At 36.5% G+C, this 123,833-nt stretch overlaps 1 protein-coding gene across 1 annotated transcript; it reads left to right on the top strand.

The window, feature by feature from the left end:
- The first annotated feature begins 18,102 nt into the window (after positions 1-18,102).
- LOC140138825 (nuclear receptor subfamily 6 group A member 1-like) lies at positions 18,103-81,221 on the top strand. Its single transcript, XM_072160596.1, has 5 exons — positions 18,103-18,612; positions 39,930-40,229; positions 41,740-41,795; positions 77,812-78,595; positions 79,692-81,221. Exons 1-5 carry the CDS (start codon positions 18,522-18,524, stop codon positions 79,922-79,924), a joined length of 1,464 nt encoding a protein of 487 aa, XP_072016697.1. The 5' UTR covers positions 18,103-18,521; the 3' UTR covers positions 79,925-81,221.
- Positions 81,222-123,833: the final 42,612 nt, after the last annotated feature.

The following is a 123,833-nucleotide window of genomic DNA, read 5'->3' as shown; positions in this document are numbered from 1 at the left end:
CAATCTCAAAGTGAAAACCTGGTTTCTTTTATGTAAACTGGTACCGAAAAGGCATCGAAAGGGGAAACTTGATTCCGCAGGTGTGCCGATGATCAATAAAAATCAATAAAATCAATAAATATATCAATAAAACATAATAAATATCTTACAACATCCTGTTATTACTGTATAGAGGATCACCTGTAAACATCAACCAGTATTCATAATATGGGGACTTGATTGGTTCCAGCCTAGAGAAAAATCAGTAAAATAGAATCACTGGGGCACATAATAAAATATAAAAAAAACAACATACACAATATATTGGAACCAATGTCGGAAATATGTGTGTAAACCCGGGTATGTATGCGTTTTATATGGCCATTTTGTTCATTATGTTTCTGTTTATACGAAGGTGCACCTTGATTTTCACTAGATCTAGTGGACACGAATTTGTCACTCAAGTTTCATATTTCATAATTTCCCCTCAGTATGCTTACTAGGAGATGGGCCCATCTTTCATGTATTTATTTATAAATAAATGCGTTTTACCAGCATGACCTACAACACACAGCGATGGATGACTTTCGTGATCAGCATAATTGCAGCGAAGAACGACAACTCTCTCTCAATGACTGCGCAAAATGTTCCATTTAGCGAAGAAAATCTGTGAATCTTGTCAGCAAAAATCTATCCACTTCTAGTCTAGATCCATGGCAAAGGTCACACACAGCGATTGATGACTTTCATGACCAATATAAATGCAGCGAAGACGACAAATCTCTCTAAATGACTGCGCAAAATGTTCAATTTATCGAAGAAAATCTTCCTCCAGAATTCATCCTGCCATCTCCCAATTTAAATCTCTCGAAGGTCACATAGTTCAACACAGCCGCATGTAAAAATAACCACGATCCCTTAGGCATAAGTTCACACGGTACATTGGTTCATTCATACGGTAACACAGACCGCTGCTCATGCACGCATACATCTACATAACGAGACTCTCCCAGTAATGCGAAAAACAAACAAATCCGCGACGAGCTGTCTGAGCAAAAATAATTGATAGCCCACGGGCTGTGATTGTCAAATGTCAACAAACTGCCAGATGTAAACAAACAGCCGTGATAGTTGATATCAGGTAATGTTATTCATGACAAGGGTTGGATTATTGAAAATACAATTCCGCCACAGAATGATAACTGGCCTAGTATGAGGTTCACACAACCAGATAATGGCGTATTCTTAGATTATAGGTCTACAGAGTGCAAGTTTTGGGATGAAATTGGGTACTCCATGAATAGTTCGATAAATTTTTCCAAAGATAAATCTCGATGTTAGCACCACACTGTAACTCTTTCCAATGTTGGTATCGACTGCAGACAACAGGTTTCAATTATTTTGAAAAACTATAAAAAATAAATCAGAATAGTTTATTCTCATAAACGCTATTTTGAATCAGCATATAAAATGCATTAAAATGAGTACAAACAAGCCTAGTATTGGTTCAGTGGTTCTTAAGAGAGCTCTTGATAAAGACCCTGAAACTATGGTCTTGAAATTAATATTGACCTTTAAATTAATATTTTATACCCCGCTTTACCACTCCTTCCTACGCCATACATAAATTCTCCCGGCCACATTTCCCTAATATGTAATTTAAAAAAGAAGTAAATTAAATGGGCAGAGATAGGGCTCGAACCCACGCCGCGCCGCTATTATGGATACAGCATCGGGCTACTTCAAGCGCCTTAGACCGCTCGGCTACATGATTTGTTGGTAGCCATCTTGAAACTTATTTGAACATACCACGTGATAAACAAAGACAGAAAACGTACCATATTTTGGAATTTTATCTGATTAAAAACAATAATGTGTATTATAATAGAGCTACCATTATTTATATTGTTGAATTCTGAATTTTCAAGCGCATACAGGCAATTAACACGAGGGGCATACCGTAAACGTTCGCCTAATGGCGCTCTGGATTTTATAGAAATGAGAGAGCGCCCTCCCTGTAAAAGCCCAGTATCATCACTGAAAATTAAGGGCGCGTGTAGTTAAAGTGTGTAACCTATCGACACATTCAATTATGACCAAGGTCAAACAACGATATTCATGATAATGCGGTAATCATTCACCTATTACGTAGTGGCCCAGTTAGCAGAGCATCAGACGAGGATAGAGGGAACTTTAGATAGTCTCCCAAGAAATTTCTGACAGATTTGCTTTAGAATGTCTGTCAATGTTTTTTTTTTCTGATTTGGGGGAAATGGTATCTCTTTTTTGTTTAAAATCTGTTAATTTTTATTTGTTTAGGTACTTTTGCTCTATTCTGTTGATTTGTCTTTATCGTTTTTTGTTTATTTATTTAATTTGTTTGAGTCTTTTTTTTCACGATTCTTTGTTTCTCTGTTGGTTTTATCTCTTTTCATTTCATTTTGCTTTGTTTCTCTTGTATTTAACAATTAATATGGAGAGTAACTACTATGGTATAATGGGTTCTCCCCTGAAATTATATGAAAGCAATATTAATTATTATTATTATTATTGTTAAGGGCTGGGGTATGAGCGACCTTGAAGTTCCGGTATCTGGAGAGGGGAAGCAATGAGTTACCCCAAATCACAGCGGCAGGTAGTGACTGGGCCGCCGAGTGCTAATATATATTTATTTTGGAAGGTTCGTGTTTGTTTTAAATTTTGGGGCGTTTTTCCAAAATTTGATATTTTTGGTCATATTGTCCAGCAAAATAGCTATTCTTGCCAGTATGCCTGTGTTGAAATCCTACTGTTGAAACATTACGTTATTATTTATGAACTAAGTTTTCTAAAATAGGCCCAGCTTATTAATACATTCCTTGCGTATTTATTTATTTATTTATTTATTTATTTATTTATTTATTTATTTATTTATTTATTCATTTATTTATTTATTTATTTATTTATTTTGCGAATGGGTATGAGAAGGTGTAGGCATATTATAAAGCTACATATTTATTTTCAATTTGTTATTTCGTTTTGTTTGTTGAATATATACAAACTATGAGAAGGACATTTGGAAATAAAAGAAAATATTATTTAAAACAATCAGGTTACAGAAAACAATTCTGTCACAAAACAAGTCACTGTATCTGAAAATGTCAAGCGAATGCTGATATTCTTGGGAAGGAATGGTGGTATTAAACAAAACTCAATTTACATTGTAAACCAGTTGAAATAAGAACGAAATCCATAATTTTAATGTCATTGTTTAGGAAAACAATAATGCTCAGAATAATGTTATGCATAAAACGCAATCGCGCCATATAATTTCGTGTAACGGAAACCGGTGGACCATCACCTATAGAACCTATCCAATAACCGGAACGGTATAACAATTGAAATGGCAGGACAGATTGGTGTACAGATTGTTTTGCTAAATTGGATAGGGTCTATGCCCTAAGTTGAGAATGACCGTCCCACTCGATTTGTAAAAAGGTCGCGAACCCTTTGAGTGGACCCAAGTAACTGCCTAAAATGAGGCAAAATTGAAAAGAAATCGGGGTTTAAATTGAACTTGGCAATTTGAAAAGTATAAATCACGTTAGGTCTAAGGCTGTGCTAACACTTTTCTTTGATGACTTTGGCCGCAATTTGTTATTTTTTCAAATATCTTAAAAATTCAAGAATCTAAGCTAATTGAACAGACAGTAGGGTCAATCCTTTTAATAAAATAAAGAAAAAACGGGTGAGCTATTATAATGAATAAATCAAAAAAGTAAATAATACACTTTGTAGGCCCCTATAGTTACACAATATGAAACATTGAGGATTATAATTTGCAAAGGATTTATCTTGGTCATTTAACTTTTACGTGTAAGGCGATTACCATTATATGGACCGCGCATTGATAGGTACCAGGTGTAGCAAATTTGGTCCCACCGCGGTTTTCATTGCCGTTTGGAATCATGTTTCGTAGTGACTATTTATCTAAAAATAATAATTTAAAAAAATAATAAAAACGAATCATAATATTCATTCCAAAAATGGGGACATAAATATTTATTCCCACTTCTTCACATAAAATAGGGTCAGTAATCAAGATTTGAACCAGTACCCTGTACCATTCAAGGCGCACGCTCTGCCGACTGAGCTAACGGGGCAGACAAAAAAACAGTGTAATTTTGAACAGAAGAATATTCACACACTATGAAAAAAAATACAATGGCAGATGTACCAAAATGAGTTAGGTATGAGTCGATCTGCAAATTAAGAACAATGAATTTTTGAGAAAGAATACCTGACCCACACCCCCCCACACACACACACACACAAAAAAAAAAAAAACCAAAAAACAAACAAAACATTTACTACTCTAGTAATTATTAACCTAGAGCGTTTTTATAGTGAGCCAGATTATACGCTATTCAGCGTATATTAGCGTATAAGCACTGCAAAATCAATAGAGGTTATCCGTGTTGTATAATCTGCATATCCTATCAGCGACTGCTATACTACACCACATTTCGCCATAATTCATTCTAGAAACGCTTGCTGTTAGCATAAGAAAAATTTTAATGCTAAATTATTGCACATTCTAGGGAAGCGTGGTTACTGTTTTGAAATAACCGAGTGAGAGGGTTTTCAAGAAAATATTTTTCCTGTCAAAACTGAAGCATCCTCTGTATAAAAGAAAATATGAATATTAACTGCACATCATATATAACTATTCGTGATACCCAATTGTGGCATATTTGAGGTCGTTTATGAGGCAGAGAATTTTATTTCAATTTTATATACGCCAAAATATTTTTTAATTGAGCAAGAATAAGGATAGAAAAAACGTTAAAAATTCTATGTATAAATAACATTAGACCCGGCAAAAGATTACTGTTTCGTTTTTATGGTATTCTAATCTTTTATTTCCCGAAGAAACATTTGGGGTCTAAAATGGATTTTTTATGTAATTGATAAAAACATCGAACGTGTATACAAGAAAATGGTAGGTTCCTCTATAGTATTTTACTGACCATGGAAATGTACTGACACCGTGCGAGCACATGTCAAAATCGATATAATGTATTGTCCATATAGACGCGCATTTATCATTTATTATTGTCGGATTAACAACAATTGAGCGCTATTAATACACATTAATGTTTTTAGGCAAATAAAATTCCAAAATATGGTACGTTTTCTGCTTTTGCTTGTCACGTGGTAGGCCTATATTGAAGTTGCGATTATATCTTCAAATAAGTTTCAAATGGATTCCATCAAGACAAGTAGCCGAGTGGTCTAAGGCGCTAGGCTCATAGAGCATATCCAAAGCGGCGTGGTCCGCCGTGAGTTCGAACCCCGCCTCTGCCAAACTTTAATAGAAGTAATATTAAAATAATATTTAACTTTTTTTAAATTTCATATTAGGGAAATGTTACTGGGAGAATTTATGTATGGCGTGGAGTGGTGTGCTGCTATACCTTCTTTAGGACTTTCAAAAGAAATACCTGTATGTGCAATCATCACGGTTTCAAAATAGCCCGCCAAAGTCATGCAGGTAACTCAAAGGTCGTGCATTGAATTGGTTTGAATGAGGTATACTACAGGAACCAGCACCTTTTGTTAGAAGTCTCACATGAGCAAAGTGGATAACCGCTATTGTTATTGCAGTATAATCTTTCCGCATACAGCCACTATAATCACGCTCCAAGTAACTTAACTGTTTGATCACGTTACGAAAGTTTCTGAATCATTATCGTGCAGACTCTAACCACACGTACCCTTAATGCTGTTGGGATTTTGCAAGGATGGCGCTCTCTCAATTCTATAAAATCCAGAGCGCCATTAGGCGAACGTTTACGGTATGATACATACACAAATCGATTTTGATTTCGGCCACGTGCTCTGCCCCAGATAACATGGCGATATTGGTCCGATGGTGGCCCAATTTATTTTCAATAATGGCACAATATCATTTGCTCACGGGCCCAAGATTGGGCTTGGGCCAAATATTGGGCCTATATTGGATGACATCGCGTCGGTTGCGAGGTATGGAGCCCAGTCAGCCTATCATTTTTCTTGTAAGACGGTCTGAATTTTTGCAATTTATAGGAAAAGTCCACGTAGGTCCCCAAAGTTTCTTTCAGATATTAAAAGATTAGATTCCCATAAAGACGAAACAGTAATATTTAGTCGGGACCTACGTAAAATTTACATAAAATTTTCACATTCAATGCAGTGTTAATTTTGACTAAATTCAGAAAATATTTTGGCGTATATAAAATTGAAATAAAATTCTCTGCCTCCTAAACCACATAAATTTTAGCACGATTGGGTATCACGAATCTTTATATATGATGTGCAGTTAATATTCATTGTTGCTTCAGTTTTAACACAAAAAATATTTCATTGAAAACCCTCCCACTTGGCGATTTCAAAAGGTAACCACGCTTCCCTAGAATGTGCAATAAATTAGCATTAAAAATTTTCTTATTTTAGCAGCATTCTAGAAACACTTAGCGTATGGCGAGTACTGCTGTAGGATGAACAAGCATATTGCGGATGATGCAATGACCAACTTTGACCAACTCATCACGCCCTCTATGGTTGTTCCTGTATCCAACCCCTGTATTTCCTGTATCAAACCGCCAATTTTTGAGAGCTTCGCGCGAAGTTTCCCCTTTTGCACCGTATTTAACCAGTTTAGCTTCAATATGGCAAAGGGTTTCTCGCGCTTCTCGCGCATTTTGCGCGCACAGTATATAACCAGTTATTCCCCTTTTGCACCGTATTTAACCAGTTTAGCTTCAATATGGCAAACGTTTTCTCGCACTTCGCGCGCATTTGTGTCGGCCAAAAGGTGGTGGATTCACTATCATCATCATCATCAGTCGGCTGCGGAGCAAGCGACTACAAACTCCAACTATTGCGATCTTGGGCAAGCGAAACAATTTTGTTTGGCTGCATTTTCCCTTCAGTATCTCCCAGGAAGTGCTGGACATACTGTAAGTACACTGTGCGCGGTTTCCTCTTCCCGTGTGGTGGAATATAAAGGGCATATTCTTTCACAGGCTCGCCATCTGCAAGACGCAGTATATGGCCGAGAAATTTGATTTGATGAATCTTGACTCTGGCAACCAGTAGAGTGGTGTTGGTTAGATTGTAGATGGTTTCATTTGGAGTCCGATCCACACGCTTGATGTTTAACATGACTCTGTAGCAAGTTGTTGCAAAGGCATTGATCTTGTTTTCCATGTCCTTGGTGATTTCCCATGACTCGCACCCGTACAGAAAGACAGCAACGCAAGTTGTCCCAAACAGCTTGATTTTTGTTTCGATTGGCAGGGAGGGGCGTCTCCAAAGGCGTTCCAGTTTCCAGAAAACTGTCCAGGCTCTACTGCTTTTCTTCTTTTTAGGTCTCCAACACTAGCAGTCAAGATAAATAGGTAAATTTTCACGGGAAAATTTTCTTGACACGTGACCAATGCGTATCAATGTGAGTGTAACCTCGAGCCTGATCTCTGACCCCCGGCGGTGACCTCGCTATTCAAGTCTTAGTAATTTTGAATTGGAATAGTATTTTTTACCGCAATTTTGATAGAAATTTGTGCATTGCAAATTTATTAAATATTATGTTATCTTAATTTCTTCACAATATCATCAAAACGTAATTTCAAAATATCTATCTACGGAAAAAATATTTATCTACGGAAACTCTTACCATAATATTATTAACTTGCGACAAGTAACTTATTTTGCATCAAAGAAGGAATTCTTCCTATTCAAATACATTGGAAGAACACCCGCTGTGCTCGGGGTCACATTCCATAATGTTAATATGTCTGCGCCCATGGGTGTCACGTGTCCAGAAAATTTTCCCGTGAAAATTTACCTATTAATTCTGACTGACTAGAGCCCTTCTTGTAGTACTTGAAGTCTGTGACATGGTTGATGGTACTGTATACCATAGACTTCAAGTGCTGACTGGGCATTAGAGTTTGCAGCCGAGTCATCTATTCTGTCTTAGGTTTGCTGATGACAAGGCGTAGCTTTGCTGCTGCAGTCAATGCAGTCCTATAGTAAGCTGTGACTGCATGGGCCCGGGCTGTGGATCAGCAAAATCAAGGTCATCCTCGCAGAATACCTGCTTGACCGACGTGCGTATGTAACAATTCCAGCGTCAATTCCGGAAGTTGATTTCTTCAGAAGGTAATCTACCTAATGAACACGAATGGTGCCAACACATCACCCTGCAGCACTCTTGGAAAGGCTCTGAGGTACTCCCATCTACCATAACGGCACTATTGGAGTCCTTGTAGAGCACCTGGATGGCATTGACCACGGCCTTTGGTATTCCATAATTCCGCAGCACTGAAAACATGACGGACTTGTTGATGGAGTCGAAGGCTTATTTTGAAGTCCACAAAAGTGACTGTCAAGGGAAGTTGGTACTCTTTGAAGCCTTCCATTATATCCTACTTCAAGAAATATTTTCCAACAACATCCCCATGTCAAACAGAAAATCTATGCCACTTCTGACAAATTTGCTGTATGTGCATAATAGCTCTTTGATACACGCCATTCGTAAGTATTATTCGATAATAAGTATGCATGACAGAAAGCAGAAGGGCAGCCGGGGAACCACTCAAATATGACAGTGTATGCATGCGTGACCAATTTTTTTTCAAATACCCCCTAAACGAGTTTTACCCTACCAGCAAATTTAGCCCCGTAATAAGGTAATTTAATATAGAATTTACCCCCTAATGAGTTTTTGGCTAGTAAAAAAATGCAACAAATGTACCCCTTTTGGACTCATAATTTACCAAAAATTTGAAAAGGTACCCTAACAAGTTGTTTAGATTCAGAAAACTACCCTTATTCTCGAAAATCAGTGTAATTCGACCCTAAATGCGTCACGCGCGTAACTTGCCTTGCCTAAAAAAACACCCCCTTTTACTTGTTTTTTGGTCACGCATGCGTACAGACCATTTATGTGAGCGCCCCCTCCCCCGGGGGGGCTACCTTTTTCGCCAGCCCATTCGGGGCTGGTACCTGTTTCAGGTTTGGGGTCAGTTTACTCAAGAGATTATTTTTAGTGGTATTGGAATGTTTTTTTTTTACTTTTGTGGTTAAATTTTTTTAAAAATATTTTAATTCGATTTGTTAAGAAAAGTAAGTATGTTTTGCCGTTTCAACGAACGAAAACGAGTGAGTATTACCAAAGTTATGTTTGAACTAATTAATTATGACTTTAAAAGTTTAAAGGCCTAAATGTAACAATAATAGTTAATATATATAGCCAGAGGAGGCTTAAAGGCATTCCTACAATGCACTATGATTGGGAAATTTGATCAATATAACCTAATTTTAAAGGCAAAGTCCCCATTGCCACACACACAAAATGGTCATTTTAAAACTGCAGCCAACGAGCTAATAGTTGAGACTTAGGACTGATATTTGATTTTCTTACAGGAAACATTCATATTGTCCTACTGCATTAGTTTTATTCCTAAGTCTCGATGTTATGAATGTTAAATAATAGGATGAAAACACCAGATATTTGCACACAATTCCAATGCAAGGCATGATCAACTGTACCATATGTGTACAAAAGCCAGACATACAAGGTCAGAAACCCCATTGGGTTGTGGGAATGTCTTTAAACATCCTCTGATATATAGCATCATATGGTCAGCAGAAGAAAATCTGACATCACCTATGATGTCATATCAGTGTCCTTGACCGGGGGTCCTTACTCCTTGACCACTGAACAGCGTGATATCATGTTGATAACAGATCTATAGAATCAAAATCTTCATCATATCCCCGGATCATATCACAGATTCTCAACAATCTGTTGTCATATGGACCATATTGATGTGAAAGTAGTTATCTATCATATCCTGTGTCGTTTTATGGATAAAAATGACTCAAAATGTTTTTGATGAAATGGTTGCTATCATAAACATCAGTTTTGTCTTTTCAACGGGAAAAATCCGATGCAAAATAAAGTTTTTAGGGCCTAGCTATAATATGGGCATAATTTATGCATGATATAGTATTGAACAATGTACCCCATTTGACATGCACTTATAGATAAATAAATTGTCTTACTTTATTAATTTAATAACTTCTTTATTATAAATAAAATGACACATAACGATTTGATTCATAAAATTACATTCAACAAAATGATTGAAGAGAAAACACACAAGGCACTAGGCAGACTGTTATAGAATGGAGTATGTAAGATGTTATGTCCATAGCTTCGCAGGAGTTTCCGACTAGCAATCAACATGATCAGCACATTCAGAAAAACACAGTTTAAGAGTGAAGATTGTAGTGAGTAACCAGTCCTTTATAAATGTGCTGGCCACTATCTATTATAATATAGTAGGCTTAAACTATACATTGCGAATTAATTAAGTTATTTTAAAATAAAATGTACATGTAAGTTAACTCAAACCGGCAGTGTATATATCGAAAGCAGTGAAATCGGACATTCCTAAGCGAAGATATTGAGTTCGTAAGTTCTGGTATTACAAAATTGGAAATTGAGATATCGTGGGTAAAAAGCTGAAAAGACAAAAAAAACCAACGACAACAGCAACAACAACAACAACAAAACAAACAGACCAGAACAATTTGGAGTACATGTAATGAATTAAAAGAGTTGACATGAGATTAGGAATTAATGTTTTCTGCTGTTTCAGTGTGCATGTTCTCATCGTTGATGGTTTGGTGGACTGTCATGTAGATGTAAGCGTGATCCTAAAAATGCCTTTCACATTGACCAAAACTAATTACAAGACCTCTTCTACATTGAGGCTGGCTTTCCCTTTTAAAGGGAATTTTTATTACATAATGATTCGGCCGTCTATCTTGTATTAAATTCGAAGATATATGCCTTACGGTACTATTTATATTTTTCATACTAGCGTATAGTAGACAACGCGTTAGGCCTAGGCTGAGGTTGGTTGTTTAAAATAAAAACAATTATATACATGCAAAAGGTTCATACTTCCATGCAGTAGAATAGTTCAGCAATGCCTTGAAAACTGAATTTAATGATAGCTGCGAAAAGACAATAATTGCTCAAAGACAATGTTCAAGGTTGCGTCGCAGGTTTACAAAGAAAGAATGTTGCTCTAAAAACAAAAGCAAACGAGCTTAAAATATAAATTAGCCCCGAAAGAGAGCAGGGCCTGAAGAATGGGGGAAATTATGGGATAAAAAGTAACAAAGTGTTAAGTATGAAATTGGTGACGGGCTGTCCCTAATTTTTAACCCACTAACTCTAACCCACTAACCCTAACCCACTAACCCTAACCGTAATGTAACATTGACCAACAGTAACCTTTAATGTATTGCCCAACTGCCCAACAGTAACCTTAATGTAAAACAGAGGGCGCTATTTACTGCCGTAAATTCAGTCTCGGACTTATTACGAGTATGGATTCAGTCGCATACAGCCTGAATAATTGAGGGGCTCAATATAAAAACGACCTATCCCACATTTTGGTAAAAATAGAGGGCGCTGCTGAAAAATGTAAAGGTCACCAAAGGTCATAATTACAAACATGAATCATCATGAATGTAACTTGGTAAAGTTGTTAAATCAATGTTTTAAGATGTGAAATTGTTATGTATTGTATTGAAAATTCGCACACAAAAGTCCTGTTTTCTCCAAATAACCCAAATGTGGGATAGGTCGTTTTTATATTGAGCCCCTCAATTATTAGCGAGACCAAGTTGGGCTTTAAACATGTAAAACCTTGTGTAACTCAAGGTGAATATTTTGCACGCCTAAAAAAACTTTTGTGCCCATCATTCCCATAGCTTGTGCCCATAGTGAGCTAAGACTCCATAATAATTATGTTCGCAGTTATTATATGCATTTTAACTTCAAAAGTCAAATTTTCCTGACTTCTTTCCAACTTTTACTTTAGATCAACAGCAGGTATTGGGTAACATCCTAGTGACAGAAAGAATTTTGTTTCTTTATTTCAAAGATCGAAAATACTTTCTTCATACATCATGTGTTTTTCATGGATTTTTAATCTTTTCCCAAAAGAAGATGAGTTTGGTTGAAATTAAACAAAATTATAATTGTTAAAATGTCCAAAGTGGCACACTTTTGATTTTATATTAGCTGAATGAGTAAAACACGAACTCCACATGCCAATGGAATGATCTTGATGTAGAATATATACGCCTAAAATTAAATGAAAAATAAGAGTCACTCCATGATATGTACGTACTTATTTGTATGCATTTTAACTTCAAAAGAAAGAAAGAAAGAAAGGAAGAACGAAAGAAAGAAAGAAAAAGAAAGAAAGAAAGAAAGAAAGAAAGAAAGAAAGAAAGAAAGAAAGAAAGAAAGAAAGAAAGAAAGAAAGAAAGAAAGAAAGAAAGAAAGAAAGAAAGAAAGAAAGAAAGAAAGAAAGAAAGAAAGAAAGAAAGACTAGAAAGACTAGAAAGAAACTTATTCATCGTTGTGTGTATTATTCATCGTTGTGTGTATGTTTCACACATACGAGGGGCGGTCAATAAGTTCGTAGAACAAGGTAGTAGAAAGAGTACTAGCCAAATTCTTTCTATCTCAATCTTGAACATGGCCATTGCATACCGTAATGCACCCGTCGCAATTTTTCTTGAAACCTTTATCAACCAAATGGAAGTCTTCCGATCAGTGGCGTGCGCAGCACATTGAAAGTGGGGGGTGGGGGTTGGGGGGGCAGGTTGTTCAGTTCCCCCGAATGGAATCTGATTAGGAGCAGGACGTTTTTAACGTTTTTCCTCCGAATGACCAACAAAAGTGGGGGGCATGGCCCCCTGCCCCCCCCCCCCTTTGCGCACGCCACTGCTTCCGATTGCTCAATGAGCCACTCTTCAGTGAATTAAGACTCACCAGCATTGATCACCAGCAAACCTGATATTATGAAGGTAGTGCTTAAAATTCTAAAATAGGTTTCACAAACTGGAGGCCATGCCTGGACCACAATATAAATTATGGCTGCTTTAGTTTAAACTGACCCCTCTGTCGTGAATGACAGCTTGACAAAATAAGAGTAGGGTACAGGAGTTAACAGGACACAATTCAAAAACAGTCCCATTCTTAAGGCCCACCTTCTTCACTTGGTGGTTTGCCTCAATTTTGCATCAAAATTGTATAATATATGCCTGTGATCTTGATGATTGTACTTTCATTTGGCAAATGAACTGTCATCAAGACTCTCCCTGAATTTCAGAAAACACCGATGAAGACCTTCCATTATGGTGACCGAGTGATGATATTCTTATAGGGCTGGGAAATCCAGGTGCGTCCACTGAATGGACTCACAATTTCAGTGCATATCTTATCACCTTTAAGGGTAGACGAGGTATTGTTGGTCGAAGCAACCTAAAAATCGATTTTCATTATCTAGATCAATATACTTTTGAAAATTAGCACCTTGATGTTTTGCAAAAGTTCATTCTACAAATCGTATACTTTGCAAACTTGCTTAATTTATTGCTGTTAATGAGTTATGTACGTTTAACAAAAGTGTTGTTGTTTCAGCCCTCTCTACAACGTAACTCAAGAACCGCAGCACTTATAAAAGTATATCTGTGATATTTGAATTATCCTACACGCTCGCTATGAATTGAGCAATGCAGTTTTTGCCACAGCTCACTACCATTCGTCAGATGATGTGAACTACCAAATCACAACAGTTTAAAATAATTAATAACCTTAAAACCCTAGAACTACGAAGAGGGAGGTTGTACCACCCCCACCCCAAGATTTTTTATCCGTAATGAAAAAACGCACACGTTTACGCCCAAATGACCTAAGCTAATCGTAGATACATCCTTTGCGCACATTTTGGTGATAGAATTTTCACCTCAGCACCTTACCCGGGGGTAGGACCGGCCATCAAAGATGACCATGGGGGGGTGGTAAGGCCCCAATGATTTTCATATCGCTCTTGTGAAATTATTTTAAGAGCTACTGATTTTTTACTTGTAAGTTAGGTGAAAATAGTAATTTTCTTTTATATTTAGCAGAAAATTTGGTGAAAATGTAGAATTTTTAGCCGAAAATCATATTTTGCCTATACTTTTGTACATATAGCCAGAATTTCCCAAATTTGCACGGGCGCCCTCACATTATGACGTGATATCATAATATTATGATATTATGTGGGGAATGTTTGTACCCTATTTTGGTTATCACTGAATAAAGGAGACCCATAGCTATACATTAGTACCAATTAAAACGGTATATTACGTTTATAATTGAAAATTACGGGGGTCGCAAACACCCCCTCTTCGTAGTTCCTGTTACAACTTGTCTCGGTCTTCTTTCTAAGTGCATAAAAGGTGTGGACCTGATTATGTCATGTGGCATCAATTTTGGGCATAAAGATTCTGGGACCCCATCTAGAAGACATCCTAGAATACCCAAATGTTAATGGATTTTGTGTTGAAAACATATTCATCAGAGTTGTTATATTTTGTGGCTATCTCATCGTTCTTGTTTGGTTCTTTATTCATTATCAATGCCACCAGCACGTATCATCAGTGGTGACGTCAGCAAGTCTTTTGGACCTTGGATGATCTTCAAGGACGCCCATTCCATCCTCGAACTCTAAGGACCATTTCGTTTCTGTTGAATATCATTTACATATACCATTTACAGCAACTGTACATTGTTAACTTTCATTTGAGTTTTCACCACCGTCGGAAGAAATTTCCATAAATGACCATGTGTTCACTTCTGGAAGTACCTGTGAATTCAATGAGGTAGGCTTCCTCTGCAGAGTGTCGTGTCCATAATACAGTCATGCAAAAATCGAATGTTTTTGGAGTAATGTTTTGAAGGAACAAGCTTTTAAATGAGGCCAAATTCAATACCGTGCGACAAAGTAGCATACCTTGTTCTACGAACTTTTTGACCACCCTTCGTAACAATACAAATTCCACACCTCTTGTAATGATTGTCTCAGCCTGTGGCATTAAACAATACCTTGTGTAACTCAAGGCAAAGATGTTGCACGCCAAAAAACTCCTGTGCCACCATTCCCATATTTTGTGCCCATAGTGAGCTAAGAGTCACTCCATGATATGTTCGTACTTATTTGTATGCATTTTAACTTCAAAAGTCAAATTTTCCTGACTTCTTTCCAACTTTTACTTTAGGTCAACAGCAGGTGTTGGGTAACAGGGAATTTTGTTTCTTTATTTCAAAGATCGAAAATACTTTCTTCATATATCATGTGTGTTGATGCATGGATTTTAACCCTTTCCCAAAACACAGATTCTCAACGGTGCCCAAAAGAAGATGAGTCTGGTGGAAAGTAAACAAAATTATAATTGTTAAAATTTCCGAAGCCACACTTTTGATTTTAAGCTGAATGAGTAAAACACGAATTCCACATGCGTAGGCCTATAAATAAATCAATAAATCAATAAATAAATAAATAAATAAATAAATAAATAAATAAATAAATAAATAAATAAATAAATAAATAAATAAATAAATAAATAAATAAATAAATAAATAAATAAAATAATAAGAAAAAAGAAAAATAGAAAGAAAGAAAGAAAGAACACGCTTCACTTTGAAGTGTAAAAAAAAAAAAAAAAAAGAGGAAGAAAAGAAAGAAAGAAAAATAGAAAGAAAAAGGAAGAAAGAAAGAAAAATAGAAAGAAAGTAAGTAAGAAAGAAAGAAAGAAAGAAAGAAAAAAGGAGGAAGAAAGGAAAGAAAGAAAAATAGAAAGAAAGAAAGAAAGAAAGAAAAAGAAAAAAGAGGAAGAAAGGAAAGAAAGAAAAATAGAAAGAAAGAAAGAAAGATAGAAAGAAAGAAAGAAAGAAAGAAAGAAAGAAAGAAAGAAAGAAAGAAAGAAAGAAAGATAGATAGATAGATAGATAGATAGATAGATAGAAAGAAAGAAAGAAAGAAAGAAAGAAAGAAAGAAAGAAAGAAAGAAAGAACACGCTTCACTTTGAAATGTAGGCCTACAAATAAAAATTAATTTATGAAACCGTATTTTGAAAGGAATGAAAGAGAGAAATTATTCGGGGAAATTACTCACTCAAATCGTTTTGTTTATGTTTCACACAGAACAATAGAAATTCCACACCTCTTGTGATGACTGGGAATTGTCTGCCTGTGGCATTAAACATGTAAAACATTGTATTCTATAGTATTATAATATGTGGTGTATATAATAACTCTCATTTTTCTAGAATGAGCGTTTATGGCGTTTCGACAGTATTTTTTGTGGGACATGAGAGCACCTCAGATGTATCGAATTGCATTCTGAATACGAAGCATGTCTTTCTCATATCAAATAATTTTCATTTTTGAAATTCACGATATAATACAAATTTTATGACAAATTATTAAAATTTGATATTTTTCAATTTTTTGATATAACAGTCCTCGAAATAAATTTTATAAATCTAATGATATATTTTAAAGTGTATGTAGCTGGGGGAAAAGCCGACGATCAATTGAAAATTTTGACCTTTTATATTGAAGATATGGATTTTTTCCCCAAAAGACCTATTTTTTTTTGGTGTTTTGGGAAAAGAAATCCATATCTTCAATACGAAAGGTCAAAATTTTCAATTGATCGTCGGCTTTTCATCCCACCTACATACACTTTAAGTATAAATCATCAGATTTATAAAGTTTACTTCAAGTACTGTTAAATATCAAAAATATAAATTTTTAATGATTTGCCATAAAATGTGTATTACATTGCGAATTTCAAAAAATCAAAATTATTTGATATCAGGACATTCTTCGTATTCAGAATGCAATTCGATATGTCTGCATGTGCTCTAATGTCCCACAATAAATACTGTCCAAACGTTCATAATCATACCCCTTCCCTTAAAAATTCAAGAAAAATTTTGTGCCCATAAAAGACTCCGTCCATTAGTACTTATTTGTATTCATTTTAATTTCAAAACCACAATTTTCAGGACTTCTTTCAAACAACTTTGGGTACCCGGGGGGGGGGGGGCACTGGTCATTGACAAGGCCAGGGGTATCATGCGTGGCCACGAAGTTTCAAATAGCACCCTAAACAAGTATTTACGAGGTCTGAAAATGCACCCCTAAACAAGTATGACAAGTGCAATTTCATACCCTAAATAAGTATTGACATTATTTTGCCCCCATTAGAAGCAAGTAAAATCAGTCATATTTTGACTCTAAAACCCTTCATGATAACTGGGAAAACACAAATTCAAAAGTTCATAACTTTTAACCTTTAGTACATACTACATTTGTCTCAAAGAACCCTAAACACTGATTTATTGTACAAGGTATACCCTTTTTCTCAAATTCCCTTGTTTTAGATACCCTATTCACGATACTAATAAGTACAGTGCCTGATCATGAAAAAAGACCCTTTTTACTTGAATCTTTGGCCACGCATGATACCCCCTGGTCAATGACCAGTGGCCCCCCTGGGTTTGGGTAACATCTCAGTGACAGAAGGAATTTTGTTTCTTTATTTCCAAAATATTTTCTTCATACATCATGTCCAGTTAGCAAAGTAATGTTGATGGATTTTTAACCCTTTCCCAAAAGAAGATGAGTCGGGTGCTAAAATTAAACAAAATTATAATTCTAAACATTTTCAGATCTACAATATTGTGCTTTCAACTGAATGTGCAAAGCACGAGCTCCACATGCGATTGGAATGATCTTGATGTAGACCTTGAAGTTGTACGCCTAAAATTAAATGTCGTAAACAGCTGTTGAAGACGCGGAAGCAATGTATTTCAACGTGAGCAAAATATTAAAGCTTCGCCACTCTGTCCAAAACTGAATTGAGAAAACAATCTTCATACAAAGGAGGACAAAGAGACGAAAATAGCATCATCGATTCACAATACATGGTAAGCAACCAAGCATGCTTGTATGCGACAGGCGGTATGATTATTCACCCAGCATCAGCAGGGCTTATTGTGTACAATGTCACGCAGAAAGACAAGTGCAGAACGGTAGAGCTTTGGTTACGTAATACCGTCCGCATACTTCATTTGTCCGGAGAGGGATGGTCTGTTTGGCCTAAATGGGTGACCACTAATGTTGGGGATGTAATCAACGGATAAAAATCAACTCTTTTCACTTGTAATGGTATAAGTTCGTTCAATTTGAACATTGCGTCGATTTAGGGATAGTTATCATACTTTGCGTGGATGAAGTTATGAAGTAACTGAAAACAAAGTTGAGTTTTGAGATCAAGAGTTGCCCCTCATCAAAGAACCCTGGTCCCTAATTTTCTTTCCAAAACATCAAATCGCCAATAACCTTGATCAGCCACGCAGCTTGTCCGTACAGTATCTCATCAACTGAACAGACATCAAAAGCCCATTATGTCTGATTACGCAATATGTCTAGCTCGATCTTTGTGTATTTGCTTGTAGTGTACATGAGCCGAAAGGCAATTAGTGTTTGAAGAAGTGGAGTTGGGTTTGAGTAAAGCTTATACATCGAAGGCCAAGTACAGTATGCGATAGTGGATCTCTACGGACACGGCTTTATTAGGACTACAACATGATTTCATACAGATGGGGAGCCTATGGGTACCCTTCAACCCCGAATGGCGGGCCGCTTCCTCAAGGATCCGCAGATGAATCTCCGCTAAGTAAGTGTATTATCTTATCTTTTTGGGTCATATTTATCTGCGAGGAGACTTTCACTTTGAGTGTTGTTGATGCGGGGTAGTGATGCATTGGTACTCGCACCGGTCGTAATAGATCGAACTGGGTTTGAAATCTATATATCTAAACATAGGCCTATTGATTGCCTTTGTGCCTTGCAAACCCCCAGTCAGCAAAATATTGTATTGTATTATTATGATGATTACAGTGGGGGCATAGAAAATATTGATGTTCAAAACTAGGTCTATATTTACCGGCATAACCATTATCAACGCGGAATGTTTCAATAAATGTAGCAGTTATATGCAAATTTGGCATAACATCATTTCCCAGTCCTGCTAACCTAATTAACGGTATAGCGTAATTACTATAAATTAGTAGTATACATGGGTTCATGATTTTTATCTGTGTACAGTGGATAGACATGATAGGTGGCTGTGTTTGTTTTTGTTTTCATCTATTGTTTTTACCCAGTTTTAAACGTGTTTTTCGTGTCGTGTGAAATGGTGAAGCAAAGATCAATCGAATATGAATAATTTAGTTTGGAATGAATGAAATAAATTTATGATATCTATAAAACTGGGACGCGGATGGATGGTACCAAGTCCACTGAAAAGTGTTATTTATCAATCATGATTTGAAATTTAACCCTTCCTGAATATAAACCATAGGCATCACTTGAGGTTAATGAGGCTTCTGGGCTTCGTACGTTTTTTTGTCAACGAGGAAAGATAGACTAGACCAAGACATTTAATGAGAAGATCCCCCAGGAAGATCCTTACCCCAACATCTGAGAATATAGCCTCAGAACAATGCAGTCTTTTGTTCATCTGTATTTTAGCTTTTGTTACCTTATTTTTTGCAATCTGTCATCCTATGGACATTCAGGCTTTTTAATAACGGCTTAAACAAATTCAACAACAAAACTAATTAATAATTATAGACCTAATTATAAAATAATCATAGGGATCTAAAATGAGCGTTTATTGCGTTTCGACAGTATTTTTTGTGGGACATGAGAGCACCTCAGACCTATCGAATTGCATTCTGAATACGAAGCATGTCTTTCTGATATCAAATAATTTTCATTTTTGAAAATCACAATATAATACAAATTTTATGACAAATTATAAAAATTGATATTTTTCACATTTTTGATATATAACAGTCCTCGAAGTAAATTATATAAATCTAATGATATATTCTTAAAGTGTATGTAGCAGGAGGAAAAGCCGACGGTCAATTGAAAATTTTGACCTTTCATGTTGAAGATATGGATTTTTTTCCCCAAAAGACCTAATTTTTTTGGTGTTTTGGGGAAAAAATCCATATCTTCAATACGAAAGGTCAAAATTTTCAATTGATCGTCGGCTTTTCATCCCACCTACATACACTTTAAGTATAAATCATCAGATTGATAAAGTTTACTTCAAGTACTGTGAAATATCAAAAATATCAATTTTAATGATTTGCCATAAAATGTGTATTAAATTGCGAATTTCAAAAATCAAAATTATTTGATATCAGAATGACATTCTTCGTATTCAGAATGCAATTCGATATGTCTGATGTGCTCTGATGTCCCAAAATAAATACTGTCCAAACGTTCATACCCCAGCCCTTAATATCATAAAATCATAAATTTTCAACAAAAAAAGTTTTAAAAAACTTGAATGTATATATATATTAATAATACATAAGTGATCTGGATTTTATACCATGGAGTCTTCTTCTGGTTCTCCATGGTGATCACCAAACATGTCTATAGATTTCAAATTCTCAAATTCTCAGAATTGTACATTTTCATGACCATATTTGGAATCAGCATAAAAAATGCATTAAAATGAGTACAAACAAGCCTAGTATTGGTTCAGTATACACAAAAAATGTAGTTCTTGAGATCGCTTTGGGTATTTTGAGAAAATATCTCAAAACTTAAAAAACTTTTTATGTTGAAGCATATGGCTATAGCACGCATCATTAAAATTCTTGAGTTCAGATAAATCCATAGATTCTAAGATAATAAGTTAAAAGGGTTTTTAGGCCCTAGACAAACGGATGAATGATGATTTGAGATGAAAAACACCTCGGCGCCTATGGACCACTCCCAACTTAACTTGAGCTTCTGTATTTGAAGCAACTGAATACATTTTTGTAGAATCTATCAATAATACTTTAGCAAATCCACTTTTATTATCTCGTCTGCATAATCTGAACTTGGAAGGTAAATCATTACTTTCTTTTCTACAATTGAATAGCAATAGGATCGTTACAAAGGTTCATGAATAATACAGTTTTAAGCTCTTTGACAGCGATCAATAAGCTCACTGGGTTCACTGTCATGTAAATTGACCATCTCGTCTTTTCATGGTCAAATTTAACAATTTGAAAAGAGGCCTCCCAAGTTGAAGTTGGATAGATTTTGGATTTTCTCTTGAGTTTATAGAAAGTAAAAAATATCGACTACCTACTTAAAATATCTCGAGTATGTCTGCTTTGTTATTCAATGTTTTGTACCCACTCTTGAAATTGGCAATGGTTCCCATGACTGTGTCTAAAAATTATTGATTCCAGTGGCGTAGATTTCGTTATGACATTTGGGGGGGGGGGCGGGGGGGGGAATTGGAAAAAATTCTTGAAGTATAGGCAATCCAGCACCTTTTGGCGACAGAATAAGTTTATGGTACAATTGCGCGCGAAGCGCTGGAAAAATTTATAAAATATGGTGTAAAAGTAGAATAAATGCGCGCGAAAATTTGCACTTTTGGGGCTAAAATGGGCAAATATGAGGTTAATTTGGTCAGAAACCCATTATCAGGCGTCAACATTGGGGGGGTGATTGTATGGACCAACCCCCTGGTAAAATGTTGGGGGATTTAAGCCCCCCCCCCCCGTCCCCCCTGATCTACGCCTATGATTGATTCTAAAAAGTTGAAGAAGGTATGAGACGAAAAAACCTCGTTTCAGATGACGAGGGGTTCATGCATGCATGGATGATGGAAATGGTTGATGTGAAAACAAAATAAAATCGCATATCTGCGCTGCGTCTCCCAGTACTTTGTGTCCCTGACCATGACGATTAAGAAGGAAGTTGAGCTTCTGTACTGAAGTATACAATATTTTGGCCTAAATAATAGGAAAAAAACATCTATTATCTCGTCTGTATAACTTGAAGCTAAATCATAAAAGTAAGAGACTATACATAATTCATTACTTTTTTTATGACTGAATTGTCATAGAATCGTTAGAGAAGTTTCATGAATATAATTTAAGCTCTTTGACAGCGATCAATAAGCTCACTGGGTTCACTGTCATGTAAATTGACCATCTCATCTTTTCATGGTCAAATAGAAGAATTTGAAAGGAGGCTTGAGAAGTTTAAAGTTGGATCGACTTTTGGATTTTCTCGTGGCATTATAGAAAACAAGGAATTGACTATCCACTTCAATGAGATCAAAACATCTGAAGCATGTTTCCTTATTTCTTGGGTGTTAAGGGTACTTGCCCATGAGTTTCATTCAGGGGCGTGTTTGAAAAACGGCACAGCGCATTAGTAAAAAGAATAAAAAATACTAAAATTTTCACCGGGGTTCGAACCACTGCCAATTGCACTATGAATGCTAAAGATGCCTATACTGTGCCACGGTGACTGTGGTTAACATTCGGCGATTTTCAAAGATATACATATCAACACGTTTAACGTTTCTAGTGTACTGAAATCAGATTTTGGTAGGAATTATGATTTGGGGCTAATTTGAGAAGAGTTCATGCCTCGAGTTTCAAAATACACCGTGTTATTCAAGACTCTGTAAAAACAAATCAAGAATTTTCTGGGATAATTGCAACTAAGTACAATGAAACTTATGATCTAAGCTACCAGATGCATCATTAATTTCCTGACTATGATATTTAGTTGTGGGAAAAGATTACTTTAATGTTTTGGCGGGAATATTTCCCGCCAAAAATTTCAACCAAAAAGAGCATGTAGCCTTAAACCCATTCTTCATTTTTCAACTCCCTCTCACTCAGTGACCCCCCTCTTGAATTACTGAACTCCCTCTCACTCAATGACCCCCTTTTCGTTTTCCTGTCACCAATAGTCAAGAATTTTGGACAAATTTCTGATAATCTCTCACCGAATGAGCCCGTTTTTTCATTATTTTTCTTCAAATTAAAAAAAAAATGGTGACTTTTTGAAAATTTTGTATCAACTTATATATTTTGACCCAAAAATTGTTCCAGTCTCACGGAAAGACCCCCTTTTGTAAGATTTTTCCAAGTCTCATCAAAAAAACAACACCGTTTTGGGGGCCTTATCACCGAAAGACACCTCTTTTTGGTGTCTAGACTCTCACCGAAAGACCCCTAGTTTCGGCGAACTGCAGTCGAGTACCCCCGGATTGCAGACGTATGGCGGGCTCGATCTCGAGTGGCCTCATCACAGCTATATGCGCGCTCCGCTCAGAGAAACCGAGCCAGTTATTCAAAGACCTTCGTTCCTATCTGAGTTGTGTCTCCCAAGGGACTTATCCTCAACCCATCCCTGACAACTCGCAGTATTTCTACCCCTGACCATGACGACGCGACGAAGGACTCGTAGTCTGTGCTTTCTCCTCCATGAACTTGAATGAAGATTGAGTTGACTGTTTTCATGATGAATAATGATGACGACGATGCTGATTGATAAATTGGAAGAGGAAGGCAAGAAGACTAAAATGATGATGATGTGAAGACGAGGAGAGCAGAATGGTGGGGACGAAGAAAATGAAATGATGGTGGTAGTGATGTTTTTGTAAACGGTGGCGTTGATATATAATATAGGCCCTATAATTGTGACCAGATCGGATCCAATCAGGCTAAGTCGGCAATAGGCAAAAAGAGTGGAGAACAAAATGAAAAACATAAAAGGTTCATAACTTTGCAACCAAGTATAATAGTATTCAATAGACCCTGGGATTCAACATCAGTAAGTGTAGGTACTTAGCATGCAGGTTAGTAATTTTAGGGGGGGGGTGAATTTCAAGGGGGGGAGCATTTTTGCGCAAAATTCAAGCATGAGCATTTTCAGGTTTAAACCTGAATTCATGCTTTTTTGTTGTCCAAATTTCGGATTCCAGTACGTCAGGGTATGATGAATTCCGAGTCTTTTGTCTGCCAATCAGTATTTTGACACCGTGAACCTCAAAAAGACCCCACAATGGCCTACAAGATCGTACAGGGGGTGAAAATTAATTTTATTCCAATACTGAGACTTTCAAACCTGTCAATTTTGCCTAGCTTAGAGGTTCCGGAAAAAGAATAGTTTGCACTATCTCTACAATGTCTAGTTTGTATGTTACGCAGCAAAGAGTTAAAACGTCAGTATATCATTATACTAAGGATTCAACGGCCTTTATTTTTATTTATTGTCTATCTTCTGAACTTCACATCATAGATAGTGCAAACTATTCTTTTCCTGAATCCCTTGAACTTTAGAAACAATTTTCCTCAATTTTCGTGGCAACTTTAATTCTTGACCCCAGTGTATTAACATTGGACCTGATGAGATTCATAACTTGGAACTGCACCATTCCATGCCAACTCAAAAATGGACTGGCTGGACACCCTCTCAGGTTTTGTTGGACAAAGTTTGTGTCATGTGTATTTCCATGGATCCATGGTATTTCAATTGTAAAGCATCATGCTAAGCGCACAAATGATACATTTTTGGGAGCAGACAAATTATTTGGAGTGAATTTGGAGCATGTTTAATTTTTGCCCATCCCAGTAGGCATTTTTTGTTGGGGGGGGGTCATTATTTAGGATGATGGGGTTCAACTTCAGGTACAGCTTGGCAGATAAAATATTCGAGTTTCAGCATCTGAAAATGTTTAAACAAAAATAGATTGCCACCTTTTACGCCAACTTGCCGATTGACGCTAGAACCAGTCAACAACCATGCATGAACGTAACAAAATTGAGAACTTGTATTTAAGGCCAAGTAAAATAAAAAACATGTTTCACGTCCGGATTTTTGAAAAAAAGGAGGAGGAGGGGCTTTTTATTTATTATTTTTTATCGGAAAATCGGTGTAAATACCCATAATTAGAGCTGTTTTAGCGTACATAATAATGCCTTTATTTGTTGTTCTGAGAGGTAGACCCCCTCTAATGATCACAAAACCTTCAAAAGTGTTTCTTGTAAGTTAGTAAGGCTATAGAAAGCATCTCTACTTCCTAGACATATATTTTGAAAAGTTATAACTGAATTTCAAAAAATAAAAATATAATTTAAGAAACCTCAAAAAAGGAAGCGGGACGTGAGGGGACGTGAAACATGTTTATTTCTTTATTTGGCCTAATAGTGTATTAAATAAAACTGTGGGCCTCTTATATAATCTTGAAAAGGAGGGGCTTGCACGAATAGCTTTAGCTTCTCACCATACATAGGCAAATCGGTGTGCATACATAACGAACTTGACTTGATTCAGGTGCAAATGAGTTATTGATACCGCCATTGTCAAGCCGGAGTGATTACGTCATCGATGAGTGCTTGTTTTGCAGATAACGGTCTCCCGTTATGCATCGATCCAGCATTTTAAGAGCTACTTTGGTATGGGATATATTTTTCAATGACAATGCCTTTATTGTGTTTGGTTACTTATGCCTATGGACATGGTAAATTGGGAATTTTTGGTCAACATTGTCAATAGGCTAGATACAAAGGGCAATGGGGCATATAGTTAAATTATATGTAAGGACCAAAAAGGACATGGCGTCATCATCTCCTTTGATAATTTATTTTATTTTCTAACATTTGAAGAGAAAATCATGGCCGTGGTGGTTGGCGGTTTAGGCTTGTAAATATATCAAATTTTCCACTTAAAGGGGCATTTCGTGATCCACAGCCTCATCCCCTCACTTTTCTCAAAAAAAGTTGAGATTTTTATATCACTGGAAACCTCTGGCTACATAATGTTTATGTACAAAATATTTCTTGCAGATTAATTCGTTTAGCAAAGATATCGTGAAATTTGAATTTCGTTCTGGTGCACCAGAACGAAATTACAACGCATTGTCTATGGAGCAGTGTAATACACATAATCATGCATAACTCGCGAACGCAAAATCGGAATCAACTGAAATTTTGGGAATAGGTTTTTTTCGTGGATATCTAATAAAAAATGACATAAATAGAGGATGCTAGGATCACGAAATACTCCTTTAAATCCAACTGCATAGGTCCAATCTCATGTTGGTCCTACTCATTTCCACAATTGGCACTGGGTACAGTTGCAACTTTTCCAATTCCCACTTGCTGCTGGCATGCTTCAAACCCATTTTGTTAATTTCGCGCAATTCCCAATTGGTGTAATATTGAAAATTTTGTGAAATATAGCTTTACTTGCTATGTCACCTTATTGTTGGAATAAATTGGTTTGGGTTGAAATGTTTTGATATTAAACAAATTGTCTGGTTATAATTATTATGAAAATGCACTATAATAACTTCTTTAAAATGCTGTCAAAATGTTATTGTAAAATTGTTTTGACAAACATGTTATGTTAGAATTGTTGCACAAGTTCATTGAATGTTAATTTCAACTGTGGATTTTGTTCATTTTGAACCAGGCCATTTCTAAAGAAAAATAAAGATGTTTAACTACTATGTTAGGATGTTATGGGGCAAAAATGTTTCAGAATGTAATAAAGCATTTCATAACCTTTTATTATTATATAATATTATCTGTAACCATGGTAACCCGACATTTAAAAGTTTTCTGTTAAACGGTTTGTGTTTGTTGAGATGTAGTTTATCCGCCTCAATTGTTATTTAAAAACAGCATTCACTGCATATATCTGAATTTAATATGATATAATCTGGTATGGCACTTTTGAAAAGAAGAAAGAGACGTAATTATGATTTAATTTGATATAAATATAAACACGAATTTCATTTTCATATTATATTAGTTATGAAACATGTGTCGCGTGTATATTTGACGAGTTTGGTTCCGAAAGGCGCTAACTCCACAGACTGCTTTGTGTATAACCATGGTAAACTTGCCACTCTAAGTCTAATAACATTGGACCACTAGAATAGTTAAAACAATTTTTTGGTTATCTTTAAAAAAATAATTGCAAATCTCCCACGTGCGAAGAAGAAAACAATAAATATAACAGATTTTTGTTGTTCTAAAACTAAAGGAGATAAATCCAATGGCAGCTATTTTAAAACCAGGCATGAGCTTTTCCACCGAGTCAAAACACTTGAACCAGTCTTTTGTGATGTCAAAATTCCCGCAATTTTTTAAATTTTCAGTCCATTTTCAGGTGTTTTTGTCCAATTTTGCACGTTTTTCCAGAATTTTTCATGAATGTGATGTATTCTCATACCTGAAAATTATGCATTTGAGAATTTTTAGGGGACACGTTGATGTTGAAAATGTCATACCAGAAAAATGTGACACAAGGCAGCTATTAGATTTAGGAAACAAACTCTTTATTTTATGCATATAGGTTAAGCTGTTTCACCTTTTATGCACAGATTTCAGGAAATGTCTAGATCATCGTCATTGTTGATGTGTTATTAATATGAAATAAATGATTTGTCCTCTCATAATACTCATTGTCCTTGTTATATTCAGACGTGTCACACATGTCTGCCGGGGATGCGCGCAGTATCTCATTAATTTCAATAATTAAGCCTCCAGCATACTTTCCTGCCGCTTGCCGCTGCGACAAGCGGCAGGGCGTTTCAACCAATGACAAGCCTTGATTGTGTCCATTTGTCTGTGTAAAATACCTTTTTTTTTCGCGCTACGCGCGCACATCATCCCAATAAGGCCCTTTTCGGGAAGCTCGAAGACATACAGTCTCGTATTGTATGACGCAACTGCAATTTTTTTCGTCTGTGCCCCCAAAATTTTATTTTGCCCCCCCCCGACCAAGAAAGCTGGCTACGCCCCTGAGTAGATCATAGATGTTATGTCATACCAACAGTTGTCATACATTTGTAGCTATAAGATTGCTTCAGCACTCGGACTTGGATTGATACAAAATTTACACATGGTATGAAGCATGTAGTTATACGCTATTTAAAAAGCCCATCCTTGATTCTAAAATTAATGAAAGGATTGGCGACATCAATTGCCGATGTATCATCAATCAATTAATGACATTTTTAAAGAAGACAATACGAAAGCGTTGAACATGGTGAATGTTGTCGTGTTGAGTGATTGACGGTGAAAGCTGTCTGATGATTACATAAGTAAAGACATATAAGTACGATGGAAGGGTTGAGGAAAGGCGAAGATGACAATAATGACAAACAGTGGCGGCGCCACGGGGAAATTCCCCAGTCGGAACTCTTGCCCCCCCCTCCCTGTTTTCCCCCCAGAATAAAACCCAAAATTACGAAAATTTCCACTTTTTGCGGTAATTTTGCGCAAAATTTGTTGATTTTGCCCCCCCCCCCAAAAAAAATATTCCTGGCGCCGCCACTGATGACAAATTAAAATCCATGGATGTTGCCAAATAATTTACCTCCACGGTGTGATCCCGACATAGGCCTACTAAATTGTACTTTGCATATCTGGGGCTACCAGTTGACTGCGCAAGTTTTGACTGGTCAACGGTGCGGTGTGCGCATTGACACGACGGATGACTGGTCAACGGTGTGCGTACCGACTTGTTTTTACATGACAAGCAATTTGACACCAATTTCGGAGCATGTTTAATTTTTGGCCCCTGTGTGGCCAAAAAAACTGACCCCCCCCCCCAAAAAAACCCGACAATTTTGCTTAAAACTTTTAAGGGCCCCCTTTTTGCATCAGCCCACCCCCCCCCTAACAAGTGTTTGTGAACGGTCCCCTATCTTTACCCCAAATCTTCAGATATGGTTCCAATTTTCGGTAACATTAATACGCTTAGAAATGGGGAAGGGGTTCAGAAGCTCGAGCCGAACGTCCCCCTCGGAAAAAAAATCCAAATGGGGAGGAGGGGTCACGTATATTTGCCGCGGTCTGAATAATAATCCTATAGGGGCCTAATGTTGGCATGTGACCACTGACCAGAGGAATGTGTGACGTCATGCTTGACCATGAACATTATCAAATGAAAATGTTGTTTAGAAAGCCATTTTCAAGGTTTTCCTCGAAAATTAACATTACTCATTCGTCACTCTGTTTCATTTTCCGGATATTTTTACTTTTCTGGTCATTAAAAGTCCATGCTGAGCTTGACCTTGTTATTTCACCAACAAACGATGTGGCTTCGGACAGTATAATTTTAATAGGAAACAGGAGATTTATTTCAACCACATCAATTTCCATGAATAGAGAAATCACGAAAATATTTTTCAATGCTATCTATTTTAGTGGCGTAATGGTGACTGGACGTCATGACAAGTGAACTTCTCCGGTGTTTAATATACACGTAGCCTACATGTACCTTAATCTTCTCCATGGTTTTAATTACCTACTCATTTGCTAGGACCCGATTGCATCATTATTAAATGGTATATAGGCCTCTAAGTGCTCATCAGGGGTGGGTGTGGTTTGGGGCCGGGGGACACATCAAACATTTTTGTTGGTCATGTTCCCCCGGAATTTTGAGGTGGTGGGTCTTTGGGAGCTGACGGCGTACCGGTATTTATGGGGTCTTTTGGAGCTGCGAACCGGGCTGCGAACAAGTAAAATGGGGACTTCAAAATCAAGGGTCTTGGCTTTTAGGTTATCTTTAATTTCTTGGCTTTTTGGTTGAAAATCGCCTGAAAAATACTAGGAATGAGCAATATATTTGGGTCTATAGAGCTGAAATTATCAAAATCAAGGGTCTTTCGAAGCTCTATTTTGGTCAAATATGAGGGTCTTTCGGAGCTGCGAAATCCAATAAGGGTGGTCTTTCCGGTCATTTGTGTTAAGTGCCCCCCTCTCGGGGGTTTGGGGCTTGAGCCCTCCAGATAAGGGTTTGCATATTTTGGTGACCTGGGGATGTACTACGTTGTGATTTTGCAACTGCTTAAAAACCTTTCAACGCAATTTTTTTTTATTAAATGGAAAGTTCTTTCGAAGCTTTAAGTTAAAGCCCCCCCAAAAAAAAAAAAAAATTACATGGAAATATATTTTTGCGTGGTGATTTTTTGTATCATACATGATACATGTTCATTGTGTCAATGGTCAAGTCCGTCTGCGTGATGTGTGACCGCCTGTACAGCTATCCCATATTATTACAGTGAGTCCTACAGTTGAAGACGTTGTTTTATAGCCTATTTTGCTCCTGGAAAGGCGTTTTGCCATTATTGCGACAACGCAAGTGGCAATTTTGCTGTGGTATTTTCCAGTACAGGGGCCAGGACAACCATTTGAGCTGACGAGAACAGAAACTTCCTTCCTATAGCAGCATATAGTTCAGCATCGACGTCCCAATAATTATATTGGAGAATATATCAGTTTGTTGAGCAACCTCGGACCATCCCGTGACCACAAAACTGTAGCGTAGCCCAATTTTTAGTAAGAGGACAAAACCAAATTTTCGTCCCCATTTGTCAATTTTTTGTCGTCGACCCCCCCCACCACCACCGGCTCCCCTGGCTACGCTGTGTCCACTAAGGGGCGCACCATTAGATTTCCACTTTGCCCACTAGTAAGAAAAAAAAAAAATTTTGCCTCACTGATGAGTAAAAAAAAAAAACTTCCCCCCACCCAACTTTGTATAAAAATGTACATTAAAATTGAAAAAAATAAATACTTCGCCGCCGAAGGCGGCGAAAAAAAAAAATTTGGTGCTCTTGGAGGCGAAAAAAAAAAATTCTGCCGCCTTCGGCGGCGAAAAAAAAAGATTCTGCCTGACCCAAACTCCCATGCCCCCCCCCCTGAGAATCTAATAGCGTGTTTCTATTGAGTCCCCTGCATTTTAATGGTAAAACTGTTCGCCGTCAAATAGCGGTGAAAGGCGGATAACGGTCAGTTTCCATTGCACGTTGTTTACTGGTAAACACTCGATGAACAGCGTCAATTGACACACCTTTAAAGTTTGCCGGCGAAAGGTCGTGCACTGGGGTCAATCCCCGAGTCAATCGCAAAGCATTGTGGATTTTAATATTGTAGTATTTTCTTAATTGTTTGGCTAAAAATGAGGTAGCAAACATCATGAACATGAGAAAAGAAGACTGAAGAATAATGTTTTTTATTAGCGTTTTCATTCGTTCTCGTACATCAAATTACGCCATTGGGAAATCCCCCTCCGTGATATCGACGTGAGTACTCAGTATTGTTGCGCGCAAAAAAAATAGGTCTTGGAATTTCATCTTTCACAGTTTAATTTCAGTTAATTCTTTTTAGCGAATAGTAATTTAACATCGACAACATAATATTAAATTCATGAAATCTTTCTAATTTTCTGAAGCACACACCGCCGCGGATCCGAGTTGATTTCTATTTTTTTTCGCATGCACAGCTGGATTCATCCGCTGATGTTGTTGTTGTTGTTGTTTTATTTCATGGCTTTTACTAGGGTCATAAATCATAACTCATGTTAAATATTTAGCATAATATGTATAATGCAGGGATAATGCATTATGAATATTTCTTCCATTTACTTTATTTATAGCAAGTGAGTCAAATATTTGTATGTGATTAGGCCTAAGAATTTTTGCGAACGGAATGGTATAAGCTAGCTCATGATGCAGAGGTCAATTTCGCGACTCAACTTCCGTTTTCTTCCCTGTATGCGCATTCAATCGGAACTGAGTGAGTTTCTATTGACGTTTACCGGTAAGCGTCCCCGCTATTTTCCTTCCTCAAGAAGGAAAACGTTACCGGTAAAAACTCGCCCCTGTTTACCGGTAAATAGCGGGAAGGTCAGTTTCTATTGAGCAGAAATAATCCCTTTACCGTCTTTTTACCGGTAAACGGTCCCAATAGAAACACGCCTTAATGGTGCGTCCCTAAAGGATAGGGGGTCTACATAGAGATTCTCTAAACATGCTAAATGGGACAAATCGTCATATGAAAATTTGCTCGTTGCGGGATCAAGGATATAAAGGAATTCTTTTCCCAGAATGAATTTGATTGTTGATACTCTTTTACAGGTAGGCCTACAGCGTGTTTTGTTTTTTGATAGCATAACTGACATGGGGGTTTAACGTTTCCTCAAGAGATAAGCTATAGGAGCGAAATTCGGAAATTATTAAACACCCTTTCCGGGAAGTTCGAGGAGAGAGTTGTGATGTTGGTATCCGCAGTGGCAACACCACCATGTTTTGTCCGGGTTGCCCCTTGCATTGGAATTCAAGGTGAATTTGCCCACCAATTTGATAATTTTACCCCAGGAATCGACCAAAATCGAAGAGCCCGTACATCCTGAAACCATAACTGCATTTTGCTGTGACGAGCAAAAATCCTAAAAATTGGATTTTTAGGATCTTTGGTCTAAGGTTCGCTTGTAAAAATGATGCTGCTTGTTCGCCATGTCAAAATAAGGTTCGTCATGTCGAATACGGCAATAAGCTTTGCTGATGTTAGGTTTAGGATAAGGAGTACCATTAGCTAGTTTTAGGTTTATGAGTACCATTAGCTAGGGTTATGTTTAGGGTTAGGATTACCATTAGATAGGTTTAGGATTAGGAGTCCATTAGCTAGGGTTAGGAGTCCCATTTACCTTTCGGTTAATCCCATAAGCCTTTGCGAGTATACCTGAGATGTCGTCATTTGACGTAACGCCGACTTGCAATGTTCGCTAAAAGATGTGCGCATCGGCGCAGCCGCGCATATCGTCAGATGTCAAATGACGACATGTTAGGTGTACTCGCAAAGGCTTATGGGATTTACAGAAAAGGTCAATTAGCTTGGGTTAAGTTTAGGAGTATCATTAGCTAGATTTAGGGTTATAGGAGTACCATTAACTAGGGTTAGGAGTATGTACCTTTGGTTAGGGTTAGGAGTACCATTGGCTATGGTTGGTAAGGACCATTTATAGTTGGGGTCATAAGGACCATTTGCTAGGGTTAGGAGTACCATTAGCTAGGGTTATGTTTAGGGTTTATAGTAGTACGACAATTTGTGGAACATTTACGATTCGGACATGAACCTGGTCTATGAAATTGGTAAACCTGGTTATAAGGAATTGTGTCCATTGGGGTTGGACTAATGGGGAAATAGAAGTCGTGTGTTATTATTCATGACTGGTTATTTATTTTAGGATCTTTGGTATTATGTATGTATTACAATGACCTTGGCGTATTTGTCTAGATTACGTAACAACTCACGTTATCACCGGAATAGAATCAAGTGTCTGCTGATAGGCGATGTGGTGGCAGAGACCTTGCTTTTGATATTCATTTAATCAGGGATATATGAGAATGGGAGAAATTTCAAGATAAATAATTATAGGCATAAAATCTAAACAAATTTTGAACTGAATATCCTCATTAAAATTGTGTATATGTATACATGATCCACATATAGGTAGGCCTCCATAAATGAACGCCCATCAAATTCATTGTCATGATTACAAACGCTTCATTATTTGCTATTGACGCATGCATGTTGCTTGGGTTGCTGTTCGTGGCTGGTACCGTACATGGCGGCCATTTTGGGTGTCTTGTGTGCCTCCCTGCGCACTGTCCAGATTTTTACATTTTTTACGGTAAACCGTTCATGATATATTTGAATAGCATAATAATATTAAATGAAGAATTAAATAATTGGCTGGCCATGACTAGAATTACATGTAGTGGCCCTATTTACTTGTTCAACGAAACACGGAACAACCTTGTTGTCGGTGGACTGGCTGACCCCATTCAAGTTGAAATCCATCCATGCACCCCTATGGAACTGGTAGACATGACATGACTTTAATCTTCTACGCAAGGAGTGTGAACAAAATGGGGTTACCTAAATATGGGTAACTCCATTTGAAATTCACACTCCCTGTGTGGAAGATTAAGGTCATGTCTTCCAGAGGGGGTGTATGGATTTCAACTGGAATAGGCCATTTGATCCCCATCTTCATCTTTGGTCTTGCCAACTTTGCATGCATGATATCATTTGCAGGTGACATGTCCTTTCGTGAAATCCACTTTGCACTTCCAAGTAAAAACGCAGTTATTGTGAAGTAAATCTGAGCAGATTGACTCTATGGTCTGCTCTCGTAGCTCATCCAGCTCTGAGCCCTCCCCCGGGGACTCTTCGAATTTGATTTGTACGGGGATGTGCCCAGGCCTGTAGCCAGGAAGGTGCGGGGTGCGACGCCCCCCCCAAACATGCTAAAGGCCCAAAAGGTCCACTTTTTTGACCCAAAAAGTCCCATTTGCGAGCGTAGCGAGCGAAGAGGTTTTTTATGCCTTTTTGGTCCAAACATGTCCAAATCCGCCGCCCCAGTCCAAAAGGTCCAAATTTTGAAGAAAAAAAAAGGTCCACTTTTAAAATCAGCACCCCCGAATAAATCCTGGCTACGGGCCTGGATGTGCCACGCAGACTTTCGGATGCTGACTTTCTTTACCTATACTCTGCTGTTTTTGCCATCAGTATACCAATTTTTAACAAAATATCCAAAATTGGCCATATTTGGGCGCTTTTAAGCCCTTTCCCCCAAATGTACCGGCAATGGGCGCTTTGGTCTCCACTGAAAACCCATCCATCGATATACCAAAATCGCTGTAAAGTACCCCCAAACGGTGGCACATGGCCTTAGTTATACCTTCAACCATGGGTTGCAGGCCATCGATCACAGTGTCGTAGATTTATTTTTGACATTGGGGAGGGGGGGGGGGGTTGGAATTGTTTTTTGAAGTATAGTGAATTAAGGGGGTACTATACACCCCTGGCCAATTTTGGTGCCTATTTTTGCATTTTTCTCAAACATTATAGCGCATTGGTGACAAGTAAGATATGTATATGGGCAAGGGCTACAACTACTGCACTGAAAATTCAGCAACTCAAGGCAAGTAGTTATTGATTTATTGATCAAATATTGGGTTTCCCTCATTTTTGACTGTAACTCCACAACTGTTGTCTGTGCTGAAATAAAATTTCCAGTGCAGTAGTTGTAGTCCTTGCCCCTCCCCGGGTTGCAGGCCATCGATCACAGTGTCGTAGATTTCTTTTTGACATTGGGGAGGGGGGGGGGGTTGGAATTGTTTTTTCAAGTAGAGTGAATTAAGGGGTACTATACACCCCTGGCCAATTTTGGTGCCTATTTTTGCATTTTTCTCAAACATTATAGCGCATTGGTGACAAGTAAGATATGTATATGGGCAAGGGCTACAACAACTGCACTGAAAATTCAGCAACTCAAGGCAAGTAGTTATTGATTTATTGATCAAATATTGGGTTTCCCTCATTTTTGACTGTAACTCCACAACTGTTGTCTGTGCTGAAATAAAATTTCCAGTGCAGTAGTTGTAGTCCTTGCCCCTATAATATAAATATCTTACTTGTCACCAATGCTTTATCATTTTTGAGAAAAATGCAAAAATAGGCACAAAATTGGGCAGGGGTGTAGTACCCCCTTAAGCACCTTTTAGTTAATGGTACAAATGCGCGCGAAAATTTTTGCCATATGGCCAAATATGAGGTTAATTTGGAGGCGTCAACATTGGGGGGATGATTGTATGGACCATTCCCCTGGCAAAATATTGGGGGGATTTATCCCCCCGGATCTACGCCTATGATCGATCAGATCATGATCAGATCAAGCAAACAACACAGCAGACATGGCTTTCTTAATTGTTTACTGCTCACAAAGAAAATCGAAAGTATCAACTGGGAATTAATAAAGCAGATACGTCTTTTGGCTCGAGAATTAAAGCAGAAAACTTTGATTCCGAAATTACTATTGAGCTGAGACTTTCATGGAAGATTTGTCTGGGCGATCACAATAGGCGTCTTATATAATGACAAAGAACGGGTTATGATGCGGAACATACTTCATGTTTAAAATCTAAATGGTTCAAATTTGAAGAGTAGAATTTAGATCGAAATGAATAGGCGTAGTCAAGTGGAAAGCAATAGAAAAATGCATAAACCGTAAAAATGGGATAAAAATAAGGAAAAAGAAAGGAAAATCATGAAAGTTGTTGATCTCTTCGTCAGACATTGTAGAATGCAGATCCAGGGGCCACGAGAGTTATGAAAGACGAAAACAAAGAAACACGTGAGAGCAAAAACGGGGAGTGGTAGAAGAGAAAGATGCAACAACCAATTCAAAATTGAATGTTATCAATAATCACGGCATAAGGGCAAGCATGATGGGTGTATCCCCGGGGTCTCCCCGTCAGTCCGAAACGACCAGCGGAATCCTAACCTTAAAAATCCGGACTAACCATGCTATATTAAACGGTGGTTCGGACTGACGGGGTGTACCCGTCGGCACAATCCTTTGCCAGGGGCGGATTTAGATGGGGCGCATCCGGCGCGCGCCCCTCTTATTTTTGCAGAGCGGCGCCTGACTTTGTGTGGGCGGCAGCGGCGGCTCGGCGCCCCCTCTATTGAAAATATCTGGATCCGCCCCTGTTTGCCCCTCCCTTATTACTCTCCCCCAGCTCAGCCAATCATTTATTTCTGTTGCACTTGCAATGGAGCAATAATCAAGGGTCTCTCTTGAAATATCAATTGATATTTCGTCCCGAGAAGCGGCCAATGTGGGATTCGCTCTGGATCGCCACCTGGACACTTAATCATGCAGGGCTCTGGAAAAAAGTTCCAACTCCATTAGCAGTAACTTCATAACATTTTGTTCATAAATTATTTGTATAGACATGCGGATGTTTTACAATTGTTATATTAAACCAGAGAGGAAACCTAACTCGAAGTATTATTTGAACTTCCGTATAGCTTATTTTGAATTTGCCTTCCAAGTTCAGCTGTCCCCTTCCTCACCGTACTGTTTGTATACACGTGATATGTAGCCATGAACCATATGCATGAACAAAGTTCTTTGAACTGGTGAACCATTTAATATTACTGCATGGTGAACGATCAAGGAAGATGTTATTTTTCTTCAAACGTCTTTCTTTTGTGAATAATTACGTCACCTTGAAAATCAAAGAGATAAAAAGTAAATGGCGAAATCTTGCCCATGTATTGTGGTAATGGAATGTGTTTTGTTCTGTTCGTTGGAGTTATTGAATACAATCAGTGGCATCAAGAAATATATTGGTCGATAAGGAGGTGAAGCATACACATTAAAATAAGTACTAGTATGATCGGGGGCAAAGTAAATTGCAGGGAGTGGGCAAAATCAACCAATTTCGCGCAAATTTGCCGCAAAAAGTGGCCATTTTCGTTATTTTGTGTTTTTAATGGGGGAAATTAAAGAACATATTGGGAGAGGGGGCTCGCTATAAATATGTAGCAGAATGCCTACATAAAACGCAATTTTTGTCGACTCCATACGGAACACAAAAACCTCTGCATCTACCGTGGCCCATACTCTTTCTTTCCATTCGAATAAGTTATGGGTTCGGAGGACTTCTTAAACCATGTGTCCGACAGGCACTCCGACTCTAGACCGTGTACCTATATTACACATAGAGAGAGAAGCTACTGGGAACCACACACTCTTGGAAACCATAGCTGATGACAATGGCGATATCGTCAATGACAACGACGATAATGATGATTTTGTATGTTACGACAACGATGATGATAATGGTTTGACGACGGTGATGATGATGCAGTGGCGTAACTCCTATGCGCTCTGGGGAGCCGGGCTAAGGGTCACCCAGGCCTTTACCTATACCATGCATTACTCTTCATTTGGGTGCCTCCTCAACACAAAATTTTCGCGCGCTTCGTGTCCATTACAGCATAAGCTGTCATTTGAAAGACCGAAATTCAACTTGATTATACCAAATTAGTGGTATTCATGCAATTGTAGTTTGTATTCTTGCCCCCACTCCTAGCTGCATCACAACAGCTAGTGACGAATCTTCATTGGAGAAGATGAAAACATTTTATCTATAAACATGAAGTTCATTGAAATATGAAACACTATTTTTGTAATTTATTTGGTAGGACTAGGAATTGATTTATACCTAGGCTATAGCTACACCATGCACATCCTTAGCCAGGAGCACCCGATCTACTTTCGCCCAGGCACCCTGACCCAGAGTTACGCCACTCCGGGACGCCACTGTGATGATGATACCCAACTATAATCGTGAATGTCATTGGAGGTGTTGATGATAATGTGGATGTCATTATAAAAATATGCTGATTGTTCATCGTTGATGATGTTGATATTTCATGTTGCTGCTTGAATTTTTCTTTTCAACTGTTGACATTATCTTCATTCAATCAATCATTCAACCCAAGATGAATCATATTGATTACAGTCGCGTCTGGCTGACATCTCAGCTCCCAAGAACCTCGTAATCACATTTATGTTATAATTAATGAAAATTATAACTCCCGAGAACATCCCAAGTTACTAGTAGTACATTCATGTTATAATATTAATAATGATCATTATAACACATTAGTAGATGTTAATTATAACACATTAATGGGTGGCATGAGTAAACATTCACTGGGTATGATAAATGACATGATAAATGCATGGTATAGATTCATTATTATACAAACATGATGTTATATTATAGCCTTGAGCGGTAGCCAAGACTAATTAGGCTGTGATATGATTGCGATGATTTTTTACATAACATTGCCATATAATATAAGCCCTGTGTTACACTTCCACGAGGAGGTCTACGGGGAGAAATTCTACAAGGTAATAGACCTCTTTTGCTATAATTCCATGCAGTTGAAACCATAATACACATCCTATATGGAAGACGTAATCTTCCACACAGGGAGTGGAGATTTCAAATCACCTATTTAGTTCAGGTAACCCCATTTGAAATTCACACTCCCTGTGTGAGATATTAAGGTTACGTCTAGCCCTACTAGTATAGGGCCTTTTGACTGTGGTGATCCAAAACCATGCTATATCATTCCCCAGAAATTTCCGGGTGGAGCGGTTAGTGGGTTTTTAGCGGTTCTCGGATATAGTGTGTTTATTAAGCCCTATAGTAGGGCTTGTCACGTTTTCCACAGTGGGTATATGGGTTCCACTCAAATAGCCCATTTTTTATTTATATCAACCTGTGATGCAGTGGGATGGAGATTCACAAATTACCCATCAATAGGGCATTTTTCATCCAAATCCATCTTTCTATCTGGCTATCCAAAGCCAGCAGATGTGCATGCAGCCAGCACCTTGCCGAGCTCTTGTATGGGCTGAGCTGCTGAACGAACTTCGCGCTTGCGGTTTGAGCATGGCGACCCGACAGAATATAAAAAGCCGTAAGTGATGAATATGATGAAAGAAAATCAGCTACTTAATCAGCAAATTTTAATATGCGGTAACCAGTGGCGTAGATTTCTTTTTGACATGGGGGCGTGAAAAATGCCATATAGTTGAAGCTAAACCTGGTGAAATATGATGCAAAAGTTGAATATATTCGCGCGAAGTGCACAAAACTGTGTACTTTTTAGGCTAAAACGGGCAAATATGAGATTTATATGGTCAGAAACCCACATACAGGCGTCCACATTGGGGAGATGATTGTATGGACTATATAGACCACCCCTATCAAAATATTGGGCGAATTATTCAATCATTTGAAATAAACGTAGAATTAGTACAGCGCCACCATGAACACGGGTTGCAAATCGCAAAATAAAATTTGTCAAAACTTAAATTTCTGCCATTGATAGAGGGCGTTAGTCTATCGTTGTTGACGATTTCTGATCCAAGTGGTGCAGACCATGGACAATTATAATGTTACTTATATTGTAATTGCTCCGATTTAAAACCACGCACCTGTACACGCACCCCGTCTTACCCCACCATGTTGTGTAAAACACCCCCCCCCCCCCCAACTCTCCGGTTTTGTTGTTGTTGTTGTTGTTTTTGTTTTGTTTTCATTCATAGCAAAAATCGTATAGGCAAAGTGGATGTGATGGCGTAAAAAACAACAACCATTTATCAAAAACAACCACGTATTTAGAGTCATAAACACAGACAACCTACGTGTGTACTCACCCCCACCCCACCCCACCCATGCATGCACCCCACACATACGCACCCCTACTCATACCATTTCTGAAAGGAAGTTACTGCTTGGTCATCATGGTCATTATTCTTAAATCGTTTCGTTGCAGAAAAAAGATAATGACTTTGATTGCTCACTTATACAGAGGCATTTATAGCCAACCAATTAATATTCTTTATGAATTGAGACTACTGTTTTTTTAAATTTATTGTTGTGTTCTGTATTCTAAAGTTTTTTGTTTGTGTGTTCATTTTCTTGCCTAGATTTTGACTTCGCTGCAGCTGCTTCCAAAGTTTATGCCAACCATGTAACGCCGCCAAGCGGCGGCGGTGGTGCCGTCGATGATAGTAAAACATGCCTTATATGTGGCGATCGTGCCACGGGGCTCCACTACGGGATAGTATCGTGCGAGGGATGCAAAGGATTCTTCAAGAGGAGCATATGTAACAAGAGGGTATACAGGTGTTTACGGGACAAGAACTGCATGATGTCTCGTCAGAAACGTAACAGGTGCCAGTACTGTAGGATGCTGAAATGTTTACAAGTTGGCATGAATAGGAAAGGTAAGAGAGCTGCTGGAATTTTGTATACATTGCTATCTACTGAAGATAGCACAAATACCAGTACCTGATAAGGCGTTTAATTATTTGTAATTTAGTTGTAATTATTGCAGTGGGAATAATGATGAAGAGGTCAATGATATTTATGCTGATTTTTCTCCCTATTTCGGCCAATTGTTACGTTTTTTTAAAATGCTTAAATGCTTAAAAGCATTAAACTCCAAGATTTTATTTTATTATTTAGTGTAGAGCTGATGTTATCACAGCTTACAAAAGATAGCCCCCTCAATTTGTCGAAATGAAGAATTATGTGTTTCATACAAAATGGGGGCGCTATATAGCTTTCAAGCTGGCGAATGCCAGTGGCTGGCGCGATGGCGTGATAGAAGCTCAATGACTCCCGTGAAAAGACAGCGATATATCGAGTCTTTTAACTTTGTCTTCAGCACTGCCCTGAAAGATCTTAGCTGATCTTAATCTTATGTCGAGCTCGAGTGGGTATTTTACATTCTATGCTTTTGTTTTTGCCATTGGGGAGAGAAGCAAATAAGCGTTATAGAATGAAAATAAAATGAATTGATGAATTTTTAGTTATCTAAACCTTCGTCAACGGACTAATTCACGCGGTGTTTCAAGTTTTCAGCGTCCAAATTTTTGAGGTTTAGCCTAACAAAACAAAGCGTATCTAGATTTTTTTAAATCTGAATCGGTTGAGTTTTTCGCCGGGGTTTTTCGTTATTCGTGCAGTTCTCATTGAAAAAAATGCAAGATTATTAAATATGAAAAGAACATTAGGCATTATGATCCGATGATCAATCTTCTGCAATAATTATGTTAGCTTATGTTATCGGGCTGAGGACGACTATACAACCTCGCTCTTACTTACTTCGCCTTGGCTTCGTATATAGCACAGTGTGTGATATATTCTGTTAAAGCCATAATATCCGATTTTATAATATGAAATTGGTTCATTTTTTCCAAACCCGATTTTTTGGCATATTTGTAATATTTACACAAACTTATACGTATAGGCCTAAATGGAATCAGCCAAATTTGCTGTGTTTGTAGAAATTGTAGTTCAATTGAGCAATAAGACATAATTCATAATTATGAGTTTAAGTCCGCCATAGAACTCCATGTTAAATGGCCAAATAGCCAGTAGGGTTTCTTTCACTTTACCTTGTTATATCAGTCAGTCTTATAAAAAAAAAACCTTCTCGTCAGTTATTACTAATTATTATCTCAACATTTTGGATAACGATTAACAAAATTAAAATATCATGGAAATCGTACATTATGGCTTTAACTAAACAGGAACTGGAGTCGATTTGACTGTCCGTCGTAAGACTAAACCCATTATACCAACTCTTCCATGACAGTATAAATAGGATTTATAATTATAGGGCCTGATTTACTGGTTTGGTTTTCACATTTTTTTTAGGTCAAATGATGTGTGAAATTTTAAGAAAGAAATCTGACCATAACATTACTACATTTCATGGTTTGTTTTCAGCTATCAGGGAAGATGGAATGCCGGGTGGAAGAAATAAAAGTATCGGCCCAGTAAAGGTAAGCGTCTTAAGGGGTGCTATAGGCCTACTGGTATAGGGCCTATACTAGTAGGCCTACAGTACTATTATAAATGGGATAATTGTAAAACAATTTTGATCAGTCAATCTTACGTTCGATTCATTCTTAAATTTTTTCCCCATCCTTTCTCGCCTTGTTCAGCGCTTTGATAAATGTTTTAAAGGCGCTTTATAAATACCATTATGTATGTATGTAAATTTTCTAACCACACTCAGCGTTTTACTCTTTTTACTCTGTCATTTTTCTCTTTTTGCTAAACTAATCACACTTCACACGTTTCATTTTAAAGGGAAGTGGCATCACCAAGAAATTTTTCTGGGTGAAGGGAACTTACGGTGATATGGGGTTCACAATTGGTGGGATTTTCAGTAGTTTGTTGTAGTATGGAGGAAATTTGGAAACTCCCCCATGCATGCCCAGGCCCGTACGCAAGGGGAAAAATATACAAAAAGCCCCAAATGTTAAGAATTTGCGAGCGTAGCGAGCCTAAAAATCAGGTTTTCACACTTTTCTGGACAAAAAAGGTCAAAATTTTGTCCACTTTTCACACAATTGCCCCACCCCCACCCTGGAAGAAAGGTCCACTTTTTCAAAATCAGCCCCCCAAATGAAATCCTGCGTACGGGCCTGAAAGAACTACAGTCAGGGGAAAATATGTTGGCACACTTTGACTGTCTTTTGGTGAATCTCTCTCCCAACGTTGGACAAAGCCATGTTGTTATCGGGTCCGTGAGGCTAAAATGTCTTCCTCCTCTGTGTCTCCAACACAAAGATCGGGAATGTGGGATACAGGGCAGAGTTCCTACTTCAAATTCACGATTGATATGTATCACTCGCTTCTTACTATTGGTATGACATGTGCATTTGAACTGTTTTGAGCAAGTGTCTCAAATATTTATTTCGTTGATTGTAGACTTCATCATGTCTGCAGCCATCTGCCTATTAAATAGTCGTCGGAATCTCGTCTCAATTACAAAACTGATATAGCGCCCTCATAATGGATATTATTATTTTAACACATACGGTTGTTTGGCAAATAGCAATCTGTAGCTGTTGATTAACCTTGCGCCCTCATTGTATCCGATCATGATCATTCGTGCTCATCCACTCCATGTGTGGCAGCACAGATACATGTGTTCCAATATCTGTGGTGGCAGTTTGAATCACAATAGCAAGACAGTCCCAGACCATTCAATCTCTGATTTAATTTGCAGCAGATTGAGCAATAGCGCCATCTGTTGACAATAATTGATACCACTGACCACACCTGTATCGAAGTATCAATTATAAGCCAAAATAGAACGGCAATGCATCGTGGATATAGCAGGGCCGATTTTTTCGTGCCGACACACACCTGAAATGTTTCCAGAGGGGTAATTTCTTCTGCACCCCCCCCCCCTCCCCCACCATCGGATACGACCAGGGGAAGACAAGACGAATGATTGTCACGATTGTGTGATGTATTTTAAGAACAAATTAACAGAAATAAAGCATGAGAAAGGAGAGTCGAAGAGCGATACATAAAAATAAAAGACATACAAAATTATCGAGAGACATGGTTCAAACCGGAGTTCTGTCAGTGTGGACCTTACAACATTTTGTATGTTTTAGAGATTTTTAAACGCTGACTTATTCAGTTAGAAGTAGCCTATAATATTAATTGCCTGTTTTAAAATGTGCGACATATATTTTAGTATCCAAAAATAATAACCTAAACGCAAGTTCGTTTTCAATCATCTGTGAAGCTTTAAGAGCAAAGTGCAATCGTCAAGATTCCATTAAAGCAACTTTTTGAAATCGAGAAACAATAAGTTAAGTGGCTCTGTGACTCCTCTCAAGAAAACTAAGATAATACCTGACAATTATATTTCCTTACTTTTCTTATTCAATGAGCGACATAAAACCGAGGTATGTCAATACTGACCATTTTAGTCCTTACTTTTCAAATCCAATGAGCGCCATTGACCGTAAAAATTGACCGAAAAAAAAGTGACACATTTTGTTTAAACTTTTTTTTTTTTTTTTTCTGAAATTGTACATTTTTATATTTGAATAATATTGAACAATTATTTGTTATGGTGACTGGTGCTGTTGTCTGTTCTTTCGCCTCGGGCAAAATTCACCTGTTGTTTGAACTTATGCCGCAGGATAGTTCAGTCTGGAAGAATACATGTATCGCCATCAGCATTTTGACAAGCCATGTCTGTATCCGCATGGGCAGCCTGAATTCAGGGCGTGGTTCAAGTTTACATGGGTGCATTCTTTTATAGAACCAATAGGCACATATATGTATAAGGGGTCCTAAAAACCCTTTGGAGAACATACAATGGTTCTTTGAAGAACCTTAAGCCATGCAAGATTTAATTTTAAGTGTGAGGGGGCAAAGCCAAATTTTCGTCCTCATTTGTTAAAATTTTTGACCCATTTTTAGTCATTTTAAGGACCATTTTATCCCTGACAAATTTCTGGGGGGAAACTTCCCCCACTCCCGGTCCCCCTGGCTGCCGCGCATGCCGGGTAATGCCTAGAAAGCCCCCTATTGTGCTAAATAATAGGTTGTCGAGACAGCATTCGTGCTTTAATGGGTTTTGGCAAGCAAGATCATGTGAAAATAAAGTCGACATACGGAATATCTGGCATGAGAATTTTCAGTCTTTTGCCTGAACTCAGGTAGTTTTGTTGTCAAAATTTACGCGTTTTTATTTATTTTATTTTTTTTGCAGCCTGTTTTGGGCCTTTTTAAGGTCGAATTCACGCGCTCTTTCATGCAGTTTTCAAAAAAGCCATTCACATGCCTGCATTATTATTTGTTCAGCTAGCCTCGTTCGGCGTAGCACCTTTATACTTGGGTAAAACATAATAATGATATCATTCCATACCCTAACCATGTGCCACGATGACGGTGGCATTTTTCACGGGAAACGGATATTGCCCCAAAATGACACAAATGAAACCCACTAATTCTTATAGGTCCAAAATGTGATGACATGAAATGAAGCGCTATAAATTCCTAATTAGAACTCATTTGAGATGTCCTTGGTTCGAGTCTCTCCGATAACTTTTGATGATTATTTATGATCTGCCCGGGATTATCTACCAGTTCATCTTCAGTATCAATTAACGCTGTGACAATAATGACATATGTTTGATGTTGACATTTGGATGCATTATGCATTGCCTATACATCACCTCGCCTTGACCGGCATTCTTGACTTAAAGGGGTATTTTGTATTTCTTGTCATTTATTAGCATGACATGCATGTGCTTTTAAAGGTGGGTAACCCAAATAATATTCTCGTCTGAGTAGTCTCCCCCTGTATCCCGTCAAATTTTGGCACATGAACCTTTGGAAACCTCATATCTGCGATGTTTCGTTATGATGGTATAAGCAAAAAATGAGTAGCCTCGTCCCCCGTGATGCAAGAGTGATACTATTACTAGTATTAAAAGTATAGAATATACTCTTAGAAAAAAAGTTTCAAATATATAGAACCTAAAAAGGTTCTTAAAGGAGGATTTCGTGATTCTAGCATCCTCTTTTTATGACATTTTCCAGTAGATATCCACAAGGGTTCTTTAAGGTGGTACTACACCCCTGGCCAATTTTGTGCCTATTTTTGCATTTTTCTCAAAAATTATAGCGCATTGGTGACAAGTAAGATCATGTATATTATAGAGGCAAGGACCACAAACTATACTTCGGCACAGACAATTGTTGTGGAGTTACAGTCAAAAATGAGGGAAAACCATTATTTGATCAATAAATCAATAACTACTTGTCTTGAGTCACTGAAATTCCAATGTAGTAACTGGATTCCTTGTCCCTATAATATACATGCCTTTTGTTACCAGTGTTTTATTAATTTTTGAGAAAAATGCAAAAATAGTCACAAATTTATCAAGGGGTGTAGTACCACCTTAAAGGCCGGAAAGAACCAATTTGGTGTTCTTGTAATTTCATGAAATCCCCGATTGTTTCGGTGACATTTCCTCGATGTATAAGATACAAAAGTACAACATTACATGAAAATAACAAAAATCGGGGCACCTTCCGTATAAAAACAGACATTTTGACATTTAGTGTATTTTTTTACGATTGTGCCAAGATATAGGGCTTATGTCTAATCAAAAACCCGGATCAAAAATGATTCAACTGCGGGAATAATAACGGCGATATTTTTTCGGCATTCTAGAATAACAAAATTGTGTCCGCCAAAGATATTTTTAATCAGAAAATGAGTCAAATATGTAAATGTATTGTTATTTGCATGAAAATACTACAAACAATTCAGATTCACGCCATGTTTCGCATTAATTTGTATTTTTTAAATCTTGAGTGTTGGACACTTCAATATAGGCTAGACATAAAGTATAAGCCTTAAATAGCATGGCATAAGAACTTATTTATTTCGTTCAAGCAAGCATCCGTGTGAAGTAATTGTTCATTGGCTCTTTAATAAATATGCAACCACGCCCTATTTTAAGACATTTATTTGTCTTGCGTTATTGCCCAATCAAATATAATTATAGATACGAAGAATCAACATGACCCGGTCAGTTTACTCAAGACGGGTTCGTGTCCTACTTGAACGGACAAATCAAACAGAGAATTTGATGGAGAACTTCGTAGTTACGCGACTCCAAGGACATGCTCAACTGCTGCATGATGCATTACATTTTATACCGTAAAGATTTGCCCAATGGAGCTATGGGCTCACTTGACATAAGTAGAATTTTAGGCACAACCTAAGAGTGCCCTCAAGTAAAATTCCCACCAGTAAATAAGGGCACGGAACTCTATGTCTTGTTGTAATTTTAGTTCATTCCGTAAACGTTTGCCTAATGGCGCACCTGGGCTCCTTTGCCTTGGGGTAAAATTCATGTGCAAATAGAGAGCTCTCTGCTCTGAAATTCCACTTATGCCAAGGGAGCCCATAGCGCCATTAGGCGAACGTGTGAACTAGATCCATTTGAGATAGATAGGATAGGATCTCTTATAATCATACTCTTTCATCACAGAAAAGTTGTAAAACCCTTTATAGATATAGTATACGGTGTATACCCCTTCGAAAAACCGCGACGCCACAAATAACGTGAACGAAGCCGGGAACGAGGCGGCCAGCGAGCGTAAAACCCGGCCCCTACTACTAGCAGGTCTAGTAAGAGGTTCCTAGTCACAAGATCTCGCACCAGATATGATGTTTACGTGTGTTTTAATATTAAATAAATATGTGCTGCTTGAATTATTTATCATATACGATACACTGATTGTATTTTATGAAATTAATTTGAGTTGGAAAAGGCCATTTCGTAACTTTTTCCTCTCCAAAGAAAAGGTCAGAAAGTCACATCTTTAGCAGCATCATAATACAACGTGAGCCGAAATAGTCGCCATGCAGAGGGATAGTTCATTTTCTGTGTCTGACCTCAAGCCGTAGAGAATTATGTTATGTTTCCAAATCATTTAAAAGGTTATATAAAAACATATCTGGGTCAAGGAACAGCGACCTAATGCATTGATATCATTGAGCTCATCATGACCATTATTTAGTGAAATTTTAAAGTTTACGTATAGTTTATACGTTTATGATACGTGTATATTATCGAAGAACTGCGCCTGAAAGATTGAAATATCGACAATATAATTATGGAGCACACCACTAAATCAATGCGCCATTTGTGCAACACTACTGAATTCCGGTAAAATACAGAAAGTTTTTGAAGTATTATGGGCTGCTCTTTGGACTAATAAAATCAGAAAGAGTAGCGAATTGTAGCTTAAATGAAAGTGTAAAGCCTGTGCATGAATTTGAATCACCAAAAAGTCGCATTTTATAATTATCGAGAAAATAGGTCCGCGTATTAAAAATTGGGCAGAAACAGGTTTTCAGTCTTGAGAGCATGTCAAAAGAGTGGGGCGCTGTTTAATGGCTCATACCGGGAAAACGAGACGGAAGACTACCCATACATTGAAACATATGTTAAACTTTCATCGTTCAAGGCCTCAAAACGAGCAAAGAAAACTGATGTTTCTACACGTATTTCAATGGGGGCGATTATTTAGTGGTGTGCGCCCTTCATATAGTGAGTGCGTTTGGTAAATACGTACATTTGTAGTACTCAAAGAGCTTTTAAATAGAAATAGAGTCGCAATAGATTATATAATCTTTTGTTCGTTTGATGCCGATTAGAAGTTGCGACAGGCTATTCAGTATCGAAGTTACGTAATGTTACTATGTCAACGGGATCACGCGCTAGAGTAATGAACCACGATCGAAATGATCACCACATAAAGTATATGGCACTCGAAGGCATACCAAAGTAGCGTGATCCGGTAACCAAGAGAATTACGTAACCACTTCGATGCTGAATTCATAAAAGTGGTACCATTGTTTCGAATAAAGGGATTCCACCATTAAATTGGTCACTGATCCGGCATCATTAACGCTATACACAACAGGCGAGTATCAACAAGTAACCACACTACAGTCATGTGGAAGGGCAGTCATGTGTAAAGTGGTACCATTGTACTCACGTACAGGCCCGTCGGAACCGCTACGGCCGGTACGGCCATTGCCGTACCACTTTTCAGCCTACAATAATAATAATGTTTTTTTAAATTGAATGGAACAGTCCATATTTCACCTCATGAAATATTCTTACCATTGTACTCATAAACAGTCAATATTTGTATAATATTGTATAAATATTGTATAAATATTGCACTTTATAACTTGATTTTACATTTTTTTTAGTATCATGTGTACTGCAATCGAGTCTTATCATGAATTGGTAAACATGTTTTATGGTTGATAATTAGTTTGAATGTTCTAGTTTTGAAGTTTAGTATACTATTAACTTATCGTTGAAATTGTACTTTTCATTTTCAAAAGTGCTTGGGCTTCCAGGGGGCTTCGCCCCCTTCAACACCCATGAGGGGCTCTGCCCCTTCAAACCCCGTGGGGGGTTTTACACCCAGACCCCCAATGTCGGCTGTACCACTTTTAATTTGCTTCCGACGGGCCTGCTCACGTATCCCAAATGTGTGCTTGTGTGGGTCTGAAGTATATAAGGAGGCTTTAGCTGTCGATGCAATCATCTTTACCACCCACCTGACGTTAGGCGTTTCATTTAAATAAATTGAATGCTCTCGCTGATCGATTACACATTAGAATGTATGAAGGCTGCCATGTCCAGTCCATATATCTATATTACACTATAATGGTAAACGCTATACGTATACATGTAAGTATAAGTATAGGCCTATAAAGGTTGTTTTTAAGAAATTTCCATTTAATTTTATTTTAAGAAGGAGATTGGTATAGAAATAGTGGCGTACCCAAAGAGGGAAGGGGGTTGGGGAGGGGCAGATTCACCTCTGTGAGAAGTCTTGGGAGGGGACGAGGGGAGGAGAGGATATGGAGAATGAGAGAGGGCTGGAGGAAGGGAGAAATAAAAAGATATAATAAAGACAAGTAGATAAATAGAAATATAAAGAAAATGATGGGAATGAGAGAGGGAGGGTGAGAGGGGACAATGAGAGCGAGGGAGTGATAAAGTGTAGGCCTAGGAAAGAATAAGTACAGAGAAGGGAAAAGAAAGGAATGATGAATACATTTAATGATAAATATTAGGCCTATATAATAACTAAACACATAACAGCACTGGGCAGCCATTCGATGATGTCAATGCCTTTATTCGTTACGTAATTAAAACGCCCAGTCAGATGTATTTCATACGTACCAAACACAACTCACCCAATTTCGCAAACTGGACGTTGAATGTACACTCTCATGAATATTGATTGGCAACATTTTCCAATATGTCAGCGCTGTAATCGGAAACAATAGAGCAATAGACCCTGCAAAGCGTTGGTAGTACTACTCAGAGCCGGATGTCACTTCCTACTTTTCTCTGAATTCCTACTTTTATAAAGTCAAAATTTCCGCACTTATTTATATTTTCAGCCTGTTTTGGCACTTTTTATTCTAAATTTACACACTATTTCAAGTTTTCAGACTTTATAAGTGGTACCGGTACTTAGTGACATCTCTGACTACTACTAGAAACTTTATCAAATGCTATTAACCTTTAATGACAAAATGAGGCCTTCGAAGTTTTTATGTAAAAGCTCACGTTTTCGTCTTTATTTTGAACCAATTTGCGGAGCTTTCTTGGTATATTTTTTGAGTGATGTTTGCGTTAGTGCAACCTCGGTATAAGTGTTTAATAGGCCTATATTTCCTAGAGTTGTGCTATTTTAAGTATTTTATAGGTTTGTTATTTATTTCGCTTGGTATAAGATGTTTTCATGCATAAGACAAGAAAAATGCAAATAAGATATATTGTTATATCAAATAAGATCAAATGTGTTGTTTTGCTGTTATTGTATTGTTGTATTTTGAATGAAATAAAGACTGATTGATTGATTGTTTTTAAAGGCCTACTACATGTCTTCCAAAAAAGATATCGGCTTATCAATAATTGGCAAGACAACACATTTATAGTGAGCAACTTGTTTCAAAAATATGATGGAATTCACTTCAAACCCCGGGGCACTTAACACAAATGTCTCCACGGCTATGCTCCCCCCGGACAAAGAAAAAACAAACCTGTTTTGGGACCGCGCAGCTCCGAAAGACCCCTGAACTTTACCCAAATAGACCGCTGAAAGACGCCTGATTTTTGATAATTTGAGCTCTAGCCCTAAATTGCTCATTCAATCCACATATTTCTGGGTTTTTTTCCAACGCGATTTTCAACCAGGGAACCAAAAAAGACTCGCTCCGAGAGACCCTCTTTTACGATATGATGTCAGCTCCCAAAGACCGGCCGACCTACCATCTCCGAATTTTGGGGGAGCATAATTATACCAAAATATTTATAATGTGCCCCTCCCGGTTGTAAACCAGGATGTAGTGGGGTCATGGATGCGTGCTGATCATTTTACAACACCCTGTATAGACAACATTTACATCCTTATGCAACATACAAAGTATGGCCTTCAGCTGTTGCACAGTCATGATTATTAACGCCAAGGTTTCGGCTAAAAACAATTATTACGCGAACAATTAACACAGAACAGTGACCTCCCCCTTAAACGTCAAGATGACCAGATAGCGTAATAACGCAACCACTCAGGACGCAGTTCTGAATGGTAACCAATATGCTTCTACACTCAAAAAGTGACCCCTGAATGTATTAGGTACACAAACTCATACTCAGGTATGTATGGAGTTATAAAAATTATTGAACTATGGCGGTGGATATGAGCTTGGAATTTTGGAATAGCCCGGAGATAGAAAAGTTAAGTCCGAGTATTTTCAATATGGACCAAGATTCGATGAATGCCAAGTTCACAGTATTATAGCGTGATATTATTGTGAATGTATTAAATGGTGAAGTAAAAGAGTCAGTTTTAAACCGTCCCGGACTCTGTTAACCTTAACCTGGTTCAATCCATGGGTCCTCATCAAGCTTATTGGGGCAGCGGGTTAGCGTAGTAGCGTATAGCGGTCGCCGTTTCTATCCTCGCTTTGCAGCACCGAGGTCCCGGGTTCGAGCCCTGATCGTTCCCGATACATGACTTTATGTGCATTTGGTTTCCCAGTTCATATTCGCTGCCACAGAGCTTTCTTTGGATCCTCAGGTTTCCCCAGACTTTTCTTCCATGATAGTAAAGTTTCGGAACAATTTCGGTGTTAATTGAAGGTACACTGTACAATCGATGCAAATAGCCCGAGTGGCTGAAAGCGCCAACAAAATTGCACATCAAGCATTATTTTACAGAAAAAAACCAATTCTCTTTTCACTAGAACAGCCATTGTTATATTAAATGCCACATCTTGCAGAAAAAGTGGTAAAAGCAGCAAGATCAGTTCGTTTAAATACACATGATACACATACATGTATACAGGGATTGTTATCTACTGAAGATAGCACGGTATTATATGATAAGCTTACCGGCCCAATTTCACGTTGATTGACACAATGTATTCGCGCGCTGTTTTCTTTACATTGTTTTCCTTTTCGTAGAATAAAACCTTCATCCTTGGATGTTTCATTTTTATGTTGATCTGATAAAGAGTGCAAAATAAATGACTTGACCATAAAACATGTAAAATGTCAATCCATAATTGTCAGTGCTATTGAAGTAAAGTAAAAACCGATTTGACCCTGAGTTGTTTAAATAATTCCTAAGAAATCTCTTCATTCGGGGGCAGTGACTGAGCACAACTTGAACTTCAATCACCAAACCTAATAAAAATCTCTTCAATTATAAATAAAACGCAGAGTAAAACGTATCCAATCATTACTAAATAAAGCTCAGGCTATTGTCTTTTCCACTGGACAGTAACCCTCGGCCTGCCTTCGAAAGTTTCTGAAAGGTGTTTTTTTTTTGTTTTTTTTTTCCTTTTCAAAAACCGGATTTTTAGGTGGCTGTATTTGATTCGTTCATTGGAAGTACTATACGGTCTTGCCTATAATATTGCTTCTTGTAAGTTTTTGAAATATATTAGATGTTATATTTTAGTTTAAAAGTCATATTTTGTGATTTTTTTTAGCGCGCAGTAGCCTATTCATGGTATTAACCATTGTTCTTGTTGAGATGTTACGGCTGTATTGATAACTTATTGATTCAATAGCCTCATCAACCTCGAATCACGTTTCTGCATAGTGCACTGGAGAGTTGAAAAAGTCAGGGTCGTGGCCATGGCGAATCCTAACGATGTAAGAGACTGTTACGTAATCCCTGTCATATTTTACGCCATGTTGTAGTTGACCGCGTCCGCTAGTATAATGATGGGCAAAACATGCCAGCTAATTAGAGTATTACCGCTTCCTTTAAAACTTGAGTATTAGCGTCAATACGTCTTGAAATGGGGGGGGGGGGGCATTCAGTCAAAAGGTGGCTGAAAATGGGTCATTTTGTCAAATGTCCCCATGCTCCCTCCCCCGGATTGACGCCTAATGAAAGGTGTCTTACTAGATTAAATTTGGCCGATGGACAACTTGTTTTTAGACCCCCTCCCCTCCGCTCGAAGTAGTGCGAATGGACCGTTCAAGTTTACGCCAGGGGGGAGGGGTCGGAAAATGGAAAAATATTTTTTAAATCCCGCTCTACGCTCTTCGCTTGTTGAAGGGTTTTTTTAGCTCGTTGCGCCCCTCCCACCTGAAGACCTAAATAGTCAAAGCATTGCAAAATTTTCTAAAGAATTCTGATTATGAGCCTATATATCGCCATTGGACATCCTCAAGGAGGTCAACAAAATTCCCTCCACTTTTAATAATTAAGCAACATTAGGTGAGATAAAGGTCAACATTGGTCAAATATTGGACTTTGGATCTAATAGTGACCTGTTTTTGACCACCATGCATTCTCTGCATATGCTGTAAAACTTCCTAAACTTAAATTTGGTAAACAATAACATTATTTGAATATCTGTCATAACCGAGGCCAATGGGAATAAACAAGAACAAAAGATCGTTTTCTGAAATAAAGCTGCACTTTTTTTGTCAATAGTGCACATTCATGTCACGAAGGTTAATGGATGGAATGAGCTAAAGCCGGATGGATTTTCCCTCCGTAAATAAAAAAAAATCAACGCAAGCTTTCTTTGCGTTAAAATAGGAGCGCATTGGATTTGAACTGGACGAGGTCAACTTGTATTATGTGATAACAATTAGTATATCCTACTCGGTTTAGACAAAAACGACGTATCTGTAAACCGTTTTGGTCTTAGAACCATCTTGGGGTTGAACCCCCGCGGAAGTGGTGCATGGCTTCCCTGTTTGATGGTATACGAGTTACTAGTATGTGGGGCTTGTTTGTTTGTTGTTGTTGTTGGGTGTTTTTCTTGGGGGGGGGGAGTATTAATTTGTAGAATGCTCATCCTTTCGTGAAAACATGCACTTTGAAAAGGAAAATTATTCTGTTTAAATATGTTACATAGGCCTACAAAAAGCAAGCTGTTGGAAATTGATATACGCACATCATCCACAAAATTGTGATCTCGGGTATTTCGAGGGTTGACAAACAGAAGGCCTTTAACTCAAAAAGTGCCTTTTTGAGAAAAAAAAACGAGTAAAAATAATATTTTGCATTGAGATGTGACCAAGTATTATTGTGCTATAGATGCAATAGGAAGTTGAATTGAGTTAACACTACATATCTCAGAAAACAGTACAATATAGCAAAATCTAGGAAAAGAGGGGTCAGCATTTTTTACTCATATTTTGAAGTTTCATTAGGTTCCCTAAAGTATTCATGAAAATGGTGATGAAAAATTCTCATATCCCCCTGAGGAAGATACCAGACCCCTAAAACCGCCCTAAAATTGGCTTCTGCTAACCCCTGACAAATTTGAAAATATTGAATTTTGCACACATTTCAGATGACATGTTTGAATATAACACAATGGTTTATCACTTTACTTTTTCTGTCATGTAATATTACATAATATTACAATATAAAAATGCACAGCAAGCTTTAAAAATGTTTGGAATGTTCCATTTTCAGCATGAGGGGTGAGACTATATTCTTGTATTTTTAAAATGTTGAAAATGCCTAATTTTCCCCAATCTTTGAGGGAAAAAATAAAACCTTCATATCTTTTTTTATTTTTTATTTTTTTGTCATAAATTACCCCACTCTTGATGTTTACAAAAATGCATTCTAAATCATGGAGACTTCTTTATTATTTTACTTACATATCCACCAATTCAGGGCACTTTTAACAATTAGTCAAATGAGGCATTTTTGTTACTTACACTTCTACTTCCATATCACTGCATATTGTGATGACTTCAATTCAAAACTGCAACATTTTGTTTATCTCTCTATGCCACATGACTACGGTGACACAAACATGTGATATTAGCCAGGGTTAGTCCATTATTTCAAAGGGGTGTTTGTAGAAAACTGGGGTGTCATGGTTTTTGCTATATTCCACTGTGTAAAATGGCTGATATTGAGCAGATTACAGTTGTACGGTATGCTAAATGCTCATATCTCTACAATATGATGCTAATTAGGAGAGTTGCATTAACTTGGTCAAACTTGACAAATATTGTTATAACAATAAGCAACGAAAGACTTAAAAATGTTGTTTTTTTAATATCCAGTCTCCATGTTCAAAATGCCTTAGTTCCTAATTTTAGGAACTGCATATGGAAATGACTTCAATTCAAAACTGCAATATTTTTTTATCACTCCATACCACATGACTACGGTGACACAAACATGTGATATTAGCCAGGGTTAGTCCATTTTTCAAAGGGGTGTTTGTAGAAAACTGAGTTTATCATGGTTTTTGCTATATTCCACAGTTTAAAATGGCTGATATTGAGCAGATAATAGATGTGCGGTATGCTAAATGCTCATATCTCTACAATATGATGCTTAGGAGAGTTGCATTAACTTGGTCAAACTTAATATGGTTATTTATAGCTATATAACAATAAGCAACAAAAGTCTCCATGTTCAAAATGTTCAAAATGCCTTGTTTCCTTATTTTAATTTGTGTGTTTTTATAGGAAAATATTTTATTGTTTTGTAAACATTATTCCACTATTGCTGTTACTATTACTGAAAACAAATCATATTTTAATTACAAATACACATTAAAGATTAAAAGCCCATATTGTAAGCCTATATGGTTACAAATCACATTATTCACTGTTTCTCAAAAGGTGAAAAGTAGGAAAACACCCTCCCCCAAATGGAACAAACCATTCGGATTTTTTTACCTTTTCTCTTATATTCGTAGTCTTATTAAGAGTAATTTAACTTAACACATGCAGATTATATTTTTGATTGAGAAGGGTTTTCTATATCTTTGTTCATCATGAAAATACCAATTTTCTACCCTTGAGTGTAATATTAGACAATATAAAGGAGAAACAAAGACTTCAAATAACCATTTAAATTCAATATATTTACAACATCTGCATTCTAGTGGGTAAAAAACACATTTTCCCCTTTTTTTCAAAAAGTGAAAAAATAGAAAAAACACCCCTCCTAAAAATGGAACAAACCGATTAGATTTTTTATGTTTTCTTTCATATCTGTTAATGGTCATTCATCAACTTAATACTTACCGAGTATATTTTGTTATTGTGAATGGTTTTCTATATCTTTGATCATCGTGAAAATACTCATTTTCTAGCTTTTTAGATGTTATTGACCCATTATAGCAAACTTGAGATGTTCTAGGGTGATACCTCTGTATTATAATGGAATAGCCCGGGCTTCAAAATACCTTTGATTGTCACCTTAGACATTATAAAGGAAAAACAATTTCTTTTTATTAAAAATACACAATCAAGACTTCAAAAAACCAATTAAACTCAATATCTTTAGAACATCTGCATGCTATATAGAATATGGAAAAAGTAGTCCACTTCCGGAGCTTCTATCTCGTAAATTAAAATACTCTCCATGATTTTTATTTCTTTATTTAATTAGTCTTGTATGAAACTAGTTTACATGTGAAAATAAAAAAAATTAAAAGGTATGAAGGTTTTATTTTTTCCGTCAAAAGTGGGTAAAAACGAATTTTTCACTTTTTCTCAAAAAGTGAAAAATAGGAAAACACCCCTCCTAAAAAATGGAACAACCCAATAAGATTTTTTACTTTTTCTTTCATATCCGTTAAGATTAATATGTCAACTTAATACCTGCAGAGTATATTTTTGATTGTGAATGGTTTTCTATATATTTGATCATCGTGAAAATACTCATTTTCTAGCTTTTTAGGCCCCATTATAAGCAAACTTGAGATGTTCTAGGGTGATACCTCCGTATTATAATGGAATAGCCCGGGCTTCAAAATACCTTTGATTGTCATCTTAGACATTATAAAGGAAAAACAATTTCTGTTTATTAAAAATACACAATCAAGACTTCAAAAAACCATTTAAACTCAATATCTTTACAACATCTGCATGCTATAGAATATGGAAAAAGTAGTCCACTTCCGGGGCTTCTATCTCGTAAATTAAAATACTCTCCATGATTTTTATTTCTTTATTTAATTAGTCTTGTATGAAACTAGTTTACATGTGAAAATAAAAAAAATTAAAAGGTATGAAGGTTTTTATTTTTTCCGTCAAAAAGTGGGTAAAAAACGAATTTTTCACTTTTTCTCAAAAAGTGAAAAATAGGAAAACACCCCTCCTAAAAAATGGAACAACCCAATTAGATTTTTTACTTTTTCTTTCATATCCGTTAAGATTAATATGTCAACTTAATACCTGCAGAGTATATTTTTGATTGTGAATGGTTTTCTATATATTTGATCATCTTGAAAATACCCATTTTCTAGCTTTTTGTTGTTGGAAAGGGGAGGCAGGGGGTCATTTTAGGGGGGTCTTGTATCTCGTACCAGAGGGGTCGTGAGATTTTTTCAATGTCACCAGTGTGCATAACTTGGGACACTTGCTCAACCATCAAAGCATGAAAGAAATCTGCCTACCCTCGTTTTCCCCGGTCTGTCTGCTTCTACCAGACATTCCGTGTTAAGGCTTTATGATTTAAAAAATCTGTGGTATTACAGATTATTTTGATACCAAAATCTCAAAATGGCCAAAAGTGAGTTAAGGCCTTCTGTTTGTCAACCCTCGATTTAGAAAAATTTAAAAAACATTAGGGCCCGAACTTTCGATCTATCGTTATCAAAGGCGAAGTGTGATCCTAGCAGCATCTTAAGGGTTTTATCAATAGCAGAGATGTCACATTTCCGGATTTATCCGGATTTCCGGATTTTGGGGATTAAAAAAAAAATTCCGGATTTTCAAAAAAAAAAAATGGTTTGGAGTTCGCTTTTGGAGTGGCCCTATTGTCTTATCTTTCTGCTTCACATATATCAACATCAGCCATATTGTCCATGTAATAAAGCCAAAAACTTTTTTTAAGAGTGACTCTTGTACATAAAAGCATAGGAAACTGAAAACTTTAAAGCATGTTTTCTGGAAGAAGGAAGCACTTTTTATTAAAAGTGTATCACAAGCCAGGAGCTTTGAACTGTTCTTCTTACCCTCTGAAATGGCCTTTACTGTGGTGCTAAATGTGCAGAAACCATCTGGCTTCGGGGGGCTTCGCCCCCTCGACCCCTACCGCCCCTGGACCCCACCGGGGGCCCTTAAGCGGGCCCCCGGACCCCCCGGCCGTGTTGCGCGAGAGCTTCGCTCGCTACGCTTCGCAAGTTCAGGATTTTTTTGGGTCAGCCTGTGACATCTCTGAAAGGCAAATGACACTTTGGCTTAAGGGGGTACTACACCCCTCGATAAATCTGTGGTAATTTTGCATTTTTCCCAAAACTAATAACACAGTGGTAACAAAAGTTATGTATATTATTGGGGCAAGGAATCCAATTACTACACTAAATTTCAGTGACCCAAGACAAGCGGTTTATTATTCATGATAAGAAATAAGGTACCGCTAGGATGTACCTTATTTCCTATCATATATACTGAACCGCTTGTCTTGAGTCACCGAAATTTCAGTGTAGTAATTGGATTCCTTGCCCCAATAATATACATAACTTTGGTTACCTACCAGTGTGTTATTATTTTTTTTTTTTTTTTCAAAAATAGTCACAAATTTACCACAGGGGTGTAGTACCCCTTAATATGACCAAGGCCAAAATCACCTGCTTCCGAGTTCACACAACACAATATTATGGGATATTTTGGGGGCACTAAACAAGATCCTGCTAGGATCGAAATATCAGACCCCAAAAAACCGCATTTACCTTCTTCTGTCTTAGTATTGAACACTATATACCATTTCCGATTACACTCTTGCGGACCTGAATTAGAGAAGATATCTTACACTTCCCATAATGCATTTCTTCCATTTCAATTTTCTGTCCTGATTTGCTATGTTGCCATGCACATGGATCGATAGTGACGAAATATACCTAAGTGAACTGAGCACATCCAGATCTTGCAAAATATGTTTATTTCTTGACCAGCGACCCTTGTTCAGCCAGTCTATTCTCAAAATGAAAACAAAGGAAACCTGTACCAAGTAATTTGTTGAAATTAGGGGATGTATTATGTTGCAAAGGATTGTGGGAAGGGCAAGATATCTTCTCTGGACCTGAATTATCATTTTGTATAGATTTATTATACCAGTTACCTTGAAATTGATTAAGCCATGTTGCATATGAATAATTGACATATGGTTCAAGGTTCTGTATTTAAAGTATGTAACTATTTTTGTTGTTGTTACGGCAGACTGACAATATGTCACATTTTCATCTAATTTTATTCCCGAAATTTATTTATCACGGCTGCCCTGTGAACTTCTGGTAATTTACATAGTAGAATATACTCCTCTCTACACATGGCAGCTATTTCATTTACTCACTTCTGGCACTGAACAGTCGAATTATATTTTGTTTTATATGAATGAAAGTGAGCTATGCGAGTGCTTTTCCTAATTTTAAAACCAATACCACTTTTCGTTACAAACCTTTGAGTGGAACCACAGACTTTCAAAAACATTTCCTCGTAGATTAATATTTATAGAAACAAGAGGTTCAGTGTGTGAATGGCCAATCCTCTTTTCTCATTTTCTGCAGGTTTTATGAATGTATAGCATTGATGCTGGTAACATTTAAAAATCAATCTATAAAATAACATTAAAAATGAAAAATTAGTGGCCGAATTAATTTTGTCAACTCTTCTTTTCTGCCACAGAGGGCGCTACAAGCTAGTTGCCACTAAAAAAGTTGTGCCAATTAATATCAAGTAAATGCATGGGGTTCAACTGTATCGATTCACGCTTGGTGTTCTATTAGTTTGATAAATAATTAATTATTATCATGATTATAATAACATATTGTTATTATACCATGGGATGTGTTTGTAAATACTATACATTATAAATCATTATATGTATAGCCAATGTATTTGTATTATTGAAAATGTTGCAAAATGTCTCATAGTTGAGGTGCAGTGGATCCCATATAAGCAAAGAAAAGAGACCTCAGGCCTCAGGGGCCCCTAAAAAATGGGGGGCCTGTCGTTCATTTTACCCTGGGCCCGTAATGGCTCTTGGCGGCACTGTTGACAGTGTATACTGATCTTTTGTTGAAAAAGCTCACCGATGTGATGGAGGATCCCCAACATCCACTCCACCATCGCTTGTCATATCACCATAACTCAAAATCTGGTCGTATGCAACTGCCCCGTGCAAATACAGATAGGTACCTGAACTCATTTGTTCCTCAAGCTATTTTTTATCATAACTTGAAGTACCGTCGTTAATTTATGTTTTCATTCCATTTCTAGGGAGTACCCTTGAATTTCATTTTGCTTATAATAACTGTTTTTGTATAATGCTTGTTCTCTAATATAATGTAGTTTTATGATCTCATATGTGCATGTAATTTCCAGAAATGGATTAATAAAGTTTAACTTGACTTGACTTGACTTGAGGTGGGGTTTTTTTTTCAACATTAAAAGACATTTTGCAACAGGGGCATTATACTTCGTATTAATACACAGCCTCGTCTTTCCAAAAAAAGTTGAGTTTCTAGGGTCTATTGAATTAAGGAAATGATCGAACCTATCCCCAAAGCTAGCGTGCTATAGAGTTATCACGAAATGCCCCTTTAACTCTCGTAAGTAAAAAAACCCATTAAAGTTCATTTTGCTGTCGTCGTTGTCAATTCAAAGAGACAATAATTGTCTTCTATTATTGTTATCATGAAGGTTGTATTTTCATAGTGTATAATTATTTATTATTTCAAGTAAGATTATTCGTATTACTATGAAATTCTTGAAATATTTTCTGTGGTCGAGTCACAAACGATTCACTGCTTTCTTATTTTACCCCATATTCATGATATTCCAGGTTACTTCTGTCTTTCTTCCCCGTTTTTTTTCTTATTTCATTTCTTTTCTTTTCTTGTCTTGTCTTGTCTTGTCTTTTCTTTCTTTCCTTTTTTCTTTCTTCTTACTTTTTCCTTTTTTTTCTTTCTTTCTTTCTTTCTTTCCTCTTTCTTTTTCATTTGTTCTTTCTTTCATTTTCCTCTTTCTTTCTTTCTTTCTTTCTTTTTTCTTTATTTGTTCTTTCTTTCTTTTTATTTATTTATTTATTTATTTATTTATTAATTTTATTTATTTATTTATTTATTTTCTTTAATACACCCTATATCTGTCTTTTTGTATTCCTTCTCTTCTCTGTTCTTATTTAAATTCTTTCTTTGTAGGCATATTTTGCTTTTGCCTTCCGGCGCAATGATCGTCAACTTTACCTCAAGAAGATGACCACTATATAGGGCCTAATATTTAATTTTTAAAGTACGGGATATGATTTCTGTATATCATCATTCATGCCATTAAACGTCGCCTTGAGAGATAACACATATATCGGTCATGGTCGACGAATATGATAAGAAAAGCTGAAGTTTTGATATTAGTTACATGATTATTTTGTTGGATCCTTTTCAAAATAGAAATTAGTGTTAATTTTGGCCAATTGCAATGCAAACAAGTTGTTTTAGGATGGGAACTTAAGTTTGAAAACCTTGACACACACGTGTACATTTGTGTGCAAATCAATATGAGAAAAGTTTGAAGTGGGCGTTGCCTCTTTATCTTTAATAATATCATAAATTTGTCCTAGTTCACCATTTATATGAAATAATTTAAAAAGAACATCGATATTTTGGTTTGAAATGCGTTATTTCGCTCAATAACTGTATAATTATGTCAAATATTTTGAACTAGCGGGAGTCCCGCGCTTCGCGGTTAAAAACAATACTTTAAAATGGCATTTCGTGATCCACATCATCACCCCCCCCCCCCCACTTTTTTTGAAAAAATTAAGATTCTTATACCACTGGAAACCTCTGGGTACATAATGTTTGTGTACCAACATTTCTTGCAGATTAATTCGTTTAATAGCAAAAATATCGTCAAATTTGAAATTACAACAGTGGCTTATAACTTAGTTATATGGACATAGCCTATAAATGGAACATAAATACATATGATCATGCATAACTCGCAAACGCAAAATCGGAATCGACTCAAATTTTGGAAATTGGCTTTTTTCGTGGATATCTACTGAAAAAAATGTTATAAAAGAGGATGTTAGGATCACGAAATCCTCCTGAAACCTCTAATTATACATGAATAAATAAATAAATAAATTTAACATTAATTAGTTAATACAATACAATAAAAAATAAACATATGTCATAAATCTAGTTTAATAACCAATAACCGTGTTATAATTTCATCAGTAGCTGGCTGGATGAACTTCGGATCACGCTTATGATTCATCATCAAAACTCATAATTGTCCTTGGCGTAATCTCATCAAATCGAAGTAAGCTTTTTTAAAAGGATCCCATCACCTGCATCCATACGAAAACATAATATAGCACATGCAACATTTCTGACACGTTTTGAGTGCGGGCTGAATGTACCGACCATGAACCGTTCCAGTGGCTATTTATGAAGTCCGCTCAAGGACAATGCATTCATTCTATTGTAAGATGAGAACCCGATTTACTTTTAATTTGCATGCTAATAATCGAAGATGTTGTGATGGGCGAGCATGCATGACGATGGTTTGATGTTAGGTTACATGACTGTCAACATTTATTGTGTACTTGTAAAACATGTGTTAAGGGGGTACTACACCCCTGCCCAATTTTGTGCCTATTTTTGCATTTTTCTCAAAAATTATAGCGCATTGGTGACAAGTAAGATATGTATATTATAGGGACAAGGACTACAACTACTGCACTGGAAATTTTATTTCAATACAGACAACAGTTGTGAAGTTACAGTCAAAAATGAGGGAAAACCAATATTTGATCAATAAATCAATAACTACTTGCCTTGAGTTGCTGAATTTTCAGTGCAGTAGTTGTAGTCCTTGCCCCTATAATATACATATCTTACTTGTCACCAATGTGCTATAATTTTTGAGAAAAATGCAAAAACAGGCACAAAATTGGCCAGGGGTGTAGTACCCCCTTAAAACTATCGAAAGAACACGAACAAATTGGAAGGAAAAGAATGGAGAAATTGAGAGAATAAGAATTACTATAGGCCATGGGAAAATAGGCCTATAAGATTATTGAAAGAAAATTTGGTATCTGACTGATAAATAAATAAAGTAAATAAATACTAAGAAAACAAGATTAGAAAAGAAATCAGAGACCAAACATGTTGCTATTTTAAAGTAAATTAAATTAAACTTCAACACTAGGCCCCCTATACTTGTTTTTTATTTTCGCTTACCGGGAGCACTTTCGAGGAACTTCCCCGTCATCAGCCGATGTTGTTGTTAGCTCTGATGTATTTCTGATGAAGTTTAATTTAATTTACTTTCATTTTATTACCACTGCGTATGAATCAGCAATTCTATATGTTACTATTTATTTTGAATGAACAAGGAAATGTTCAAATATGACATTTATTGTAAAAAAAAATACTTTGTTACGTAACAACCAAACGTGTTCAAACCGTATATAACTGATTTTCGCGCCATATTTGACCATTTCCACAACTGCAAAATAAATTTTGAAATTGGTTATTTGTCTTGTCATTTTTTAATTTTAAGGGTTTATAAATTGGTAATTGGGATCAAACAAATGTTTCAGATATCGTTCATCTGGCTCACACGGCGCTGGCTTAAGTTTACATAACCTTTGCCGTTTTTAGAAGCCATTAGTTATGAATGTGGAGGCTGTCTGCTGAATTGTAATAATATTGCCTACTGTGTCGTTATTATGCTTGGTATAGAACCATATCATAAAGTGGTATTAGATTGCATATTCTTATCGTAAGAACCTTGATGTTGTTTACAAGTTCATATTTAGCACGTACGGTTTTAGTTCAGAAATGACCTAGCCGTTGGTGAACTTGGAACTTTTCTTGCCACAAGTTGTTGCACCAATGGCTTGCATGATATGCATCATGTTTTATAATCATGAAAAAGTAAACCCGCAAGTACAACTATAATTGTTCATCACAAGCAAAAAGAACCCTTGATTTTTCTCTCGATTTTTTGGGGGAAAAATTACATATGATTCGAAAATTGGGGAGCTCATGAAACACTGATAAACATGAGAATACTATAGCTTGTGTCAACTCAGGTAAATGTATATAGAGGGCGTGTACAGATTAACTTAATTTAACGCGGTGTATTGGCAGTGGGGCACATTATTTAAAATGCTGAATATATTCGTTTTAAGAAGATCTCTACTTAATTCTATTCCCCAGGATATATGGTATAGTGAAGAAGCTTTCGCTTTGTATGCATGAATAAGTTAAATAGTTCATGGAGAGGTCTCCCAGAGTTTTGATAATTAGGCTACATAACTAATTACATTAATGATACAAATAATTAACTTAATTTTATCATTTTCAGTCAATTCATCCGGCCATATTTGACGTAATCATATTTGGTAATAATAATGTTGCATGATGATACATGCGACATCAATATGCAGGCAGTAACGTGCCTGAACTTTCTGTCGCGATATCGGGGAGAAGAAAAAATTACCCAGTGAGCGTTGGGCTCATTTTAACCGGGATATCTGCTCGCGCAGTGCGAGTAAATTTTCAGTTTCATATTATTTGAAGTAAAAGTTGGTACATAGGTTCATTTCGCGCGGGAAAATGTGTAATTTTACACTTTTTTACGCTATTTGATACCCAAATCAAGGTGTTTATCGAATATGTGCGTATTTAAACGGTAGAACAGCGAATATTTATTTTTCTTTTTTTTTCTTTGCGTTGTCAGGGGCACTAGCCCCATCCCCTTCCTCCTCCTCCCGGTCAGGTGCGCCACTGCAGGTAGGAGTATACCTAAAGATTTACAAGGCATACAAGGGTACCACCCTGTCAAGGGGAATGGCTGTGTACATTTATAATAACCATCTGAAAACATTAGTCGCTTAAATGCATATAATGAAACAGAGTCATAATCGTAATTAATACAACCTTAGTATTAATTACAAAACCATCTATACCAGTATATTATAGATATTGAATTGAATCGCAATAATAACGCAATATCGGTAGCATCAATACTTTCAATTACTACAAATTACGCAATGCTATAAAATAATTTTATGAATTTCTTTAAAAGCATCTTAAAATATTTTTTGTGTGGAAGAAGATTGGCTTAGATCGGTTTATCAACATCCACTATGGACCACAATGTCCTCATCCCAGTGGCATAGTTCAATAACCTTAATTAAACAATAATAATGCAAAATTTGACCTCAAGTTGCAGAGTATGAGTTTTTGTACCCACATTTTCAAAGGTCATTCAATGAATGTACAAATGTATTGGGGTTAATGGACTGTGTCCTGATAGATGAGCATGTTGTGGATCCTAGTGATCATTATATCCCGAATTTATCATAAGATTCTAATACTAAATAGGAATATAGCATTAAATCGTAGTAAAGTAGGTTCCAAGGTGATGTGGTACTAACTACTATCACTGATTTATGGTCAATTTTGTTAATATGTATATATACATATATATATATGAGCGACATGTGCCTGAAATGCAATTACATTACTAACATTAAGTTGAGTTTCACAAAAAATAAACTCTTGAGTGTTTTTATTCATTTGTATGTTCTATTAGGTGTCCTCGGTTTTAATTTAGATTCAGGCTTAATTGTGGTTGGTTTATTAAGCTAATACGTTTGCTATTTGGAAGAGTTAAAAGCTTTGAGGAAAACAAGGAAGTGGGGAAGAACAAGTGCAAGAGATAATGACTAAAGAGAAGAAGAGTATTTAACATGTTAAATAGCGAAAGAGATATTATTCATCTGTTCATATCCCAGTTAAGTTAACCCAAGGTACAAAATGTCCAAGAATTCGGAAGAAATGTATTAAAAGCTAACTTATCAAAAGCCAATATTTTCAATCGACGTATTTTTTAATCCACACAACAAGGTTTTGGATTGAAAACTCGCCCTGGGTTTTCTTGAAGCTGCAAAGTCTTAATGGATGGAATGATGTGGGCCGCAGTGGTCAGCGTCTAGCGACAACCTGTAAACATGGTAAAGTGTGCTGAGGCTTGTGAATCAACGTCTAGGCGTTGTGCCAGTGCGTAGCGGAATCACTGCGCTTTTCTTTTTTCTTTTTTCAAATAACATAAATTCTGTATATATATGCATTCTGGGTAATTGTGAGTTCATAGTCCTTCGGACCAAATATGATGATATGTTTACCATTTTAGTCCTTCCGATAATACAATATGGACCACAATGGCCTCATTCCAATGGCATAGTTCAATAACCTCAATTAAACAATTATATTGCAAAATTTGACCTCAAGTTGTAGGGTATGAGTTTTTGTACCCAAATTTTCAAACACCATTCAATGAATGTACAAATGTATTGGGGTTAACGAACTGTGCCTCCGATAGATGAGCATGTTGTGGATCCTAGTGATATATACTGAGGTGATAGGTAGATGTGTGGAATTGAATGTTGCGTGGTAGGGCGTAACTCGCGGATTTATGTCCGCTACGGCTTGTCATACTAAACTGAAAGCAAGTCTCGGGTTCAATTCGGCTAATCATGTTCCAGAGCGTCGAACTTCACACGTCTTTCATTTTGATATTGTTTATCTGTCACACCATAGACTCTGAATACAGAGTCTATGGTCACACATAGAGTGCTTAACATTTTCCTTCATTTGGTTGCTGTAGCTTCGTCAATGTTCGTAAAAGGCATTTTATACTTCTCTTCTATATGCTACCCTGACCAAAAACGTAATTTTGTTGGATTCCTCTATAGCCTATACATTACACTATATTTACAGTCTATATACACACATACTTTACTACTTTATTATACTACTACACACACATTCATACTTGACTTCAATGGCCATGAATTCACGGACACCAATACCACAGATCGACTAAATGACAGCTTGCTTGCCACCAAAAACTAAACCTCGAGATCTTCCATCCATCCATGGCCAAGGCCCATACCAGACAGATAGGGCTTTCCCCATAGCCTTAACATTGACATTGGACTTACAATCAAAGGCCATACACCAAGGCTTCGAACCCTGACATTGATGGTGTAGACCCAAGGTTCGAACCAGAAATAGTTCGCGTGCAACCTCCGGATGTAATAGCCCCTCCTCAAATCCGCCCATTTAAAACTCCCTTGAAGGTGATATCATTTAAAGATAAGGACACAGATCGTGGTGACATCTTGTTCAGTCTGCTGCAAATTGAGTTGAAATTGGCCCGTATATAATTTTAAATAATTTTGCACTGAGTGTGACCATAGACTCTAGTGTGACTCAGAGGATGATTTAAGTGTTATCACTAGAGTTTCAACTGCCACTTTACTTTTCAAATCCCATTGATTTCTGTGCAAAAGATGTTGTTTTAGAATTGTGTGCAAAGGATAATTCACACCTTCTGTAGAAAACATAAAATGTGAAATCGACCAACATTTTGAATGTGTTTTTATTGTAAATATATCTGTCCAAAATGCTGGTGGAGTGTTGGGTAGTACTTTTAAAAAATCATCCTCTGAGTGTGACTTAACATCGCAGGTGCACGCAGGGTATAGTTACCGGTATGTGAAAATGACACATGTATTATTTGTATTTTTTAGACCTAGTTATTGCAGTTTATTAACGAAAACTGAAAAACCAATAATATTCGTATTCGCCGTAGAAGTGACGTAATAATCGGATTAACTAACATAGCAATAGATGAATACAATTTTTGAGTAGATCACCCTGCACTACAAGCAAATTACACTAATCACCTTTGTATGTCAGCAAACATAGATTGAATACAACACCGCTCTTTTCAAAGATAATAATCTTACAGGTGCGAGTGATCAGCCTTTCTTTGACATCTATGGTTCAATGCATACACAGATATTGGAACACATAGGTATACCGCGTGAACGTTGTAGTGCAGGGCGATATATTCAAAATTGTATTCGTCTATTGCTATGGTAGTTAATCCGATTAATTACGTCACTTTTATACGGCGAATAGGAAGAGCTGAATTGAAGGCTTCGTATTATTCGCCAGCGAAGTGGTTATACAACTCCCTGGTAACTTGATCACGCACCTTTTGACATTGGTAGTACATGTCATAGACTTTGTATTGCGATCATTTCGATCGTGGTGCAGAACTCAAAAGCGTGATCCAGTTGACATAGTGATAATCGTAACACTTCGCTGGCGAATAAGTGGAAAAATAAACTTGCGTGAATCGTTTGTCAAGTTCGGGCAGATATTTCGAATTCAAACTATTTATTTATTTATTTATTAAAATTAATTAGGGCTTACATTTATTTATTTAGTTATCTATTTTTATTTTTATTGCTTTTAATTAATTAATTACATTTATTTATTTTTATTTATTTTTATTTATTTATTTAGCCAGTTTTGTGAGAAATGTGATGATTACAGTGACAGTGTTTCATGTCGACAGTATTTGACCCCCTCATCTCATCTCGCGTCAAATCTCTCGATGCTAAATGAAATGGCACATGCAAGCCTTATTTTAAAACTTTCATTTATTTTCATAAACGTGCTCAAATAAAATCGTGATTAATGGATTTAATCGCAATTAGGGACGCACCATTTGATACTCAGGGGGAGTAGGAAGTTTTCAACAAAAAAACTTCCCCACTACATGAGCAAAAAAAAACTTTCCCCACCAACACTAAAAAAAAAAAACCCTTCCCCCACCTAACTGTGTATAAATGCATGAAATAAAAAAATAAAACTTCAGCCGCCTTCGGCGGCAAAAAAAAAATCTTCCCCGACCCCAACTTCCTACCCCCTGAGTATCTAATGGTGCGTCCCTTATAGGCAGGTCTTTCGCTTGAAATGTGTACGACGATTCTTAAAAAGATCCTCCAACCCAATCTCATTCGCACAAATATCGCATTGGGGGTTGTCGCAAAGTTGGATACTGTTAAAATTTTAATCCGCACATATGGACAGGTTCTGCATTTTCTTTTGTATTTTCTAAATCCACAGGAACCACGACATCTTAAGCTTGTTTTGAAGACTTATATCCACTTGTTCCAAATTGCCTTATTCATCTATCTTTTCTTTCAATGCATAAATTGTTACATTTCATGGTCATCTTTTGCGCAGAAACTGGATAATTATAGTGGTCAAGGGTATCAGAAAGTATACAGTAACAAAAAAACAGAATTTGGTCAAGTAATTATACAAATGAAGACGGATGACGACTTCAAGGAGAACTTACTAATTAATATTGCTTGACCAAACAGGAATATTACCAATATTATATGCTGTTGTCATGACGTTATGTTTATACAATACTGGTATACAATCAATCTGCATGAAAAGCCATAAATCTGGAAAAAACAAATTTGATTTTCCCCGGATTCCCCCCCCCCTCTCATCAACTTCACTGAATTCTCACCAAAACAAGGACACATTTAGTTTAAATGTCAACAGTCTAAAATAACAGTACAATTGTACACGTTTCCGCTCATAGAGGGTATGTTTCTATGAACTCCCCCTCTTCAAGATGTTGTGCACTCATCTGCTTCGCCTAAATTTCACAAAGTTTATGATGTTTAAGACCTCCCTGAGAGCAGACGGGAATTCGTGTATTTTTAAGTAGGGTGGGGGGGGGGCTGATGTGAAAATCAACGTTTCCGCATGGCCTCCCTCGGAGTGGCCTACTTTCTTGGACCTATTTTATAGCTTCATGTTTCTATGAATCCCACTCTGTAGCTCTCATAGAGTTTCAGATAATTTTAACATGCTCAATAGTCAATACCCCTTTGAGCAGCCAAGAATTCGTGTGACTTTCACATACATATAGACCTAAGTGATTTTAAAACGTACATGCATGGGCCTGTCCTGATACGAAAATCTTCGGCATGTGTTTGGAAAGTAAACGTGTATAAAAATCAAATCAAATCTCGCGACAATTGTGTGGGGCTATAGAAAAACGAAAAAAGGGCGAAAAAATAGCACCCTGTTTTATTACGGGCCCGACCGACCCAGAATTTGCGTTTTGGGAGAATTTTATTTTTACTTTTAACTTTTTGCTAAAAATATCATACATTTTCAAAATATGTTTGCAAAAAAAAATTATCAGATTTTAAGTTTATGGTGATATTTCAGGGTTAGCCTCCAGAAATTACGACCGACCGACCCTACTTGAAAAATCCATTTTTTTTCGTCGCCTTTTATAATATATACCAATAGGCCTACGTACATTGAGTGAAACGTAGGTCTATCAATAAAAGTGAAAAAAAGTTGACAAAAGTGAAAGATTTTCAACTTGGAAGCTGAATGGTCATCAACATGTAGTCGGCTCAAGGTTTTATAGGATAGCGCCAAAGCACTATCACTCTATCACTAAGAACCACAACATGCTCATCTTTCAGGGCACAATTCTTTGACCCCAATAGACATGATAGATCTGTACATTCATTGAACGACCTTTGAAATTTTGAGTACAAAAACTCATACTCTGCAACTTGAGGTCAAATTTTGCACTATGATTGTTTAATTGAGGTTATTGAACTATGCCATTGGGATGAGGCCATAATTGTGGTCCAAAGCACTATGTTGACAAGATCCAAGGAGTTCTTGACCCGTACTGATGAGGAGGTCCGAACTATTGCATTAATTATATCATATGATTAGCAAATGACATTGAACATGACTAATTGTTACGACCTAATTAATGTTACGTAACAATAACCTTCGTGGAACGTGACCGAGAGAAAGCTTGTGCGCAAGACTAATTTTGTTTTGCGCTTGTTTGTTTGTTTGTATGATATTTGTTTATTTGTTGTATTTCTTTGTTTTAATTTACAAAAATACCTCATTGCTCAATCATAAACAAAATTCAGACAAAGTCCTTATTCTGCATATAATTCATTCACAGGCATGAAAATGTTCAGCGTTTTAGATTTCAGAGTTTTTTGTTATTTTTGTTTTCAATGTTTTTCAACCTATTTCTGAATCAAATTCACAGAAAATTTTTCAAGACCATGCAGTTTTCATGCCTGCATTCACTGCGTTATTTTCTGGACACTTTCGTCTCCAAAAAAATAGGCCTATTTCAATGTACGGAAAACAAAAGCAACAGGACCTTACATGGTTCAAATCATTGTTTTCTTTTGTCATTTAGTTAAATGCTCTAGAAGACTATAAATAGAACAGTAGATGTAGTTGCATTTCTTTGTTTGTTTTAATTTGCAAGTATATCTGATTGCCGAATTCAACTACGGAAAACAAAAGCACCACGGCCTTACATGGTTCAAAACATTGTTTTCTTTTGTCATTTAGTTTTATATAGAATACTATAAGAAATATAATAGTAGAACACGACTTTTGTAAACAAAAATATAATATTATTTGCAATATTTCTCTATCCCATAATCCATCATGTTATACTAAACCAATAATCATTGTGATACTCACTAGGGTCCACAACATGCTCATCTATCAGGGGAACAGTTCTTAAACCTCAATACATTCATTGAATGACCTTTGAAGATTTAGGTACAAAAACTCATACTCTGCAACTTGAGGTCAAATTTTGCACTATGATTATGTAATTGAGGTTATTGGACTATGATATTGGGATGAGGCTCTTGTGGTCCATAGTGACTGCGCCGCAACGCAATTTAGGATACATCTTCCCAATGAATTGTGGGGGATAAATGGCGAATCCGATATCTTTTGAAATGGTCAAATTCTACCCCACAGACATAACATCTAGATCGCGCATCCCATAAACGGGAAGAAGGCTTTCCGATCTTCAAAACTTTCTACAGTCTATGGTGCAACAAGCGGCAAAGAATAGCCTATGGTGGGATGGAGGATGTGATAGGGCGAGATGAGGATGAGCGCCATCCGTAGAATCTTGTGTATCTATGTCATTTAAAAGGGAAAGCCCGCGGGATGAGATTGTTGTGTGTCTTTGAAGGCCAAAACACACTTTCAATTGGTCACGTTCTGTCCAAAATCATGTTTATGAAAACATCCTGAATAAAGATAATAATAAAAATAATGACGATATGAATTGGCGTGAAACACTATTTTAATTTGCAAAAGAATAAAATAGATGTTGGTCAATTTCTGGGAAAAGAAAAGTACGGCTTGAAGAGGCAAAGACCTATCACCTCGGATCACTGTGTCGGTCAAACAAACAAAAACAAATAAACATTTTATCAGATTGAGCGAAACTCACTCGCTGATGCAAGGGATAAAATATGAGGGGGACGGATGCGATATTTTTGACAGTGTGCAATAGTCAAATCCTGGAGGGAGGGGGCCTTTATATACACAAATGATAGTACGGGTATGTTTTTGGACCGCGCAGCTATTTGCTCATTCCTCACATTTCTGTGGGGTTTTTTTCGGGCGATTTTCAATCAGAGAGCCAAGAAACACCCTTGATTTTGACAGCTCGTAGCTCCGAAAGACCCCTTTTAAATACCCTGTACGTCTTCAGATCCCAAAGGCCCACCATCTCCGAATTCCAGGGAGCATACCCACCAAAGATTGATGGTTCCCCCCCGAGTCAAATGAGAAACCCGAGCATCAACTACCCCCCACCCACGGGTTCATGGCATTACTCACTCTTAAGAAATAAAGGTTCTAAATAGAACCTTTTTTGTCCTCTCAGGAGAACCCTCTCTCTTGAACCTCAAAAAGGTTCTTGAATTTTGAAAAACCCTTATTAAAAGGTTCTCTAAAGAACCAAAAACGGTTCTGTATCACATTTTGGGGCCATTTCGACGGTTTTGCAACCATTTTTGGTTTTAGAGAACCTTTTAAGGCTAAAGGTTGGGTTCTCCTGAGAGGACAACTTTAGAACCTTTTTAGAACCTTTAACGATCATCACATTCTGAATCACAAAAGTGCAAATGAAAATGGCACACTTCATCGATCAGCGTGATGCAACATTTATAAACATACAACATGCTCATAATGAGTTTATTTTATTTAATGAACAATGTTAAATCAATAGCACTTCCTATCCATGTATAATATCATCTTTATGTTTTTCATCTTCTGCATCCTTTAAGGGGGTACTACACCCCTGCCCAATTTTGTGCCTATTTTTGCATTTTTCTCAAAAAATTATAGCGCATTGGTGACAAGTAAGATATGTATATTATATAGGGGCAAGGACTACAACTACTACTCTGGAAATTATATTTCAGCACAGACAACAGTTGTGGAGTTACAGTCAAAAATGAGGGAAACCCAATATTTGATCAATAAATCAGTAATTACTTGCCTTGAGTTGCTGAATTTTCAGTGCAGTATTTGTATAGTCCATGCCCCTATAATATACATATCTTACTTGTCACCAATGCGCTATAATTTTTGAGAAAAATGCAAAAATAGGCACAAAATTGAGCAGGGGTGTAGTACCCCCTTAAGTAAAGCCATCCATAGATAAACTTTGAAGGAACTTTCAACTCCTGAAGAAGTCCTTGATTCATCCAAACACGCATAACTTAAGTAATCACGGTAATCAACAAATCGAAATTAACTTTATTTGGAACACATGAGGCATAGCTTGCTACACATTAATGTTCCGGCGATGAAATGTCCAAGGTTTTTGTGGGAGGTTCAAGGAAATGTCGCCGGGCCTGAAAATTGACTGACCAATGCTGACCGGCTGTATATGCACATATTAAACTCGCGGTGTTATTATTATCCCACCATGCATTTGCTGTCGTAATCATTGGTAATGCATATTTCTTGTCAATTCTTGGCACATTTTGACAAGGAGGGAGTCAAATTTTTAAATTAAAAATCTCTTCTTTCATTCTTTCATTTCTTTCGTTCTTTTTCTTCTTCTTTTTTCGTTTAATTCGTTCTTTTCCTTTTCATTCCTTCATTTTATTCTTTTTCTTTCGTTCTTTTTTTTTTTCGTTTCATTCGTTTTTTTTTTTTCATTCGTTCATTTTATTCTTTTTCATTCGTTATTTTATTCTTTCGTAAAAAAGGGAGGCCAGGAATGAAAGAAAATAAAAGAATGAAAAGAAAGAGAAAAAGAAGAAACAAACCGAACAAATAAAAATATGCATAAAGATGTTTATGAAAAACTGCGACATAAATGACAGAAAGCAATGTACATACAGCTCCCCATGTGGAGCAAGACACCGTGATGCGAGCTGGATGTTCCAGGAACTGCACAAACAATCCTGGGGTTTAGTACCGAGGGGTATGCCCATAATGCCATGCCTGGGGTACTTCGCGTTGCATTATGGGAAGAAATTTATTTTGCATCTGGTCAGTGGTCAAAATTAAAGTGGATCTTTACGATAAAGTGGACAAAGCGCAAAGTTTACGTAGCGGTCAGCATGTTGATTGACCCATCCACGAGATTACTTGACTGCCCCGGGTTGAAAATGCGTTCACTTTATCACATTAATGACCAGTGACCTTGTGTCTAGTATGAATGTGCTTCGATCTGCGCATGTGTGGTGCATTGATGAATGTCATGAATAGCGACCCTCGGAGTGACCTCAAGATGACCACATGAATTGACCGCTGATGACATCAGACTCTGTGGTTTGATGGACAAAATGTTTTGGCAATGTGTTCTAGCTTCTAGATCTGATATTTTCAAGTACTGAGTAGTACATCGCGCTATGTATTTGGGGGCATTATATTGCTACATTATAGAACAATGTTTTTGGCATCCTTACACCTCAAATATTAATAGAACTATAGATTTGGTTCCAATTTTCTAGATGCCACCTATGATTCTCACGAGGGGTCGAAGGTTAAAAAAGGACCACAAAGAAAAAACTTTTTTAATTCCTAGCTACATGATTGATAGAACAAATTTAAAATTTTGGCCCCATTATGAACTTCGACCCCTTGTGGGAAGCATAGGGTGCATAGAAAAGAAATGAAACCAATTCTATTTTTATCATTAGAGGTGTAAGGATGCCAAAAAACATTGGTTCCACAATGCAGCAAAAGTAGATGCTAACTCAAAAATCACCCGATATAATACCTGTACTTTAAGTTTCGGTAAACGGTCACGTTTCGTGTCTATATATTTCCACCCTAAATCTTAAGGCACGAAGTCAAATATTAGGCCAAAAAAATTAATGATTTGGTTTTCGCCCTCTCCCTTCTCAATTTGTGTGATTTGTCCGATTTGTTTATGGTTTTTTTTATTGTTGTTATTTTTGTTGTTGATATTTTTAATTTTTCAAAAATTTTAACACTTTGGAATGCTTTAGGAAAACTTCATATATATGTATATAAACAAATTCAAAGTATAGACCTCTGGCAAGGCAACCGTTACTTAAAGTTTCACGGAATACCCTCACTTACGATCATTGGGTAAACCGATCATCAGACGGATAGTTTATCATGAGTTCAAATTTACAGAAATGTTTATACGAGTATATACATTCTGTGGTGTCAAAATCATGACGAACCAAGCCAACCAGAACAGTCTCTACTCCAAAAGTAGTCGAGAGTGCTCAACCACTAAAAATAGTGGGGCGCCGTATCACAAGTTTACTTTACAAGTGACTAACTTTGGAATTTAAAGTGCTCAAACCCATTACAGGTGAGCTATAGAAACAAATTCAAAGTATAGACCTCTGGCAAGGCAACCGTTACTTAAAGTTTCACGGAATACCCTCACTTACGATCATTGGGTAAACCGATCATCAGACGGATAGTTTGTCATGAGTTCAAATTTACAGAAATGTTTATACGAGTATATACATTCTGTGGTGTCAAAATCATGACGAACCAAGCCAACCAGAACAGTCTCTACTCCAAAAGTAGTCGAGAGTGCTCAACCACTAAAAATAGTGGGGGCGTATTATAACAAGTTTACTTTACAAGTGACTAACTTTGGAATTTAAAGTGCTCAAACCCATTACAGGTGAGCTATAGAAACAAATTCAAAGTATAGACCTCTGGCAAGGCAACCGTTACTTAAAGTTTCACGGAATACCCTCACTTACGATCATTGGGTAAACCGATCATCAGACGGATAGTTTGTCATGAGTTCAAATTTACAGAAATGTTTATACGAGTATATACATTCTGTGGTGTCAAAATCATGACGAACCAAGCCAACCAGAATAAATAAGTTCATAATATAGAACAAGGATCGTTTCTCAATCTTTTTGTGGGTTTTTCCCTCAGAAACACACATTTGAAGAAAGGAAAAGAAAAGGCCCTCCTCTCCTCGAACGCTGTTGGGGATGGGGAAACTACTACATGTAACAATGCAAATTTTAAAATGAAGAAAAAACCTCCCTCCTTCCCTCCCCTCATGAATTCATGAAAATCCTCTGGACGAGAACCAAAACAGTAATTTTATAAGGCCTGAAGATTATAGTTCTTTCCATAAATAGGCCTACTTTTATATACAAATCAATTGCAATATGGTGGTGGTGTTTTTATTTTAAGGGTAAATAAATAAATATTTTTTAGAGTCGTAATTGAATCGGTACATTATAAGTTGTCATTAAGCAAGAGGGTGGATTCCTTCACGTGGTGGAGCACTCGCGTGGAGACGTTATTGTAATTGTTTACATCAAAATCGCTCACCCAAAATCAAGTTATTTTGCATGCGATGACCATGACCGTAACCTTGCTTAGATAACCGACCCATTCTTGTTCAGTTTGAAGAGTGTATGGTTTGAATAATTGGCTATTCAGATGAAATCCATACGCCCCTGTGGAAGAAATGTGTGTCAATTTTAAATGGCGTTACTCCATACGCTCTCCTGTGTGGAAGAATAAGGCCATCTTCCGTAGGGGGTGTATGGATTTCAACTGGAATTGCCCAAATTTCGGATCTAAAAGTGACGTGTCATTTATCCGTTTATTCTTTGCAAACTTATATATAGGTCTACTACACCCGGTACCCCCTGCTACGATAATTGCCCAAGTCATTTTTTGAAATTTAAATATACTATAGTCCATACCTTCCTCGAGTCAGTAAACTAAAATCAAATTTTGAGATTTTCTCAATAACTGTTACTTTTTTGCAGGAATCTGTTATGCTAGTTGGATTCCTTGCATCATTTCCTTTCTGAAAATGTGTACTTTTATATACTTCTCATCATTACATTTAGAGATACAATAAAAAAATTACTGACTCAAGGAAGATATACATACAGACAAAAAATGGTTCAAGCATGCATTCAAGCATAATTATTCACCAATCTTTGCACAAGAACAAATGAGACCAAATAAAAGGAATAATCAGAAGTGAAAATGGTGATCACGTAACTGATGTATGCTTGAACTGTATTTTGTACTTAATTGTTTACAAAATTATAAAAAGTGACTTGGGCAATTATCATAGCAGGGTGTCGATATAATTAAATGAGTATTAGCATTTGTCAAGAGTATCAAAATGTCGCTTACAGCGGCGTAACGCATGCGCATTGCAGACAAACAAACACGATCAAGCTTGTGATTGGCTGATGTGATCATGCCGCTGCGGTGTGAACGGCATAAAAAGTATATCCTTCCCATTTTTCTTCCGCCATCTTTTATTTTCTGCTATATTGACCACCATCTTTCTCTTCTTCCTATAATCATGTTAAGTTCCCCGATTAGCCAAGCAAATTCAAATAAAAAACACAGACATGATTACTTTATTTAAATTAATCAATCGATAATCAATGGGTATACACTCTAAGAAATAGAGGTTCTAAAATTGTCCTCTCAGGAGAACCGTTAGAGGTTCTCTAAAGAACCAAAAATGGTTCCAAAACCGTCGAAAATTGCCCCAAAAATGTGATACAGAACCTTTTAAGGGTTCTCCAAAATTAAAGAACATTTTTGAGAGGTTCAAGCGGGAGGGTTTTCCTGAGAGGACAAAAAGGTTCTATTTAGAACCTTTTCCTATAATACGTCGTATGTCACGTGTATATTTTGCGAATCACTTGGATGACAAATTAAATCAAATTTCTTTGTTTCATTTTTGTCGTTTACAGCTAACTCCAGAGGAGATCGAGCGCATCATGACTGGAGAGGAGTACGAGCTAGAGAGTGACAACAAACAAATGATTCACAGTCCAACCCGTAGCGATGGCATCTCTGACCAGCTATCCCCAACTTCCTTTTCACCCGGTAGTGCCTTCTCCCCGGCCGGCACCGTCGGTGCCCGATTTGATTTCCCCGCCCTTTCTATAGGTACGCCCAACAGTGCATTTTACCGCGCACGAAGTGCCAGCACAGGCGACATGTCCGCTGCGTCTGCTGCCATTGCGGCCGCCGCTGCTGCACGGGCTGCTGTGTCATCGGCACCCTTGGCTATCCTCCCTGAAGTTGAAGCTTTAGTCCACGCAGAGAGGGCACACACTATCGAGCCTTTGAGTCTACCAATGAGCTTGGATAAAAACCAAAACGCGGGCTACCCTGAATTGTTTGAGCTTTTGTGCAAGTTGATGGATAAGATGATCTACAAACACGTGCAGTGGTCCAAGAACTTACAATTTCACGACCGATTGAACGTCCCCGATCTTACACTGCTCCTAAGCAACAGCTGGTGTGAGAGTATGCTGCTGTCGACGCTGCACTCGCAACCGGCAAATCTCTTCCACGAATTGGCGGTTATTTTGAACAACTACATACCCAGCGAGGATGAGCTTCGACGATTTGGACAGGAAGGGCTGGAGATTATCGATATGGCGACAGCGATGGTGACCAAGTACCAGCGACTGAGGGTTAGTTTCCAGGAGTTTGCGTGCCTTAAAGTCATCAACTTTCTAAATCCAGGTGAGTAGAAACTTGCAATTGGCTATTCCAGAAAATAGATGCACACCCCCTGCAGAGGAGTTCGGATTTCAGGACTCAGTTTGTCCAGTCGTAATTGTTGGAAATTCGGACTTTTAGTGTCCAAAGGCGAACAAATCCATCAGCAGAAAAATAGTTCAGTGTCAGAAATCCTCAAATGTGAGAGCTCATCTTGGACATTTCCGTGATTGTTTATTCATTTAACAATGCATTTCCAAACTTTTTCAAGTAACATTGGCAACTGAAACTTCAGTCGTTTTCGGAAAGCGAACTTGGAAATCTTTTATTGAAAAGTTACTCCTCTATTTGTGGGATAGGCTTTTACGACGGGAGTTCATAACAATATGGTGTAAGTTTTTAGCGGGTTCGCCGTCGGACAAATTTAGAACTGTCTGAATGATGCTTGAAATAACATTTTTGCTTTTGGTTTGGTAGTAGTGAGGGTTTGGTAGTGAGATCTGCTTGTTCTCTGTTGACAAGAGACACTCTACAGCGAACGGCTATTTTCATAGCCACCAGTAGGCAAGGGGCGGCCTACATGTCTCATTCTTAGGTACTTTATCCTGAAGAAGTCAGAGCTACTCCTGACGAAAGCTTAACAGTCAGTTGGCGTGATGCGTGAAGTGAAGATGTCTTGCTGACTATACCAGATGAGATGAAATCTCGCCTATCTGCTGATGTAAAAGGTTTGGTGGCTCTGAAAAGAGCCGTTCGCTGCCCCTTGTCAACATCAGAGAACAAGCAATACTCCTCTATAGACTTATTTTCTGAAATAGCCCAATCTGTATCTTATACCATGTTGTTGTTCCATTTTTTAATTATCGGAAGCCTTTCGATGTATATTACTTTACTGTCGTAAACATAGATTGGTCCAAATATCTGTATTTCTCAAATTCACCTGATATCCAGAAATTTAGAATATGAAACCGATTATGCCGATGCGTGCTATCGTTTCTAGTACTGAGGTGTTTCTACCGAAGTTGCGTGCAAATGTTTCTAGTGTTAAGATGTGTCTAGAACCTTTCCAACTGCAATTACCAAGCTTATATATTTCGTGATTTGGTTTTACTTATTACAGAAACAGAAGACCTCGCCGATCCATCTTCTATCGAAGAATTGAGTAAGCGCCAATACTACGTTCTACATGACCACGTGCAGCTGAACAACAACGAAGGAGCCGACCGCTTTCGTGAGTTGTTGCTTATCATTCCCGACATTCGCCAATTGGCGCGAAAAATTAAAGACATGTCGTTTGAAAATGCACCATTGTTGTTTAAAGCTATCATGCACGCGTGCAACGCCAAAAAGTGAGAAGAGAATGCAGACGTGTAACGTTTTGACCAAAAGATACCAAAATATGAGATTCCCAGCAAATGGCCAACACGTTTTAATAACGTTTAAATGTTGGGTTATGCAAAGGCCACGTTTTTAAAATGTTTTATATGAAAAACACAAGAACAATATTTAAAACTGTTGTCAAAATGTTATTGTAAAATATTTTTTGATAAATATTTTTGCAAAAAAAAACCGTTCAAACGTGTTTTTGAATGTTATTAAAACGAAAATCCTTAATAAACTTTGACTTCTATACGTTTGTATAACTTGAAACGCTCTATGTAAAACGTTTTGTATTTTTGCTGGGGATTCTGGCTTTTTATCTTAAGTTAAAACATCATGTTCGCTATAAGCGGTAGAAGTGAGGAAAGGGATGTATTAAGTAAATAAACGCATGCCGTTTAAAAACTTTTAAATAAAATGTTGTTACGTGCATGCGTTTAACGCCAAAAAGTGATAAGATGTATATTATATAAAAAAAAGCCAAAATAAATGTTCATGTGCAGCTATATAATGTATTTTATGAATGTGTTGTTAGGTATAACAATACATGAAGCTAGTCCAGACGAAATCCATACACCTTGTGAAGAAGACATGACTTTAAATATTCCACACAGGGAGTGTGAATTTCAACTGGAGTTGTCTGAGCGATTCCATTTGAAATCTACATCCCCTTTGTGAGAGATTAGGACCTAAGGTTTGTATGGACTTCAACGGGATTAGCCAAGTAAGAGCCAAATTTTCACATGCAGCTATAAAGGACTTTTATAAGGGTACATGCAAAAATATTTTGCACAAAACTGATGCCAAACTGATCCAAAAATGATAATTTTGTTCAAGTAACCCCGGGCAAGTAACATAAATAGAGCAATTATAATGAGAATAAGCAATGATATTATCATGGAATATTTAAAGTAATTCCTTCTGGCCATCTCTGGTAGTGCTCATTGGTATATATCACATCTTAGCACCGTGTATAATAATCCGAAACAGAATTAAAACGTTTAGTTCGCGTCTGACATCCTGTCAACCGGACCACAAATACCGTACTGAGCAGGTCAGCACCCAATCACGCCGCGCCTTTGTCCTGGTGGCACACGCAAACTAGTCATTTTAATTCGGTCTCAGACTATAGCATACGTATTTGGAGCATAGTTGATGAATTCGACTGCCTTGCTCGCACGAAGGTTTCCGAATTCAACTGCCTTGCTCGCACGGAGGTTTCCGAATTCGACTGCATTGCTCGCACGGAGGTTTCCGAATTCGACTGCCTTGCCCGTTAGGATATATCAGAATCATTTCCGCTTCACCAAGTCCGCAACTGATGCGCAGGTACTCTCAGCGACTTAGATTGTGATTACCCCCAGCAGCTCCCCATTTTACACCTGGGTGGAGTGAAGCAATTGGGAATTAAGCTCTCTTGCTCAAAGACGCAACACACTGGCCGTGGTGGGGCTCGAACCCGCAACCTTCCGATCATGAAGCTCGCGCCCTAACCATTGGGCCACCGTGCTTAGGGTAGGCCTAGGGTTCACAGTGGGTAGGGTATGCCATTGGTATAATGTAAATGAAGAAAAAAATTAAAAAAATGTGGTTTGGCAGCGACGGATCTCTGTAGGCCTATATGTCCCTATAGAGTAGGCCTACTTGTCGCGTCTTAGAAGATTGTTTTGTTGTAAAATGTGCTTACAACACAATTGAACAGACAACAAAATGTCCGTTGTTGTCAAGACGAGACACTTCTGGACAGTGTAAAGATATCATGTTCAAGTATTTATAATTGAAGATCAAATTAAAAAGACTACTTTGCGTCTGACGTCAGGGTAATGGCGCGGTGTGATTGGTTGCTGACCTGCGCAGTACGACAATTTTAGTCTGGTTGACATGACGTCATAACGCAAACTAGTCTTTTTTTTAATTCGGTCTTCAATTATATACATTTTTGCACTTAATCGGACGGGAGTTTTTAATTTTTGGTTGTATGAAAATGCTTAGGCCTATAACAGTCAAAATGCTGAACTTTTTTTTTATCAACAAATCTCCAAAAATGCATTAGTACATTTTTGTAAACAATTTATAGTTGATCTTCAGACAGGGGCCTAATTTTAAAGATATTAATATTTGTATTGTAACATTGGTATCATCATGAACATCATTGTAAAGATGATTGTGAGATAACTTTGTCCAGGAGTGCCTGGTTTTGACAAAACATGCCAAATATTATATGTAATGAGTAACCTTAAAATAGAGTCCGATTTTGTTCGTTGTTAAATTGGCCTATTCCAGACAGATGGCCCTCTAGAGGATCTGAGGGTTGTGTACTAAAATTTTGTAAATCCACAAAAAATAGGACGGAAATCAGGAAACAATATGTGGGTTTAAGAAATAAGTTTACAAACAGGAAAAAAATAGAATTATTTTTAACATCACCAAAACTTTTGCAGTAATTCCTTAGGCTGAGTTCACATAGGAGTATACGGTATTCGCTATACGATATACGCTCATTCACAAAGTATACTCCTATGTGAACTCAGCCTAAAGAAATACTGCATTTGTAGGCCTATGCCAAATAATATATAGGATTCTGGCCTCAAATAGAGCAACAAAAACACTCATGGAATCTTTAAATTAAGGGAAAACCCGGATTTCCCACAAATTTTTTTGCCAGAATTGGATAAAGCAGCAGGACGAATTCTGGAAAATCCAGTTGGATAGTAACACCCCGGATTTCTCAAATCCTCTGTGGGGAAAAAAGGGTGAACTGGAATAGACCAATCACTAGGATCCACAACATGCTCATCTATCAGGGCACAGTTCTTTAACCCCAATGCATTTGTACATTCATTGATTGACCTTTGAAAATTTGGGTACAAAAACTCATACTCTGCGACTTGAGGTCAAATTTTCCACTATGATTGGTTAATTGAGGTTATTGAACTGTGTCATTGGGATGAGGCCATTGTGGTCCATAGTGAATCATGATACAAAAGATTTATATGGAGAACTGATCGGAATTATGAATGTGCAAATAAGTGCTCAGGCAAATGTCCTCTTTCGAATATGCATGTCTTTATAACGCAAATGTAATCTACTGCTGCTTCGAAACTTTTGTATAAATTGAAGCCAAACATTTCATCTGCAGCTATAATGAACCGCTTTGTCTATTTGCAAGATTCTTATGAATATTTTGCTACCAAAGTAAGCGTTTTGTGTGTGTATTTAGTATAAAAATCTAACATTTATAAATTAATTTGGTTTGTGGGCCCGTTGTTTAAAAGAGTTGTACATGTATAACATCATGTTTTCATGATAATAAAACACATATCGTGCACTCTTAGAAAAAAAGGTTCTCGGGGCTCTAAATACAGACAAAAAGGTTCTAGGAAATTGTCAGAACCAAAATATGTTCTTTTTAATATTTACGAACCTGTTTCATGTTCTGGCATTTGCAGAACCCTTTTAGGTCTTCGTAAAACTAGCTACATACAGGACGGCTAGAAGAACCTTTTTGAGTTCAACTTTGAAACTTGTTTCCAAGAGTGTGTCTTTTCATGTCATAATAGAAATAATATAGTGCCTATATTCTAAACCCAGGGTATACGAGGGGGTATCAAAAAGTTTTAGAAATCGTCCAGAATTGAAAGAGCTATATCAATGAAATTTTGTCAGTGCAATCACTGGTCCTTATGTACACTATGGTGCAAAAATGTCTAAAGTATGTTTACCTTTTTTACAGGCGACGCTAGATGCTAGTAACCTGCCGCCCCAGTTACTGCGCATAAACTGCAAGATTGAGAAAATTGAGGCAAGCAGCGTTATTAAGATCCTGCATTTGAAGGGTTGCAGTGCCTAGAAAATCGATGATGAAATGAAAGTTATCTTCGGTGGTGATTGTGATATTGTCACTGTTGCTTTTTGGAAAATGAATTTCTATTTCATCACAGATTTTTTGGGCACTGTAACATTTAAAATGGAACTTAATCATGCTACATGCCTCAATTTTCTCCATTTAGCTGGTTATGCGGTTACATAAACAGGTACTGACATCTAGCGCCTGTAAAAAAAGTAAATATTCTTATGAGACCATTTTGCATCATAGTGTACATAGACCAGTGATTGCACTGACAAAATTTCATTGATATAGCTTTTCACTTCTGGGCGATTTCTAAAACTTTTGATACCCCCTCGTACAAGGTAACGTGGTACCTGTAAAATACTTTCCATTGCCAGTGTATATAATATGGTATCAATAATGATTTAAAAAATAGTGTGAACGTGGGATGTACGAGTATAATGTAGATTTTACTATTAGTTATAGGTATTCAAGATGATATTAAGATTAGTCGGTGTCAAGCACAATGCTTGTTTGTTAGCATTAGTATATTTATATCATTTTAATACCCCCAATTTAATATATTAACTAAATTCAGGGAACACGGGAGAATGAATTGGGCATATTTTTTGTTGATTATTTGAACAACAAAAAAATGATATACTTTGATTTTTTTTTATAGTTATATTTGTTTTCTTTGGAAAATCGGGATAATGATTTTAAACTGTAAACATATACCACCGATAACCACCTCAACTAAAATAATAAGCTGCAGCGATATATAATCTCGTTTAAGGAAGCGTTGCTCCTTGATGATAATGTAAAAAGTGTTTTTATTTTATGAATTTGTATTCTTTTATATATCTATATATACGTGGGTTTATATTTTGGATCTTTTTTTCTATTTTCTATCATTGATGATTTATATTCTTCCACTAAAAATGTAAACATTTCCTGAACTATTGTAGAATCGCGTTTTGTCCAATTGTTTTGTAAATTGTCGAATGTTTTGTGAGTGTTGACAGTATGATGTCACCGTGACGTCATTATTAAATGGCGTTTCAAATCGTGATTTGATGACTTGAGATATGAGGTCCAGCTTTTCTTCTAGCTTTGCTTTGCTTTTCAAAAGTGGAGAAAAAGTGCGCGAAACAGCTACCTCAACGCGTTGACGTCACTGCCACGGTCAGTATGGAAAATGGTATTATGTGCCAAATTGAAACTAAACCGTACCGTGACACTTGTTTCACTTTTTAAAGGGAATTCTTGTCATTAAAGCTCAATTTGAGTGCTCGGTTGAATTTTGTTAATCCGTTATAATTTTAAATGAAAAGCAAAGTAGATCGGAGGTTGAAAAGAGACGATTGTCCATTTCTCAAGTCATCTTACAGACAGACACGCCGTTATAATTGTTGTTAGTTGATAGAAATAGTTCTTTCTTTTGCTGAAAAATGTAGTTTGTTGTTGTCTCATCATTACCACCCTCAAAGGGACAAGGCTCTAGAAAGCGCGCCAAATATTTGGCGCGAAAAACTACTTCTGCTTAGCAGATTAGTAGGTATATTCCTTAAAAACATATTTAACAAAAACAGTAGTAAAGCTATTATTATTATTATTTTAGTCGATGTCTATTTTCTTTGTGCTGCAAGTTGTTATTATGCTGCATGTGTTTGCTACATTTTCTTCTATCTCAGAGTGGCTAATTGTGCTATTCTAATTAAAATCCACACGCCCCCTATGGAAGACATGTCCTTAATCCCCTACACAAGGGGTGTAGATGTCAAATGGAGTTACCCATTCAGGTAACCATATTTGAAATTCACACTCCATGTGTGGGAGATTAAGGACATGTCCTACATAGGGTGTATGGATTTTAACTGGAATAGCCCATTTTTTCTTTTGTAATGATTATTTGTTATTATCAAGAGCGGTTAAACTTGAATAATTAGGGTGGGTTTTTTCTGGTTTTTTTTTTTTCGAAGTTTAAGATAACGAGCTTGTTGTATGGTTAACTCAAAATGATATTTGTTCTTTTATCAAATTGTAAAAATATAATTGTTAGGTTTTCATTATTGATTCATTATATTATGCAGTTGATATTTGCCATTGTTTTAATTAGGTTTATCCTTCCTTCTTCCCCCCCCCCCCCAAAAAAGGGTTTCCATTCTATGTTCTGTGTTTGGTGAATGAATACCCACCGAAATGCCTGAACTCCATAACGTGCCATTGTATTCTGGATCCGGGTCTTCTCTTGGTTTTTTTAAATGCCTAAAATGATTATTAAAATGAAAAAAAAAAAATGTTTGATCTTTTATTTAACCTTTGACATGCCTACAACAGACTCGTTATAATTTACTTTCTAATAATTACTTTACAAAGTCAAATATTTTAAGATTTTTAGATGGATTGTACATATTTTACTTTAACAAGGGTGATATTAGTTTCTCGAAGTCGTAAATATAATACGACTTAACATGTTGAATATTTTCAACCTCGTGGTGTCTTTTTAAAGGCATTTCTTGTTTGTTTTTTTTCTAAAAGTTGTTTGACTTATGTTCTCAACGATGTGAGGGAAATGTATAATTTTGTTAAGATTACTTAGCGCTAGCTTATTAATTATGTTTATCAATTTATTATTAGTTTTAATTTTTGTGAAAAAAGGGGTATTAACTTGTACATAGATTTGTAAACGTCTTTTGAGCTGCATGCAATGTAAGCTACAAAGTATGTGAAAAAATAATCAAATTAATACTATATATAACCGTAACGTGAACTTCAGCTTACATTTTATGGAAGAGAGAGAACGGAGAAGGAAGGAGAGGGAGTGCAAGATTCGAGTCCTCATAATTAAAGTCTATAATGTCACTTGTGTCGCCGTTGTGCATGCTTTGATCAAGTCACTGTCAACTAAACCACTTTGAAATGGACATGTTTGCCCGGTATTATTTACTGATGTAATTTGGGACACTACGAAAGGGTAATACTGATAAGTGTGTGGTCCGATTGCATGTACTAGGGTCCACAACATGCTCATCTATCAGGGCACATTTCTTTAACCCCAATACATTTGTATGTTCATTGAATGACCTGAAAATTTGGGTACAAAAACTCATACATTGCAGCTTGTGGTCAAATTTTGCACTATGATTGTTTAATTGAGGTTATTGAACTATGCCATTGGGATGAGGCCATTGTGGTCCCAAACATTCTTATTCTCTGGATGGTTACCACAAATTATCATGATTTTGTTTATACCGTTTAAATGAAATATATTTCAGGCCTAAAATTTAACTGGAGTTTTGAGAAAAATATGAGCTTTGACCTGATACTAAGTATTTATTTTAAATTTAATGGGGTAAAATGTGGGGGATGAGTCTATTAATCGGTCCACACCTTAGTTAAGTATTTACCCAACTGTATTATACTGACTGCAGTTTACTAACGGGAAGGTGTATGCATGGTTATTATGTTGTATATTACAAATTGTCATACTATTGTGGCCACAGTGGCCGCCCATAGATATGATATTCACCGAAATGTTCAGCAAATTGAAACTATGGGTAATAATGTCGTTCGTACATGTACCCATAATTAAAAGAAGTTGCATATTTCTATGCAGCAAAGTTTGTTTATTATAACGGGAAGGTGTTAGCATGGCTATTATGTTGTATTATTACAAATTGTCATATTGTGGCCATAGTGGCCGCCCATAGATATGATATTCACCGAAATGTTCAGCAAATTGGAACTTACGGTACTATGTCGTTCGTACCCAAAATTAAAAGAAGTTGCATATTTCTATGCAGCAAAGTTTGTTTATTATAAACTTTTTCCAATGATGTGATATGTTGTGGCAAGCTTGTAGCGCAATAAGTTTTTGTTACCCATTAAGGGATGGGGTATTGGACAGTATTTATTGTGGGACATAAGAATACATCAGACATATCGAATTGCATTCTGAATACGAAGAATGTCCTTCTGATGTCAAATAATTTTGATTTTTTGAAATTCGCAATGTAATACACATTTTATGGCAAATGATTAAAAATTGATATTTTTGATATTTAACAGTATCGAAGTAAACTTTATAAATCTGATGATTTATACTTAAAGTGTATATATGTAGGTGGGATGAAAAGCCGACGATCAATTGAAAATTTTGAACTTTCGTATTGAAGATATTGATTTTTCCCCAAAACACCAAAAATAATCCATATCTTCAATATGAAAGGTCAAAATTTTCAATTGATCGTCGGCTTTTCCTTCCAGCTACATACCCTACACTTTAAGAATATATCATTAGATTTATAAAATTTAATTCGAGAGGACTGTTAGGACTATATATCAAAAATGTGAAAAACATCAAATTTTAATAATTTGTCATAAAATTTGTATTATATCGTGAATTTCAAAAAATGAAAATTATTTGATATCAGAAAGACATTCTTCGTATTTAGAATGCAATTTCGATGTCTGATGTGCTCTCATGTCCCACAAAAATACTGTCAAAACGCTCATTCCAGATCCCTTAATATAGCGCAGCTGATGTCTTCTGTTGAAACGTAACTCTACCTCTTTATACATTAATTAGTATTGCACTACGAGCTGTCTGTAGTATCACTCTCATCTTTCATGTCTATAGGAACCTCAGTTCGATATTAATTGTCCCCATCATTGGACCAAGCACATGCGGGAAACTTTGTAAACAGATTAATAAGAAAACAGACGAATGTTGGCGATGGGAAACATTTTGGCGCTCTTTTTAGCCATTCACACTTCAAACGGTCAAATTTGTTCAAACTTATAATTTTATATAATTGCTATATTAACATTATCACTACGAAGGTGGGTTGTAATCTCGTATGGATGTAAAATAATTAAAATTATTATTGATTAAAAGTTTTTGGTATAACATAATATTTACATGATAAAAAGTACAGCAACAACAACAAAACATATGGTGAAAATGCGGCGTTAATTAACATTGTTGTACTTCCGGTACCTGCCAAAGAATGCTATAATGTTAATCTTCCAGTACTTGGGTTATGTTTTTGATTTGTTTGATGGAGATTTATGGCAAATGTTGACGTCGGTTTAATAGTAAAGAGATAGGGACGAAGATACATAAAGGATATGAATCCGAATAATATTATATTTTCGATCGTTCCCAGAATCTTTTGCAAAGTACGTCTTCGTTAATGCGAACATCGTCAATGCGAACGATGAATTGCGCGGTACCGATAATGCGCACCAGAGGATGATTTAAGCACTACCCATCACGCCACTGTGTTGCCTTGCGGTTAGCGCAGCTGTGTGAGTGAACATGACACCACTGCTCGCACACTGCATAGACGTGCATGGTTAAATTTGAATTTGGACTGATATATTTACAATAAAAACACATTCAAAATGCTGGTCGATTTCACATTTTATGTTATCTACAGAAGATGTGAATTATCCTTTATGCATACATCACTTTTGTTCTGAAATCGACCAAGTAATAATGACACACACACAATTCTTAAACAACACATTTTGCACAGAATTCAATGGGATATGAAAAGTAAAGTGGCAGTTGAAACTCTAGTGATAACACTTTTGCAGTGCATGATGGGGCTTCCTTAAATCATCCTCTGAATGCGCACTGACCTATTCACGGTTTGCTATTATTTTAAATGAGGTGATGTATAGGCCTATCCATTTCAAAGGATTCTGGGAACGGGTAAGAGATCTTATCTGATTATAAACATTGATGGTCAATAAAGCAACATGATCAATGATCCTCGCAAAATGAGTAAAAATATATTCAATTGTTTTAGGAATGGCATAAAAGTGGAAGATAAAATTCATTTCAAATTATATATCATTTTGGAGTTTTTTATTCATAAAATATTGGCAAAAAGTTAAATAAACGGCAGTGTTGATAAATATTCATTTGCTTGTAGATACGAGTAAAACCTAAAAATATTTTCGATGAATTTTACATTATAATTTTATTACGTCACTATATTTTCGATGATTTTTTTTTCGATTTTCTGTCTTGAAGTTAATTCACAGTTGTACACACACAATAAATAATCATGATAAGGGACCGTTCACAAACACTTGTAAAAGGGGGGCTGATGCAAAAAAAGGAGCCCTTTTAAAATTTGTATCCCTCTGAAGGGGTCCTTTAAATAGTCACCTCAATTTTTTTTCTCGTATAGAATTATGAGTTGACACCATTTTCTGTGGGGTTGACGTACATTTTTCATTGCCAAAAGGGCGCCCTGAAAATAATTTTAGATCCGAAAAGGGGCCCTGAAAAAAAATGTGTGAATTTTCTTTTGCATCAGCCCCCCCCCCGTTACAAGTGTTTGTGAACGGTCCCTAATGTGATAAAAAAGTATCTAAGAATTAAGGTTTGATCAACATTTTATAGAATATTCAATATTATCATGAATTTCCATTTCAAAGTGAATGATCTATGATAACGGTGTAATATAAGCTGTTCATATTTCAGAGTTGAAACTTTCACAGATTTAACGATCAAAAATAATTAACTATAATTGCATGTATTTATGAAAGACATCCAATAATTATTATATTCCACCCACCGACAATTTGTTATTTACAGCTTTATGTACCAAACAGTATTGTGTTCATAAGTACAATAAAATGCCATTAACAAACAAATGAAATTGTCCTGTTCTTTAATTTTCTTGTGTTTATGTATGAAATGAATTTTACATTGTAATTTTATTACGTCAATATTCAGTGGCGTAGGGTCATATTTTTAAATCCCATAGGAAAATTGCCGAAAAAGGGCTTGTGCCCCCTCCCCCCATCAGCCCCGGTGCCCCCCCCCCCCAATCAAGGCAATCATGGTCGGTGCCCCCATCCCCAATATGATGACCCACCCTATAACTCCACTATCAATATTGATAGCTATGATGTGCTTCATCTAATTTGAGTCAAGTTCATGGCTGACTGTTAGAAAATGCACGATAACGCCCTCTCGGGTTCAGCATCGGTGACATAACTCGTTTAACAAGTCAATGGTACCTATTTTAGACCACCAAATAACTTCTCCATTGAAAAGCACGTAAAAATCAACTTTTTTACCCGGCGTTTTCTACCACGCGCGACAATATTTTTCATTTTTTTACGTCATCCCTGTATTAATTAAGGACTGATTTTAATTAAAGCTTCAATTTTGGTTATTTAAAAATGTTGAAAAGCGACGCCGCTATTAGCAGTAATTCGGGCAGGGCCTACTTTTCTTGTGAAATCGATTTGTAAAATTTCATATCTATTTTAGTCATTAATAGGTTACTATCTTTCATTTAAATCAAAATATGCCAACCTCGCGAAGAACATTGTCTCCAGTAGGCCTAACCATATACTTTTAACCGGAACCCATCACCAATTGCACCTTTCGCGCAGTGATTTGGTGTAATGCGCCCTTAATCTTACTAAGCCTATGCCATTACTTGTGGGATATCGAGTCTGGGGTCTCTGGCTGTGTCAGTCTTGTAAATGTCTCGCTCTTACTCCTACCTCCCTCTGTCTACAAATAAGATCCATAAGCGCCATTTTAGATCCAAACAGACCCTCTCTCACCCAATGACCCCATAAGTTGTACATTTTGCTCTCAACGAATGCCAAAAATCATGCTCTCACCCTTGCAATGACCCCACATTTTTTATATAAAAAAGGCTACATTTGTAGATATTAAAAAAAGAAACTGGCCTACTGCGATATTTAGTGCGACATGCGCACACGTGCATAAACTTATGCTAGCCACCTATTTTTTACTATACGTTAAGGGCTAGGGTATGAACGTTTGGACAGTATTTATTGTGGGACATTAGAGCACATCAGACATATCGAATTGCATTCTGAATACGAAGATTGTCATTCTGATATCAAATAATTTTGATTTTTTTAAATTCGCAATTTAATACACATTTTATGGCAAATCATTAAAAATTGATATTTTTGATATTTAACAGTACTTGAAGTAAACTTTATAAATCTGATGATTTATACTTGTGTATGTAGGTGGGATGAAAAGCCGACTATCAATTGAAAATTTTGACCTTTCGTATTGAAGATATGGATTTTTTCCCCAAAACACCAAAAAAAATAGGTCTTTTGGGGAAAAATCCATATCTTCAATATGAAAGGTCAACATTTTCAATTGACCGTCGGCTTTTCTTCCCTGCTACATACACTTTAAGAATATATCATTAGATTTATATAATTTACTTCGAGGACTGTTATAGGCTATATCAAAAATTTGAAAAATATCAAATTTTTATAATTTGTCATAAAATTTGTATTATATTGTGATTTTCAAAAATGAAAATTATTTGATATCAGAAAGACATGCTTCGTATTCAGAATGCAATTCGATAGGTCTGAGGTGCTCTCATGTCCTACAAAAAATACTGTCGAAACGCAATAAACGCTCATTTTAGATCCCTTAAGGGGTACTTTTTTGCGGTTTTTTGCATTTTGTGAAGAAATGAGAAAAAATTGGACAAAGTAGTATGCAAAATGAAGGGGCAAATCTTCTCGTTCTATTGGTGGCATCGGTATCATGATGTAGCTTACATGCTTTTAAAGGTAGAAGCCAAAAGGTGGTACATCACTGATGTTTTGAATTCACTTCATTTTGGAAAGCTTACTATCAACGGATTTCGTTAAAAGTTTGGATAGGTGTTGCTAACGCATTAGAGAAATAATGTTGATATGTAAAATGGGAATAAGTGGTTCCTGATGACTTCATGAACTTGGTGATTTTCAGTGCTCCACACCTATCAACAAACGAACTGGTTAAGGGTATACGATGTATTGTTGGTCGAAGCAGCAGAAAAAAAGTATTTCACAGCATCTTGCGAATGGTAGTGCGCTTTAGCAAAAATTGCATTGCTCAATTCATAGCGAGCATGTAGAAGAATTCAAATATCACAGATATACTTTTGTAGGTCCTGTGGTTCTTGAGTTATGTTGTAAAGAGGGCTGAAACAACAACACTTTTGTAAAACGTACATAACTCATTAATAACAATAAATTAAGCAAGTTTTCAAAGTATATCGATATGATTTGCAGAATGAACTTTTGCAAAACACCAAAGTGTTATTTTCCAATAATATATTGATTCAGATAATGAAAATCGATTTTTTTTTTGGCTGCTTCGACCAACAATACCTCGTATACCCTTAAAATGCTTCTATTTTCAATGTTGAGCTGTATTTTGTATTTTTAACTAGCGACATTATTTCACTGAAACCTAATTAAGCCATAGGTAACAGGTTACCACAACCATACTACAGCAATGTTGAAAAAAATGCATTTCTCGTCACCTATACCACCATATTTCGTAAGGCTAGTTAAAGACCCATTCAGTGATCCCAGCGCAAGTGTGAAAAAATTAAAATTGTTTATAAATTGCTTAAGGGGTACTACACCTGCCCAATTTTGTGCCTATTTTTCATTTTCTCAAAATTATTGTGTATTGGGGACAAGTAAGATATGTTTATTATAGGGGCAAGGACTACAACTACTGCACTGGAAATTTTATTTCAGCACAGACAACAGTTGTGGAGTTACAGTCAAAATTGAGGGAAAACCAACATTTGATCAATAAATCAATAACTATTTGCTTTGAGTTGCTGAATTTTCAGTACAGCAGTTGTAGTCCTTGCCCCTATAATATACATATCTTACTTGTCACCAATGTGCTATAATTTTTGAGAAAATGCAAAATAGGCACAAATTGGCCAGGGTGTAGTACCCCTAAGATGTACTTTTAATCATATCTGGGATCTACAGGGTGTCCCAAAAAAAGAGGCCCCTCATTGCGCCCTCTTTTTCTCCTATTTCTGAAAAGGTGATCAAATATATTTTGGTATGTAAAGAAACCTTGAGTCGTTAGCTTTAATAAACCGAAACAATTATATCACTCGGCTCACAACTTTTGAAGATATGCTCTTTTAAAGAAATGTGCCCGTTTTTCACTCTGTCCACGGAGGAGGTTTGGCAAATTCAAAGATTGAAAAGGAGTACACATACCATGCATGAATAGCAAACATTCCTCAATGATAACTTTATAAAATAACTTTATATATGGAATGGGCTTTACCGGTGGGTTTATGGGCAATGTATTTTGTTAATGTCATTAATTTGTGGGTAAAATGGATGCCGAATGGGACTTCTTTTGCTTTACTTGCAATTACTTATTTTTTCTTGGTTATTTATGCCTTTTTGTTTTATTATGTTTCTTTACTTTCTTACTTTGTTGTTTCTTGCATTCTTTCTTTTTATTTACAACATAAGTCATTTCTCTTTTAGGATAAAAGGTAGCCCTAAAAGGCTGTTTGGTTTGTCTCTGGTTCTTCTGAAGTGAGTTTACTGTGCCGCTCTGCCCTCTACCTGGTTGCCTCCTTGGCGAATACAGGTTTCAGCCCTGGTCCTCATTGCATCAATTGCGTTGCGTACCATCCTTGTGCGACGGATACTTGCGAATGCATTCAGTAATACGTTTGCGAAGATCTTGGATTTTGCCACAAAGGAAAAAAATCAAGTGGTGTGAGGTCTGGTGATCGTGCAGGCCACTCCACAGCACGAGCCATCCCAGCCACTCTGTTTGCTATCCGTGGACAGAGTGAAAAACGGGCACTTTTATTCAAAAGGGCATATCTTCAAAAGTTGTTAGCCGATTGAAATAATTGTTTTGGTTTATTAAAGCTAACGATGTAAAGTTTCTTTACATACCAAAATATATTTAATCAACTTTTCAGAAATAGGAGAAAAAGAGGGCGCAATGAGGGGCCTCTTTTTTTTGGGACACCCTGTATTTCAAAATAATATAAATCTTTATGGGGATTTAAATATCGATATTAAATACAAGTCTGTGTGACTTCTTATCAAGCAATACGTCTATTCACGGCAGTAATACCAAGTCAGGACTACTTCTTTCATAAAGTTCAAGCAATAGTCTGCAGTGCCAGTGATAATTTCAGTGTCACTGCAGTGGCCGAGTGTGATCCTTCATGGAAATAAGCTTACCCATTTATAAATTATATTATGTGTACATAGGTAAGCTTATACAGCAGAAGCACTATACTACCTCGGCGATCGAAGATAATATGCATTTGCCCTTCGTGCACAACAATGTAAGCTTTCTTAGTTTCCCATGGAAGTTATAGTCACTGACATTGGCAATTACAGCATCTGGGATGCCATTCTGCAAAACAAATTCGTCCATATCACTTCATTCATTCGCTCGCCACCACACGAAATCGCAAAAGAAAGGAAAACGTTTCGATTTGATCACGTGCACGCACCATCGCGTTGTGATTGGTTTACTGTTTTTTTTCAGCATGGTTGGCAAAGGTCAAAAAATAGATTTTGCTTATACCTTTGGAGGTTGAAGTACTTTGGTAGTGTGTTACAGTGACGGGCATTGTTCGTCCATTTTTTGCTTGTTGCCATGGTAACAGCCAATTCTTAGTTTTATGCAGTTTTTAGTCAATTTCAGGGTAAAAAAAGTGAAATTTATCCTATTTTGGCTGGTTAATTGCAGCAATACATGACACATTTTTACAAAACCAAATATTACATGATATAGACCTACCCCCATACGTTACGAAGAAAGTTTGAAATCTTTTGAAAATATCATCTTTATGTGTTTTTGGGAACTGGCAACACTGCAAGTTTTCACATAGTGAAAAATGTGATATTTTACCCCATCTTTGCATCGAAAAAAATCTATATGCCGGAGCACTCTGGATATTAATATTACAGCAGGTGGTGAAGGTGACCTGGCCCCACCCATATCTGATAAAAACAGCTTGGGCACTTGTATACATTGTAAGCAGTGTTGCCATAAAATGATGCATTTTGGCAAATTTAACAAAATGAGATTTTCACAAAATATGATATGAATTGTTACACAAAAGCAGGTTTCTTAAGATTGATTATATCTTTCCATATCCTTATGATGAAGGTGTCTTAGTTCGACTCATTTCTAATGAGAAAAGCTTGTTATATTGTATATCAAAAATCAGTGTTGCCAGAAAATGATGCATTTTGGTAAATTAAAAATGAGATTTTTTTACAAACTATGGTATAAATTGTTACACTGGTGCAGGTTTCACATATCTCTCCTTACATATGATAAAGGAGTCTTAGGTTCACTCATTTGTAATTAAAAAAAAGCTTGTTATATTGCAAATCAAAAAGCAGTGTTGCCAGAAAATGCTGCATTTTAGTAAAAAGTAGGGTGTTTTTTACAAACTATGCTATAAATTGTTACATTGGTGCAGGTTTCACATATCTCTCCTTCATAATGATTAAGGTGTCTTAGGTTCACTCATTTCTAATGAGAAAAGCTTGTTATATTGCAAATCAAAGAGCAGTGTTGCCAGAAAATGCCGCATTTTGGTAAAAAAATGGGGTTTTTTTTACAAACTATGCTATAAATTGTTAAATTGGTGCAGGTTTCACATATCTTTCCTAGTCATAATGATAAAGGGGTCTTAGATTCACTCATTTGTAATGAGAAAAACTGTTATATTGAAAATCAAAAAGCAGTGTTGCCAGAAAATGTTGTATTTTGGCAAATTCAACAAAATGAGATTTTCACAAAATATGATAAGAATTGTTTCACAAAACCAAGTTTCTTAAGATTTATTATCTCTCTATATCCTTATGATAAAGGGGTCTTTGGTTGACTCATTTCTAATCAGAAAAGGTTGTTATGTTGTCAATCAAAAAAGCAGTGTTGCCAGAAAATGGTGCAGTTTGGTCAATTAAAAAAATAGATTTTTACAAAAAATGATATAAATTTCTACACTGATGCAGGTTTTTGTGTCTCCATATCCTTAATGATAAAGCTGTCTTAGGTTTTTTTTTTTAATGACAAAAGCTTGTTATATCGTATATCAAAAGCAGTGTTGCCAGAAAATGATACATTTTGGTCCTTTAAAAAAATGAGATTTGTTTTTTCAAACTTTTTTCTTGTGTCTCTCCTTATCCTGATGATAAAGGGTTCTTAGGCGCACACATTTCCGATGAGAAAAGTTTATTATATTGTATATCAAAAGCAGTGTTGCCAGAAAATGCATTTTGGCAAAATCAAATACTGAGTTTTTACTATGTGATTATTAAGGTTTGTACTATGACATTTGTTTATTGCATTATCTAATCTTGTTTGATTCATGAATTTAAAAAATTAATAAAAACAATTCTGACTTTACAGGCCTTTCAGAGACACCCTGTATTGGAAGGTATTGTGCTTTGAATAAATTTATGACTGGAATTTATTCTGCAGCGTGTGCATGAACTTTTCATATTGTCATTTCATATTGTCAGAAGATGGGGCACTGAGTTTAGCCACAGCAGATCTATGTGTTTCCACCACACAGTAGGCCTATAATATGGAATTTATTAATTGAGGTGTATTTTATCTTGGATCAAGTGTCTTCCATAGTAAATTTGCCCATATTGGTATTTAAAAGGAACAATTTTTAACTACAATATTTCAAGACCAAGAACCAAATTAGGTGCTACTCTGTGACACAATTGGGCGAGTATGGTATGATTCCAAGTTGGTAATAGGAATTTACTTCGTTTGCATATTTATTATTTTCTTCTGATGGCCTTCAAGATGTGGATATTTTCAGAAAAGAGATGAAGTTGTTTATTCTACTTGAATAATTTAAATTTAGGCAGATATGAAATGTGCTGGATATGTTTCTGCTGAGCCATGAAATGGTATAAGCCTATCATAGTGAATGTTACTTGCTTACTTACTAACTTACCGGGCTAACTTACCGACTAAACTTTTCGTGTGAAATGGACATATTTTTATCTTGAAATTTCACAAAGGTATGACATCCAAGTGGTGTCAAAGGAAAGAGAAAAAAGTAAAGTATATGATAAAATATTTCCCCACCCGAAGTGACACTTATAAAAAGACCTGGGTCAATAATCATATGGGTCCTTTTCATGTCTCAAAGTGCCTAGAAGGTATGACCTCCCGAGTGGTGTCAAATGAAAGAGGTATAAGTACAGAATATAACAAAAATAATTTCCCCACCAGGGGTTGCACTCCTCATAAGACCTGCGTCAATATTCATATTTTGGGTCCTGTTCATATCTCAAAATGCCAAAAAGGTATGACCCCCTGAGTGATGACACCACTTAGAGTGGGGGGGGGGTCATACCTTCTTGGCATGACACCACTCAGGGGGTTATACCTTTTTGGCATTTTAAGATAAAGATTTCAAGATATTGACCCAGGTCTTACGAGGAGTGTCACCCTCGGTGGGGAAATTATGTTTATTATATTCTTTACTTACATCTCATGGAAATCTTAGGTAAACTGAGTATGAATTATTGGATTGTTATGAACTTTTTTTAAAGTAGGCCTACATACAGCTTCGGTATGAAAATTTTCAGCATTTCACGTTATCTCCCAGTAATACCTTGGTGGTATTTACCAAGAAATACCAGTATTTCACACCCTATTAGTATTAATTATTCCACAGAAAAAGTTAATTATCAACATTTCAGACAGTTTGTATCAAAGCAAAATAATTTTATGAAACATAACCTTCATCCGTGGCGTTGACCTTTTTAAAGACAGTTCTTGTTTGTGATTGCCACGGTCAAAAGGCCCTGATGGTAGGGATATCATGTGCATCCCTGGTAAGACCAAACACAAATTGATTAGGTGTGACCGTTGTGTATAGCTATATAGGGCTTTAATATACATTTGTGTTTCCTCAATTATCTAAATTAAAACTAAAACCTTTTTCAAAGAAATAGTATAGCCTAAATGTCATCAAAATCATTTAACTGTACCAATTTTCCAAAAAGTTAGAACATAGGCTATACACACAAAATGTAGTGTTTTCCCGGGATTGTTTTCTGTCAAAACTGTCTTCTATAACCCAACTCTCCATGTAGTCACCATGTGACATAGATAGGCTAGGTATATTCAAAAATACAATTATTTTAGCATAAAACATTGAAATCACCTTTTTTACAAACACCCAATGTAATTTTTCTGGCAACACTTCTTTTTTATATACAATTTACCAAACTTTTCTTTTTACACCCTATATTATTATCCTGGCAACACTTATTTTGATATAGGCCTACAATTTTCCTTATGGGAAAGAAGAACTTTTCTTATGGGAAAGAAGTGAACATAAGTCTCCTTTATTATAAGGATATGGAGAGACACAACTGAGAAACCTGCATCGGGGTAACAATTTAACTTATATCACAGTTTGTAAAAATCTCGTTTTTTAAATTGATCAAAATGCACCATTTTCTGGCAACAATGCTCTTTGATTTACAATGTAACAAGTGAGTGAGTGAACCCTTTATCATATGACTAAGGAGAGATATGTGAAACCTGCACCAGTGCTGTAACCATTTATATCATAGTTTGTAAAAAATATCATTTTTTAATTTACCAAGATGCATCATCTTGTGGCAACACTGCTTTTTGATATACAATATAACAAGCTTTTCTCATTAGAAATGAGTCAACCGAAGACCCCTTTATCATAAGGATATAGAGAGATAATGAATCTTAAGAAACTTGGTTTTGTGTAATTACAATTCATATCATATTTTGTGAAAATCTCAATTTTGCCAAAATTAACCATTTTCTGGCAACACTGCTTTTTGATTTTCAATATAACAAGCTTTTCTCATTACAAATGAGTGAACCTAAGACCCCTTTATCATATGACTAAGGAGAGATAATGTGAAACCTGCACCAGTGTAACAATTTATAGCATAGTTTGTAAAAAAAAACCATTTTTTACCAAAATGCACCATTTTCTGGCAACACTGCTTTTTAATTTTCAATACAACAAGCTTTTTTTTTTATTACGAATGAGTGAACCTAAGACCCCTTTATCATATGACTAAGGAGAGATATGCGAAACCTGTACCAGTGTAACAATTTATAGCATAGTTTGTGAAAAATTTCATTTTTAATTTACCAAAATGCATCATTTTCTGGCAACACTGATTTTTGATATACAATATAACAAGCTTTTCTCTTTAGAAATGAGTCTAACTAAGACACCTTCATCATAAGGATATGGAAAGATATAACCAATCTTAAGAAACCTGCTTTTGTGTAACAATTCATATCATATTTTGTGAAAATCTCATTTTGTTAAATTTGCCAAAATGCATCATTTTATGGCAACACTGCTTCCAATGTATACAAGTGCCCAAGCTGTTTTCATCAGATATGAGTGGGGCCAGGTCACCTTCACCACCTGCTATAATATCAATATCCAGAGTGCTCCGGCATATAGATTTTTATCGATGCAAAGATGGGGTAAAATATCACATTTTTCACTATGTGAAAACTTGCAGCGTTGCCAGGTCCAAAAAAGACATAAAGATGATATTTAAAAAAAATTGCAAACTTTCTTCGCAACATATGGAGATAGGTCTATATCATGTAATATTTGGTTTTGCAAAAATGTGTCATGTATTGCTGCAATTAGCCAGCCAAAATAGGTTAAATTTCACTTTTTAACCCTGAAATTGACTAAAACTGCATAAAACAAAGAATTGGCTGTTACCATGGCAACAAGCCAAAAATGGACGAACAATGCTCGTCACTGTAACAGGCTACCAAAGTACTTCAACCCCACAAGGTATAAGCAAAATCTATTTTTTGACCTTTGCCAACCATGTTGAAAAATTACCTGAACTTACAATTAAGTCTTTCGAAAGATTTAAAAATAGATTTTCTTTTTCCCGATCTCAAAGAAAATTTAAATCAAACCCCGCAAAAAATAAATCTTAAAGACTTAAAAATTTTCAAGTCTCAACTAAGATTTAAATTTTAAGTCTTTCTAATTTAGAGTGTATGCTATGTTGATATATCACATGTTGTTCAAAATGGATGCCTAAATTTGACCTCAACCAGGTGACCTATAACCTGACCTATGATGACCTATAGCCTCGTAGAAATCTCTTTTCCAAACAACACATGATAGAGGCTACATACACTCTAAATTAGAAAGACTTAAAATTTAAATCTTAGTTAAGACTTGTAAATTTTTAAGTCTGTAAGATTTATTTTACGCGGGGTTTGATTTAAATTTTCTTTGGGATCGGGAAAAAGAAAATCTATTTTCAAATCTTTCGAAAGACTTAAACATTAAACCAATCACAACACGATGGTGCGTGCACGTGATCAAATCGAAACGTTTTCCTGGACTGCTCAGCCACCATCTTTCTTTTGCGATTTCGTGTGGTGGCGAGCGAATGAATGAAGTGATATGGACGAATTTGTTTTGCAGAATGGCATCCCAGATGCTGTAATTGCCAATGTCAGTGACTATAACTTCCACGAAAAAGCTTACATTGTTGTGCACGAAGGGCCAATGTGAACATTATCTTCAATCGCCGAGGTAGTAGTCTGTGCTTCTGCGGTATAAGCTTACCTATATACACATAATATAATTTATAAATGGGTAGCTTATTTCCATGAAGGATCACACTCGGCCACTGCAGTGACACTGGAATTATCACTGGCACTGCAGACTATTGCTTGAACTGAAAGAAGTAGTCAATCCTATATTGATTGGTCCCTAACTACAGTCTCTGGAAGTTTTGAAAGTAAGTCTTTTGGATTTGAATCTAAATCCCTGTAATTTAGAGTGTAGTATTAAATTTGCTATACCATTCATTGTGGAAGAGATATTTTAGCATGCCTGGTTGAGCACAGTCTGAAGATGGTATAACAAAAGATATAATTTATTCCATTCAAGTATTCGTCTTGAATACGCTGGCGAAGTTACGTAATAATCGGATTAACTACCATAGCAATAGGTGAAAACAATTTTTGAATATACCGCGCTGCACTGATACTTTCACGCGGTACCTCTGCATTGAACCATATCATGCTGATCACTTGCACCTGTAAGATTAGTATCTTTGAAAAGACCAGTATTGCGTTCAATCTATGATTGCAGACATACACAGGTGATTAGTTCAATCTGCTTGTAGTGCAGCGCGATATGTTCAAAATTGTTTTCACCTATTGCTATGGTAGTTAATCGGATTTATTACGTAACTTCGCCAGCGTATAGAATAAATTGTGTTTTGTTATGAGGCACACATCTGAGTTACTATAATCCCATAGTAACAGGTATTAAACAAAAAAGTAGGCCTATATAGGGCAAAAATGATATACTAAAATGGTTTAAAAGCACTTTATAGGTAGAGATATTTTTAAGTTCAGGACATGAGGTGATGAACATATTTTATGTCCTTTATAAATTTGCAAGAAAAAAAAGAAGAGGGGTAGGCCTACTGATGAAAATCATGGTATTTACACCCCCTTAAGGGGTACTACACCCCTGACCAATTTTGTGCCTATTTTTGCATTTTTCTCAAAAATTATAGCACATTGGTGACAAGTAAGATATGTATATAATAGGGGCAAGGACGACAACTACTGTACTGAAAATTCAGCAACTCAAAGCAAGTAGTTATTGATTTATTGATCAAATACTGGTTTTTCCTCATTTTTGACTGTAACTCCACAACTGTTGTCTGTGCTGAAATAAAATTTCCAGTGCAGTAGTTGCAGTCCTTGCCCCTATAATATACATATCTTACCTGTCCCTAATGTGCTATAATTTTTCAGAAAAATGCAAAAATAGGCACAAAATTGGGCAGGGGTGTAGTACCCCCTTAATCCTGTTACATGTACATCGCTGCTTCTACGGCGAACAGTGTTTCTAAATGTTGACAATCTTCTTTTTGTCCTTAAATGTTGACAATCGTCACTGGGCGAGAAAAACCTCATATGTACTTTTTGCCCTTGAACATGGATGAAGCAAACCCTTCAATATAAAGTCAATACACCTATACCAGGCTTTATCCATGTTCAAGGGCCAAAAGTACATATGAGGTTTTCCCGCCCAGTGACGCAATGTTCTTTTGTCGTTTGTGGTCCTTTGAGAATCACGTATACACCGTGGATATTGGAAATGTTAAGGTCCTCTTCAGAGAAGAGAAGATTTTGCCATGCAAGAAAAGCAAGGGAAGTCATAAAAAATCTATTACACACTAAAAACTACGGGGTTATATTTTCCGTGGTCATTTTGAATTGACCACGTTTGGGGTTGTACTGTTTTAATTTGACCACATTCACGAGGTCATTTTAGCCACGACGAACGTAGTCAAAAACTTAGTGGTCATTTTGCCGATACCGTCGCGCATTGATATCAGTTTCAATTCATAGATGAGTTTAAACATGAGCTGCAATTAATGTTTTTTGATTAATAAATAAAACTAATTTTTTGACCGAAGTTGCCCAATTTGTCAACTTTATAATGACTTGCATTTCGGAACTATTTGCACACACGGTGTGCATTGGCTTCCCATGTGACATCAGCGCCATATTTGTTCTGATTGTGCAGCTCAGCGGATTGTCGTGTGTACTTGTCTGCATGATGGAATATGAAAAGTTAGGCCTACTTGAAAAGTGAGACTGCAAGGATGCATAGACCCTTGTCTATGCACGCAAATTCATTCCAATTTCATGCTGTCGTGGCCGGGTGTTTTGGCTGCAGTTGTTATAAGCTTATATCATGTAAGCTTATAATGCGTGACCTGTCATAGGCGATGACTGACTGCGTGTGAGTGTGATACACAGATGCATTTTGCAGTTTGCTGTTTATGTAATGTTTGCTCTGTGCAGAAACACACTTATGTCCTGGTGGGACCAGCATGACGATACTAAAAAATCCAAACAACCCCTAAATGTGGTTATTGAGTAACCCTATTATAAACAACCCTTTCAAATGGGTCATTTCATTTGACCCCGAAATGAGGTCATTAAGTAACCCAATAAGGCAACCCTTTTGAAGGGGTCATTTCATTTGACCCCGAAATGTGGTAATATTTTGACCCCAATGGGGTTATTATTTGACCCAAACACGTAGTCATTGCAATGACCCCGACCAATGGGGTCAAAATGACCCCGTTAGTGGTATGGTGTTTAGTTGATAACTATGCTGGGGTCAAAAATGACCCCGTTTGGGTCATTTTTTGACCCCGTTGTTTTAAGTGTGTAGGCTTAAGAGACCTCGACACTCCCACCCTAAATAAAAACAGTTCCGAGAACTTACCACAATGGAAAGGTTATTCTCTTATTTCCATGCCACAAGGCTACATGATACTATGATTCTCTTCTAGAAACATCCTCATAAAGAACAAAAAGGACATTGCCAATAACTAAAGAAACTATAGACTTACTAGAGATTCATCAGTCGGTCTACCAACAATATTAGGCCTATACACCGATGATGACGAAGAATGCCTCTGAAATATTCAGTTTTAACAATTGAGTCTTGTTAACCAGTTTTAAAATCTACTTTTGACATGCTTGGTAAAATAAATGTAGAATGGTTGCCAACTTCTTTACTCACAAATGCTGTGCGAATACTGTATTTGAAAATAAAACTATAATAGTGAAATAGTCTATAGACGAATCCAATTACACGTATTCCTACACCTCAATGGCAGCCATAGCTGGGTCCCCGTCGGCTGAATTTCACCTAAAATGTGAAATGATGCGGCCTTGGAGGGTATTTTAAACTGCATTCTACCACCCGTGTTAGACAAATGAATGATGACAGTTTACAACACAAAAGAATCTAACATCGATTTTTAAGCGGCTTTAATCCACCCAATTGGGCAGTCACAACACCAGTTTGGTGTTGCGGGGACCCAGTAATGGCCGACCAAATCCTAACCATGACTTGGCTCGTTGGATTCGTCTATAGCGCATTCACGTACATAAGATCAAAAGTAGCTAACCACATTGTCAAGACATAATAAAAACCAGTCGAAAAATATTACTAAAGACGCAGCACCCTAATTGGCCCAGCCGCTGTAGAACCCACACCACCGGTAACCACATCCGCACCTGTAAATTAGTATATCTTTGAAAAGAGCGGTATTCGCCAGCGAAGTTACACAATGTTACTATACGCTGGCGAAGTGACGTCATAATCGGATTAACTACCATAGCAACAGATGAATACAATTTTTGAATAGATCGCTCCACTGTAAGATCGCTCTGCACTACAGCAGGTTGCACTGCACTCATCGCCTGTGTTCAATCATAATTAGATTGAATATACAATACCGCTCTTTTCAAAGAGACTAATCTTACAGGTGCAAGTGATTAGCATTTCTTTGACATCTATGGTTCAATGCATCGGTACCACATGAACGTTGTAGTGCAGGGCGACATAGTCAAATTGTATTCATCTATTGCTATGGTAGTTAATCCGATTAACTATACGTCTCTTCGCCAGCGTATGTCAACGGGATCACGCTCTTGTGTAGACTTAATGAACCACGATCGAAACAATCACCACACAAAGTATAGACGAATCCAATTTCACGCATTCCTACACCTCAATGGCAGCCATAGCCGCGACGGGGACCCAGCTATCTCACCTAAAATGTGAAATGATGCGGCCTTGAAGGGTATTTTAAACTGCATTATATCACCCGTGTTACACGTAGACAAAAGAATGATGACAGTTTACAACACAAAATAATCTAACATCGAATTTTAAGCGGGTTTAATCCACCCAATTGGGCACTCACAAGTCACAACACCTGTTTGGTGCATGCGGGGACCCTAAAATGGCCGACCAAATCCTGACCATGACTTGGCTCGTTGGATTCGTCTATATGGCACTCGGAAGGCATACCAAAATAGCGTGATCCGGTAACCAAGAGAACCACTTCGATGCGTATGCTGAATTGTATTCAATCTAAATTATGATTGCAGACATACACAGGTGATGAGTGCAACCTGCTTGTAATGCAGGGCGATATGTTCAAAAATTGTATTCATATGGTAGTTACTCCTGTTACATCATCTACGGCGAATACGCATGCGACGCATAATTTTTGCCCAACTCGTAGCGCATTATGGGGGAAAACCTGGCCTCGATATTTATGAGTAGCCTACAATAAGTCGCAAAGCTTTATGGGATTGTATAAATCTGCCTCTATACAACATGCAATGATGACACACATTAATTTTGACAGCCCAACTGTTTGTCACAGGTAATTCCTATATTTGGATATGGATTTATTCAAATAAACCCGATCGTCCCAATCATTGCACGAATTCACCTGCGTTGAAAAAATGGGGACACAAATGCACGCCCAATGCGCCCCTCCCTCCCGTAAGCACTTTTATAATGTTGATTGAATAAAATACTTCAGTACCGAAAGGGGCTTCCGACATCCATAGAACCCAAAATTGTCAATTTTCGGCGATTTACAGAATGTATAATACTTGTTTAAAATTTGTTTTTGATGTTTTATTTTTCTAAGCTTAAATCCTAGTTATTTTTAGATTTTTGGATTTCCTTCGATACCCATTAGTGTGGTCGTTGAAGATAAAAAGCAGGTGCAACCCGGAAAAAATTGGTACAAAGCTGATTTTTGCACCGACAAGCAGAAGGTATCATAGAATATCATATCCAAAATCCACCAAAATCCACTGTGGGAAATGCTTATTAACCAAGATGGCCGCCAAAATGGCAGCCACAACATATAATTAGCCATATGTCACCTTCAGAAGAAGATTGTTTTATTTCGACACAACGATCATGGGAAGGAAAATCCATGGTGATGATGTAACATCCACTTAATAAAACAAAATTTGGACCCTCCCCCCTTGCAAAATATTGGGGGGGTAATCCCCCCCCCCCCCATTCACCGGGATCTACGCCTATGCAGGATACGCTGCAGTTCCACTGTACACCAGTTCCAAGTTGACAGAAAATGTGCTTCAAGGGTTCCATGGACCCCACCCATCACAGATCTTCGACACTCGGCGCGGCTTTAAAAAAAAAGGTTGCCGACCCTGACTATTTAAACTGCTGTCTTCCTCGAACGGTTGATATGAAATCGTGTTTTTATCAGAAAACAAATATAAATGGGAAAATCAATGGTAATGTTAACATCCATTCTAAAAAATGATGAATTTGGTAAAAAATAAGTGAATACCCCCTACAGAGGAATAACTTTTCAAGAAAATAAATATCTTGATTTCAAAGTATGCTTTATATAAACGACTGGAATTCCGGTTGCAATTGTTAGTGGAAAAAATCTTGGAAATGCAATTAACTGAATAAAAAATCATGTCCAAATTTAGCTGTCATATTGAGGATTTCCGATTTTCAGCTACATTCTGCTGGATTTGCTCGCCTTTGGATACTTTCGTGATCGTATCATCCTCTTTTTATGACATTTTTCAGTAGATATCCACGAAAAAAGCTTATTCCCATAATTTCAGTTGATTCCGATTTTGCGAGTTATGCATGACTATGTGTATTCGTACTGCTCCATTGGCCATTGTAATTTCGTTGTGTACCAGAACGTAATTCAAATTTGACGATATTTTTGCTAAACAAATTAAGGGGTGGGGTATGAACGTTTGGGCAGTATTTTTTTGTGGGACATGAGAGCACATCAGACATATCGAATTGCATTCTGAATACGAAGAATGTCATTCTGATATCTTTAAGCTCACAGATGTATTTTTCAAGTTTTGAAAGAGCAGTTGTATATGAACCCGAAACATTTGGGTCAAATGACACATAAATTTGTGTGTCATCTGCGTACACGTGATAGTTTAATTCATGCCTGCGGATGATTGAGCCAAGGAGTAGTGCACAACAAAATCTAATGGGCCCTTAACAGAGCCTTGCGGCACACCATAATCCAAAACATGGGAATCTGAGTAAATACCATCAATATGAACCTGGCTTGTTCTACATTTAGGATAAGAACTTATCCATTGCAATGCTTTACCACATATACCAAAGCCAAGTTTCATACGACGAAGCAAGATGTCATGGTCGATAGTATCGAATGCTGCGGATAGGTCAAGTAATACAACAAAAACAATATTTTGTCTATCCACAGCATCCAATATATCACTACGAACTTTAAGGGATCTAAAATTAGCGTTTATTGCGTTTCGACAGTATTTTTTGTGGGACATGAGAGCACCTCAGACCTATCGAATTGCATTCTGAATACGAAGCATGTCTTTCTGATATCAAATAATTTTCATTTTTGAAAATCACAATATAATACAAATTTTATGACAAATTATAAAAATTTGATATTTTTCAAATTTTTGATATATAACAGTCCTCGAAGTAAATTATATAAATCTAATGATATATTCTTAAAGTGTATGTAGCAGGGACGAAAAGCCGACGGTCAATTGAAAATTTTGACTTTTCATATTGAAGATATGGATTTTTTCCCAAAAAGACCTAATTTTTTTTTGGTGTTTTGGGAAAAAAAATCCATATCTTCAATACGAAAGGTCAAAATTTTCAATTGATCGTCGGCTTTTCATCCCACCTACATACACTTCAAGTATAAATCATCAGATTTATAAAGTTTACTACAAGTACTGTTAAATATCAAAAATATCAATTTTAATGATTTGCCATAAAATGTGTATTAAATTGCGAATTTCAAAAATCAAAATTATTTGATATCAGAAGGACATTCTTCGTATTCAGAATGCAATTCGATAGGTCTGATGTGCTCTAATGTCCCAAAATAAATACTGTCCAAACGTTCATACCCCAGCCCTTAAGCAATGCGGTCTCAGTGTTTTTGTTTTTACAATATGCAGATTGATGAGAATCCATGAGATTATTATATCATCAAAATATTGCTCAACATCCGTCATTCTGGGTACTCATTGCGCTCTATTGCTGCCACTTGCCTTTCCATTCCCAGAGGCTCACAAGCTGGCTGGTGACAGAGCATTTTCCATCATTCCCCTTGTTTTATGGAATGGCTTGCCATCCCACATTTGTGACTCTGCCAATGTCCAAACCTGAAAACTCACCTATTCACCTAACTCTTGCATTTTTGCTTTTCCATAGCGCTCTGTTTCTTCATTTTAAAAAGCACTCTCAAAGTCTGTGTATTATTATTTATTATTAGATATAGAGCCGGGTAGAGAGTTTATACATCTTTGTACATCAGAATAGTAATTTTAGTCTGATTGCCAGTGGACTTGACCATGTTGACGTTGTTTTTGGTGTCCCGTAGTCGATTGATTTTGCTTCTCAAGACCACCGATTTCAAAAATATGTTTATTGGACCTCTCAGCATTAGCATTGAGCATTTTGAGATATGGAGGGTCAAAGTTCATAGAGGTCAAAATTCAAAACTGCTCAAATAAGTTGAAAAGTTAACCCAATCAAGCCCGGTGACCCTCCCCCATCATGGATTAGTATGATTATTGCGTATTATAATGTTAAGTTAGCTCAATCGTTAAGGCGTTCGAATATGGTGCGAGAGGTTGCGGGTTCGAACCCTGGCGGTGCCTTAGTACGCTCTCGTGGAAAAGTTGAGTTAGCTTGAAATTCCCCTGGACAAAAAACTTACTGCTAATTTGTCTCGTTGTAACCCGTACGAAACACGTGGAGCTGATCCTGGTTGGGAAAGTTTTTTGTGGAACGTCTAGGGTGTGCGCTCTTGAAGCAGCAAAGTAATGATGTAGGGCCGTAGTGGTCAGCGGCAACCTGTAAAGTGTGCTGAGGATTGTGGATCAACGTCTAGGCGTTGTGCCTGTGCATAGCGCATGAATCACTGCGCTTTTTTAAAACTGGACTTTAATAACCAATATGGAGGACGCTACTTTTGTGAAATCTCACAATTCCCCTTTTAAAAATTTGTTGCCGAAGCTGACTTGTTTGCCCGCTATGATCTTCCTCGAACGCTTTATATGAAACCACTTTTTACAAGGAAAAACACATCCTGTAGACCCCTCTTCATCTAAAACTCGATTTTAAAAAACGCCGCGGGAAAACGCCCTGAAATTCAAAAAACGTCATGGTGGTGAACAATACTAGGAAGTCGATATTTCAGATAAATTTCCTCAATATTCAAGCTATTATTAGTTTGAGTGTCTCATTCAGTGCCACCGAGAGCCATTACGGGCCGGGGAGGGGGGAGTGAACGGGGTGGGGGGGGGGGCGGAATGATCTTTGATCAGCGATGACGTGCATGACTTCGCATGTAGGGGGTGACATGTTAACTGCAGTGGCGTAAATTTCTTTGTGACATGGGGTAGAGGGTTGGTGTAAAATCCTTGAACGGAGCGATTCGAGCGAACATGCACATGATATTAAGTTTCTTGAATAAATTCCGTGATTTGACCATTTCAAGCTAAAATATTCAAAATATGAACATTGAAGGGGACAAATGCACGCGTGAAGCACGCAAAAATGCGCAATTTGATAGTGGGTCTTTTGCTCCGAGATTACGGTATAAATTTCCGCGCGAAGCGAAGAAAATGTGCAAATTTCAAGTTAATATATAAATCAAGTATGAACATTGTACAGTTATTACTAAAATTATATTTAAAATAATAATAATAGACCTAAATAACGCCCATAATTTGCACACAAATACTAGTAGTAGTAATACAGTTTATAGAAAAAATTACTACCAACAACTTAACAAGCAGCTAACGATATGTGCCTACTGAATGTAGAGCAAAAGCAATAACCATGGCAACAGAAACACATCAAAAACTGGAACTTACATTTAACATGCTTAACACCACCAATATACTTTATTGATTATCATTTAAAAATCACATTATTTCCTGGCGTTTTTTGTAAGTGTATAGTAATAGTAATTGTGACTGCGCTTTTATACTTTTATCTAAAAAGCACAGAAATTACAATTGACTCATCAATTGCTTTCATTACAATTGTGCATCAATTTATTTATTATGGAAATCCTGGTAAATGAGTGAATTTTTTTCTCGATATTGCTGGCAACCGATTACATGTCAAAAGTTATATAAATGCCATCTCGTGAGTTCGCTTAGGCCAAGTAAAATAAAAACATGTTTCACGTCCGGGTTTCCGAAAAAAAAGGAGGAAGAGGTGGCTTTTTATTTTCTATTTATTTATCGTAAAATCGGTGTAAATACCAATAATTAGAGCTGTTTTAGCGGAAAATGCTTGGAAAGAGGAGAAGTCCTTTTTTATTTTGTTGCTCTAATGATCACAAACCTTCCAAAAGGGTTTCTTGTATATTAGCAAGGATATAGAGAGCATCTCAATTTTCTATGCATATTTTTTTGAAATGTTATAACTGAATTTCAAAAAATAAAAGTATAATTGAAGAAATACTACAGATTGAAAAGAAAGAAAAGTTCAAATGTTCTGACATGCATATTCACCGTAGAAGTGATGTAACAGGATTAATTCGCCGTATTTATTTATTTATTTATTTTATTTATTTATTGGAACATACACTTTTATATCAGTGGCACACGCCTAACCAGCGGTGCGTTCAGAAACAATATAAAAACATATAAAAACGAATTTTAAACACAACTGAATATACATGCAAAATTATAAGATATATAATAACAAAAGAAAGAAATTGCCTGTCTCAACCCAAGTTGACTTGAAATGGTTTGTAAGCATGAAAATAAAACAAAATATAAAAATATTCAATTATACAGTTTAGCTAGCAACGCAGAATTCATCACATATAAATAAATACATTAAATATCAGTAGCGTTCAAACCGTAGAAGTGATGATGTAACAGGATTAATTACCATGATAGCAATAGATTAATACAATTTTTGAATATATCGCCCTGCACTACAAGCAGGTTGTACTCAGCACCTGTGTATACCTGCAATCATTGATTGAATACAATACCGCTCTTTTTTCTTTTGGTCAAAAGTGCCCCTTAAACATCTGTTAAAGCACCCGATTTATAGGGCAAATTTGAGTGCTTTTTTGGTGTTTTTTGTGAAAAATTGGTGTACTGATGGGTGACAAAATAGCAAAAAGTAAGTAGGCCAATAGAGAAAGCTTAGAGAGAAAGTCAGCATCCAAAAGTATGCGTGGCACTTCCCCGTACAGAATTTTTCGAAGACCCCCTTCCCCTGGGCTCGGCACTGTCTAGTTATCATTGTCAATATGCAATAATTACCTATATTAAGGGGTACTACACCCTCGATAAATTTGTGTCTATTTTGCATTTTTCTCAAAAACTAATAACACAGTGGTAACAAAGTTATGTATATTATAGGGGCAAGGAATCAATTATTACACTGGAATTTCAGTGACCCAAGACAAGCCGTTCGTTATTTATGATAAGAAATAAGGTACCGCTAGGATGTACCTCATTTACGATCATATATACTGAACCGCTTGTCTTGAGTCACTGAAATTTCAGTGTAGTAATTGGACACCTTGCCCCAATAATATACATAACTGTTGTTACCAGTGTGTTGTTAGTTTTTGAGAAAAATGCAAAAATAGTCACAAATTTACCACAGGGGTGTAGTACCCCCTTAAGAAGTCGATTTTTTTTTTCATTTGAGTACAAAATAACACCATACCTGCTTGTAAGCTTTTGTAATTTAGTTGCTAGCACATTTTCCGTGTGTTTCCTAATTTCCCCTTTGGTCATAATACAGTACGTACGAACTCATCAGAGTAAACGAACTTTCGAGCACTTGTCACGCAATGGTTTTAGTCCAAGAGTGATCATTTTTCACGCGCGTAATATTTTTGAGATTTAAATAGGGTCGTGTCCCAAAATCAATTTCGGTTAACTGTTTCACATATAGTAAGGGCTCGGATGGCGACATTTTTACGTGTTTTTGTTTTGTTTTGTTTTTTGTGAGACCTGAGAGCACACCAGACATATCGAATTGCATTTTAAATACGTGGATATCAAATAATTTTGATTTTTTTTTGAAAGTCTCGATATAATACATATATTTTTATAGCAAATTATTAAAAATTGATATTTTTTAATTTAACAGTCCTCGAAGTAAGTTGTATAATCTAATGATATGTATTTGAAGTGTATGCAGCTGGAATGCCGTCCATCTGTTGGAAATTTCGGACCTTTCGTATTGAAGATACTGAGATTTTTCCCCCAGACACCAAAAAATGTAGGTCTTTGGGGGATGTATTATCTTCAATATGAAAGGTCAAAATTTTCAATTGACGGTGGCTGTTCAGCACAGGTACATACACTTCATTAGATTTATAAAGTTTACTTCGATGACTGTTAAATATCAAAAATATTAAATTTTAATAATTTGGCATAAAACGCGAATTTCAAAAATCACAATTTTTTGATATCGTCAGGACATTCCTCGTATTCAGAATGCAATTCGATATGTCTGATGTGCTCTCATCTCATGTCCCACAAAAACAATACTGTGCAAACGTTCCTATCAGATTCCTTAAATCAACCGATTAAGGGATGGGGTATGAACGTTTGGACAGTATTATTATGGGACATTAGAGCACATCAGACATATCGAATTGCATTCTGAATACGAAGAATGTCCTTCTGATATCAAATAATTTTGATTTTTGAAATTCGCAATGTAATACACATTTTATGGCAAATTATTAAAAATTGATATTTTTGATATTTAACAGTACTCGAAGTAAACTTTATAAATCTGATAATATGTACTTAAAGTGTATGTAGGTGGGATGAAAAGCCGACGATCAATTGAAAATTTTGACCTTTCATATTGAAGATATGGATTTATTTTCCCAAAACACCCAACAAATTAGGTCTTTTGGGGAAAAAAATCCATAACTTCAATATGAAAGGTCAACATTTTCAATTGATCGTCGGCTTTTCCTCCCAGCTATATACACTTTAAGAATATGTCATTAGATTTATTAAATTTACTTCGAGGACTGTTATGTGAAAAATATCAAATTTTAATAATTTGTCGTAAAATTTGTATTATATCGTGAATTTCAAAAAATGAAAATTATTTGATATCAGAAAGACATTCTTCGTATTCAGAATGCAATTCGACATCCCTGATGTGCTCTCATGTCCCACAAAAATACTGTCGAAACACTCAAAACGCTCATTCCAGATCCCTTAATCTATTTCAATCAATTATCCCTGGCTTGTTAGTCGCTAAATCGGTGACAAAAACAAACAAATTATACTCTTTCGCGAAAATTCGGACTTTAAACATGTTAACCAGGACAAGTTTCAAAGAAACTAAATAATGTGATATTGTGAATCTGCCAGGGTAATCGAAACGGGAAAATCATAAGTCAATTATTTTACATGATTTTGCAAACTCTTTGATCAGTTGATGTAAAATCGGTCTGTACCGCATAACATGAATACAATTGGCACATTGTATGTTAGTAATGTAAAAGTGTAAATTAGTTAATTTTACGTTTTAAGGGACCGTTCACAAACACTTGTTAGGGGGGCCTGATGCAAAAAGGGGGCCTGAAAATGATTAACCCTCCTAAGGGGGGGATCCTGAAAAAATGACCACAAATTTTCCGGGGAAAATTGAGTTTATATGCTTTTCTATGGGGTTGACCCATAATTTTCATGTCAAAAGGGGGGTCTGAAATTTTGAGGTCTGTAAAGGGGGGGGGCCTTGAACATTTTTCGTGATGAAATTTTTTTGCATCAGGCCCCCTAACAAGTGTTTAGTGTGAACACTTGTTAGGGCGGTCCCTAAAGACTGTCCAGTGGCGTAGATTACTTTTTGACATTGGTGGGGGATGGGAATGGGGTTAGGAAAATAAGTTGACGTATCTATAGCACCTAAGGTGACAGAATAAATTTATGGTACAAATTTTTTTGCCATATTGAAGCTAAAATGGTGAAATTTTGGTGCCAAAGCTGAACAAATACGCGCGAAGAGCGCAAGAACTTCCACATAGATATCAATATTGGGCGGAAGATTGTATGGACGGGATTTACCGCCCCCACCCCCCGGATTTACGCATACGAGCCAAATCCAAGCTTAGATTAAAAATTCTTATTCTAATAATTATATTAAATATTCAAATCCATAACATTGATATTTTTAAATCTTACCATGGATTAATCTTGGATTAAAATAGACAGTAATTAAGACTAATTCAAATTAAGATTAAAAATCTATTATTAGATTAAAAAATTGTAATTTAATTCAGATTAGCTAATTTTAAATCTTTTAGATTAATAATTGTTAATATAAGCTTGGATTTTATTTATCACTCATCGCAATCGAAAATATTAATTTATTAAATATAGGAATTTAGAGTGTATCACTATGGGGAAATCTGATTCGAGTCATTTTATTTTGGAAAAATCTAGTATCGAGTAATGTGAATCGTTACATACAGAGAGGATGCTCGTACAAAACAAAGGTACTAACACCTCCAGGAGCGAACATTCCGGCCTGATAAAATGATTTTAAACAAGAACTGTCTTTAAAAAAGACAACGCCATGGATTAAGACCATGTTTCATAATTTTGCATTGCATTTTAGCCTGATACAATGATTATAAAACAGTTGAGGAAGGAAATACATTGAGATAATGGTTACTGCTTTCCAGAAAAAAGGATACTTTTTTGAAGAGATAAAACTTCCTTGATGATATGAGCGAAAACAACAAAGTTTCACTTTTTTAGTCTATTCGCGTGACAAACATGTTGCCTTCCTTGTTTCTATAATAATTGTTTACATGTTTAAAATGTCAGAACAGATTTGAAATCATGCGATCATTTTGAGGTATCCAGCCACCACAAGTTAGGCGTGCATCTGAATTTGGCGGTCTTGATCATGCACTGGGGAGGATGGAGAACTTAGATTTTACGAGAAGCTTAAACTGGCATCACAACCACTTTCCATGCACTAGGGAGGATGGAGAACTTAGATTTTAAGAGAAGTTTAATCTTGCATCACAGCCACTTTCCATGCACTGGGGATGATGGGGAACTTAGATTTCAAGAGAAGCTTAAACTTGTGTCACAACCATGGGGAGGATGCAGAACTTGGATTTTAAACTTGCATCGCAACCACTTTCTGCATTGAGGCCAATAGCATCACTGTAAAAATTCCCGAATACACGTTTTTAACACGTTTATTTCCGGATTTAACTCGTACATGTCGTAAAAGTATATAATTTTTTTTTTTAAATACTCCAACACCATTATAGTCATAGTATAAATTAATTTATTATAAACTGTTAGTTTGTCAAACTTCCTTTTCAAGTACAAATGATAAATTCATAAAGTTTGGATGGATGAAGCATCAATGAAAAAGTTATTTCGTGACGTCAAATTAACCGACCAATCAGATTGCAAGATAGATTTCCAATATGACGTCATTTCATTCATAAAGACATTATATGTCAAGAACAAATAAATGTGAAGGTTTCCATGGAAAAGAGTAAAACTATACCCAATGTCAAACCTATTATATCGTTGCCAAGTTCCTTCATGAGGTCGACAATAATGCAGGGCAATTACAGAGACGAGGCGAGCTGATCTTGAACTTAATTTGCAACATTTAGCCTAGTTTCAACTTATGCCTACTTATAGTAGGCCTAGTTTTCAAATATGCCATATAGTGCATTTAACTTAAAGCAATAATGTGCGATTTCTATAAAGAATAGATTCTTATTTGTTTTCCACAAAATGCTAGTTTTCACTGATCACATACGGTATCACTTTTAATTTCGAGCCAACAAATGAGGTAAAGCTTGTAATAATCGTAAAAGCTGATCGTTATTGAGCGGAGCTTCACATAGCTGGGACGTATAAATAAGATGTATAACGAATAGAGAGATACACACAGTTTATACGTCAATGATTCAATGATACACATGCACGAGACGTGTCAACCATCACTCGATCAGTGAACACGATAATAAAACGTAATTTTCTGTATAAAACACTTCAGGTTTATTCTTTCACATGGTATTTTAGCACACCATTGGGTAGGCCTATATACATGACAAACATGCAAAAGGTAGAAATTCGAGAAAAATTGAGGGCGTTGCTGTGGAGCAAATCACACGTTATGGCTTTTATAACATATTTGAAGTTCTCTTTTTTTTTCAGTGTTTGTAACCCGAAAACAGAATGTGTCAACCTGATAGAATCTATGGATTTCGTTTTTTCGACATGCGCGAAGTTACAATTTTAAAAAAGCCAACACCCGGGCCCGAAACATTAAAGAAAAATCCGAAAAACGCAGATGGCATGAAGACTGCTCTTCTCTTCCACTAGGATCCACAACATGCTCATCTATCATCAGGGCACAGTTCTTTAACCCCAATACATTTGTAAATTCATTGAATGACCTTAGAAAATTTGGGTACAAAAACTCATACTCTGAAACTTGAGGTCAAATTTTGCACTATGATTGTTTAATTGAGGTTATTGAACTATGCCATTGGGATGAGGCCATAGTGGTCCATAGTGTTTCAACAGAACAACAAATCAGAAGGATGGTTCAAATCCTGCATGGGTGAAAGTGAATTTTCCCACTATTTTGTCGTGAATGTTTTTTTTTCATGAAACGTGTGAATTGAGTGAAGAGAGCTTTTCATTGCCTCCATCAGCTTACATGTTATCTGCCCTTTGCCCTATATAAAAGGCATTCTAATATTATGTAGGCTTACAGGCCTAAACGCCTGTCTCTCTTAGTTTGCTAAAAGGGAGTTATCTTATGTTAACTTTTCAAATCTCACTTTCTTCTGCCTTGGCTTGATTTATAATTTTTGTATTCGTCACCGATGCATTTTTATCTTCTTACGAATGCTTGTTGACGAAAAATCTATTATATTATAGGCCTTTACGTCGACAATTATCGTTACTCACATGTGACTTCTAACAAAAGGCGCTGGTTCCCGTAGTATTCCTCCATCAAACCAAATCAATGCACGGCCTCGGATCTGGGAGATATAATCTGTCAACTATTCTATGTCAAATGAAACTATGAATCGGGCTTTAGTTCACCATGGTCAGTGTTACGCGTATGGAGAGATTGCGATTTCCAAACGTACGTATCGAACGTACGTGGAATCTATTCAACGCCACTCTCCTGTGACGGGAGTTTGAATAGAATCCACGTACGTTCGATGCTAAGTTTGGAAATCGCAATCTCTAAGATTGCGAGCTTTTAAAAAGTAGGCATTTTGCAAATTTAGGTAAAAAGCACTCAAATGTTGTATAATGTTAGCGGGACAAAAAGGATGCGCCATGGAAGTATGTCTAAGTATAAGCACTTTTTAGATTCCGATTTAATATCGAGATCCACTGTTAAATAAACAAAATCAGTACTTTTTAACCACCTATTGGTAATAATAATGGTAGTATTGCACTATTTGAATGCGTCACTATCCTGTTACATTAAAACTGAGATACCTGAAATCGGAAGTACTTCCATGCTATATATCAGTCCCAGATTTCCCATTGTAACCACACGCTTCCGATAACTTGGCTTCACACGCGCGCCTAATTTATATAGTTTCTGCAACAACAAAACCACGTGTTAAATACAGAACCACGGAGCCAATACTAGGCTTGTTTGTACTCATTTGAATGCATTTTTCATGCAGTTTCCAAAATTGGTCACAAAAATATGAAATTTTTAATTGTAAAAGAATTGTTCTTTGTGATGCTTTCATGAGTTGGGCATAATATTATTTCACGCTGAAGCAGATATATGGCACGCCACAGCCGTCTTATAACGTCGTTTAAAACACACGGCGAGTTAAAAAAATAAAATAAAAACGTATATAAATAAACGCATGCCACTCTCTTAAATTGCCCGATTGAATATTCAATCCAAAAGATTGCATTTTCAATCTTCTGCCGTCCCGAATAAGGGACAAATCGTTTCGACTGTATATTCAGTCGATTGATTTGAATCAAAAAGAGTGATTCTCAATCTTTTACCGATTCAAGTTATAGGGGCAAATATTTTTCGATTGAATTTTCAGTAGAAAGGATTAAATTTTCATTGTTTTTTCAATCTTTTGAAGGCTGGAATTAGGGAGGGACAAATCCTTTCCAATTGAAAAAAGATTGAAAATATTCATTCTAATAAAGTTTGAAATCTCATTCCAAACATATGCAACACATGTCATTTGGCAGTAGGCCCTACATTAGGAGTAACATATGATTAGATAGTGAAATCAGTCCGCAAAAAGAGTAAGAGTCAAACCAAAAAACCATTTCAATCCATTTAGATTGATTCCTATATCATCAAAAAATGCATGTCGAGTTTAAAAAATGGGTTATTCCTTCATGTAATTTTACACGAAATTAGGGTTAGTTTAGTTTATGATTAGGGTTAGGATTAGGCCTAGGATTAGGGTTATGATTATGATTAGGCTTAGGATTAGGGTTAGGATTAGCTTACACGAAATAATTTCATGAAGAATCGACCAAAAATGACGTCGAGTTTAAATATAAAATCGAGTATAAAAAAGGTCATTGAGGTTTTTTTAAAGGACATCGAGTTTTTAAAAAGATGACGTCAAGAAGACGTCTGTGGCGTGCCATAGTAGAGTGTTAATAGTTTTGCTTTCTCTGCCGCATATGTATCACAACATGATCCACAACATGTTCATCTATCAGGGCACAGTTCTTTAACCCCATTACATGTGTACATTCATTGAATGCCCTTAGAAAATTTGGGTACAAAAACTCATACTCTGCAAGTTGAGGTCAAATTTTGCACTATGAGGGTTTAATTGAAGTTATTGAACTATGCCATTGGGATGAGGCCATTGATGTTACTATTGATACCACAGAATCGAAAACCAATCTTTTCCGGGTTGAGACCACTTTCTTGTTTAGGCGTTGTGTACTAGGCGCCGAGCACATTTTCCTCTGGAACAATTAGTCGCCTGAAATAAACAAACCCTTCGCACGCATATTTTCCAAACTTAAAACAAAAAGTTGTTATTAAAAGCATTTCGTCATAAAATTTAGTCATGTTCTTTGTCAAGGCCGTGGGAATTTCGAATTTACATTTTTTTCTTTTATAGTATGCCTCATTTACACGAATTAAGTAATAAAGTAGTCTTCGAGAGCATTACAGTCCAAATTACTTTCAGCACTGGAATAAGAAAATACAAGAAATTATAATAGTGCGTGCAGGCAGTCAACTTCAAAAGTAGAATTAAATCAGAGGCGATAATATTGCCTAAATTCCCTAATTCTTTAATTGGCAACCATTTCTCAGTTGCATCTTGTGAAAGCATTATTTACAAACCTGCATGCCATTTGTATACAATAATATTTTTTATAGATAAAATAGAAACACATTTCCGCCCTCTAAAATAAAATAAATCGACTTTAAGGCCAAAAAAGGTTGTATTTCCCCTGTCGGTCGGTCGGTCGATTTTTTTTTGCAAATGACCTCAAAAATCATACAAAAGGCTATACGGGGTGTAAAGCGTTGAAAACTATAGTTCCAAAACATTCTAACAAACGTTAATGCAATTAATCTGTTTCCCAAAATATATTTTACAATACATGTATACATTTTCACAACATTTAAAAATTGGTGTCATATGCTTGTTTGTTTATTGTTATGTGAAACAAACAAAAAAACGCAGATTCTTTGCGAATTCCGTATACTGTTTGTTAATTAAGGAGCCACAGTGGCGTATAGCCAGGATAAATGGGGGTGGGGCAACTTCCCCTCCTGTGAGAATTCTTACCCCTTCCCCTGTGGGATGCTGGCCGCCCTGATATGTGTAGGCCCTTTTTGTACTTTTTAGCCCATTTTTGACAATTTTCCCTCTTATGTTGCCTTGCATCCCCTCTTCTCACACCCCTCTGAAAATGTCCTGGCTACGCTCCTGGGAACCTATTACCACAATAGCAGTTCTCTGACATTCATGGTATAGGCTTTTTTGTTCCGCAATTAAAGTCCCATTCAGTGACCCCCGCGAGAAAGTGTAAAAAAAATGTTTAAAGATTCCTTAAAAGTGAAGGATAAGTCATTCAAATTGTCATTTGGTATTTTTGAAATGCAAAATTTGGCAAACAAAAACAAAGAAAGCGGCAGTATTGGCTAAGTTGAAGCCCCATTCAAATACATGTAGCTATACCCAGCAAACACAAAAACGTTTTAAAAACATTTAAAAAAAGTTATATTTAGGCTTTTGGTTTACATAAAAACGTTTTAAAAACATTAAAATGTCGTGTTATATAAAGGTCATGAAAACGTTTTAAAACGTTTTGTATGAAAACACACTACAACAATATTTTTAAAGTGTTTTCAAAAATGTTATTGTAAACTATTTTTGCAAACATTTTTGCCAAATATTTTGTCAACACTTAAATAACATTATGTTAAAATATTTGCACCCAGCAAACACAGAAATGTTCTTAAAATGTTCTTTTCAAAACGTTTTTTGTAACATTTAAATGTCGGGTTATATAAAGGTCATGAAAAAGTTTTTAAAACGTTATTGCAAATATTTTGGGCAAACATTTTTCGTTTAGAATGTTTTGTATTAAGTTTTCAAAAATGTTTTTGCAATGTTATTAAATGTTTTTATCCCCTTTATATAACCCGACATTTAAACGTTTTCTGTAAAACATTTTTGTTTGCTGAGCAGTAGATTGTAAAAAAATATTTTTTAATGTTATGAAAACGTTTTATACCCTTAATATACCCTTTATTTTACCCGACATTTAAACGTTTCTGACAACTTTTTATAACCTTTGGCGAATGATGTCGAAAACGTTTTGTGTTTGCTCGGTAATTTATATACTGTCAGTATAAAAATTACAGATGCATGTAAAATGCCTTATTTTGTCTTAAATACACGACTTTCGGCTGAACCACTAACAGACCATGTTAGCACATCTGTGACAATGACAAAGGTACCAAAATCTGAATTTTGATGATTTTAACGATCGTCCGGATGAGCAAATCACTGAATGGGCCTAGTGCGATGAGGAATGGAAAGTGATTTTTGTCACCCATATAGTAAACATGCCAACATAATTGTACCAAATGTAGCAAAATCAAAATAATTACGTAGTTCAAAAGTTCAATAGTACCTGGCCAACTAGATTAGTAAATTGATAATTAATTAAATTAATAATTAAATAAAGAAATATAAATAAATAAATAAATAAATAAATAAATAAATAAATAAATTTATAATATAAATGAGTTAATAAATAAACAAATAATCAAATTCATTCATTCATTCATTTATTCATTCATTTATTTAATAATAAATAAACGTAGTCTCGATTTTTTTTACATGTGTATGTTGTTCAAGAGTCAAAGGAAAGAAAAACAACAACATATACGATTATTAGTTGTTATTAATTTAGCGTTTCGCCCATAAAGTGCACAAAATCAAAAAGCTTTTGAAAGAGTATAAAGCATAAGAAGAAAACATTATAATTAATGATACCTTTCCTTTTATTAAATCTATAGATAATGTCATATTAATTAGTCCCACTGAATGCAGACATCATTAAATTGCATTTTGTATTTCTTTAATTATTTTCTCTTGATGAGGACAAGGTCGTGTTAAAAGAAGCCGTTCACGGAGATGAGAAATAGAACATTTGACTTCTTACATTAAATGGTTATTTTACAGCTACGGTCTCCTCAACCGCGACTATGCCATGTGTAACTATGCAGTACCCGCGTATGATTCTTTGGTACCTATTATTTAGTTTGTCATGGTTTGACAAAGCAGATAATTAGGAGTCGAAAGTTTGGAAACAAACAAAAACAGGGGCACATTTCACATTTGAGGGGTGGGAGGGGGGCTTCATTGGGGTCGGAAGCTGGGGAGGGGCAAAAATAGGCTGAAAATACCACATTGGTCCCCTGTCCAAATCTGAAGATTTAATGATACTCGTAGCTGTGCTGCACCGAAGCAGGTGCCTCATAGGTCAGGCACAGGATGACGCGAGGTTCCTCCCACTGGAGTATCGATGTAGTACCGGTACCTTCGGAGTTAATACCATACATTTTGACTTCAGAATCCATGGTACCTATAGCATTATTATCGTGATTATAAAAGGAGCACCTTCATCATATGAAGCAAAATGTGCAGCCAGACTTGCATATAACCGATTTCGATGTGTATACAAATAATAAATATAATCACATCCTCCAATGTTACATAAAACAATAAAAAGAACATAGAAATAATTGATTTTTGTCTTCATTAATATTCACCAAATTTAATTAACCGAAACATTTCGTGGGCTGTGACGATTTCAAACATGTTTAAAACCAACAAACGCGACTCATCCGAAACCGCGCTCCTCCCGTTTTTACCGGTTATATAAAGGATGTTATGTCATTGTACTTTTTTGATCAACACTTGCTAACCTTTTTTCTTTATTTCAGAAATATGATGTACAGCGTGTTTTATATTTATTACAATATTTACCTATCAAACGTACCGCAATCATTTCAACTAAATAATATTATATAATCCCTATCCGTGCACAACTCACGTGCAAGTTCCAAAATTTATAAAATTTCGAAAAAGTTTTTAATTTGACATTTTTATGGATATTATTTGGAATCTACGTGAAAAATGCGTTCAAATGAGTACCAACATGCCTGGGCTTCTTTCAATGGTTCGTGGCTACAGGATTTAGATTTTATGAAAACATTTTAATTTTAATATCTTTGATTATACAGATGAGACTGGGACACGCGTGTGTGCAATATATTTATGTGGCTAATATAACAGGCGATTAAACAGAGGTGGAGTTTGGAATTAACCCGTAGATTTAATGAATTATAATATGTGAAATTAAGTTTCATAAATGTCAAAACTGCCGTGCACTATATTCTAATGAATACAAACCACAAAATTGTGAACGCTGGGTATTTGTATTTAATATTGTGTCGATTATTATTTACCATTATGAAAAAAATACTGGAAGGAAGGTATTCCGATTAACAGTCCATATTAAAACTCGGATATGGTTTAGCAGAGGTAAATAAATCTAGTATTTTATAAAGTAATTAGCAATTTATTTGGGTGGGGAGGGGACATTCTGAGGTGAAATTGTCAAAATCAATGGTTATTTCAGTGTTCTGTTTGGGTAAAATTTAGCGGGGTCTTTCGGAGTTGCGAGGTCCAAAAACGTCTTTCCGGGAT

This window comes from Amphiura filiformis, chromosome 18, assembly GCF_039555335.1.
Source record: "Amphiura filiformis chromosome 18, Afil_fr2py, whole genome shotgun sequence".
NCBI classification, from domain to species: domain Eukaryota; kingdom Metazoa; phylum Echinodermata; class Ophiuroidea; order Amphilepidida; family Amphiuridae; genus Amphiura; species Amphiura filiformis.
The sequence above is the reverse complement of the archived record's forward strand: the minus strand, read 5'-3'. Positions and strand labels throughout refer to the sequence as shown.

What these genes read in the sequence shown, in the direction of transcription:
- LOC140138825 (XM_072160596.1), top strand. Translation starts at nt 18,522, where the DNA reads ATGATTTCATACAGATGGGGAGCCTATGGGTACCCTTCAACCCCGAAT. An exon ending in CGCAGATGAATCTCCGCTAA is followed by an intron (nt 18,613 to 39,929) that starts GTAAGTGTATTA and finishes TTTCTTGCCTAG; the next exon opens with ATTTTGACTTCGCTGCAGCT. An exon ending in AGTTGGCATGAATAGGAAAG is followed by an intron (nt 40,230 to 41,739) that starts GTAAGAGAGCTG and finishes GTTTGTTTTCAG; the next exon opens with CTATCAGGGAAGATGGAATG.